This window comes from Clupea harengus, chromosome 1 (genome assembly GCF_900700415.2).
Source record: "Clupea harengus chromosome 1, Ch_v2.0.2, whole genome shotgun sequence".
In the NCBI taxonomy this organism is placed as follows: Eukaryota; Metazoa; Chordata; class Actinopteri; order Clupeiformes; family Clupeidae; genus Clupea; species Clupea harengus.
The window spans coordinates 909,636-1,037,135 of NC_045152.1; the positions used below are offsets into that span (position 1 = coordinate 909,636).

The following is a 127,500-nucleotide window of genomic DNA, read 5'->3' on the forward strand; positions in this document are numbered from 1 at the left end:
GACCAGGAAAAGCCCAATCCAGTTTTACTCAGGAATTTTCCAGGCATGGATAACAGCCTTAGGAACTGCAAGCAGGTACTGAACTCTGAGTTTCTGAGTGGTTTTCTGTGTGTGTGTGTGTGTGTGTCCTTCTGACAGTATAGCAGAGATACCAGATCTCTTCATCGTTGTCCTCTGTCTCCGTCTCCAATCGACTCCTCAACCAAATATTAAATCTTACATCAACTTCTACCCCCTTCATGCCCCCCCCCCCCCCCCCCCCCCCCCCCCCCCCCCCTCCAACTATTATTAGTCAACTGGATTTTGAAACCAACTGTCATGTTAGCACATTGCTGTGGCTTTACAAAATAAATATAATCCCATCGACTTTTTCTATAATGGAATTATGACCTAATCTCACCTCGGACCTGAATCAAATTTTTTGTCCCACATTCAGTTTTTTTTTTTAGACAAGAGAGTTTTATTTAAGATCTACTTTAGCTGACTTTCCTTTTTCCTTTTATAGTGCTCTCATCCAATGTATATTACCTTCTCCCTGTTTATGCTTTCTGTTTCTCTCTCTATCTTTGTCTTATTCCTTCAGTGCTGGGACATTGCCAGTCACATTCCGATGCCTGGAAGAGAACCTGAAGATTGACAAGCGTGTGACCCGCTTTGTGCTACCCATCGGTGCCACCATAAACATGGATGGCACTGCTCTCTATGAGGCTGTGGCGGCCATCTTCATTGCCCAGATGAATGGCATTGAACTGGACGGAGGGCAGATTGTCACAGTGAGGTAAGGCCCTGCACTTCAAAGTCTTTCATGGGATTCATTTTCTGACAGTGTGGTAAATCGATTGAGAGAGACTCTCTGTGGTTCGCAGGGAGAAGGCCTGTTTAACCCTCCTACTGAGTCCAATTGAACCCTTTTTTGTTGTTAAAAATTGGTAAAAGTGCTTTTTCATCCTGAAAGTGCTTTTGACTGCCCCATTCACAGTTGTTGCCCACCCCCCAAGCCGGATCAATTTGACCCTTTGAATTCCCTTAAACATACCTATATCCCCTACAACTTCCAACCAATAACTCTACCCTTACACACACACACCCACTCACAAAAACTGCCTTCATCACTTCATATCGATTCTTCTTGCTAGTTGTGTGTGTATGTGTGTTTGTGTGTGTGTGTGTGAGAGAGAGAGAGAGAGAGAGAGAGAGAGAGAGAGAGAGAAGTTTACAAACTTAACTGTCTTAACACAATTTCAGACAGTTGTCTGCAGGTGTATAATATACAGGTTACCTTACAAGACTTCTATTTAGCTAGAGGATAAATACATCTCTTTGAGTCAAAGCATGCTTGTTTCTCCAGAGCCCTGCTCTAAGGGTGACAAACCTATCCACTTGTGCATCTCTGGCAAGCATTTAAAAGCAATTTATCTTTGGTTTGTTAACTTTAGACGTGAGGACTACCATTCTTGGAGATACTGTACACAGACCGCTTTTCATGTCCAGCCGTAGTGCTTTCTGTTTGGGTTTCCCATTGTATTTAGACATTTCTCTCCCCTCCATTTAATCCCGAGGGCTATGAGACACCTGTGTATGCTTTCAAGATCGCCAGTGCCTCCTCCATTTTAATGACAAGCAGTACACGGAGCTCGTGTTTGTTGATCCAAGATCACATAACTACATTTGGATCACATGAACTGGTGGAGTTGTGGATGTATGCGTTCATTTACCATCCCAAAATGTGAACATTACAGCCTGCTGCCGGCTCTGCCATTCTGCTGTCCTACAATACTTTTGTTCATTTATGGATATCTTTCAACAATGCTGCTAAAGTGCTGAATATGCAGAGATGGTTACATTATGGATGAATTGGGTTTTGTTTGCCTCTGGTATTTTAGCTGTGGAAGACCTTCTGTCCCTGTCTGTATGATGTACTAAATGTTTCTAAAGATTTAGATGGACATAGTTTCATTTTCTCCGTTTACTCAACTCCTTGACTCTGGTTTAAGCTTATTTCTCTCGCTTTTCTGCTCTGAGAACAAAAATAGTTATTAAATAGGACTTAAGGAATATGGACTCATCAAAGCTTACTAAACGAAAGCCAATAATAACATTTCAGGGGCTTTTCTTGTTCTTTTCTCTTTCCCCCTTTCCTCCTCCAATGATTTGATCTTGAAAAATTCCCATGCCTGTTTTCCTTCGTACTCTCTCGCTTCTTCACTGTCCTCCTTCCTCTTTTCCCATGTCTGAAAAACAAATCTCCTCTTCTGTTCTTTGCGTCACAGTATGACAGCAACATTGGCCAGTGTCGGAGCAGCTAGCATACCCAGTGCTGGCCTTGTGACCATGCTGCTGATCCTGACTGCGGTTGGCCTCCCCACCCAAGATATCAGCCTTCTCATCGCTGTGGACTGGCTACTGTAAGTGCATCTACTCAGGCACAATGCCATACACTCTCTACTCTACACTACTCTACTCTACTCTACTCTACTCTACTCTACGCTACTCTACGCTACGCTACTCCACTCTACTCTACTCTACTCTACTCTACTCTACTCTACTCTACACTACTCTACTCTACTCTACGCTACTCTACTCTACTCTACTCTACTCTACGCTACTCTACGCTACTCTACGCTACACTACGCTACTCTACTCTACGCTACTCTACGCTACGCTACTCTACTCTACTCTACTCTACTCTACTCTACTCTACTCTCCTCTCCTCTCCTCTCCTCTCCTCTACTCTACTCTACTCTACTCTAATATACTCTACACTCTCTACTCTACTCTAATATACACTACACTCTCTACTCTACTCTACTCTACTCTACTCTACTCTACTCTACTCTACTCTACTCTATTCTACTCCACTCTACTCTTCTCTACTCTACTCTATTCTACTCTATTCTATTCTACTCTACACTCTCTACTCTACACTCTCTACTCTACACTCTACACGCCATCTTCCGTAAATTATCTGGCTTTTTAGCCCCATCATGATCTTGCAAGGATATTTTGTGATTTTAATGCGGCCAAAAACAAATGCGCAGCGAGAATTCTCAAAATATTCTGGTTACATTTGTAATGATGACGCCAGGTTTTTTTGCATAAATTGAAATCACCTATTGTTGGTGTCAGTGAACACACAAGTGGCCATGAGCACTGGATTAGATCTTCACGTATAGTATAGTCAAATTTGTCAATTTATCAAACAAACTGGATCATGATATCTGAGCTTGCCTGCCTCATTCACTTCTGTTTATATGATATGATATATGATCTTGTGGTGTGTGGTATGCCACAAGGCATATATCATATGATACATATATATGATATGTGTTCTTTTTGTCAGATGTATTATCATTGCAACTGGTTTACAGGTTTCTTATTTGCATTGTGTTTATGAACCAATAGTCTATAGACTGTTGTCTACACATGCATTGCACATGCATGACGTCTATTTGACTGTGTTCAGGGACCGCATGAGGACCTCCATCAATGTGGTAGGAGACTCCTTCGGTGCTGGCATTGTGGACTTCCTGTCTCGGGCCGAGCTAGCGGAAATCGACGGAGAAGACGCCGCAGCTCGTGAGGGCGAAGAGGAAGAGGCGGAATTCATTCCACCCCCGCCTCTCCTGACCGAGATGGACCTGATGGACCTGAAGCCCCCGGAGCTGCCACCGCGTTCACCTCGTCCACCCAAGCTGAACCACACCCCACACTCGCTGGCCCAGTCCCATTCCATAACGCACTCTCCTCTGTCGGTGCGTTCGCCCTCTCCGCGCTCTGTGCGCTCGCCATCGCCACGCTCCATCCGCTCACCGTCGCCGCGCTCGGCCCAGTCCCACTCGCCCAGGCCTTTCCGCACGCACTCTCCACGTCTGCTGAGGCGCACTGAGCCCGGGTACACCGCCTTGCCCACTCATGAAAACCAGGTGATGCTATGAAGTGTCATTATGCTTTGTTTGGGGTATGGGTAGGGTGTATTGTTGGTTAACATGAGGTGGCTGCACTGTGTTGGGGAAAGGGCAAAGTTCTTGTTATCTTCTCGAAAACATATTGCTCACTCATGATAACCTGGATAGGTTAAAGTACGGGTTAGATTTTTGGACTTTCTCTTTATTAGGGCTGAAAAGAGGTTTCATACTTAGACACTTAGATGTTTGACTTGATCAAAAGATACCAAACCCATGAGCCATGGTTGAGAGTTTGAGCATACTTTATAGTACCCAGTGATTTTAAAGGGTTTTGTATTGCATACCTTCATTTTATTTCTGTTTGTTTAGTGCTTGCCCATTCATGTAAAAGAGCAACTGAAGACCAGTCAAGGAAATTTGACATTTCTGAACCGCAATGAAACCAAATATGAATAGAAAGAGTTCTCTGACATTGTAATTTAACTTCTGTTACTCCAATATTTTGGGAAAAGGGACGTTTCTTGACATTTTCTATGCCACTTACTGTGATGCTTGGGCCCTCTGGCTGGTGTTTCCTCTGATTATTCTGAGTTGTGTCTCTTCTCTTTTGCCCCTTCCGATTCTGAAGCTTCTTCGGTTAAGTTGTTTGAAGTTACGTCTCGATTTCTAGGGAAGTCTGTTGGGTATTTTAGGGCCTCCATTGTTTGCTCCTTCTAACCGTTTCTTGGATGTGTTCCTTAGCTTTTGTGTCTGATTAGAACTGATGAACTAAATTACAGTCGTGTTAAGCCTTCTCATCTCTCTGGCTTTTCTCAGATTCCTTCCTTCCCCCGCGCCCACAGAGAGCGGGAGCGAGACCGAGAGAGGGAACGACTGCGGGGAAGAGAGAGGGAGCGAGAGAGGGAGCGAGAGAGCGAGACAGAGGAGGACGAGGAAAGAGAGCGAGCGCTGGATGAAGGCAGTGATGGGGGGGAAAGTGACGACACTGCTTACGACCGGAGACACACCATCCCCCCATCTGACCTACCATGAGTCCGCCCAACCCCCAGACCATCGTTGATGGCAGCGTCACAACACTTACAGCATCTCCCCACACTTATTTCACCCCTCCACCACTCCCAAGTGGTGGTCTTTTCAGGTAGATAATTGGACTGGGCAGAAACTATTTCAGTGGACGCCCGTTTTATTTGTGCTTTATGAGGGCAACTGGAGTGTGTTTATGATCATTTTTGACAAATTGCAAAGGTAGCCTAGTGACAGTTGCCGTGGAGTCTGCTGTATTGAACCATTTTGTTTCCTCAATTACCCCTTTTATTGTTTTAATTGGAGGCCTCCAAATTGCACTCTTCCATGCAGTCTTATCTAATCAGAACTGGTTGGAACAACTCCCTGGGCCCCAAAACAACAACACCCAGAGGCCAGGTGCATCAATCAGGTTATGCATTTCACTCACTTCGAAGCACAAAGTTGGGAGCATGCCATTCCACACCATAACCTGTTTGTAGTATGCCGACTCGAGCATGATTGAGTGTGATTGATAGTGCTTGTTTACTCCATAATTGGTATGAGAAAAGAGGAGTGTTCAGGTTCAGGTTACTGATCTATAATCTATGTGAATCTCAAGCAACAGTCACTCATTTTATCTTCGCTCAGTATCCTCAATTGCTTCCTTATCAGTCCCTGTCTTACCCTTTACCACTGCAGAAAGGTTTAATGGTTTGTTGTCATTGCACTGCCCCCATGAAAAATGGAATTTATTGACTGAATCTCAGTCTTTCTCGTTAAGTCACAGAAAGGTTATTGTTAATATTGTTATTATTTATGTATTTAAAACGATGAATTCTAATTTCTTTGTTGTCTGGTATGCGTGGTGTTAGCTGTTTAACTTCTCTCTCACATGCACAACAGTCAGCTCTTGTTTTTTGACTGATGTACTAATCTATTTTGTTGTTTCATTACTCTTATTTTACTTGTATGTATGTATTTATTTACAACTGTATAAATATGCTCATTTGTCTTCTGTCTGTCACTCCGAAATGCCTTTCATTTCAAGTGGAAAATTATAGACAGCTATCCCCCAAATCCCTCTGTCAAAATCCAAATCTACAGCTTCAGCTTGTGTGTAAACTGAATGCAATAAAATCTTAGAGATTTATTTGAGTTTATACTTTGAGATGGATCTGTTTTTGTGGCTAAATGTGTGTGGTATATGTGTCCCTTGTTGCCTAATTTTTTTCTCCTAAGTATTACTTCCCTTTTCCGTGTACTGTTGAGGAGCCAACATGAACATTTGGTAAACGCACAGGTGAAGCACTTGGAATATGCACTGATGTGGTGCACAAGAATTTAATTTAAATGATTTGTCTCAGTGCGCTTGCACACAAACATACATATATGTATATATATATATATACTTGCACAATGGCAATGGCAAATCCACACATACGCACACATGTGCACACATGTGCACACACACACACACACACACACCACAAGGCAGTGCCCAATATTATACCACTGATCACTAAGAGACAAAGACACGCAGAAACATCAACACACTTAATCCGCTCAAAGAGGGGAGGGAGGGAGGGAGGTGGAAGAACGGAGAGACGTAGGGTGGGCGAGAGGGCGGCAGATGGTCAGAAAGACGTCAATCTTTCTCATTCCTCTCAGACAGCACAGGGGCATTGTGGGTAATTGCAAGGGCCACTGACGTTAGTGTGGGGACCCTGGACGTCAGAGAGAGAAGAAAAAGAGAGGGAATGAGAAATTGTCAGGAAAAGAGAGGTTGGGACTGGCTTATGCGATGATTGAACTGGGATGAGCTTGCGGAATTGAATGCTATATCTTGAGGATGCTACGGGTTAACATTTTTTTATGAAAGAGATTTACACAATTACTGACACAAGTTGACAGACCTTAACCCACAACAAATGACTCCATAAGCCCCACTGTGTGGGGCTGACCTCACAATTCTTACCTCAGAACACCTTACAATTACACCTAGATCCGCTAACACAAGAAAACAAATTCAGCACATCGGTGTAAGCTTAAAAAACCACATTTTTAATCAAATAAGTCACTGAGCAGAGAAGTATTAGTGTGTGTGTGTGTGTGTGTGAGTCATACAAGAAAAGTGTCATGGCAGGTTTGGAAACACAGTGAGCCCTCCTCACTCCATGAGTGGCCAGAACCAGACCGCAGCAACAACTCATCCACTTCATTTTACATTGTGAAATAAATCTAGCAACAGCCTTATTCCAACAAAGATGTTTGCTACAATATTAAGATATTGACGCACACAAAGAAATAAGATGATTTGTTCAGTGACCGTTTCTGTTCAGTATTGAGATCAAGAGGCATGAAGAGAATGCATGGTGAGCCTCGAACCCCCCATCTCACCCAGAATCCATTACGCCCTCTAGAGGCTGTACATGAGAATTACACCACAAAGGAACATCTTCCTGTAAATGCAAAAGCTGCCTTACTGGCAGACACTTGCATTTATTGACCCAAACAATATAAAGAGGCAAGTCAAACACATTTATTATTGTTTTTGTGAATCAATTTTTATTGGTGCATATACTTTATACCTCCAATAAATTGTTAGGAAACATTTCCAGAAGATTAAGGAGTATTTATTTAGATTTTCCCCACAGAGTTTACACGCAACAGTCAACAGCTAACAGCAAGCAGAATTGCCTTGCAAACAATTCAACATCAGCAGAATTGACACTGATAAAAAGATAGCAAGCTTGCTAAGGGATGTATTTTTGGCAATATTGTGGGCAATAAGAATCAAGTATCTATATACATAAACATCAAAAATAAATGAATACAAATTTGAATAAAAGAATAAAATAAATAGATAAAATATATAATAATAATAGGCCCGGCTCCAACTATTACTCATGGCTCAGACGGAGGGCAGGGATCAATTGATATGCGAAACCCTGCTAATAGGCCCAGGACAGGAATCAATTGATATGGCCTAGTATGTAAAACCTACCAATATCTTATACCTATGACTTCAAAAACCAATACCAAAATACCAATACCAATATACACTACTTACGGACAAGAACATAGCTCAAAAATGGTTAAAAACATTACGGAGTGTTGCCTTCAAGACAGTGAAAGCAAAATAAGGCTCTCTTCAGTTCATGGATCCAGCGTCTCTCACAGAGTTACGTATAGGCTTTAACCGGAAGGGAAGCATAAGGGTAGTGATGGGATATAATTTATACCATATATTGAAGATTCAGTCTTAGGTTTGATCAGTCAGGATTCAGGTTTATTCTTGAAGAATGGCGGCCGACCACTGTGAGACAGAGACTGAGGATCCATCCTCCCTCACAGAACTTCACCTCAGCATATCTGATTATCCCTTGAGGAACAGTCTGTTAAATACACTGATATCTAAGGGGTGTTACCGTCTATTCAAATGGGCCATGCATGCAGGGTTCTTTGTCTCGACCTGGGGGGGAAGGTGAGAGTCTAATATCACACCTCACTCCCCAGGTCAGCCCAAAGTATATTCACCAAGGAAAGTTTACATGCTAGTTAAATCCAAATAAAAGTAACAATTATAACTAGGTATAATATCATTGAATTATTGACTATGGCATATTCTTATGACCTATGCCGGTCCCTTCAGTAGATACGTAAGGGATAATGTATTGTCCGGAGGTCATTATCCAAAAATAAATCCCGACGGGGCGAACAACACCCCGACGCGCAGCGGAGGGGTGTTATTTCGTCCTGAAGGGATTTATTTTTGGATAATGACCGACGGACAATACATTATCCCGCTTATTATACGGTTACTTGCCAAAAACTATAGAAGACATTCCTCCAAAATACCTCTTTTTAATGATTTAGTTGCCGTTTCGTGATTTCCGCCAAGAAATAAATAGTTCTTCAAGCAAATAGAACTTTTAAGTTTCAGGTGTTGCGTAGCAACCCATTACTTGCTGACTTCAAATTACAATGAGTCTGTTACGTTAAATGACCGGACTACTTGCGGAATGATATGAAAAATGTGAATTAGAAGCAAAAAAACCCGTTGCCAATGACAGCGGTCAATATCTTTTCGCAGCGGTGAATATCAGGAAATATTCACCGGCGAACGTTGGGATGGCCCATTCAAATCAACGGAACTTTTTGGAACATTCTGAAGAGCCGTATAATAAAAGGTAATAAAACATAGCATAGGAGCAGAATGACGATAAACTACTAGTTACGAGTGCTTTGTCAACATCGTAAAGCAGTGTGTTTAGTTAAGTAGATATATGGAGGAGCCGTGCTGCATGCTTCTTCATCACCGCAACTATTTACACTAAATGTAGGGGCCTTCCTGACACATGCCCGCTCTGCATTTCACAACGACACGGTCCAGTTGACACGTGACTTCAACAATTAGAGAGGAGGAAGGCCGCTGGGGCACAGCTGTGACACCTTCCAAAAGGATTGGGGCGTCACTAGTGTTACGACAAGATGAGTTATCTGCTATAATGGTTTACATCCGTGAAATTCCGTACAACCATCCTACTCATCTGCGTGGGCAGTGGTTGGCCGACTTGGCACTGTTGATGTCCATTTTCGGGACGGCCAGTATTTCCTAAGAACTCCTTTGCTTATCTCACTTCCTTTTTGCTCAACAGTGAGTCATTTTCAGTTCATCTCAACCCCTTTCTATTTTGCCCCCTCTGTGTATATAAGTCTCGCAAAAACTGCTCTGGTGTACTGTAGACTTCTCTGACCTACACTGTACTGTGGCTGTTTAGCGTGGTTTTCAGTCGTGAGCATCTATACAAGTGACTGAGTGGCCACCTCATCTGTATGTGTATTTCATTTGTACTGTGCCTTTAGTGTCGTCTTCCATGTCTCTGTCCCCTTCACCTCTCCGTCTCTTCCTCCCCATCCTCCTACCATCGCTGTCTCTCTGCTTCTATGTGCCAAGTTCAAGCGTTCTTTCATCCTTCAACGATCAGGTCAGACAACGGCATCTCTATACAGGTAAGGCTCACAAAATCTCTCCTTTTTTCCTCCTTCTTCTAGGTTTTATGTTCGGTGCTTTTAGTTTTTAAATAGGATTTATGTTTGTAAAGATTCTGTCCAAGTCTGTCGTGCACATATCACTTAGATGTGCAGAGTGCAATTGCGGAGAGTGACAGAAACTTGAAGGCATTTGAGCTGCAGGACATACCAGTGATTATGCCTAAGGACATACTATACCTATTTTTCTTTTTTTGTAAGTGCAATTTAAAACTGTGTTTTGTAACCTACAATGTAATTATCTATTGCCCGTGTTAAAAAGGCTATCCATGGAGTCCATACATTTTCCAGTGGAAACAAACTTTTTTTGTTTGTTTGTTTGTTTGTTTTTGTTTTTGAGACGTGCATCTGAAGTCTGGACCGATCTCTAAGAATGACCTTATGCATGTGTCTTCTTTATCTTTAGAGACTAAAAGACAGGCTCAGTTCCTGGAGATGAAGCCTGATGGTTCCGTCGTTGGCTCCCCCAAAATGTCTCAATACAGTAAGTCAACAGAGCCTCTAACCAGGTCTTTGCTGCACATCTTTCAGATGTACATTTTTTACACTTGAGACTCAAAAACATGCCTAACTGTGCACGCTTGCACGCACGCTTGATTTGTTTATGGTTGAACTCTTGCAAGCCATTAGAAGGCGATGCAATCCCTGTTCAGTAAATGACTCAAATTCAAATTGACGTGCCCATGGTGTGTCTACAAGGCTTAAGCACTGTTATGATAACGTTTAAACAATAAGGAAGAGTTTCTGTTTACAGGCTTTGTTTTAAAACTCTGTTGTCCACGATTTTACAACGGTTTTACAATAAGGAAGAATTCATATTCACAGGCTTTGTTTTAAAAGTCTGTTTTGCACGATTTTACAACGGTTTTACAATAAGGAAGAATTTATATTTACAGGCTTTGTTTTAAAACTATCCATTGAACTTCATAAGGTGTAAGATTCTAAAAAAACATTGGTCATCATAATTTATTTCAAATAGCCATACAGGTACAACATGTATGAAAATGACTCCATACCTCCATAACTCCATAATTGAACACATCTTGTATACACAATGTTGGCACCATACTTACACTTTATACAATACTTTTAAACTAAGTATAAAGCCACCAAAGGCTACTTGAAAAAAGCTTGATCTAATCATTAGCTGGGGTTGAGGGCCCAATGGATCTAATCATTAGCTGGGGTTGAGGGCCCATTGGCCGGGGAAAGGGAACATATACCTGGTGGCACTGAGCATGTTACATGTTACTGTTGTCTCTGTTCCAGCTACTCTGGAGCTGCGGTCCATCAAAGCAGGACATACTGTCATAAAGGGCCTGGCTTCATCGCTGTTCCTCTGCGTTGACCAGAAAGGACACTTCAGGGGAGAGGTGAACTTTTAAGATTACTTGTATTTACTTGTATTTTAAGTATTATACCTATACACTTAATTGTTCCTGTGTTTTTGGTGCATGTTGACACTTTGACTGGAGTGTTTTTTTTCCGCATCATTTTGAGGGCCCAGATATATCTATATATACAGTATTTAAAAATCTATACTAAAAAGGGCAGAAACAAGGGAACGTTAGCCTATATAAAGTGAACAGTAATATTGGAGAACACTGTATATCATGCCATCAGAAATACATCAGTCCAAAAGCATTTTTATTTTCCGTCAACAAAAACCACTTACTACACAATACTATGACATGTTCATGCTTTACGACTGTTCATCTCATCAATGTTCACCTATCCTTGTACTTTTCACAGCAGACCTTTATAGCCTCGGACTGCAACCTACAAGAGGTGCTGACGGCGGATGGATACTCCATCTTCTTATCACCTCACAGTGGGCTTCCTCTGTCCCTCAGACGGAGAAGCGGACAGATATTTTTCAGGTTCTTGCCGCTGACAAGCGACCTGTCAATGGAGGAGCAAAAATATCCGGAGCAGCAGGAGACCTTGAGAAGTTTCAACTCCGAACAAAATTTCAACTCCCATGATCCCCTGGGGATGGCACAGTCCCATTCCAACACCTTCTTCAGCCCGAGTCTGGACACGAAAAGATAGAAATTCACACAGTGGGTGCAGTGAGTGTGGGAGCGTGTGGGAGTGTGTGTGTGTGTGTGGGAGCGTGTGGGAGCGTGTGTGGGTGAGTGTGGGAGCGTGTGGGTGCTGTACGCATAGACTTTTTGGACATGGTGACGCATCATTTTTGAGATATGTCTGCAGGTTTTATGGCCTATGAATGTGAATGGCATGGGTGACTGATTTGGCTGAATGGCTGAAAACACCATGTGCCAACAACATTTTTGTTTTGTTGTGTCTTTTGTATATTGTATCTGCATTATATCTTATTTAATAAATATCTTATTTATTGAAATCTGTTTGTAACACACCCTAAAAGGGAGGTTGAGGCTCAGACGCAAAGCTCAGAATACGTGCAAGAGAAATCAGAACACCGTGCTTAATAATAAAAGAGATTTATTTAGCGACTCCAGGGAATTGATAATAAATATAAAACATTAAAAATGCGCTTCCTAAAAGTAGTGCCAGCACTCAAAGTTCAAATGTCTGTCTGGGTGTCCAGGTAGGTTCGTATGTTTTCAGCACCGTGCGCGTCAGTCTCGTTCTCCCGGGACACGGCCAAGCCAGACGCTCTTCTGGTTCTCTGATTCTCATTCACACACACGACACAGCTTGGACAGGGTCAATGGCCGGCAGTCCGCAAGCAACTCTCCTCTGGTCCAACCTTAATACATGGACACAGCGTCAGACAATACTGTATTACAATTAAATGAAACCCAGAGAAAGTATAGCGCCCACACCAAAGAATATCGCAATCACCAACCTTAATACATGGACACAGCGTCAGACAATACTGTCATTAGCTTGTGGACACGGGTATAAATAGGAACATTGTGATGGGAAACACCTAAGGAGGGGAGTGGCATAATGCTAGGCACCTGTGCTTAATTAGTGATCATGCTACACACGTGCGGTAGAAAAGGTTCGTGCTCAGTGCTCATTTAAAGTGTGCCAATCACCACTACACTCATGTGAAACACTACACACCACTCAGAACACACCGTGAATCACTGCAAACAACCCTCAGGCCCAAAACACCATGTTACATGTTGAAACACATGTGTGTTAATAGTGTGTTGAATTACATTTTCATAGAGGTGCTATTTCGCCAAAGTTATTTTACACAGCAAAACCAATGTTGTGTCTTTGTGTCAGCAGGATATGTTCATTGAAATATTCATCAAATTAACTTTAGACATGTTAAGGTAAAGGTACATTTCCAGTCCAGGCAAGAAGTGTAGCTCAACAAAAATGAAGAGGGCCTGGTGAGGACAACTGGCTCAAATCTTAAATGATTGAGGCGATTTTTTAACATTTAACATAATAAAAACGGTAACATGTAACAAGCTGGTCAGTGAATAGGCTAGGTTTTGGCCTTTGTGATTACTGTCAAATGTTGTCCATGATCTAATCTCCTTATCCTTACAATATATCTCTCAGCCCAAGACCTCCTTTCTGTAATGAGCTAGTTCACCAGGATCAACCAGTATCTGAGCTAATATAGCATTGCTTAATCTAGGGCTGCTGACCAGATTGTTTATTAAACATGTTATTTGTAAAGTTATCAAACTGCGAACGAGGAAGAATGTTTATGGCGGTAACAGAAAATGTGGTGCAAATGCTAGCAAATGTTACTCAACTATACCTAAGGTTTTTGAAGAAACAAAAAAAATCCAGTCACTGTCTGATTTGTAGGCTGTTAAGGTGGATGACCTTAATTTGGGAGTGAGCGTCATCATATTGTAGGCGGCGGATTAGCATTTTTGCAAGTTCCAGTTTGAAAAAGAAAATCCCTATGAGACAAGAAATGGGGTTTTGGAAAATCGACGCTCGGAAATAACACCCATGGTAAATAAATAACTGCTTGAGAAACCCCACATTCAATTATGTATCGAACATGTATGTCATCTCTGTATGCTCTGTATGCTGTATGCTGTATCTCCTACAAATACTTAGGAGTTCATATGGACAATAAACTGGACTGGTCAGCCAACAGACTTCTCTGCATGAGTCTACCTCAGTCTGCCCTCCCCTTCTCATCTCATCTCATTATATTCCAACCCACTGTCCATCCCTTTACTGGCTATACTAGCCCCATGCACAGACTTAACCACTTATATATTCTGCACTATCACTTTGCTCTTTGCACTATCCACACACACACAAGAACAAGAACACTATATTCTTTGCACTATCCACACCAGCAGCACAAGAACACTTTCCTCCTGGACATCGACACTGTCACGATCATTGCATTCTGTACCATAGGGTCAGACCCATTCTTGTATCTGTAAACACCCCCACTCCGTGTGAATATGTTCTCCCTATGTATATGTGATATATGTATGTATGTATGTCGGTGAGGTGTATAAGTGAATAAGTGTATAAGCTACTGGATGACCTACATTTACCTCGGGATTAATAAAGTATCCATCTATCTGTTTATCTATCTATAAACCGTAGACCCATTATATCTCTAAAATAAGTCTGTTGCTATCCCTCTGCTACCAGCAAAAAATAACAGATTACAAAGCAAGTCACTTATCTCATCATCTGTTTGCCTTTGCGAAAACAAATTAATTTTTCCATATGGATTTTTCCCTTTGGAACCAGGAAGTGTTCAAATGTTAACACAAAAAAATACAAACTTGGGTCGACTTCCATACTCTATTGGCTGGCCACGTCTGATGTCCGGAAGGGGCCACCAGCCATTATATTACTATGCCCGAGTGGCAGTTGGCAGAACGTCATTCAGCAACCACTTCTTGCTCAGAAGCAACCTCTTGTCAACGCTACCTAGATTTTATGCTAATTGTCCACAGAGTGGTGCTAATCACTTGCTCGCTGGGTGCTAATTTCTTACATGGCGGTATTTAACATGATACCTTGGCTTGTCTCCAACTATCTTTAACCAGTCTGTCCCCAAACAGCGGTTAAAATTGCAAGTCAAACTCACTAGTCAGCACACTAGAGTTTCGCTGAACTATAGCTTCTGCAAACATTAGCGAACACCTTGCTGCAACGCTAAACAAAGTTTTGTGTGATGCTAGGAATGGCACCATGGCTTCTCCCTCTCCCACCTTGAATGAAGAAAAGCCAGGGCGTGTGTTCTTGTGTGGGAACAAAATCTCAGCGAGAGATACTCACCCCTGCTGCGATGAATGCCTCGGGCTAAAACACACCGAAGATGCACTATCCTCGTGGGCTCCAGTGTCCACTGTGCTCACCTGCTCAAGAAGAGTCTGCACCGTTGGCTAGCTTGACCCCAAACAAGACCCCATGATGGTAGAGTTTTCCATGCTTGGTGGTCAGTCCAAGGAAACCCTAGTGAGCACCATTACGGACTGGGCTGAGCAGATGGATGAAACTGCCTGGTGACTCCGACTGCCTGTGCAATGAATCCTTGACACAGAGTTGGAATCACTGCACAGAATGGACAACATCCTGTTGCACAAAAGATGGTGATGATCCGTTTCTTCCATCCTCAGGGGCACCAATGCCCAAAGCTCCATGCAACCTAAGCACTGATACAGGCGACGATGGAGGCTCCCTGGTTATCGGCACAAGGCTGCACGAAGTGTGTTACCCCGCTGCCGAAATATTGGGCATTCCATGGCCCAGCACTCTGCACAAGAAGTCCCAGTACGAAGGCAATCGCTTACCTCAGGTGAAAAGTACGGAGAGACAACTACTCCACTTGTTCCCCGAGTGTCTGGAAGAAGCTAACTGCACCTGTCTGAAGCATTTTACATCAAAGAGCCCGGTCCAGACGGTACAGCATGGAAGACAACGGGCCGACCAGGCTGCCGCAGATGGAACCGTTGGTGGCACACCACCTCCACCCCAGCCAGACGACCTTCATAGCAACATCTGCTCCAAGCTTTTTGTAGGAGGCTGAGGAATTCCAGTCCTCCATGACTTACAAGGCATACAGGTCTATTGCCCTCGGAGTACAAGCACTGAAAGCATCGTCTATGCCGATGGCATCAAGTTGAGCTGTGATCCCGGACTGCAAGCCGTGGGATGAGATGTGCATGGTGACTGACCTACGCCTCTGCCTACACCACTGTGCAGCCTTGGGGAGCGCAATGAGCATCAAGGTCACACAGGAGAGAGCATGCTGCCTCAACTGATCCAGCCTATCTATTTGGGAGGGGAGTGGGAGTGGCACGATATACACTAAGAAAGTGATCAGTGAAGTGGAAACTTTACCCAGAAGTGGCGAAACAGGTGAGGGTTAAATGTAACGTCCATTTTGTAGTATGAAAACGCTGTCTACATATACTTTGTATGATGATAAGAGGCGTGTATTTAAGGACTTGTGCACTGCCGTTGAGGAAGTACTCTTTCAGTGTTCTGTGGGGATTGTGCTGTCATTTCTACAAACCCTCTTCGATAAGGAGAAAGCCTCCTCCACATTCAAAGTTTATTGGAGGCTCTTGGAGTGATGCTGGAACCCTGTCCACTTATAGCAATATTTGGTGTGGCTGATGAAACTCTGAGTTTAAATGCAAATCAGTCGGACATCATTGCATTCACATCACTTTTGGCCCGTAGGAGAATTTTGTTAGTTTGGAAATCTTCTACTTCCCCATCAGCTTCGGTCTGGCTGGAAGATGTAATGTGTTTTCTAAAGCTGGAGAAGATAACATTTACACTGAGAGGGTCTGTGGAAAGGTTCTATTTCAAGTGGGGACCGTTTTTGCCGTATTTTAAAAGTCTGAAAGAGTTGCCCACTGGGTGAGTGTCCCTAATTGTAACTGAGACCCTCCCCACTCTCTATCCTTTCCTAGCCGTTTATTTATTTATTTATTTATTTTTATAAACCATTCTTTCTATTCATTGCCTATTTATTTATCTCCTTTTTTTTCCTATCGATATTCGATCGCCTCACAGAATTACTATATTTGAGCCACTTAATGTGTTATAGACATATGTGGGCCTATGTTTTGGAAGAATATTGATGCACAGCTGTGAGAATGTACATTCATGACTGAGAAATGTTTTTGTTAACATACTAACTGCCAAGAGGTGTATGGGGAGGGTGGGTGAGGGTAATCTTTATCCTGTTTAAAAAAAAAAATGAATGAAAACATGGAGGAAAAATGTACTGCTTGAGATAACCTGTATTGTGCAATTCCTTCAATAAATACATTTATAAATAAAATAAAAAATAAAGTTTATTGGGCTGCTATATCTGTGTGTCCAGTGGGATTTAATGGCAAGACAGTGGGACAGCAGTTTCGTGTGCAGAGCACGCCACTTACGTCCTGTGTCAAAATTATTATCTTGTGGATGGGATTTGCCACTGGTGTTGGAAGCTTTATTGGGACCACCATTCGAGCTGTTGAGGTGAACTGGAAGCACTGCTTATGGCACTGGTTTCTGGAAGTCACCCGGTGTGAAAAGGAAGTTCTTGTAGGGGAGGTTGAAGTAAGAAAAATAATGTTGTTTGGTGTACACAGTGTAGGCTTTACAAATGTAAAAAAGGCATTAGAGTGGCAGCATGTGGCTGAAGTAATAGTTATTAATCCCTCGCTTGAAAAGAAAGTAAACCATATGCATTCAAGTTGTGGTAAACATTGTGACAACTGTGACACTTGATATTGTTTTTAGCCGCTGCGTGTTCCAGCGGGGTCAGTGGTACTGCAGATGAGAAGGAGCTGAGTGCGCACATCCCCGGCGTCTCCACTGCACCCCGTATATATATCACAGCCCTCCAGCAGCCGTGTCCTCACAGACGTGACGCAGTCCTGCAGATGCAAATAGACACCATCACCGCCATTAGCAAGGTCGCCATAAACGAGTTAAGGGAATTAAGAAATGTTTTGTGTGACATAAGCTGTACATTGAAAGACTTAAGTAGACTTCAATAAATAGTGTTGTTTGTTTCCATACCCTGTGTCCTTACAAGCGAAGCATCACATTCACACGCTGGTGCACTGCAGCTGCGTTAGGGGATAGGGGTCGGGGTCAGGGGTCGGGTTGGGGTCAGGGGTCGGGGTCGGGGGCCTCGGGATAGGGATCGGGGTAGAGGCCAACACAACCAACAGCGTCAGGGGGTAAAGGCACATTCCATAGCTGTGCTACATTATGTGGCCGACCTTTTCTGGCTTGTTTAAAAGGTCCGATAGTGCGCTCCACAACATGCCTGCCAATGTAGTTTCTCTCCTCTGCGCTCTGTGGGTTTGAGAAAGGGGTGAGTAGACACTGCTTGAGGGGAAATCCACTGTCCCCTGCAAGGTTAGTGAATAGGTTAGGCACTACAGTAGAGAAAAATTGCAATTGATTTAGAATTTCTACATTACTCATGCGTACCTAGAAGCCAGCCATCACGCATAGCTCTGGCCTCAACTCTGCGCCCAACCCTGCTGTCTCTAAAGATGAATAAGTCATGGGTCGACCCAGACCACTGATTCCCTACATTAGTGCATACCATGTCTTCATCACATGTGATTTGAACATTAATGGAGTGATAATGCTTTAGATCAATTCCCTTTGAAAAGTGCCAGTTGCCAGAAGTTGCCAGAAGTTGCCAGAAGTCCAAGGGTGGGACAAGCACGGCTTAGTTTCTGTGGGTAGTTCTCTATGAAGTTGGGCCCACCGCAGCACCGAGATCCAAGAGTACAGCTCTTAGTAATAGGAACCAGCTCATAAGCTACTCATAACTGGCCAATAAATCTGGCTGGTCTCTGAATTCTTCCATTCGCCAAAATCTTCCAAAGCAGCCATTGTACGTCATTACGCATTGTATTTGCCTGCCTATTTATAGTCATCCATGAATACGATAACAATATATGAAACTGCACTCGTATCTGCCCGACTGAGGCATTGAAATCGACATCAGTTTAAATGTGATTAGTGAGATACCGAATTCATGCTTGAAAGAGAACTTTAGGATACGACCATAACCCCAGTTCTCTGATAGCATGAGTGAGGTATCTCAACCAGGCCCTCCTTCTTGTGTAGAGCGAGGAGAAGTTGCTAACCTTGAATGGTGTTCCGCCAGGCATTGGGGAGTGGCCCCTCCCAGACGTCAGACGTGCCCAGCCAATCATGGCAACAAGGTGAGAAAGAACTCCAATGCATATGTTGTGCAGATGATGTCACCGGTTTGCACATCTCACAAGCTGATCAAAATCAGAATCAGAATCAGAATCAGAATCAGAATCAGAATAGTATTTATTGCCAAGTAGGTTTACACCTACCTGGAATTTGTTCTGGTGTATAGGTGCATACAGTGAACATAAAAACATACAAACACAATAAGTACTACACATAACATAAAACATAAAAACACAGTAAGTACTACACAAACACAATAAGTACTACAATACAACAAGCAGGGCAGGAGTGCAAAAGTGGATGTGCAATGTGCAGTGTGCAATGTAGTGTGTGTTAACATAACACAGGCTTGAGGTGTGGGGGCAGGATGAGAGTCCACGTCAGGTGGGGGTCCCGGGCCTTGTTAATAAGGCCAACGGCAGCCGGGAAGAAGCTGATTTTGTGGCGTGAGGTTTTGGTCCTGATGGACCGCAGCCTCCTGCCGGAGGGAAGGACCTCGAAGAGTTTGTGACCCGGGTGGGAGGGATCGGCCACAATCTTACCTGCCCGCCTCAGGGTCCTGTCTGGCTGAATATATTTGTAATAACAAAAAATGCATACCGTGTGGTGATAACCATTACAGGCATGGACCACGGAACTGGGAGGGCCCTGGCCCTACCTAGTTTTGAACATCAAACATGTAAAAAAAAAAATATCCATCGGTAGACACATATTAGCACTTTGTTCATATACTAGAAGCACTTCATCCTGGACTAATGAAATGATTGGACAGGCTTCCAAGGTAATCTATTGGCTAGTCATTAGGCAACGTGCTGATTGGCTAGTCAGTCAATAACATGCTGATTGGCTAGTTAGCTCAGGCGTAAAATAAGTGACAACATTTGTACTCGTAACTTGAGTGTTGTAAGCTTGTAACTTCATTGTTGCATACAAAGGTTGGATATTTGTGTGTCCGTCCGTTTTTCACATATGCACAAAATCATTAATTATTGCACATGTGAACATCATCTCAAAATCTTTCTCTTTAATTTGATCTCATAGAATTAATCCTTGGTATTAACAAACACACCTGAACGTATGGGGCGCCGTTTGTAAAATGTTGCACGTTCGAAAATCCTGCTCAGTTTTGCTACATTTAGCATTTTCATATGGAACAAAAAGCACGACAATATTCGAATGTCACTTTTTCAAGCATTTAGAGAGAAATTCATGTAAATTCATGCGATAACTTTTCCAAGGATATTTTTTGGCAGTAACACAAAGTTGTTGAATAATATAAATGTTTCATCTAAATGTAAATGTTAAATATAAATGTAAATGTTAAATATAAATGTAAATGTTAAATGTAAATGTTAAATATAAACGTAAATGTTCAATGTTATATATAAATGTTAAATGTAAATGTTAAATGTAAATGCTAAATGTAAATGTTAAATGTAAATGTTAAATGTAAATGTTAAATGTAAATGTTAAATGTAAATGTAAATGTTAAATGTAAATGTAAATGTTAAATGTTCAGTCTACATGTCAGATTTGAAGACTGAACCTTACAATATTTACGGTAATTGGCTTTCATAGTTTTCACGTCACGTCAGAATTACCAGCTTGCGGGCAAGAAAATACACTCCACAGCTGTCTACCACTGGAATTTATACTGGAACTGACCATCTTTCATTCAAGATTATTTAATATATCCGCTTTAAAATTGTCTGACATAGGTAGTAAAATGCCAGACAGTTGTTGCTCGGTTGGCTGTTCAAATCGGCGAGGAGACAAGCCCGGCTGTTTCCAGCTGATTGTAGACGTCTTCTGGGTCAACTTTTCTCAGGCGGGCAGTAAGCTAGCCTTCTTTTTGGAGCTTGCAATAAAAGCATTAACCCTGTTTTGGTCGCCTCATTCATCAGAATAACTACCTAAAACGGGAATAGATCAAGAAATAAAGTCAAGAAACAAAGCATCAACACGATTAAAATTGGATTACCCGGTTTCTGCTCTGAGATTGCGACAAGTACCTAAGCAACTAGGCTAGGCTACTGTATTTTGTCATCCAACTGGTAATACTACAATGCCAGTAGAAAATACTTGGGAAGATAATTTCAGTTGTCATTCGCCAGACCAGGTGGTTGTACTTGTGTTAACCAGGAAATTGTGTAAAATGATAAAGAACAGTGTTGGGTAGGCTAAAGGTTGCTAGCTAACAGCATGTAGCTCGCTAGCTGGTAGCTAGCTATTACATGGCAATCATCTTTGCTCTGATAATGAAGATGTTTATTAGTTTTCACCTTCCAGACGACATCGTTATTAACCCATCCCCTTCTGAAAATTAAATTACTATCTGTGCTTTTGGTAGGCTTTCAGTTTTTGAGTTGTGTAGGGGGACGGATTTTCTATTAGATATATGTAAATATCTCCAAACTGGAGCTCAGGCAGGGACTTCTACGACGTTACAGAAATACAAATATCAGCGGGTGCAGTAAAGGGATCACAGGTTCCCAAAATGTAAATTTTTTCTAGATATCTCTGTCTGGCTATTGTGGTATGATCTGTGTTTGATGGCGATCGTAATTGAGTAGGTTGCACTGCTCGACGATGTCCACTGTTGGTCGACACATTTTGCCCGCAAGGTATCCCTGGTAGTGTTACTGAAAGCTATGAATTACCGTAAATATTCTAATGTTCTGTCGTCAAGTCTGACATGTAGACTGAACATTTACATTTACATTTACATTTAACATTTACATTTACATTTAACATTTACATTTAGCATTTGATATTTGTATTTACATTTAACATTTACATTTAACACTTATATTTAACATTTATATATAACATCGAACATTTACGTTTATATTTAACATTTACATTTACATTTAACATTTACATTTATATTTAACATTTACATTTAACATTTAACATTAACATTTAGATGAAATATTTATATTATTTAACAACTTTGTGTTACTGCCAAAAAATATCCTTGGAAAAGTTATCGCATGAATTTACATGAATTTCTCTCTAAATGCTTGAAAAAGTGACATTCGAATATTGTCGTGCTTTTTGTTCCATATGAAAATGCTAAATGTAGCAAAACTGAGCAGGATTTTCGAACGTGCAACATTTTACAAACGGCGCCCCATATGAACGAGTGCTCAAACGTAGGGTTCACTCCACAGAATGCACATCGGATCCCCTATAAGAACATGGGCAATATGTCCTGTGTGTTTGTATTCCCTCGATATAGGCCTAGTCTAGGGTTGGCATAGTGAAAAGAGGCTAGGACGAAAGATTTGGCAAGAAAACAAAAGGAGACCAATACAAGCAGAATATTGTGAGAGAACAACAACAACATATTCTCACATTGTGACACGAAAATTAGGGCTATGCATGAAGCACAACCTCTGCCTGTATCTGACTTGAGTGTACACTAAAGCACTTCCTGACCATTTGGTCTTTTAATCCTACTAAAAATGTAGGTAATTGTGCAAATGGTTGATAAAGCAGGATATCTCAGAGCCTGGTTTACAATGTTTGCCCATGTTGAACCATCTCAGAGTCTGTTTTTAAAATGTCTTTGCAGGGTTTTGCCTATCTTGGACGAGCATTTCCTTGTTGAAGTTGCCTCATAGCATAAACTAGCAAGGCCAAGTTTAGCCTTGAAACAGAATAGGTTTACCCAGCAAAGGACAGCTAAGTCCATTTGCCAGCTAATGCTGGTGCCCTATTTTATTAGCAGGGTTAACAAATGTCACACATTCCATTGTAACCCAAGCTTTAAGTAGACTACTACGATGTCTTTTTACACACACAATTACATAAGTTTATTATAACCGTTATATGAGTGGCCTAGTGCTTTTTGAAAGATCAAACATTTCACCAAAGTTTTTTTTTTTGCAGAAGCTGGAGGTCTGAATAAATAATTTCTACATTGGTTAAGGTGATAGACGTAGTCTTTATTAAACACATTTACGTCATCTAAGAACACACACACAGGCCTGTTAATGTCCACACAACTATCACATTGACAGTCCACAAAGTACTGTACAAACTCACTCACTCACACACACACACAAACACACACACACACACACACCCAGACAAGCACACACTTGCACAAGCTCACGCAGCCACATAATACAAATCTCCAGTCTGTGCAATTGCTCACATTCTAGTACATGAGCAGAATTTTCCAGAATCATACAAGTAAAATACACTTTCACTTACACTTACACTTACACAGTACATTATGATCCTCATTGGCTGGCTGTATAACACATTGTAATGTAATATCTGTGTAAGTGTCATTCACCAGTAGGGGCTTATGCGCTTAAGACTTATGGTTTAGTTACCATTGCCCCTTTGATGATGACAGTTGTTATGACAACAAACCAGTGTCTACAGATAAGGTTCATATACAACTCCAGATTGACCTCTGCAACGTGCCAGTGAGACAGCTATAAAAAGTCAGTTAACACCATTGGAGAAACTGTTCCCTCATATTTGAGACCATGTATTTTAAGATAAATATTTGTATTTACATGTTTATTTGTGTATTTATTTGTATTTTATAACACTGCAGCGATGACATTTCCAATAGCAAATCCTGTAAACACTAAAACAGTACTACAATTCAAAATAACTCAGAGTTCTATTCTCTATTTTTTCCTCAAATTCAGATAACATCTACAAGTACAAATGGTAGACAAATATAAATATTTTATGTTGTAACTTTCGTGTTTGAGTTTTAATGTGTGATGACATTGAGCTATAGAGCCTGTTAAGTGTTTTAACAGTAATATGGAACATTTTGAAACATATTTTTTCATAGCCATCCCTGTTTGATGTGCGTACCATGAAAAGTCTAAGTCAGTCATTGTGTAAGTAGCATACGTCAGAGTCCACCCTTTGCTTCTCTTCCGCTTTCTTCTTTCATATCTGAGACAGAACATACAAGTCTGTGTCCGCCCAAAGTGACTGCTTTTCAATCTCTATCTCCTTCCTCCTATCGCTTTGTCATCCCTCATACCTGTGTTACCAGTGGCTCCCGCAGGTACACGTTTCCTCCCCTGAGGTCTTCACCCTGCCCCGCGCAAAGTCCCGCCAGCAGTGTGCCGTTAAGAGGGCCACAGATGCCCCTGTAACCAGGCCCCATGCCACCGCTGCCACCTCCGCCCCCTTCCAGGGGCGTGTAGTCGCTCTCTCCTTCCATGCCCTCCCTGTCCTCGTACTCCTCCTCTCCTTCAGCGTCCTCATCCTCCCAGAGCGAGGTCTTGACGTGGGTGAACTCAGAGCTATCCACGCACTCCGTCTCGCGGTGGTAGAAGTAGCTGAAGTTGGAGACAATGACGGGCACGGGCAGGGAGATGGTGAGCACGCCGGCGATGGCACACATGGAGCCCACCAGCTTGCCACCCACCGTAATCGGGTACATGTCGCCGTAGCCCACCGTCGTCATGGAGACCACGGCCCACCAGAAGGCTTCGGGGATGCTGGTGAATGCCGTGTCGGGGTAGTCCACCTCGGCGAAGTAGACAGCGCTGGAGAAGAGGATGACGCCGATGAAGAGGAAGAAGATCAGCAGTGCCAGCTCGCGCAGACTGGCCTTCAGCGTCTGACCAAGGATCTGCAGGCCCTTGGAGTGGCGGGAGAGCTTGAAGATCCGGAAGACCCTCACCAGACGGATGACACGGATGATGGCGAGTGACACGGAGGGTGGGGGGCCCCCCTTGCTGGCCAGCTCAGTGCCCAACGTGACGAAGTAGGGAATGATGGCGAAGAAGTCGATGACGTTCATCACGTCCTTGAAGAAGCTCGTCTTGCTAGGCGAGCACATGAAGCGCATGCCGAGCTCAAAGGAGAACCAGCAGATGCACAGCGTCTCCACCACGAAGAAGGGGTCGTCGAAGGGCGTGGTGTCTGGAGGCACCAAAATGGTGGCGTTGGGGATGTGAGGATGAGGTACCGTTTTGAATTGCTGGAGAAAGAGAAGAAAAAAATGAAAGAGAGGAGGAAGAAGGGGAACTAGGTGAGGACAGGACATTTCTTTTTTTTTTTATGTGCCTCAATGTTGTTGTTTTGAATGATTCTCTGATTTAATTTTTTTACTTTATGTTATTTTATTTATTTATTTTTTATGCTTAATTTCTGAGTTGTTTGGTGTGTGTTTTTTTTTTTTAAATGTATTTTGTCTGTTTCGTTTTGTTGTGGTTTGTTTATGTATTGTTCTTCTGTACTATGTGGCCTCAATCAGGGCATTGCTGCAAAAGAGCCCTGTGCTCAGTCAATTTCTCCCTGAATAAACAATGATGATGATGATGATGTCATAACACCTATTCATATAACACAATTCATCTAAAAGTCTGAGGGAGTGAATAACTTATCGGTGAGTTTACAATTTTTAGAAGGAAAGAAATAGGTGCAATTACTGAAGAGCTGAAACAGAACAGAGAAAGTAAAGAGTGTGGAAAGGTGCCGGTAGAATGAAAGTGAAAGTGAAAATAAAAGAGTGGACTGAGTAAAAAGACTGAAAGTCTGCGTGCCTTTACTACCACTGAGCATGTGCTGTAAAGACATCACTCATCACTGAGTGGTTGAGACCCTCAGTATATCTATCCTTCCATCTCTCTCTTGCTCTCTCTTTTTTGGCACTCCCTCTCCTTCTCTATATATCTATATCTGTCTGTCTGTCTGTCTGTCTGTCTGTCTGTCTTTGCCTTGCTAACTTATCTCTTCACTGCATTTTGATATGAACGTGTTCTATTTTTACACTCTTGGAAGAAAAACACCACAGGCTTGGCGTATGTTTGTGGAACAGCACGTGCCTTCGAGCTACTGGAATTTAACACTTCATGTATACCGTAAGCCAGGGGTGAGCACCTCTCAGCAGTGGACACTTAAAGACAATCTGGCAATGATGCAAAGTGAGGGAGAAAAAAATGGATAAACCGCATCTACTTGTTTTTTTCTTCATCTTTTTGTGAAAGTAGTCAATTTCGCGCTCCCACAAATGATGCTCGGATAAGGAGGTTTTTGCGGCAATGCGAGATGAATTTGCATTGTCCTCTAGGCACTATATGTAAGGCTGTTAGCATTTTAGAAAATAACACGTTAATAAATCATTTCATATTCAATAGTGATGTGGGAGAATTCAGATTCATCGGCGGTCATAAATAGTGTTTATTTCCTGGTTTTAGATTGGATAGCTTTCACACTAAATACAAACCGCAATGGGGTTCAAGTGAACCGTACCCCAAACCACCGTTTTCTAGAGGACATGGTTATGGTCCCTTGGTGTGCAGCTTTCACATCAACAACGGAAGTAACCTAAAAAAACGGCTTAAGCGGACCCTGGTCCTAACCAAAAACTCTAGTGTGAAAGCCCCCTAAAAAGCTTTCAGCAGCAGCAGGTGACAGAAGCATTTTCCTAAAGGATTTTATCACCCACTTTTAGGTCAGGCGGCTCTGTCACGTTGGTGAGGTTCACAAACTGACCTGCAGCTCTAGGGGCAATTTGTACTCTTTGTCACCCCATAAATGCCGGCTCTATCCAATAACAAGCCATGTGTAGGTCAGCATGTGTAGGTTGACTCGATGTGGGTGTGTGGGTGTTTGTATAATTCATGAAATTTCTCACCTCTTTTTTTTTTGTACACCTAGACATAGACAAATATGTCAAGTCTGTGAATTTGTGTAAGGACACAGTCTGTAGTGTGTGTAAATATGACCTTGGGTATGTTTTGTGTTTACACCTTTACATGTGTATATACTGAGTGAATAGCAGCCGTCTTTGTACTCTGGAAAATGTCATGTCAGGCCTATGTTCTTTGGTGTCATGCGTGTGTACTCACAAAAACTTCAGACACCTTGTCAGAATGAATGCTGATAGGTTTATATCATTTTGTTGCGAGTCATCAAATAGGTGCTCTCAAAGACTCTTTCCATGCCTCTTTCAGCCCATGAGTCAGTGGGTTTATTAATACAGGCTGCCGTTTATGTGTTGATGTGCTCCTAGGGTTGTCCTTCCTCTATATATAGTCTGCCTTAGATCTCGAAGGTGTAACTTAAGATCATGCCCCTGCTTCATACCTCATGCCTCCCCCTCTCTCTCTTTCTCTCTCTCTCTCTCTCTCTCTCTCTCTCTCTCCCTCTGAGACACACACCCAGTCACACTCCCATATCATCTCCCCCCGTCCCAACTGCTGCTCTCTCTTGGCAAGCCACTGGTATAAGCGGCGCAGTTGGACCGAGATTAAGAAACAGATTTAACATCGCCGAAAACGACCCGCCTCCCTGTCTTGCGCCCCTCTCTCTCCCCCCTCAGTTCCACGTGCTCACACCACACCCTGCCCTCTCCTGACTATCATCTCCTTGTTCTCTCGCTTTTTCCAACTGTTTCTCTTACTTCATTCCAGACTCCATTTTCCCCAGTGTTTTTCTTTCCTTGCCACCAAGCATTCCACTTTCTCACCCTCCTCTCCTTTCCCTGCCATTCCTTCCCTCAATCTACGTGTATCGAATTTAACGACATGGCTAAAATAATCTCGGCATCAACCTGTCTCTCACTTTCCCTCTAACCTTCTCCGTCTGTGTCTCTTTCTGTCGTTTTTCCCTTCATTCTCTCCAGGTTCCCAGCAGAACACGCACTTTGACCCCAGGCCTGCCCCCCTAACCTCTCTGTTTGTCTGTCCCCCGCCATGTGACACGACATGATTGGCCCCCTCCGGCCCACAGTTAGGGTTCGAGAGGTATGTACATGTGTCTATGAGAGTTACTGTGTGTGTCCGTGTGTGTGTGTGTATGGGTGTGTGTGGTGTGTATCCATGTGTTTGTGTGTGTATGTTTGTGTCTTTGCGTGCGTTCAGTATGGCCCCTTAAAGGTGTTTGTTCGTTCACATAGTGTTAATGTCCCACATCTGTCATTGACATAAACCAACTGTCATCAGCTGGTGGTCACTCCATAAGTGATTCTCACTGCTGCCTCAGGAAACGTATTTACTTATCCTTATTCACTCTTAGTCATTGTCCACCTCCTTCATCATTCAGTCCCAGGCTGATTCCTGTGATGTCTTACTAACCTGGCCTAACCTATATCCTCATGATTGCTCTTACCCCTGGGTGAACTATACGCCCTTTTAGCTCGATTCTCAGCACCTATACAATGTGTGTTTCTCTCTTCCTCTATCCATGCAATTCATCAACACCCCCACCCCGCCCCGGGGCCTCACCTCTCGAAGCTCCTTCTCCGCCCTGAAGTCGGGCAGCGTCTCCAGGCAGAAGATGAGGATGGACACCACGATGACCATGACACTGATGATGGCGATGATGCGTGCGCTGCCGGACGACTCCGGGTGCTCAAACAGCATCCACAGCTTTCGTTGAAGCTCATTATCAGGCAGCGGGTTGGGCACCTCCTTGGGGAAGCCCTCGTCCTCCTTGAAGCGTGCCACGATTTCCTCGCCCAGCTCGTAGAAGCGCAGCTCCTCCATGAAGACATCCAGCGGCACGTTGGCAGGCCTGCGCAGGCGCCCGCCCGACTGGTAGAAATAGAGGATGGCGTCGAAGCAGACGCGGCTGCGGTCCAGGAAGAGTTCGTTGCGCAGCGGGTCGAAGTAGCGAAGGCGGCGGCGTGGGTCGCCCAGCAACGAGTCGGGGAACTGCGCCAGAGTGCGCAGCTGCGTCTCGTAGCGCATGCCCGACACGTTGATCGCCAGGCGCTCCGTCAGCGCACAGCCGCCACGCCACGAGCCGGAGCGCTTGCTATCACGCTTGCCCTCCTTCTCCGAGAGACCCAGTTGCTCCTCCTCGCCCTTCTCTGCCTTGTTGCGCTGCTCCTTGCTCTGCTTGTCGCTCTCCTCCATGCTGATGAATAGCTTTTTGCCGTCCTCTGCCCCCTCTTCCTCAGCATCTTGGTTGTGATTGTCCATTGTCCAAGTAGTGACTCGCTATGCTGGTCTCAGTCTGAAAGAGTTTGAAACAGTGAGGGTGAGTTCTAAGGACTGAGAAATGTCAAAGTCAAAAGTCAAAAGCACTTAAGTAGAGAATTGAATCTCTGTCCAAGTCTGTCAAATAAAAGTGTAAAGTCTATTAAATGCCCTGTATATTAGTGGATATATCATTACCAAAGCCAAGGTCAACTGCAGTCGCAATAAACCATTGAAACACAGTGTCTCTGATCATAAACAAAATGTACAGTAATGAGACAGAAATATAGAACAATGAGTTAGCACAACTGAATATACTTCAATCATATTGTTACATAATATCTTAATCTAAAATTGTGTAACTTCAGCATGCTTGAATACAAATGGTAACTTAACAGAGAAATGTAAAAATTTTAAATAATCTTGAAGTCAGTCCTCTTCAAGCTCTTCTGTTAGGACTAAGGACAGGCTATAACTCAAAACTGCCGACTCCATATTACACTGGTTACAAATTAGAACATTCAAATATTTGACTTATTTATATCCACTACTATATCATCACAATAAAAGATATTTAAAGTAACAATCACCAATCTACCATGCCAAGTTAAACTAGTCATGCAAGTGAATAATATTAGTAGTAATAATATTAGAGCAAGCTTACACCAGCACAGGAGCGTAAAGAGTAGTAAAGAAGCAAGTGCATGTGTGTATGTGTGTGTGTGTGTGTGCCTGCGTGTTTGCCTGCGTGTGTATGTGCATGTGTGTGTGCCTGCGTGTTTGCTTGCGTGCGTATGTGTGTGTGTGTGTGTATGTGAGAGAGAGAGTATGTCTGGTTGGCTGTGTGTGCATGTGTGTGGGCCTGCGTGTTTGCTTGCGTGCGTATGTGTGTGTGTGTGTGTGTGTGTGTGTGTGTGTGTGTGTGAATGTGAGAGAGAGAGTATGCCTGGTTGGCTGGGTGTGTATGTCTGTGTGTGTGTGACTCCGACTGGCTCTGTGTGTGTGTGTGTGTGTGTGTGTATGTTACAGGTTATTTTCTCCAACTCACCCTTGGCAGATTCAGACTGATCACAGCCGGGCCAGTTGCTATGTCTTGATTCCCTCCACAACACCATGTGGCATCTGGATTCTCCTTACGCTGTCTGAGGTTGGGGTTAGTCAATCTGTCACTCTGCGTGTCACTTTCTCTGTCTTTCCTTTAGTGCCCATGAGGGTGCCTTCTGCTCCTCCTCCACCTCCTTCTCCCTCTCTCTCTCCAACCCTTTCTCACTATCTCTCTCTTTTTCTCTCTCACTTTCTCACCGCTCTCTCTCTCTTTCTCTCTGCCTCTCCTACTCTCTCTTGAGAATTCTGGGGTGTGTTGAGCTTACAACTTGGGGCTCTCTCTCTCCCCACCTGTGGTGCTGCTAGGATAGTTAAACTTGTTTGTGGGTCACTATCTTCAATCTCTCATCTCTCCTCACTCTCACTCTCACGCTCACACAGTCCCCTGGGGAATGCTGTCATGTCGAAATTCAATACTGACCCCTTCAGCACCCCCCCCAAACCTACTCACAACCCCCCACTCAGATGTCACTGCCTCTGCTCACAAGACCAACAGACATACATACACACACTTACACTCACACACACATTGTTTAAATAATACACAGATTTGTGTTGTTTGTTGTTCAATGTTTCATTAAACTTTGGCAGGCGTGTATGTGCATCTTGAAGGTGTGAAACACATGGCAAAGTGGAGAAGTGCCATGTAATTAGTGTGTTTTCTTCCAGTAATCCTTTGGACAAATATTGTTGTGACCTGTAGCTGGATTTTATTCAGACTATTTTCATACTGTTTTTGCATGTCATTAGTATATGTAAAACTAACATTAACACTATAAGAAAAAGTACATTGTTTTAAAATTAATTTAATATTATTACTTAAACATTTGTTTAAATATAAATTAAACAAAGGACATTTTCAGTAAGCTGTTGTTGCTAGATACATATTTTATATATAAGAGAAATGATTTAAAAAACGAATAGTGAGTTTTTATTTTAATTCAACAAAACTCTTGAGAGTAGGCTCATTTTGATCTGTTTATATGGTATTTTGGTTAGTCTGATGGTACTCTGTTTCATTTGGAGTCTGTTTATGTCTGTTTAGTTTCATGTATAGCCTTACAAACTGAAACAGAAAAAACTGAAAACATCCCAATGCAACTTAAAATGAACATGTAGCCTGGCCTATGATGCACAGATTAGTTGATAATGACGTAATATGATTTTATGAAATGTACGTACGAAAACCTATCGTCAAAACTGAAGTTAGCATACGCTCCAGAATGCTGAATATCCGTGTTCGTTCGTTGAAAACTACATAACACATGAACCATGTTTTCATATGCAATTAACACCCAACTACATTCCCCACAACGCCCTGTGCGGTTTCTGGCCAATCTCATGACTATAGGGAACTTCGAGCCCATGCTGACACAAGTAGCAAAATCAGGTGATTCAATCATGAAAACCAGTTTTGTTATCGTAGAACGTCGAACGGTACTATCGCTATAACGCCACGGGAAAGGTAGTCAGGAAGAACTTGTTAAAGAGCGTCTATTATATGCGTGGAAAGACCACATTTGTCACAGGCTACTGAAAGTGATTTCAGGGGACGATAAAGTTGATAAAGTGTGAGGATGGCCACTGCTCTGCGGTATTGTAACAAAGTTGCCATCGTTACAGGAGGCTCGAGAGGGATTGGAAGAGGGATTGTTAAGGTTTTCGGTAAGACTGCTTTTCATAGGCTGTGTTAACGTCAAAGAACTTTGAGCAAGTGCCCAAACTGACTGTAATTGCGACCCTTACTGTACTTGCCTCTTCAGTTCAAAACGGGGCCAAGGTTGTTTTCTGTGCCAAAGAGGGTAAGTATCATTCTACACAAATTACCTTTAGCCAATTATCTGTCAAACATGAACTAGGTGATTTCCAGATTAAATGAGTCCTACCATGTTTTGTGGGACTCGTGCCAAAAACTCGTGCCTAAATATTTAGGCCTAGTGAAACTGAACTATACATTAATACATATTGCCACCTGTCTATGTTGAGCTTGTGCTGACAATCCAAATGAAGATGACCATGTCATTTCTACAGGAGATGGAGGGGAGGCCCTGGAGGCTGAATTAAACAAGAAGGGGCCTGGAACTTGTCTCTTCGTTTCCTGTGATATGACCAAGGAGGACGACATTAAGGTTCTATAGCTCATCAAAGGTTTTCTCATTATTGTGTATAAGACTGTTCAAATTCAAACAAACAAGTTAACCGGACTCTATTTTGTTAGCGTGCTGTTGTAATGTGTGTGGATTAGTTGAGATTTTGGTTTAGAGTCTGTGAAGTGCTTACTGTAAATGTTTAGTTGGTTGTAAAATATTACTTCTTCTGTGTTTGGCTTTCTGCTTCTTTCGTCTAATGAATCACCATGACATGTTATGCATGAGTAGTTATATGGTATTCGCAATATTACTTGCGGCAGGTAAGTTGCACAAACCTATCTCTGCAGCATAAAGAAAAGGACCATATGAAGAAAAAAAAACTACTTTTGTTCAAGGACATATGACTAGTCGCCTGGCGGTCAGTGGTTTTGATGGCAGTCATAAGGAACATGCCGTGCCTTTGGTCATATGACTTAAGAGGATTCTTTCAGGTCCCATGCACTGAGACTTACCTGACCCTCTATGGTTTTGTTTAGTACAGTTTTGACATTTGTAACGAATAGGGTTTTGGATAGGCTGTTAGGTCTTTGTTTGTCATTGTGAGTATACTGCAATGTTTTATTTGCTACTTAAAATCTCACATGACTCTCTTCCCTTTCCAGCGGTTAATTGCAGAAACTGTTAAACACTTTGGACAGATAGACTGTTTGGTGAACAACGCAGGATGCCGTGAGTGTCTTCCTGTTTGTCACTATCTCCATCTAGTGTTTAAGTTGGAGAACTGAATACTGGGTGGGCACACAGCCAACAGGGTACATCCTCTTATGACTAGTTTACACATCAAACAATGCCCCATCCATCACGTTATTGATTCTTCCTCTATTGACATTATTGTACTTCAGGCGTTATGCCTGTCAAGGTCAGGTGATTTCAAGTTGTTCTGGTTCCCATCTGAGGGTTAGGGTCAGGGTTTATTAGTTTCCAGATGAGGGGGTAGGGTAAGTGTTTTTCAGTTTCCATCTGAAATACATGAGGGTTACGGTTATTCAGTTCCTATATGAAGGCTTCGTTGTCTGTGTTGGCTAAATGCTCTCAAGGCAGAGGCTGAATAACTAACACAAACAGACTATACTAGGTTATACTGGCTGTAACTTCCTAACATCCTACTTTTACTCACTGTCACATACCATCACTTCTCATTTCTCATTTCTCATTTCTCGCCATCTCTTGCTCTCATCTGCCTCTTCCCTAGACCCTCCACACAAGCCCACAGAGGTCACCACAGCAGACGAGTTCAGAGATCTTCTCAACTTAAATCTTATTGGTTACTTCCTGGCTTCCAAGGTAAACAATCAATCCACTTTCTAGGTCATGTTGACTTTTATGTTGTTTTTACTCTGATGAAACAATTATACATGGAGCCGGAAAAACGGGTGTTCTTCTTAGAAGATGCCGAAGTATTTCACAGATTTGACACAGAAAAACTATGCTGGTTGTGCTAGTTTTTGGGAAGTGAAAGCTTGATTGCTTGTTGGCTGAGAATGTCAGTCAGCTGTGTCTGAAAGCCAGTCTGAATAGAATATGGACATCTGCGTTTTTTTCTTTGTGTATGTTTTACAATTTCCTAAAGCAGTAATTAAATAATAATTTCACAAAGCAATACTCTTAAACTTTATCTAAGTTGTCATCCTATGAGATTCTAGTTACCCCCTTCCTCTGGGGGAAAAAAACATTGTTTAGAAGACATAAAGTTGATAACTTCCTTTATGTAGTAGCCTATAGATGCAAAGGACAGCACCTCAGTAAGTATTCCCCAGTATTGCTTCACCTTTTGCAGGATTTGTCTGAGTACTTGAAGCGCTTGAGTGAAACCTGAAAAAGGGTCATGTCTGGGCTTGTGTAAGACCCTGGTATTTGACAGTAATTGTAGCACTTTACTCTGCAGTATGCCCTTCCATTCCTGCGACAAGTGCAAGGCAACATCATAAACGTGTCAAGCCTGGTGGCCTCCATTGGCCAGAAGCATGCTGTACCATATGTAGCCACCAAGGTGAGTTCATTTTGGTGTATAGTAAAGGTTGCTACCAGAAGTGCCTGATCTAGCTTTGGGATTGTGGGGCCTGACTTATCTTGTCCACCAGGGGGCGGTCATAGCCATGACTAAAGCCATGGCTGTTGATGAGAGTCGCTATCATGTTCGAGTCAATTGGTAAATATAATATCGCGTCTGTTAGACTTTCCTTTGCCCAGGCCCTTGTGTTTGTTTCTCTCATTTTTGAAATGAGCACACAACAGCACACACACACACATACATACACAACTTGTCAAGATATTTACAAAATGTTGATGCATCTCTTTAAAGTTTGTTTGTTTTGTTTTTCAACATAAGTAGTCTTGAAACAGCATCATTGGCTTCTCTCTCTCTCTTTCTCTCTCTCTCTCTCTATTTACCACCTCATTATCTCTCCCTCTTTCCCCTAATTCTCTGTCAACATCTGTTAATTTGCTCTGTAGCATCTCCCCTGGTAACGTGATGACTCCTATGTGGGAGGAGCTTGCTGCCCAGACAGAGGATGCTGCTCGTACCATTAAAGAAGGAGAGAATGCACAGGTAGGACGAGAATCAAACTAAACACCCATCTACTAATCATTATTTTGGAGGACATAATCCTTGTCCCTGAAAAACAGAAAACCATTCACATTAGCCTAGTTAAAATGTAATTGTTAACTAATGATCCACAATCATTCTGTGTTGCCAGAGGTGCATTTTCCTCAAATAGGAAATCAGGAAATCAGAAATCAAGTAGGACTCATAGAAATGACTGGCTTCACCGCTGTCACTTTGACCTGGTAGACCCCCTGTTTCTATGGAATGCTGTGCTTACTCGTTTTTACTGTCTCTTCTAATCACCAACAGCTCCTCGGTCGGATGGGGACAGAGGCGGAGAGTGGACTGGCTGCTCTGTTCTTGGCTGCAGATGCCACTTTCTGCACAGGGATCGACTTGCTTCTCAGCGGGGGGGCTGAGCTTAACTATGGCTTCAAGAGTCAGGTGCCACAACCATGAGGGTCTATATACAGCCCACACATAAGGCATGCAGTCTCTGCTTCAGTCCACAGTTCATATGTTGTTTTACTAACAAGTTTACTGTTACAGACTTAATTACTTTGTTTACATTTAACCAAGGGACTAGTCGTGTAAATAATGGCAAAGCCAATATGATTGCTTAAAAGCACCATGTGATTAACATGACGCAATTCCACTGTGATTTCATTCTTTTCAGGATGTATAGGGAAACATTTACCTGCTGGCCATTACAGCTTATTGCACCTTCACCAGCATATTCTTAATATATAACAATGAATGCCCTGTAGTGTTGTCCTCCATTCCTTTAAATCCTGTTTTTTAATAGTTATTACTTATTATTAGTTTAATAATATAATACTGCACTGTAAACAATACACCAGAAGTTGTGGCTTTAACGCAGACACATATACCTTTTATCAATGAAAAAAGGCATCTGTCTGCTGTGTTCCCTGAATATTCATTTCATCATGTGTATTTTAACGTGCTTATAAAAAAGCAGCAATCAAGCTTTCACTTGTGCATCACTGTGCATCACCTTTTATCATACATCAAACATAAATGCCACTGCACACAGTATTTACAAAACAATAAATATATTCATAGATTTCTGTGATGGATTCTACCTTTGACTAGTTTGAGACATTTAAAGAGTATGTTTTTGTCCTCTACTGAACACCAACAGGCCTGACAGATGAGAGTTATTTTATCCAGATGCTAGTGTGAATGCCCTTAAAGGTACTAGGTACAGATGTAGCCCTGTGGAGGCCAGGCCTGAGTGGAACCTATTTGTGTGGTTGAAATTCCTTCCTCTTAAATTTACATTCATTATTTTATCCTAGATATCACACAGTATATTGCAGGCACATTCATTGTATTTGTATGTGTGCCTCCTGGGTATCAAAAACAAGGACCTTGGTGTTTTTGGTCTTGGACCTCGCTCAATATTTATGTTGCCTTTGGCCCTGAGCATCCCCAACATTTAATTCCCCAAAAATTCCACTAGCCTCTAAAGGTTATTCTGTGTGTACTAGTACCCCAGATGTATTCAGTAAGCTTGATGTTGATATTCAGACTGGTGTGCAATAAGGTAGGCTACCAGTAAATGGCATAAAAGTATGTGTTAGGTTAAGTATTCTGAATCTGATTTGACACCACAAAGTAATTTAGATTAGAGAATTTAATAAAAAAAATGGCGTCAGTTCAATAGGTGTCATGCTTCTACCAGTGATGTATAATAGCCTACAGATATTGTGATATGATAATGTTGGACGAAAACCAGTCATCATGGTGATGATTTATTTTTTAGGCATTTTTATGTTCCCTTGCAATACTTTTGCGTTATTGTAAGAATCCCGCAATACTTTTGCACAACCTCGTAATACTTTTGTGTGAGTTTTCACAGGAAATGCAAAACTATTGCGAGGTAATGCAAAGTTTATTGCGTGGAAACCCAAAGCTATTGCGAGGGAAGGCAAACAGCAGCTCAAGAAAATACATCACTAGGCTACCATGATCTTTAGGCCCGTTTCTCACTGGCTGCGTCACTACCTGTCTTTTCACGGATTTTCACTTTCAAGGTGCATGCTCTGACTTGTTAACATGGGCGTCGAAATGACAACCAACAGGGGCTCCGTGCTAGGATACAATCAGAAAGAAACTAGATTCATTTGAAAATAGGCTGCTATATTGTTCAGATCGATTTATAAAGAAGAGGCAATTATTTAGTTGTCGGTTTTTTTTATTCTGTGAACCAATCAAAAAGTCATATAGCAACAACTCCCCAACTCGCATCCAATAGAGGCGATGTGTATTCCATTTTGATGAACTTGTTTAACCTCAGTTTGTTTGGGCTGAATCCAGACCCTCGGCCCATCCAATCACATGTTGGACAATAGTCACGCCTACCATAAGGGTTTCTTTTTTAACCCATTGTGGCCTGTTTCATTATTAGTAAATGCTGCTTGTGTTTCAGTAACGCAATCAAGAAATACGCTGTAGTGAAGTAATGAGTTCATGTCAAACATAATATTAAATAAAGTATACCAGGATGTACATTATGTTGAATACTTAGTATACCAAATTATAACGTTGTTAATAAACCCTGAATGCCCCCTATAATATCGTTGGAGAGGTCGCACTTGGATTATCAAACATGATAAATTAAATACAGACTTGGGAACGGGGGCATACAAGATGGGCATTTTTGTTAAATGTAAATAAATTAAGCTAACAGAGGATAAACAGGATAAATCTATTCTCTCCACTAGTGTTTACAAAAACAGCGGAATGTCGTCACTCTCTCCATCCAATCCGGAACGTGAAGTGTCTCATGTAATAGAATTTGCTTCCACTCGGACAATTTTCCATTCATTACATAGCGGCAATGGCAGCACTGAGGAAGGTGAGTCCAAAGATCACTATTTATCTCTCTGTAATCACCGTCTTTGTCAATAATTCACAGAGTAGATGCATTTGCTGGAATCAGGAAAAAGATGACCTTTAAATATTAGCTTTTGTAACTGCCTTCGTAAGTGTTTCCGCTTCCTAGTTAACATTAGCCAGTCAACGTTAGCTGAACAAGCCAAGTTGGTCTGCTTTTACACTGCCTGTAAACTTGGCAACAGTGGGCAAGTATAGCGCATTGGTATACACTTTGGTACGGCTATACATATGTAATAAGAGCAGTAGTTATACTTAACAAATACAAAGTAAATTAGGTTTGTTAATTATGTATACACTTTTACATTTGCACTACAATATTTCGTCCGGGGGTTTGTCTGCACCACTGTTTCCCTGTGAAACGTTCTGCAACGTGGTGGGTTTTAGAGCCAAAACTGACTTGAAGGAAATGACTTTGGTTAAGGTCGGAAGAGTGGTAAACGCATTGCTGACCTACAGTCAAGGCGAAAATGATTTACTGCAACGAGCTCAGTTGAATCAATGATTTGTAACTTGGTAATATTTGGAAATCCAAAATGTGGCCAGATCACTTTGGCAGAAAAAAGAGGCACGGTTCATCTGGCCGAGTGGATGTGGCCAACGTCTCCCAACTAGTTTGCAGTTAGCATTTGCTATTTAAAGCACCCCAACACGAGCTCTCAGCTGTCCTACAGACATTCTGACAAAGCACAGGTACTGCCTCTGGCATACTCTCACGCTCCTCTAACAGTGCTTTTCTGTCCTTGTAGTTCATAATGTAGACTTTCACCTTGGTCATCAGAATACGTAGCTTCCAACCAAGTGTCTCGGCTTTTGAACCGATCTTTTATTTTGTTATAACGCTTTCGAGGCATTGTTCATAGGAATAGATTATTCATTTTCTATTATCTTTATTCTAATATGTTTGCGTTGTTGCCTAGGCACTCCATGGACGCTTCATTCAGCCCCTCCCCTTCTGCCTGGGGTCATTGCGGTTTGCCAGCTCCTCTTTCAAGGCAAGTTATTTTCCATTGACTTGAAAGCAACCTCATTTCAAACATATTTGGTCGTTATGTGTCTGACTTTGATGGGACTGCTTTCCTGCACGCCCCCCTTGTATAGTCTTAATTGGATGTCTGTTCCTGAAGGTAATGAGAGCGGAATGTTGCCCTGCTAGTTCCACCAGACTGTTTTTTTCACACTGTTACTTGACATTTTGGTTTTTTTCCATGAAGGAAGTGATTTTTGAATGTTTTTTTTTTTTTTCCTCCTGATTCACATTTTAATTTCTCTCTCTCCCCTGTTGTGCTCTTTTACTAAATTGTTCTCCAACTTTTTCTTCCGCCCTGGCTCTCTGCTCTCCCCATTTAACAAATAATATTTAATCCACTTAAATTAAATCACTCCACTGGCATGACAAATTGACCCCCGGAATGTATGTGAAATCAATAATAATCCACAGAAATGTTGTTTTTTTTTGGCCACTGCTTCCGTCTTCTTTCTTGCTCTCTCCCTTCCTCCCTCTTCATCTCTCTTCGCCCTCTGCCTGGCTGGCCTGCGGTAGGCTGCCGATCTCACCATCGAGAGGAACTCCGCACCCAAGCCCAAGCCCGACCCCTCAAAGCTGCTGTTCGGCAAGCAGTTCTCCGATCACATGCTGACCATCTATTGGTCGGAGAAAGACGGATGGCAGGCCCCACAAATCAAGCCCTTCCAGAACCTCTCCCTCCACCCAGCAGCCTCTGCCCTGCACTACTCTATAGAGGTGGGAATAGGGAAGACCCAGCCCCCAAAACATTCCGGTTCAGTTTTGTAAGGACATGAAGGCTTCCTGAAGCAGTACTACTAATACAGATCATTTCTGAAAGGCTCTGTAATCCTGATGTCATTGGCACACCTAGTGAATTTCCCCTCAAGGCATTTGTGGCTGAATTTACTAAGAAAAGTGAATCACAGAAGCTTTGTTGTGTGTGTGTGTGTGTGTGTGTGTGTGTGTGTGTGTGTGTGTGTGTGTGTGTGTGTGTGTGTGTGTGTGTGTGTGTGTGTGTGTGTGTGTGTGTGTGTGTGATGGCTGTAATAAGTACAAAGGGCTTTATACTGCACGCCATGACCGCATTGTCGACCTCATTTCTAGTACTGTTAAGGGAGTATTCCCCCCAAATGTGTCAATGTACAAACACTCCCGTATAATGCCAGATTGGTTTAACAGCTCTGATGTGTTCTGCAACATCCCTGTTTGAATCCTTTCCGTACAGAATATGATTGGTGGATTCAAATAAATCATTTAAGTGTGTGTGTGTGTGTGTGTGTGTGTCCTACAGCTGTTTGAGGGCATGAAAGCATTCCGTGGAGTGGACAACCACATTCGCCTGTTCAGGCCCATGCTGAACATGGAGCGCATGCATCGCAGTGCTGACAGGTGCTGCCTACCGGTGAGTTCAATCTCTCACACAATCACACACACACACACACACACACACACACACACCCTCCCCAGCAGGTTTGTGCTGCAGGACAGCTGTCTAAAACTTTTCCACACCCATCCTGATACTCTAATTCTGGCTTTCTGAATCTATGTACGCTTGTTTTTATGTTTTTTTTTTAGTTTGTTTTAATGTCCTGATGTCTGTCTTGGTTTTTTTGTGTAGCCGTTTGAAAAAGCCGAGATGCTGGAATGTATTCGGAAACTGGTGGAGGTGGACCAGGACTGGGTGCCTCAATCTGCAGACGCCAGTCTGTACATCAGGCCCACATTCATTGGGATTGAGGTTGGTATTTCAGCCAAGGTGGTTTTGGGCTTAGAGCACGTGCATAGCCTCCACACAGTGAAACCTGCATCCACAGGCTCATTGGCACTTTTTGTAAGAGTAAACACGGAATATTTCTCACCTCACCCGTAGACATTATTTACCGGTAGCAGTCACACAGCCCGTTGTCGTTGGCGCTATTGTTTTGTATTTGGGATATATTTTGGACTCGCTGCTCCACACTGAACTTAATCCAAAACTCTCTCTCTTAGCCTTCACTGGGTGTGTCACGAGCTAGCCATGCGCTAATCTTCGTCATCATTGGCCCCGTCGGGCCTTACTTCACCACAGGAACCTTCAACCCCGTTTCTCTCTTGGCCGACCCTGCCTTCGTCAGGGCCTGTAGGGGGGGAGTGGGGGCCTACAAGATGGGAGGGTGAGTAAGGAAGCATAGACACACACACACACACACACACACACACACAGACACGCGCACACACACACACATATATGCGCACGCATAGACACTAAGAGAGTTAAGAGCCCCTTGCTATGACTAAAACCTCTACTCTTCTAGACACGGTTTGGTTTGTTTCCTTTTTTCTGTTTTCATTTGGCAAGCAGTTCTCAGAATGAGTTGTTTCACCACCGCAGAGTTGGCAATGAACAGAAGGATTAAGGTGTTGCCTTTGCTCCAGGAAATCAAACGTTGAAAAATAACCTAAGAACATTGCATTCGTTCATTCATCATTGTACCTACCATACTTCCTTGTAATGTGAGGTGTGCAGATTGATTCCTCTGCTAAATAAAGAAGCTGTGCTGAGTCACTAGCACTTGGCACAGGCTGGTTTAGTCTCCTCACATTTCCACAGCTTGGCCTAGTCAAATCAAATCAAATCAAAACTTTATTTATACGCCGCATTTCATACCAGGAGGTAACGCAATGCAGTTGCAGATAAATATAGCAGAGAATGATGGGCTGTATTAAAGAGATATGTCTTAAATCCAAGTTTTTAAGGTTTCCACCGTTTCAGCCATTCTTAGGTCTTCTGGCAGAGTATTCCAAAGGCTGGGAGCATAGAAACTAAAAGCTGCCTCTCCATGTCTCTGTCCTGGCCTTTGGAACTGTTAAGAGTTCAGTGCCAGAAGACCTCATGGATCTACCGGGTGTGTACCTTGAGAGCATGTCTGACATATATTCAGGTTCATGACTGTGGAGTGATTTATAGAGAATTTTGAAATCTATTCTGAAACTAACAAGTAACCAGTGCAGTGATTTTAATACTGGTGTGATGTGCGCCCTCCGTCTTGTTTTAGCGAGGACTCGTGCTGCTGCATTCTGTATTATTTATTTGGTAGACCAGACAAGAGCGAGTTACAGTAGTCTAGCCTGCTCGTGATTTAAAAGCGTGCATCAGTCTTTCAGTGTCAGCCTGAAAGAGAAACCCTTTCAATTGGCACAGCTTGGCTCATACGCCTCTTATGCCCTCAGTTTGGTTCACTGATTGAAAACGTTCCCCTTGCGCTCAGAAAAGTGCATTTAGCACTGCAGTGAAATGAATTCATTGCATTTGTCACGGGGAGGACTTAACAAGGCCAACCCAGTCCTCTTAAGTCAATGAAGCCCTGTGTGTGTGTCTACAGGTCTACAGGGAGGGGGGTGGAATGTTTTCACAGTGGAAAGTATGATGTCCATTCCTGGGTTGTTTTTTTTTCATTCCATCTTGCCAGAAAGATTATGCAAGTCAGCAGAGTGATCAAAGAATGCAATATATTTTTTGGGGTCGTGGGCTATAACGCAGGGGGTCTGAAAGGCTGCCTGGTACCTGCCTGTATGTGGCCCATGAGCTCTGTCACTACTAGTGACCGCTTCTGTGGCGTGTGACCTGTCAGTTGGCAAATCACACAAGTGGTTGGTTGGTCGGTCGGTGCAGAGTATTGTTTGGCCAGTTTTGTTTTGTTTCCAAACATCCTGTCTCATATCCCTCTTTTCCCCTCTCTCTCTCTCTCTCTCTCTCTCTCTCTCTCTCTCTCTCTCTCTCTCTCTCTCTCTCTCTCTCTCTCTCTCTCTCTCTCAAAATCTTCATGCTCCTGGTCCCAACTGTCTGTCTGTCTGTATGTATGTCCTTCTCATGCTGGTTTTTGGCACATTCTTCCTTCCCAAGGGTAAAGCACGGACATCGCTTGACATTCTGTAGAGGTGTGAGAAATGAATCTGGAGCTATTTACAGAGGATGTGCCCTTATCATCAAAAGTGCTCTTGGCGATGCAGTTTTTATATTTTTGTTGGACTGACTGAGTCTCTCTCTCTTTCTTTCTCTCTTTTTCCCATCCCTCAGTAACTATGGCCCCACGATAGCGGTCCAGAGCGAGGCCCTGAAGCAGGGCTGTCAGCAGGTCTTATGGCTGTACGGGGATGACGAGCAGATCACAGAGGTCGGCACCATGAACCTCTTCATCTACTGGACCACGGAGTCAGGAGGTGCGTGTGTGTGTGCGTGTGTGTGTGTGTGTGTGTGTGTGTGTGTGTGTGTGTGTGTGTGTGTGTGTGTGTGTGTGTGTGTGTGTGTGTGTGTGTGTGTGTGTGTGTGTGTGTGTGTGTGTGTGTGTGTGTGTGTGTGTGTGTACACATCTATGTATGGGTGAGAGACAAAGATTTGATTCAGGGATTGTGATGAGGTGTCCTGCACCTCTGCTCTCCCCTTGTTGGCTAAACTTGGGTAAGCAATGAGCAGTGTGTACATTCAGTTAAAGGTACTTTCAATCTATCAATAGCTGTGTGTGTGTTTTTTCAAAGGAATTATTTAAATCAAAATGGGCTCAAAATCACTTAGTCTTAAGTTGCGCAATCATCTAATATCTACTTTTTTGAGTAGCAGGGATCTAATGAATCGTTGAATCACCGGTCTAGATTTGAATCAGAAAAACAAGAGCTGACATGTTCATCCTTTTGATAACGTATGTGTGGCCGCATACTCATGTCATGTCACTGGTTCTCCACAGAGAAGGAGCTGCTTACTCCCCCTCTGGACGGCATCATACTTCCAGGAGTCACCAGGCAGTCTCTGCTGGACCTTGCCCGGCAGTGGGTAAGTCAGAGAGGTGGGGGCGGTGGGAGAGGGGAGGAGTGAGAGAGAGGGAGAAGAGAGAGGGAGAGAGAGGGAAATGAAAGGATTAAGGGAATGGGGAGAAGGAGTTCAGAAGAGCAGGAAATGATCTGCGAGATCAGGTCACCAACAGCCTGAAAGATTCATGGAGGAGGAAGGTAGAGGCTTCCAGCCGAAGGCTAGCAAAGAAATGAGTGTGGTCGAAATGTTCAAGCAACAGTGGGATGGGGGGGGGGGGGAGGAAGCATGTAGCTTTTCTATTTTATTTTTTCAAGTCGTGTGAATTGATGTCGGCGGGTTCTGTTGTGCCTCTTGTTGTCCTCAGGGAGAGTTTAAAGTGACAGAACGCACCATTACAATGAAAGAGCTCATTGGCGGTCTGGAAGCTGGACGGATTCTGGAGGTGTTTGGTGCTGGCACCGCCTGTGTTGTCTGCCCTGTAGGAAGCCTGCTCTACAAAGGACAGGTGTGTGTGTGTGTGTGTGTGTGTGTGTGTGTGTGTGTGTGTGTGTGTGTGTGTGTGTGTGTGTGTGTGTGTGTGTGTGTGTGTGTGTGTGTGTGTGTGTGTGTGTGTGTGTGTGTGTGTGTGTGTGTGTGTGTGTGTGTGTGAGAGAGAGGGGGGAAGGGGGGGGGGGGGGTGAAACTGACTTTCACCACACCCTGACAACTGATATAAACCTGCCCTTTTGTTATTGTAATGTTATTTTTTTCTTTTTCATTTTCACTCCGTCCCATAGACCTACCAGATTCCTACCATGGAGAATGGCCCAGACTTGGCAAAAAGATTCTTCAAAGAGCTCAATGACATACAGGTAAGATCAGTGTCTCATCATCCCCCTATTTACTGTAAAGTTAGTGATTTATATCTATGATTTCCTCAAAAAAATGCTAAAAGAGATAAAAGAATTTAAGAAAATGTTGATGGAAGATAATTTGATATGAGATGTTTGCTATTTTGTACGTCTCAGTTAGCTTCAATGTTTCCTGCTGTGTCTGATGCCTAACTGTATCCTTCCTCCCTCTCACGCTCATGCACTCAGTATGGACACAAACAGAGCGACTGGGCCCCTCTGGTTGTCTGATTGGCCCCTGCGCCTGCCAGTCATGACCATGACATTCTTCCATATGCAAAAGGAAAAGAATTTGTGCTCCAGTCCGCCTCCCTCTTCACCCACCCACTCATCTCCTGCACTCTTCCTGACTGGGTGACTGTGTGACTGAGATGGACAGGTGTTAACTGGTGCTCCCAGGTCACATTGAATCCAGTTTTTTTTGTTATTATTCTGTTTTGTTTTTCCCGTGTATCTTTTTATGTAGACTTTTAAAGGGACTTGGGTACTGATGCGTCTGATTTTTTACTCTATCACAGAGCAACCACTAGATGGAAAGTTATGCACTGCAGTGAATGGGCCTCATGGGTCTTGGCTTTAAAATCAGACATCTAGAGAATTTACTGGAATCCCCCACCCACACACACACACACACACACACACACACACACACACACACACACACACAAACGAAAGCCTTTGTTAAACAATCCACTGTCTTAGCAGAGCACAACTGCCTCCCAAGGCACACGTCCCCCAAGCTAGCAAATAGCACACGATACCAGAAGAAGCTAAGCTTCATGAATGCACAACAGACTGACCCACATTCACATCCTTCTTTTCTTCATGCAGATGTTCAGTTTAAAGGACACATGTTCTGTTGTTGTCAAACAATGTGGTGTTGGGGGGGGGGGGGGGGGGCAAAACAGGTACTATAGGAACAAGATGTTAATGGTCACTCAGAAAGCATTGCCTTTTTTTTTAATGTAGCCGTACCGTTGTAATCATTTGGTTATATGAACTGTACAGAGGAACTAAAATGTTGTCATTGGGATACTGCTATTTTCTATGATGCTGTATGGACATAGGTTTTTGTTTTTTAATGGGCCAGGCAAACAACTGTTATATCATGCTATATGCACATTCACTCCGGTGGTTCTTTTTCTTTTTCCTCTAAGAATCATAGATTGTTTTTTTTGTTAGTTTTTCCAAGTCTGGGTGAATGAGAGTGTGTCTGTATGTGTGTGTGCATGCATAGTTTTTTAAGTCTATTTCTTTGATGCAAGTTACTACTATAACAACTTGTTGTCGAAACCAGCTTGAGATTAAATTGTAGCGGTCAAGTCGAACCTGCACGCACAAATGAAGAACTTGTATGTAAGCTGCATAGTAAAGCCGGAGCCAGACCACTTTCTAGAAAATGCTATCAGGAACACTACTGCACTAGGTTACGTGTCATGTTATGTGCATTGTTTGTGTGTTTGTGTTGACGGTACAGTGCATTTTGTTTAGTCATCTTGTAGGACGATGGCAAAGATTGTCTTGGATTTTAACTTATTGTAGTTTTGTTGCTAAAGTGTGGAACTCCTGTATCTTGTACGTTTGATATAGTTACCCTACCTGTAACAGGCCTCATTTTTCTTTGTTTTTTTTCCCATTTGTTTGTATTCCTGTTTTCTTTAGCCTGCCTCTGCCTCTGCTTTTAATGTTTCAAACGACACCGCATCCTTCTCTTACCTTGCCTCTCTAAGTGCCTGATGGAATAGGATGTAGTCAGAAGGGGGCTGTGTTCTTGTGCTCTATACTCTTTGGGAGCGTCAGCATCTCCATTCAGGGATTTGCTGCCAAGTCTTTTAGTGGGTGTTTTTACTGTACTTTTTTTTGTTTGTTTGTTTTATTGAGGTGTTGTTGTTATTCCTACCTTTGTTAACCTATTTTTACAATAAATGTGTCTATCAACTTTATACTGAATTAATATCGTATACTTCAGGTAGAGTTATCATCTTAACTATGGTGTTCTAATCTAGTGGATGACTTAATGTGTCCTGAAAACACAGTAAATATGGTTACTGTGATGGTTTTATAGAGTTATTTAAGTCACTTCCTATATGAAGCCTTTAATCAGATGGATCTATTGTCATATAGCCTTTAAATTGGACTTCATTGTTTTTTTTTTTTTTTATGGCATTATAGCCTGCAATAACCAACTGAGCTGTTAATTGTCAAACAGCGCTACATAGTGGCCAAGTGGCAAAGCTGTAGCCTAACCAAGAGTTTCTTGTGTTGCTGCATTCCTTCTGCAGATTGAGGCATTGTCCTCTCAAAATCTCAACGTCATTCATTTTTTGCTGGTTGCTGCATGTTTAGGACTGATTTGACAGTCGGTTGGAATTCCCCTTTGTTTTCAAACGTTTAGTTCTAAAGTGCTTTGTGAAATAGGGAAAAAATGAAAGCACACAGCAATTAAGTCATATCAGTCTTGGTTAACTCAGGACAAGCATTTATTTTCTGGACATTGTACAACAGAATCTTCACGTGATAAATAGTCATCATTATCACTGGAAAAAAAGTGCAGAACTGAAAGAAAAATTGTCATATTATATCTTCATAGTATAAGCCATGATGCTCTGAGACCAGAAAGGTTTCACACAATGAAAGAAAAAAGAATTGTAATATGTGAGGTACAATAACCCAAACAAACATCACCATACATAATTATGAGATAACTGAAGTTTTCTCCAACAGGCAGCGCAGCTGATATTCCATCCATTGTAGAGTCTGGCCCCTGGCAGCCAATGGCAGCCCCTGAGAACACACTGCCTGTGGTCAGAGACACAGCTGGGACGTTTTATTGCCGCTGGGCTTCAGTGGGAGAGTCCTCGTCAAACACAGCCAGTGTGTGCTGGCCCAGAGGGTTGTAGATGATGGCGTCCACCTCTCCCCCACCGTTGCTGGTCTTCTGGAAGTGGATCTCCAGCAGGTCCTGCAGGCTGTCCTGGTCCGCGATGGCCGGGATGCCTGTGAGCAGCACGGTGCGACGGCACATGGTGTCACGAATCTAAGGGTGTGGAGATAGAAAGGGAAACTGAAGACTCCCCTATTCAGCCCTTAGTTGGAGCGCTTTTGCTATGAAATGTACTATTGTCAGCCACGTACACTATAGTCGAGTCATTGTCAAAGTTAGAAATAATGATTTCTGCTTAAAATAACACTTCTGTGCTTGAGAAGTTGCTTCCATCAAACTCCAACAGCATCCATTCCTTGTCTTGTGCCTCACAAAGTTTCTTCTCTGTGATTCCAAACTTTTGAACAGTAAGTGTATGTTCAAATCAGCACCTCATGATTTTGATATGGTGGAAGTCTTAAGTAGAATATCAACCATCAAAAAAGACAAAACAATAAAGGTGAGAGGTTTTGAGAAGGCCTCTTAACAACTAAATTAATGCTAAACAACTAAATAAATAAACACTGCTAATCAAAGAGACATTTTCACTGCGAAAAGCAACGACATTTGTTTGTAATTCATGTTTCACAGAGATCAGTGCCATAGGCCTATCCCTTCAATGGCATCTGGGTCGGCCTGTATGCAGCCAGGGTGGATTTTATGACTGACCGGGTGTACTTTGGCCAACATAACAGCATTAAAGGTTCTATTGTTGTTTATTTGTTTGCCAGATTTAAATAAAAAAATTGCGTCTTTAACTGCTCGAAGCAGCAGTTTTTTTGTAACGCCCCATCTGTCATGCTAAGGGATGTTCAGAGTTGGACAGGACAATATCAAATTTCAGGAGTTCCACTTACCTGAAAGTTGGCAATCTTTCCATTGAGGAATGGAGTCACTTTAACCTTGTGCCTTTTCCCTTTCTCCATCTCCACCTCATGGTCCTGCTTATCTGTCAGGCCTTTGGCAACTGGGAGAGAAATGTCATGAGTAGCTGAATGTTGTACAGCTAAGAGTGTCCACTAGATGGCACAACATGAAAGAGGAAGTTGCTCAAAAACAGGTGTGTGATGGAATGAGGAAGGAGCAAGTCTCTGTGTGTGTGTGTGTGGGTGTATGTGTGTGTGTGTGTGTGCGTGTGGGTGTGTGCGTGTGCGTGTGGGTGTGTGTGTGTGTGCGTGTGGGTGTATGTGTGTGTGTGTGCGTGTGTGTGGGTGGGTGTGTGCACGCGTGTGGGTGTATGTGTGTGTGTGTGTGTGCGTGTGGGTGTATGTGTGTGTGTGAGTGTGTGTGTGTGTGTGTGTGGGTGTGTACAAGGGCCGAGTTGTACATACTGGTGCTCTCTGTGAAGGTGATGACCACATTGCCAGAGTCGTGCAGCATGTCTGCCTCGTCCACCTCCCCACCTCCATTCTTTCTCTTGGAGAAGTAGATCTCCAGTTTGTCCAAGATACGATCCTCAGCCTCCATCTTGGGCAGATTGGACACCAGGACACGGCGAGGACATACCTGAGTGTCCAGCTGAGAGACAGTGAACAAGTACACGTATTTACATGCACTCATATTCAAACACAAAACAGAACACCATGTGGCCCTTACACTTAAACCGCCATGCAAACAATGTATATACACTTATAGCTGCTTACATTAAACGAACTTCACATAGCACATCCACACAATGCTCCGCCAAGGTGATGCCATTGAGATACAATTAGGCACTAGAAATGGTGTTTTTACACATGGCAAAATTAACATGGAGATAAAAATTAAAAAAAAAAACATCTGAATTACAGTATGTCGTACTGTACCACTGCAATGAGATCGAAGTGTCTATTGTACCTCCACATAGCTAGGCACCAGGAGATGTACGGGTAAGGCCTGCACGTTGAGAGTGAGTTTCTGCTCCAGCTGAACCTCATGGTCCTTCAGCTTTAGGATATTCTGGGCCACTAGAGACAACAGGGAATGAAAAAAACAATAGGCACAGTTCTAAGTGATGAGAGGAAATACACGTGTGCAGCACCGAGCAGGTTTTAAAAGTTACATTAGGTATAGATTCTGCCCTAGCCCTCTCGTACTGTAGGTAAGTAGGTAAGATTTTTCACAATAAAAACACTTAAGAGTAATGAATCATTTGGTGTGTGTGCACATGCAGGGCACCGACCTTGGGAAAAGGAATTTTCAAGATGTTCTGGATTGTTCTGTGTACTTTCTTCACTTCCACACTTGTGGTATTGTTAGAAAATCATAATTCACTAGCTTTTTTTTGTTATGTTCTGTGGACATCTATGGCCACTTAATATGTCTGATTGTGGAAACACACCAGTTGCTGTGTACTTATTTCTTTACTGGGTTTCTTTTCAAGACTGTGGGAGCAACTCCATATAAGCCACCAAGAGCAATCAAGATGAAACTAAACTTACTGTAACCCCCCCCCCCCCCCCCCCCCCCACACACACACACCCCCCATTTTCCTTCTGTGAGGCGCATTGTGTTACCTCCTGGCATGAAATGCACCGTATAAATAAAGTTTGATTTGATTTGATTTTATTTGATTACTGGGATGCTAAAAATGAAAGGTTGCTGTGAAAAGAAAATAATACTATGGTGCTAACCTGTGTCCTCCTCAAAGGTGATCAGTGCGGTGCCTCCTTCCATGGGATACACAATTCTGGGCTTTATTTCAAAGCCTGAGGAATCCACCCCGTCAGATGTTTGTCCCTTGAAAACCACTTTTCTCTCAGGCACTGCAGTAGACACCTGAACAAAAACAATAGGGCCTTCATTGACAACTCTGACGGAACTGTGATGACAGCTGTAGACTACTACCTGTGTTATTGAGAGTAAAAGTGACACTGAAATACCCCAAGCCCCTAGCCCATATACACACACACACACACATGCTGGCTTTTTTCCATCATTGTAGGGCACCAGACTAATAGTCCGAGTGGCATGGTCACACTCACATCGGTTTGCTGTCTCAGATTGATGCTGGTCTTCTCCATTTGCTGAATGTCCTGCTGCACATTCTGAACCTCTGACTTGAGCCTGTGCTGCTCCTCCAGCTGGGCAGTGACTTTCCTCTGCGGCAAAATGTTTTAATGTAATATTTACATCAGACTGATGGAGATCATTTCCAAGCACTGTTAATGACTTAAGATTATATGAATCAAGTGCCTAGTATTAATATATTCCTTGTATGAATCACGTGCTTATGAAAGCAGGAACATGGCTTTTCTGTGTGCGTGTGTAACTTAGATTATTAGGTGCCACTTAGTCTGCATATGTACAAGAGCATGTTTAAGACCAGAGGTGATAAGAAGGGTCGAACTGTGCTTCTTCCGACCTTGCAAAACTTCCATCCTTGCCTCGGACGTCAGAAATCCACCACGTGCTTATCCCTGCTGAACGCTAAACTTCTGTCTATCTAAACCTTGTGCGATGTGTTTAATATTGCTTCACTTTCAGCCTTGTGCTGGGAGTGAGCCCGATTGCAATTGTTGTTGTTGTTTGTCTAATAAATATACTTATATGCAGCTCCGGAGTCCTGAGGTAACTAGGGTGAATTTTCACCTATCACAGACTCATTTACATCAGACTCACAACGAGTGGAACTGGGCTTGTTGAGGGTCACAAACCAGTCAACAAACTGGATTTTAACGAACTTTATGGCTGCATGTGTTCCATCCCAACGCCTTAAAAGGTTGTGTAACAATGAGTCACATACCATGTTCATGCTTTTGACCTGTGACTGGTAACCTGTACAAATGTTTAAAAGCAAATAAAAATTGCTAATCACAAAAAAAAACCAATGAGTCACAGACAAGCGTAAAGCCCACATGCAATCTCACTTTCTCCTTTTCCAAGATGTCTCCTTGTTTCTTCCTCTCAGCCTGCAGGGCTGGTGTCATGGTGGCACAGCGCTGGTTGAACTCTTTGGTGTAGTGCACGTTGGTGTCGCGGGCCTCAGTAAGCATTTTTTGATCACTGAGGATACTTTCATATGTCGCCTGAGGAGATGACAAAAACAAGGACATGGCTGTGATTTCTGCACTCATACATGTCAACATATAAATGTACAAACATAAACATTCTTACTTTGCATTTGCTTATTTCTTTCAGGACTCTGTGCAAATCAAACTCAGGACCCCCTGAGACCAGGGAGAAAGCCTGAAAAAAAACAACACCAGTGACAGTCAGTCAAGGAAGCCAGTGTTTTCACGATAAGCACTGGGGGTTTAAGTTGTCTCTTACCTCATCGGTAGACATCATTTTAATGCCTTGAAGTTTAAGGGTCCTGTGAAAAGCAATGACATTTGTTTTGTTTCTATTGTATGTTTCTCTTCTTCATTAACAAAGATCAATCCCATAGGTCTATCACGTCAAAGCCAGCTGGGTTCACGTCAAAGTCAGCTGTGTGTAGCCAGTGTGGCTTTTACGAATGTATTTTGACCAATAATATAGCATCTAAGCATAAATGCCTTTACTGCTGTCTGATTCAAATTAAAAAAAGAAAAAGTTACATTTAGAAAACGTATTGCTCGACGCAGCAGTTCTAATAACATCCTGTCTGTCCTGCTAAGGGCTGTTCAGAGTTGGATGGGAAAGTATTTCATGTTTAAGGAATCTTTTGCAATGAAAAAATGAATGTAGGTAGGCCTAAATATATGCCTATTTTGAGGAATATCATCAGATCAATTTTGAAGTAGATCGACAGACAATTGAGTTAGCCCATTTTCACTTCGGCGGTTCTGAAACCATGGCCGACTTCGTTAAAAAAAACAACAACATTTAAACTGCTTTGTAAGTTCAGCTGTATTAAAAACATACTCTTATGGCCTAAAAATATATCTATTTTCAGGTAAATTATCAGATCAATTTTGAAGTAGATCAATCGATTATTGACAATTTAGTTAGCCCACTTTCGCTTAGGCTGTTCTCAAACTGTGGCCAGGAAATCGTTCAAAAACACCTAAACTGAATCCAGCTGTATTAAAAGCATACTCTTACTGACACCATGTAAAATGTAGCATATTATATAGTGCCAATCTTCAAAGATGTATATGTTTTTAACTTACGTGACCAACAACGCAGCTCCAGTGAACTGAACCAGACACGTCTTCGTTTCAGTTTCATTTCAGGACCTAAATATAGTTTCTCTCTGCCACTCACGCGCCAACCTGTTTTTAGTCGAAATGTTAAAGTGACATGTAAAGGCTCTAGCCACTAATTTATAATACATTATTATTTTACATATTTCTATCAAATATTTTTATTACTAGTTGATGATAACATCAACAATGTGTGTTTTTTTTTTTAAACACGTTGGACGTCTGAAAAATTAACCGGCAAACCACTGTAAATCAGCGTCTGCAGTAGGTCTAGAATGGGTTTATCAGGTGTTTTGGGGCTTTCCACCGATGTAAACCCACACTGACAAACGGACACGACCCCACCTGTGTGGATTGACGTTTAGCCTATCGGAGAAACTCAGGAAGCGCTCTTCAGTCAGAATGGGCGTGTTAAATGATAAAATGTTGAACTCGTGCTGTAGTGTTTAGTACTATCCGGTGAAGGTAAGCTTGCGCATCTGATATATATTAGTTTAACAGCTACTGTTTAATGCAGCAGTTCATTCAGTGTGATAAGATAGCTATAGCCTTGAATATAGAGCATATAGACACAATTTGTCAACAGTAAATTATTGAATCTATCTTAAACTATTGACTGCCAATAAAGTATGTTGTTTATACATACGCTACACTTCAATGCAAGTTTGTATCTTGAAAAAAGCCATTACGTGTTTAGTGATGCAGGTAGATTTATGCAAAGAAACATGTTTCGTTTTTCAAGAGGGTCTTGGATCAAGAGGGTACCTGATTTTACGCCGAAACTGACAGGTTGCTAATTGAGTGTTTGTAATGTAGCTCTGAAGTGTTCCTTCGCTAAACGTCAATCCAATTCAGCCACATAAGATACCGTATGTTCGCTTTTATCTACAAAACGTCTATGGCCAGCCAGAATTTTATATACGAGGAAGTTGGGCATTTTTTTTTCTTACAGGGAAGTTGTGGAACTTTCATAGGGAACGGTGCAAAGTGAAAGTTGGCCCAATGTTTGATAAAAGGAGAAAATGATTCGCAAGAGCTCGCCAGTTACCATTTTCTTCGACTGAATATTCATAGATCATAGATCATAGAATAGATCATTTAAATTTAACAGCCCAATGATTCTGTAATTTTAGATGTTTCAGCCACTAGGGGATAGATTATCTTTTTTTAAAAAAGGGAACAAGACGACACAAATGCTGATCACCTGACAAGAAAAATGCTGATAACCTTAACTTAAAAACATGAAGCAGAAGTGAGAGAGACAATATAAAAAAAAATTCGGATCAGTCAGTAACTTCCTACTTATGTCAAGTCAGTAAATCATGAAAAATCCTCCACTCAATTTACATCCCTTTATTTAGTTTCATTTCTCTCTATTCACAGATGCTAAAAGAGGCTGTAGTCTTGCTGGCCGTACAGGCCCTGGTGGTCTCCATCGGCTCTATGTGCCCTGACAGAGATGTGTGTGAGGAGAGACACACATGCTGTCAAGGTCCCACTGGAGAGTACAGCTGTTGTCCACATCACCAAGTGAGTCACACTGTCAAAAAGGAGATGAGTAGTTGATGTAATGGTAGTAGTGTATAATGTTGCCCAAAATACTGTAGCTAACTGCATAGTGTATGTGATGCAATAGCTCTGGATGGAGATCCCTAGGAATACTGATGAAATGTGTGTCTTTCCTTTGAATAGAGGTCTACACAAGGTGTAGTCATAGTTACACCTAGTTCTTATCAACACTGTGCTTAGGCTGTGTAGAGTTCTATGTAGTTCAGTCTGCTCTGAGCTTTATTTTTCATTCATTTTTAAAACATTTACACAAACCTCAATATATGTTAGAAGCTGCCAAAGTTGTTCCTCTCAATACTCATCCTCTCGAAGTCACACAGCCAAATGTTCAGATAAGAATTTGAATACACACCTTGCTGATAAGTGTACGATTACTTGTGCTCTAACGAAACGGCTCTAGACAATGAATGCAGTGTTTGCATTCTTTACAATCACTTAGCTCTAGATGACTTTATTACTTCATTTTACTTCTCATTTACACAGTGGGTTACGCTCTGGCATGAACCTACACATGATCCATCCTTGATACTCAAATGATGCCATTGTATTATGGCTTGTGTGTGTGTGTGTGTGTGCATGTGTGTGTGCATGTGTGTGTGTGCATGTGTGTGTGTGCGTGTGTGTGTGTGTGCGCGCGCGTGTGTGCAGGGTGAGTGCTGTGATGATCATCTGCACTGCTGCCCTGAACACACTATATGCCAAATGGAGGAGGGGAACTCCAGATGTGTCAACGCCACTCACTCACTCCCACGGACAGAGAGGATTGCAAGCCGACAGTCCAGCCTCTTAAAAGTACAAATGAGAGAATCTTTGTGTATGACATTGTTAAACAGTGGCTGCTTTCCAAAGTCTTTATGTACATCACACATACATTTTATTCGGAGTGCTCACCTGCTCAAATTAATGTCAGGCATCCACGGCTGTCCTTACCAATCATTAGATGTCTGTAGGCTACAGAGATCAAATGCATAGTGAATGCATGGGAAACTGCAACACAGCCAAAGAAAATAATGTAAATAAAGTCTTATAATAATAATAATTTAATAATTCTGCGAGCTTGATTGACAGCGGTTCCTCTCATCTCCTTCAGTCTCTGCGGGTGATCTCTGCCTCTCCTGTAAACATGGATGCTGTGGTGTGCCCAGACAAGACCTTCTGTCCCGCTGAGTTCTCCTGCGTCAAGCTGCCCATCACCTATGGATGCTGTCCCATTGCACAGGTACCACGTTGCTTATGCAGCACTACCACAGTTCATCAGCCATAGAATGGCCCAGGTCAGCCTATAGAAGGGCTTTGGTCACACATTGTTTTATGATGTACATAAGAATGCCAAATCCATGGAGTAGGTTGCATTCTTGAGTAACTGTCCAGGAAGAAATATGCAAAATAAAATGTAATGCCCAAATGTACCGAGCAATCAAGTGAGGAAATATTTGGGTCAGACGACAGTGAAAATATGTTTTCAATTGAAGTACATTGCCACTGCTATTTATAAATGGCGTGGTACGATCAGACACAAATTCACTTCACTGTAATTCCATTGAAAACTGAGCTGGGAGCAACAGGTGGGTGTAGCCACCAGGCATTTAGAACCACTGTGACATAAACGCTGTGTATATTCCTTCAGGTAATGAATGGCATTGTCATCATATGAAGAACCCTTGATTATGGAAGAGTTTCTTGATGACAAAAATGTGACTGATGACTGAAGGAACAATGGTCATACATGACAAGATGGATTGGTTTACAGTCTTTTGATTGTTTGTTTGTTTGTTTGTTTGTTTGTTTGTTTGTTTGTTTGTCTGCAGGGCATTGTGTGTGCAGATGGAAAACACTGCTGCCCTGAGGGTCTCGAGTGCAGTTCTGACGGGAAATCCTGCATTCAGCCACGAGGTCAGACCTGATGAGTTGTTATCCTGCTTGATTTCTTTGACAAGCTGCTGTGATGTTGGTTTCTGACATGTGATCACAATAAGCATGTGATTGTTTTAGCTGTGAGAAGAGGAAGTGATTACTGAAGGTTATTTAGTGTAAGAAAGTAACCAGTGAAAGTGAACAGAACTATGTGGTGAAGAGCACATGCTTCTTAACGCCTGATTGGGGAAAATGTTGAAAGTGTTTCATGGCTATAGTGTATGCGTTTTTTGTGGGGTTTTTTTTTCAGTGGACTTGATTTACCAGTTTCAGGTGATTGTGTAAGAAAAACACAATGAGGAAGTTAATATAATACCTGGAGCATTTTAAGTTTGAAGTGAAGCTTCTCAAACGAGAAGCAGGGTGGCAGGGTGACCAAAAGTCAAGTCAAGTCAAGTCAAAGAGTTTATTGTCACATGTACCAAATTGCTTCAGCTCAGCGAAATTGTTATGACTTGGCAGGCAACATCTACGCAGTAGTCGGCATACAAGATAAAACAGAGCCCTCCACAGAGGAAGCTGATCAACCACTGCAGTGGTTAGCTGAAAGAAGAAGTGAGAGTGTGGGATGACTATGGGGAGAACATCTTTGTCTGATCACTTTATTGTCCCCTCTCATAAGATGTGTTACCAGGCCAAGAAGAGGCACCTTACGAGGCTTTAAGAGTGAGGTTTTTAACCACAGGCTAGCATGTTTCTCACATCCAGACTTGAGACCAGGTGGAAAATCAAAAAGAGTGATGTGTCTTAACAGTGTAAACCACAGATGACTAGTAAGGCCGGCATGTTTTACACCAGCATCAAGACAAGTTTAGGCATATCAATATCAGCACCACATCTGTGTTCTTTGTTCTGGCATGTCTTCCCTGCCAAGTTGTACCAACTCTGTCCCTGGAGCTTATGTTGTTCTACAGAGGGACATTTACTGTCATGGCTGTGTGTTTGTGTCCACAGAGCCTGTGGTGGCTGTAATATGCAGTGATGGCTTGTTTGAGTGCCCACAGGGTGCCTCCTGTTGCCAGTCCTCAGATGGAGTTTTGGGGTGCTGCCCCTTTCCCCGGGTATGTACAGAGGGACTGCACAATTTGCACACAAAAGAGCTAACAATGGTTGATTTTAATTTCAGTTACTGTAAGATTTGGGTAGATAACATCCACCTAATGGAAAAAAAGAATAGCCATGTGTAGTTGTTTTAGAGAAGTTAAAAACTTCCTTAAATTGTATCTTTAGAATAGAACAATGTCTCGTTTGAAAGAACAGCTCGTAAAACTGTTAAATTAAAAGAAGATATATTAGGATTTCCGTATATCGATCCATTGTCCAATACTGATCATGACCGTGGCTGTTGTCTGTTGGATTGTGACTTGCATACTCATATAAACTAGTGCTAGGAACAGGAGCAGTGATCAGTGAATGTTAGCTAAATGTTAGGTGTTAATGTCTATTATGTATGAGCTGTTCAATTTGACACTCTTCTCTTGCCCTTTAGGCGGTTTTCTGTGATGATACAGAACACTGTTGCCCCGAGGACAGCACCTGTGATGTCAAGAACTCTAAATGCATATCCTCCACCAATCAGCACATGCCAATGTGGGCCAAGTTTCCTGCCCGGCTGAGAGCAGACTGGGAGGACCATGACCGTATGCTACTCCCCACCACACTACTCTTAAAGTGGCATTATGTAGGAATTGCTAATCGCTAACGAGATGCTAGCGGCTAAACCTAGCGAAACCTCTTGAAATGTGCTTACTTTGACACCTTGACAAACTAGTGAGTCAACAACTTTCCTAACACAGTCAAACATCAAGCAAGTGCAACACAAGACAAAGCAAGACGGCAAATAAGCTACTTACTAGTTCGGCAGACAGTAGTAACCGGGCGGCTTCAGGCAAACCTACATAACCCAGTAATATGCCTACGGACCCTGGTATGGCAATGGCACGGAGGCGATTCTCCATATTAAACGTCATTGTAGCGCCCCAATTTTTTTTAAGCTGTTATTTTAAGGTAAAACTGCTAATCCTAACCCTAAGTACAATTCCTACATAAGGCCACTTTAATTATCTTATCTCAGTGATTCAAGGCTAATGTACTAACTTGGTGTGTAAAACTTGGTGTGGTTTTATGTACATTTTTGGTTGCTTTTCCCAAAAGGTGAAACCACGACAGAATCCAAACTTGAGACATCAACGACCCAGGCTGTCACTGCTGAGCCTGAGACAACATCAACCCAGCCAAATACTGCTGCTATGATGGCTACCCAACCCAGCAATATAGCAACGAGTATGCTTTTCACGGCTCACATTCACACACATTCAAATCGAGGTCCTGTTGAGGAAGATTGTGGTTTAGCATTAGCCATTTGAATGGTTGGGGGCGTCATCCATAAAAGTGATTGATTTATACTGACTCTAGAAACATATACTGTATGCGTCTCAGACACTCTCTCTGTCTACCCTACAGGTAAGGACGTTCCCTGCAATAACACAGTGGCCTGTGAAGATGCCAACACTTGTTGTAAGACTGCAGAGGATGAATGGGTCTGCTGTCCTCTGCCAAAGGTACTGTATATCCACTGCTATGGCGTTAGAAAGCTGCCAGAACGTCACAATCAAACCGAAGGTTTGCAAATAAGCACACCATGCTTTACAAATACAAAACCTCTCCTCACCTCTCCTCTCCAACAAACACAATGTGCCTGTGCAAATACAAGACACATCTTTAAAAAAATTACAATATCTTTTGAAAATAAAACTACTACTTGCAAACAAATAAAGGGTAGGTATCACAAAAATAAAGAATTTCAAATTTAATTGAATTTGACTATTGTGACACATTCTTTAGAATGTCAATTCTAAAACTGATTGTTCCAATCCTTGATTGTGATTGGCTAAATCGCGTTCCATGCCGTTGTAAAATCCAGCACAACCCTTCAAGTTGTCCTCATAACATTCTATGATAACATTCCATATTACTGCGCATGAAATATTTCAAAGAAAGAAAGACGTTACAAAGCTGACGCTGGCCTAGAGGGGAGAGAGATTATGGCAGTGACGGGACATAGATAGGTGCGAGTCGTCACTGAAATCGTACTGGTGTCCAAATTACAGCGAGAGGAAGGAGTGGAGCAACATCCTTGCAACATCATCTGGGACACTGAAGCGTAAACATCAAGATACCCCTGTCGCTGCACCAGCAAAGAGGAGCCCGTTTGAAAACTATTTCAACAATTGCACTATTAATGGCGATATACAAATGAATGTGAATAAATAAGCACCCCTTTTTTGTCGGTAGCGCAAGTAGCGCAAGTGTTCCATTCCATTTTCTATCTACACCAAATACTTAGGTGAAATCATCTGTTCCCATGGGTTCTCCAATCACGTTGATGATACTAAACTGTACTTGTCCTTCCCCAGAATGACTCCACAATATTGGCTTGAATTTCTGCATGCCTCAGTGATATTTCAGTTTCGATGTAAAGTTGTACATTTATGAGAAAAAAAACCTCTGATATTCTGAGATTATAAAGTTGGAAGAGAAAAAACAAAACAAAAGAAAACAACAACAAAAAACACTCACTTCACAATGACCTTGATATGCAAGTGCAATACGGTCAAACAATTGGAACTACTTAATAGGTGCGCAAATATCAACATTTGATTAAGCAATAAGCCCCAAGAGGGGGTCGCGTCGTGCCTAACAACTCCCCTTACCTGTTCTAAAATCAGCGCAAAACACGGCCTCTTGGGGCTTATTGCTTAATCAAATGTTGATAATTGCGCACCTATAGAAAATATGAGGGGTCCAAGTCCAGATCCCTGAGGTACACCAGTGGAGAGGTGGTGAGATTTGGATACCTGTCCCTGCCAAGAAACACTGAATGTACATCCACAGAGGTACGATTCAAACCAACTGTGTGCTTTTCCCGAAATTCCTATTTTGGACAGCGCATAGATCAGGATGTCATGGTTCACTGTGTGAAAGGCTGCTGTCAAGTCTAGTAAAATCAGAACTGATGACTGAGCAGAGGCTTTTGCTACTCTCAATGCTTTGTTTCAGTGGAATGACCACTCCAGACTGTTTAGTTTCTAGCAAATCAGAAACTTGCTTGCATACTTGCAAATCGTGGGGCATTTATAATTCACATTCTGTTTTGTTTGCAAATCGTGGGGTATTTGTAAAACATATTCAGTTGGTTTGTGACGTTCTGGCAGCCTTCTAACTCCATACTCCTGGTGGCCATTGTGAGAATGCAGGCAGATACGTTGGACCTTATTAAAAAGGGTCCTAAATCTATGTAAAAACACCTTTGGATAGGGGTCTGATCAGTCTTGGATAAACTCACATCACATTCCACTCAATAAAAGCACTGTGACAACAATCCTGAGGTTCTACCTGAACCAGAAAAAGAATCCAACACCACAACACAACATAGTGCTCCCAGACCAGTCCTTTATACTGTATGTATGGGACTTGCATTGTGCATGCAACTCAGAGGGTCTGTCTTCCTTTGTGAAACCATTGTCTGGCTGTATATTAAATATTATACATTATTGTATGTTATGTGTTATAATATGATATCTATTTTGTAGGCTGTCTGCTGTGAGGACCATTTTCACTGCTGTCCAGAGGGGACCACCTGTGATGGGGCGCATGGCACTTGCCAAAGCGTCCAGAGTGCTGTGCCCATGCAGAAAAAGCTGCCAGCCTTGTCCTTGCCACCTAAAGAAAATGATGTAGCATGTGACTCCACTCATGCCTGCGCAGACGGTACCACCTGCTGCAAGACTGAAACAGGAGAGTGGGCCTGTTGCCCCCTGGCTGAGGTAATGATCTCACACCAAAAGCCACACCTGACAGGAAGTCCATCCTCTCTAAAACATACCACACAAGTCCCACACAGCTTTGTTTGCATGCTTCCCAAGGGTGTTTTTGCATCCTCCCCTCTGAAAGTCTTATATGCCAATGCTTTTTGTGTAGGCTGTCTGCTGTGAGGACCATATTCACTGCTGTCCGAAAGGGACCACCTGTGACGTGGAGCATGACACCTGCCAGAGCGCCCAGGGTCCCGTGCCCATGTTGACGAAGCTGCCAGCCTTGGCCTTGCCACCTAAAGAAAATAATGTAACATGTGACTCCACTCATGCCTGCGCAGACGGTACCACCTGCTGCAAGACTGAAACAGGAGAGTGGGCCTGTTGCCCCCTGGCTGAGGTAATGATCTCACACCAAAAGCCACACCTTACAGCAGTGTTTCTCAAAGTGTGGGGCGCAGAGCGTGACAGGTGGGGCGCGAATGGACACGATGAACGGGAGAAAACAATGACTACGTTTTTTTTGCTGTTTTACACTGTGATACACATGTGAAATGACCTACGTTTAATTTATATGAACTGTGTTAGTTCGTTGAAAGGTAAAATGTAATTATTAGTCATTTACATTACGTTCTAATATGTCCTAGTTCAACAGTCAGCCAAACTTGATTTCACGAGCCAGGTAGCGAGCGCCTTGCTCCTTTACTGATGTCAGGTGAAAACTTATGAGTTAAACTGAAATACACAAGAAACGGAAAATACTTAGAAGGTATCTTAACTAAACACAGCAAGTTACTATTAGATTCATTACACCAATAATCAGAGCAACAACATATTGCAGCACAGCTGGCTAATAAGTGCGAAGCCACCAACGGAGTTATGAATGAATGGTGTGCTAACGGTCACATAATAGAACGTAACGTAAATTACTAATAATTACATTTTACCTTTTAACGAACTAACGCTGTTCATAGAAATGAAACGTAGGTCATTAAACATATTTATCACAGTGTGAGACAGCGAAAAAACTCTCAGCGGAAAAGCATCTAGAGGCTTACTAGATATGTGCGTAACTATATTACTAACTGTCACAGTTGTTCCCTATCCCACGACACGAACATTTGTATGATGTCAAAGTAAAAGTCCGTCAACAGAAACCAATACAATACTGTGTGCGTGCAGGAATGGATTACCGAACGGGCCTACCGGGCCCAGGCCAAGGGGCCCATTTGTTAGACTTTGTTTTTGTTAATATTACAGGTGGCTCAAATGTATCTCTTATTTGTGGTTGGAAGCTGTGTATTTTGTTTGCATGTTCTCCCCGTGTTCACAAGGGGTTTCCTCCAGTAAGAACCCCAACAGAAAAAACATGCAAAATAACAGAACACATGTCCATCCCTGACCAAAGATGGACAGTTCACTTCACTTGGTCCCCGGGCGCTACAAGCTACCCACTGCTCCTGGGGGGTCCTTGAGGAAGGACAGTCCAGGATGGGAAAAAGCAGAAACTAAATTCACCGCGATCTCAGGCTTACCTGCGTGTGTGTGTGTGTGTGTGTGTCCTGTGTCGCCTCCATATATGCACGTGTGTGTTCCAGTGTGTCGTGTGTGCCATTAAAAACCTGACAAAGGTCTTAATTATTATTATTAATTATTGTTACACGTCCAGGCACAGGGGCCCATGGTTTCATAATCCGTCCATGTGTGCGTGTCCATAACAACAATACACTACAACATGAAACATGAAATCACTCCAAGCAATATACATTTGCTGACCTAAATAAGATGCTATTTTATATTATTTCAATAATTTTGACAATTTTAAGCTTGGCCTACCATTTTATGGGAGCGAAGAGGGACAGGTGGGGCTTGAAAAGGCCCCCTTGTTCTAAGTGGGGAATGACAGAAAAAGTTTGAGAACCACTGCCTTACAGGAAGTCCATCCTCTCTACAACATACCACACAAGTCCCACACAGCTTTGTTTGCATGCTTCCCAATGGTGACTTTGCATCCTTCCCTCTGAAAGTCTTATGTGCCAATGTGTCTTTTATAGGCTGTCTGCTGTGAAGACCATACTCACTGCTGTCCGAAGGGGACCACCTGTGACGTGGCGCATGACACCTGCCAGAGCGCCCAGGGTCCCGTGCCCATGTTGACTAAGCTGCCAGCCTTGGCCTTGCCACCTAAAGAAAATGATGTAGCATGTGACTCCACTCATGCCTGCGCAGACGGTACCACCTGCTGCAAGGATGACAAAGGAGAGTGGGAATGTTGCCCCCTGGCTGAGGTAATGATCTCACACCAAAAGCCACACCTTACATGAAGTCCATCCTCTCTACAACATACCACACAAGTCCCACACAGCTTTGTTTGCATGCTTCCCAAGGGTGTTTTTTAGGGATGCACCGATACCAGTATCGGTGCCGATACTTCGTTAAAATACTCGTACTCGTTTTTGAATTGCCGATACCAAGCACCGATACCACTCATCAGTATTTCACTGCATCAAACTGGCCGGGCTATGCTGACACAAAATGTGATTTATTGTCCTACCTGTCCTACCACTCTCTGCCAGACTAGTAAGTAGCTTATTTGCCGTCTTGTGTTGCATTTGCTTGATGTTTGACTGTGTTAGGAAAGTTTGTCATAGTGTCAAAGTATTTCAGTATACAGGTTTCGCTAAATGTAGCTGCTAGCATCTCGTTAGCGATTAGCAATTCCGTTGTGCTGCCGTAACGGCGATTTGGGCTCATTTTAAGATAAATGACGACGACAGGAGTAAGGCACAGTGTAAGATCTGCACTGCTACGGTGTCGAGGGGCGGGAAAGAAAGTACTTTGTTTAACACAAGCAATTTGATTAAACATCTGAAGACGCACCATAGTGCTAAGTACACAGAGTTCACTGATGCTAGTGGCGCAAGACCGAAGCAACCAATCTTAACTGACGTCTTGCAAAAGAAAAAAACGCGCACGCACACACAGAGAGAGAGAGGTAGAGAGAAAGACTGTGCCACATAGGTTAAGTGATTGTTTGTGTACTTGAGCAGGAGATTCTTCTGATCCTTTTGTAACTGAAATGTGCTCTTGTGCTAATCCAGTAATAGTTCTGTTCACTTTTTGTTAAGCAGACTGTGTTGTTAACTATGCAGCAAATTGAATTGCCTTTATCTGGTTATATTTGCATTTTGTCTAATGTGATGATATTGTCTGTTTGAAGGCTTTTTTTGTGTGTTAAAACCAGAAAGCTCTGTTTATTTTTGGCTTGGGATAGCCTTCTGTTAATTTTGTACTATAGGCTTGACATAATCTGCAGAGGATGAAATAAAATCTGCCTCCAAATTAATTGCACTTTCATGGAGACCAAATCTAAGAAGTATCGGTATCGATACTCGGTATCGGCAAGTACACAAATAAAAATACTCGTACTCGTATCGGTTTGTAAAAAAGTGGTATCGGTGCATCCCTAGTGTTTTTGCATCCTCCCCTCTGAAAGTCTTATATGCCAATGCTTTTTGTGTAGGCTGTCTGCTGTGAGGACCATATTCACTGCTGTCCGAAAGGGACCACCTGTGACGTGGAGCATGACACCTGCCAGAGCGCCCAGGGTCCCGTGCCCATGTTGACGAAGCTGCCAGCCTTGGCCTTGCCACCCAAAGAAAATGATGTAGCATGTGACTCCACTCATGCCTGCGCAGACGGTACCACCTGCTGCAAGACTGAAACAGGAGAGTGGGCCTGTTGCCCCCTGGCTGAGGTAATGATCTCACACCAAAAGCCACACCTTACATCAGGGGTACTCAATAGGCGGACCGCGGTCCGGATCCGGACCCAGAGGCAATCAAATTTGGACCGAAGCCAAAATCAACATTCTAATTTAAACATGATCCAAGCGAGTTTTCATTGGTGGGCGATTTCGCGCTATATATTTTTGACCTTCTCGGTGTGGTTTCTATCTACCGTGTCCAATCCAGAGGTCCAATCAGGAGCTGTAATATAACAACATCACTATGACAACTCACTCACTCAATGTTGGCCGCGAGCTCTGTGGGTCACGCAGGTTGTGTGTGTCAATGGCAACAACACGGGCAGATCGATTTGTGAACGGTAACTTTCTCAGCAAACGAAAATCATGGCGTGCTTTAAACCCGACAAAAAACTAAAAGTTGATTCCAAAAATTGCTAATTTAAGACAGAGTGGACTGACAAGTATGCATTTGTGCTGCCTGCGGGGAGCACAAAACCGATGTGTTTAATCGGCAACGAGACAGTTGCCCTTGTCAAAAGTGGTAACGTAAAACGTCACTATGAAACAAAGCATGCACACTTCGAACAGAAATACCCGCAGAACTCTGAGGTAAGGGGCAGAAAAATAAACCATCTGCAATCATACCATGCAACATGCAGTCTAATAGTTAGATCAGCCACACAACAAGAGCGTGCATACCTCAACATACTGTTGTGAGTCTGCCTTTTCAACCATGAATAAGGTGAAAAACAAATACAGGAGCACACTCACTAATGAACACTTACATCAGTGCCTCCGCCTGGCCTTCACATCTTTTATGCCCAAGTTTAAACCACAAAAAAGTGTCAACTTTCACACAAATAAGGCCAGACCACATCACCTTTCGTGCATAGTTCGAACGTTTATGTTATGTTTTTGGATTTTGACCGTCACTGTTCCGGACCCTGGACTGAATGGAAATTTGGCGAGTGGACCTTTTGGGTTTCTAATTGAGTACCCCTGCCTTACATGAAGTCCATCCTCTCTACAACATACCACACAAGTCCCACACAGATTTGTTTGCATGCTTCCCAAGGGTGTTTTTGCATCCTCCCCTCTGAAAGTCTTATGTGCCAATGCTTTTTGTGTAGGCTGTCTGCTGTGAGGACCATATTCACTGCTGTCCGAAAGGGACCACCTGTGACGTGGCGCATGACACCTGCCAGAGCGCCCAGGGTCCCGTGCCCATGTTGACGAAGCTGCCAGCCTTGGCCTTGCCACCTAAAGAAAATGATGTAGCATGTGACTCCACTCATGCCTGCGCAGACGGTACCACCTGCTGCAAGACTGAAACAGGAGAGTGGGCCTGTTGCCCCCTGGCTGAGGTAATGATCTCACACCAAAAGCCACACCTTACAGCAGTGTTTCTCAAAGTGTGGGGCGCAGAGACGTGACAGGTGGGGCGCGAATGGACACGATGAACGGGAGAAAACAACGACTACGTTTTTTTTTTGCTGTTTTACACTGTGATAAACATGTGAAATGACGTACGTTTAATTTATATGAACTGTGTTAGTTCGTTGAAAGGTAAAATGTAATTATTAGTCATTTACATTACGTTCTATATTTCCTAGTTCAACAGTCAGCCAAACTTGATTTTCACGAGCCAGGTAGCGAGCGCCTTGGGTCCTTACTTGATGTCAGGTTGAAAACTGATGAGTTAAACTGTAATACACAAGAAACGGAAAATACTTAGAAGGTATCTTAACTAAACACAGCAAGTTTACTATTAGATTCATTACACCAATAATCAGAGCAACAACATATTGCAGCACAGCTGGCTAATAAGTGCGAAGCCACCAACGGAGTTATGAATGAATGGTGTGCTAACGGTCAATAATAGAACGTAACGTAAATTACTAATAATTAATTTTACCCTTTCAACGAACTAACGCTGTTCATAGAAATGAAACGTAGGTCATTAAACATATTTATCACAGTGTGAGACAGCGAAAAAACTCTCAGCGGAAAAGCATCTAGAGGCTTACTAGATATGTGCGTAACTATATTACTAACTGTCACAGTTGTTCCCTATCCCACGACACGAACATTTGTATGATGTCAAAGTAAAAGTCCGTCAACAGAAACCAATACAATACTGTGTGCGTGCAGGAATGGATTACCGAACGGGCCTACCGGGCCCAGGCCAAGGGGCCCATGTGTTAGACTTTGTTTTTGTTAATATTACAGGTGGCTCAAATGTATCTCTTATTTGTGGTTGGAAGCTGTGTATTTTGTTACACGTCCAGGCACAGGGGCCCATGGTTTCATAATCCGTCCATGTGTGCGTGTCCATAACAACAATACACTACAACATGAAACATGAAATCACTCCAAGCAATATACATTTGCTGACCTAAATTAGATGCTATTTTATATTATTTCAATAATTTTTACAATTTTAAGCTTGGCCTACCATTTTATGGGAGCGAAGAGGGACAGGTGGGGCTTGAAAAGGCCCCCTTGTTCTAAGTGGGGAATGACAGAAAAAGTTTGAGAACCACTGCCTTACAGGAAGTCCATCCTCTCAACAACATACCACACAAGTCCCACACAGCTTTGTTATCATGCTTCCCAATGGTGTCTTTGCATCCTCCCCTCTGAAAGTCTTATGTGCCAATGCTTTTTGTGTAGGCTGTCTGCTGTGAGGACCATATTCACTGCTGTCCGAAAGGGACCACCTGTGACGTGGCGCATGACACCTGCCAGAGCGCCCAGGGTCCCGTGCCCATGTTGACGAAGCTGCCAGCCTTGTCCTTGCCACCTAAAGAAAATGATGTAACATGTGACTCCACTCATGCCTGCGCAGACGGTACCACCTGCTGCAAGGATGACAAAGGAGAGTGGGGATGTTGTCCCCTGGCTGAGGTAATGATCTCACACCTGAAGAATATCGTTGGTATGGGTGGAAAGCTAAACAGATTTCCCGTGAAAACACCACTGCTATACTATTATATAACAGACCTCTATGTTAGCTCTGACGTTAGTTGCGGTTGCGTGATTCTAGCAAGGAACTCGATGAAATGTTGTGTGATAATGACGTCGGTTTATTCTATGTACCAGACCTCGAGCACACACAACATGCTACGATGGAGAGAGAGAAGGAGAGATTAGGAGGTCTGATCCATAGTGTAGGTGGTCTTCTGGTTGGCCTTTGTCTCCACAGGCCGCGATGTCTCCTCAATTCTCCTTGCTCCGTTCTCTCACCTGTCGTAGCGGTTGGTGTCTCTACGGCATCCTTTCTTCAACACAACACACTCAGTATACAAATTACATTTCAGTTATAGTCAATAGAATACACAACTTAGCATAATGGGTGTGTCTGTGGTCTGGTTGTGTGCATGCTGGGCTACCTATATATGAAAAGGTGTGAATGTCAGCAGACAGGAAGGGTCTTTCTGACCATTTGTGTGTTAATGAAGGTAGCGAGAATGTGACACATTCTTGTGGGGGAGGAACTCATATGAGTTGAAAGTATATGAAAAACGCCCAAATCTAACACACCAAAAGCCACACCTTACATGAAGTCCATCCTCTCTACAACATACCACACAAGTCCCACACAGCTTTGTTTGCATGCTTCCCAAGGGTGTTTTTGCATCCTCCCCTCTGAAAGTCTTATGTGCCAATGCTTTTTTTGTAGGCTGTCTGCTGTGAGGACCATATTCACTGCTGTCCGAAAGGGACCACCTGTGACGTGGCGCATGACACCTGCCAGAGCGCCCAGGGTCCCGTGCCCATGTTGACTAAGCTGCCAGCCTTGGCCTTGCCACCCAAAGAAAATAATGTAACATGTGACTCCAGTTATGCCTGCGCAGACGGTACCACCTGCTGCAAGGATGACAAAGGAGGGTGGGCCTGTTGCCCCCTGGCTGAGGTAATGATCCCCAAAAGCCACGCCTTACAGGAAGTCCATCTTTCTACACAACTATCTTTGCATTGTTGCATCTGCCTTGCTTATGCTGATTATGTGCCTATGCGCCCTGTTAGGTGAAAATTCACCCTAGTTACCTCAGGACTCCACCCTAGTTACCTCAGGACTCCACCCTAGTTACCTCAGGACTTCACCCTAGTTACCTCAGGACTCCGGAGCTGCATATAAGTAGCATTTATTAGACAAACAACAATTGCAATTGGGCTCACTCACAACACAAGGATGAAAAGTGAAGCCATGATAAACACATCGCACAAGGTTTATATACTTAAGATTTATCTAATGCTGACGCCATAAATGTTTAATCATCTAGTTCTCGACTGAGCTTCTAGTATCTTCTCAGGGTCGAGAAAACAATAAGTGGCGCCAGTTAATCAAAGTTACACATATCCACAGAAACACAGAAAAGCCATGTCACTGTTATGAAAAGCATAAAAGGTAATTATTAATACAAAGCACTTGATTCATATATTCTGAGATAATTAACAGTCTTTGGTAATTACCTCCATCAATCCCTCCTTTTATCCGTTTCAATGGATATTTCAAAATCACAATTAAAATCACAAATCATCTTTCTTAATTCGTCAATTATCAATTTCAATGGATAACCTCAATATCATCACTCTGAGCCTCTTCACATGGATTTTCCGAACAGATATCATTACTGAGCATCATCTCATCTCCTTTTGTAAGTAACTATCAAGCAAAGTTCCCATCAGGGGCATCAGCGCTCTGTATTTGTAAGGCAAGGTATTGGTTGCCAACAGTGTTAATCATACCAGTCACCATCTTCCGTATACAGGGTACCACACAGCATGCACAGGTTGCCAACAGACACAGAATAACTCAAATTACTCCCACAAGACATCAAAATTCCTTCCCATGAAGAATACATTCTCGACAGGGCATTAAACCAATCCTGCGTGCCCGCTCCCTCTCGCATTTTGTTTGACAACTTTTGCATCTTTTGTAGGACCAGATCTAAGTCTTTCCCATCTCCGGTGTTGTCAGGGACATACAGTATGTGCAACATGGGTCAGTACCAAGCATGACACACATGCCTCCACTCTTGGCAGTGAGAATTTCGAGCACAGCCGTGTTTTGCCGCGTTACCCTGGAGTTTGCGTGTAGTTCTTCTCTGATCGTTTGTAGTCCGTCTCTGGTCAGGTTTTGGAACTTCATCTCAGCGTAGTAAAGGAAGTTAATCCAATCTGTGTGTGCTCCGATGACGCACCAGGGGCAAAGGGTAGATGCCAGGCCATTTGCTGCTGGGTTCAAGGCCTTGTAGTAGTCTGGTATGCCTCTGGGAATGCCCAGGCCGTCGAACCAGATCCCGCTGTCCTCCCCTGCTTCTCTCTTCCCTCTTATGGAATGCATTGGAACGTTCCTCAGGTACTGGTGAGTCTTGGACCTGGGGGTAATCTGAAAAGGTTGTACTAACATTGTTCTAGCACAAGTTCCAGACCAACCCACAGGCAGTGTAGCTCTTAGTTGTCCTTCCCCACATAACCACCACATATCAGCTATGGCTATATCCTGTGCTCCATCACGCCCTTTATCCCTCTCCTGTATATACAGTCAAGCCAGATGTCTGCACACCCCTTTCACCTTCTCCACGTTTTATTACGTTACAGACTTAAACTGCAATAGATTGAGTTCATGTTTTGCATCAAACATCTACAAACAACAGCCAATAATGGCAAGGTGTAAACATGTTTTTGTAATCATGTAATTTTATTTTACTGACAAAAATAGGTTATTTAGGGGTTACATATCTATACACACCCTTAGCCTAAAACTTGGTTGCTGCACCTTTGGCAGCGATTACAGCTTCAAGGCGTCTTGGGAAAGATACGACGAGCTTGGCACACTTGTTTCTGGACATTTTTGCCTATTCCTCTTGGCATTTTCTTGCAAGCTCCCTCAGGTCTGGGGTCTGGCTGGACCACTCAAGGACATGCACAGACTTTCTCCGAAGCCACTCCTTTTTCCTCTTGTCCGTGTGCTTCGGTAGTTGTCATGTTGGAAGGTAACCCTTCGCCCCAAAGTGCTCTGGAGCAGGTTTTCTTCAAGGATCTCGGTTTACTTAGCTGCTTTCCTCTATCAGGTCGCCCGTTCCCACTGCTGAAAAACATCCCCACATCATGATGCTGCCACTGCCATGCTTCACTGTAGGGATTGTATTAGCCAGGTGATGAGCTGTGCCTGGTTTCCTCCAGATGTGACGCTTGGTATTCAGGCCAAAAATTTCCATTTTGGTTTCATCAGACAAGAGAATCTTGATTCTCATGGTTTGAGAGTCCTCTAGGTGTCTTTTGGCAAACTCCAAGCAGGCTATGATGTGCCTTTTACTAAGGAGGGGCTTCCATCTGGCCACTATACCATAAAGGCCTGATTGGTGGAGTGCTGCCTGGATGGTTGATCTTCTGAAAGGTTCTCCCATCACCACAAGGATTCACTGGAGCTCTGTCAGAGTGATCCTCGGGTTCCTGCTCACCTCCCTGGCCAAGGCTTGTCTTCCCCGATTGCTCAGTTTGGCCTGGTGGCCAGGTCTAGGAAGAGTCTTGGTGGTTCCAAACTCCTTCCATTTACGAATGATGGTGGCCACTGTGCTCTTTGGGACCTGTAAAGGATTTTTCCGTACCCTTCTCCAGATCTATGCCTTTACACAATCCTGTTTCTGAGGTCTGCAGATAATTCCTTTGACCCCCATGACTTGGAGTTTGCTCTGGCATGTACTGTCAACCGTGGGACCTTATATAGGCAGGTGTTGGCAATCCCCAATCATGTCCAATCAATTGAATGTATCACAGGTGGACTCCAATTTAGTTGTGGAAGCATCTCAAGCAGTATCAGTGGAAACAAAATGCACCTCAGCTCACTTTTGGGTGTAGAATATGTCTATAACGTAATAAAATGTGGAGAAGGTGAAAGGGGTGTGCAGACTTTCTGGCTTGACTGTGGGGACATGGGGACATGAGTTGTGCTTGGGGGTCTCTCCTTTGGCTTCTTTTATGGAACCATTGTGTGGCTGTGGCTGTATAGTGTGTGTATATATAATACATTCTCATATGTAATATTTTTTTCTAGGCTGTCTGCTGTGACGACAATACTCACTGCTGCCCGAAGGGGACGATCTGTGACGTCGCGGCACAAACCTGCTTGAGTGCCACCGGACCTGTGCCCGTATTCACCAAGCTGACCGCAACTGCCGTGTCACCTGAGGTAAAGGAGGCGCCGACGTCCCGTGCTCAGTGTGACGCGTCGACCTCCTGTCCCGACCACAACACCTGCTGCTTCATGAAAGAGGAGAAGACATGGGGCTGCTGTCCATTGGCGGATGTGAGCCTGTTCAACACACACACTCACACACACACACACTCTCACACACACACACACACACACACACACACACACACTTATACAGAACATACATAGTCACCCGGGATACAGTGAACAAGTGTAGCCAAAAAGGACCAAAGAACATGCCCTTCTCTTCTTTTTGTTCTCCTCCTCTCTGCCTTGACCCTCTCTTCCCTCTCAGGGCTTATGCTGTGAGGATGGTGAGCACTGCTGCCCACATGGCTATAAGTGTGATATGGCCACAACCACCTGCATTAACGGAGATGTCATCATCCCCTGGTACAACAAGCTGCCCGCACAGAGCCCTCCCAGCCCAAGTGAATCCGTTGCCGCGGTGACCTGTGCCTCTCAAAGCAGCTGCCCCTCTGGCTCCAGCTGCTGCCAGCTCTCCAATGAGAAATTGGGCTGCTGCCCACTGACTGGGGTGTGTGTGTGTTTGTGTGTGCGTGGGTGTGTGGGTGTGCGCGTGTGTGTGGGTGTGCGCGTGTGCGTGTGCGCGTGTGTGCGTGTGCGTGTGCGTGCGTGCGTGCGTGCGTGTGCGTGCGTGTGTGTGTGCGCGGGTGCGTGATGATGCGAAGTGCAAAGCTAGAGCTTAGAACTGTACGAAACAGAACAGACAGGTGAAGTATCGACACAAGTCCATATTGGTTACATTGAATATGTTCATCCACTCTTGAATTTATAGCATATATGGTCATCAACTTCATTGGCTGGAATACTGTTTTGTGGGGATGGCACGATTTGCAAAGGAAAGTGTTCTACTAAACGTAGATATAATGCTATTCTATAACCGGGATGAAATAACTGTATAGCCTACTACAAGACAGCTACACTTAACAGGCTATTTGATAAGATAGCGTTCTGAATGGGTGAAGTGTAAGAGGGGCCATTGTGCTTTTCTTATCAGAGTGAGTTTAGTGAAAGTGAATGGCTCGACTTGATGCATATTCATCTCTCTCTCTCTCTCTCTCTCTCTCTCTCTCTCATCACACTCTCCCAGGCTGTGTGCTGTTCAGACCAGGCTCACTGCTGCCCACAGGGCTACGTCTGTAACCTGGAGGCTGGGTCCTGCCAGAGGTCCACTTTGTTTCAAGTTCAGATGCTGCCCCTGATCAGGGTCATGGAACAGGAACCAGAAAAGCCTGGCAACGTGCATGAGGTCACGGAGGTCAAGTGTGATGATGCGTTCTCTTGCGTAGATGAAGAGACGTGCTGCAGGGCCGAGGAAGGTTGGGGCTGCTGTCCGGCTCCAAAGGTACATAACTGCTGAACGGCAACGGTTTTCATTCTATGACACACTACCCCTCAGGGGGTGGGTAATCTGTGTAAAATAAATATTACGATAATTTCACAAATGTACCTTGGTCACGCCACACAATTCATTTTGGTCAGTATTAAAAAAGACTTTTCAGTACTTTCATTATATAAAATATATCAAAGGTAAACTGTATCTCTGTCTGATTTTTCTCTCTCTCTCTCTTTTCCTCTCCCTCCTGTCCTCTCAGGCCACCTGCTGTACTGACAAGAAGCACTGCTGTCCAGCAGGCTACAGCTGCGATGACGGAGGCTCTTGCATTCAGTCCACCAGGCTCCACAAAGATAACTGGCAGGTCTTCTTCTCAAAGAAGAAGAGAGCACTTGTCTTTTGAAAACAATGAGAGAGGCCTGTATGGGCTCAACATTTCACACACATACAGTTCATTTACTTTATATCCACTTTTGTGATTTGGCCAGAGAGGAGTACCAATATATGTTTTGGTCAACCTTGAGGTCACAGTAATTTTCTACATATCTGGGAGATGTCCATAATCTTGCACTTAATCAAAAGGAAGTAAGAGTTAAAACATTACTCTTTTCTGTTCCACTAGAACCTTGCCAATGTTACACCACCCACATGGGTAACAGTGCAACCAGCATTCAGGACACAGTGGTTATGAGCAGGGGTTGTTGCCAAGTTCATCGGAGACAGTTCCTGTTTGTACTTGAACTTAGTTACTCTAAGGTGTGATGTTTAACATCAAATGCACTGTTTTAAGTATAATTCAGGTCAGAAATCAGTTTCTAAGATGTAAAATTTGTTTTAAAATGTGAATGTGAGTGATCCCAAATAAAGTGATTTTTAAATGAGTGAAATGATTGTGCATTGTTTTGAATACACAGTGTGCTGGCTAAACATTGTGAACTTTAAATGAATAAAATCATAGTTATTGTATGGTTTAGGGCATTTATACAATCTTTATTCCCTTTTCAACTTTTTCAGATAATGTTTAAACATTTAGCACAGTTTTCTACATATAGATAGATATTTTTGTAAAACAACAATGTTATATTTCAGTTGCAATGCAGAACAACTGAAGTCTATAAACCTAGGCCTAAATAACACTGATACGTAAATGGTGAAAGAAAAGAAAGTTAAACATGAATTTAAAATGTAAATGTTAATGCAAATGCATTGCGTCTGCACTACATAAATGTAGACGATCAATAGACCTATATAAATACCTATATCAAATGCAAATTGAAAAGTAAAATATAAATGTTATGTGCATTCTAAATGCAATTTATACGCAGTACTTTCAATAAACTATAACCTATGTGTAGCCTACCGCCTTTTATCCCATACACCAGGGGTTTTCAACCAGGGGTCCGTGGCCCCCTGGTGGTCCGCGACGGCATTGCAGGGGGTCCGCGACATGAGCCTATGTTGATCAGTTCACCATTGACTTTTTTTATTTTTATAAATATACCTGGGCCCGTCGACATATTTATGTCTGAATAGCCAAGTCGCATTGCCCAAAATACTGATGTAGACCCATATTCAGCGAAGAAATTACACTGACAAGTATTATAGGCAGAATATGTGTGCGGGGGGGGGAGGGGGCGGGGGCGAAGGCGGCGGCGGCGGTTACAAACATGAAAAAGAAGGGTACGGGACTGTAAAATGTTTTGGGAATCACTGGCACATCAGTGGGCCGCGGATTACTTCCTGGTCAGAATGGTGGTCCCTGGGACAAAACCAGTTGAAAACCCCTGCCATACACAAACCCATTGCACAACATACTATAAAGGTTCTTGACTGGATTACGGATGGGTAGGTCTACAGTTTGTAAACTCTTATGAACCTAAAAAACCTCCCTAAAACTAAACAATAGACTACCACATTACGTAACTATCCCTGCCAATACTGCCTTACCCATTTGAGCGCTGTGATCTTTGCTCTAAAGGCACAGTCACTAAAACACAGGCGTACTAGGGAGATGGGAAGTGGTGGCGTCATCACGCTCTGCGTGACATCCTGGTTTTGCAAAGCGCTGAGCTGTATATCAAATGGATTAAGGGAAAGACTTGCCATGTCCGGTGAAACATACTTATAGTTTGAGCGAATTCTAGTGTTGTGTTGACGTAGCTTATCTATCCATTGAAACCAAGCTATTGACGCACAAATCTGGTGGCAAGATGGCGTTGCACCTGCCACTACAGGTTTAGATGCTCCAATTGGAATCAAAACAGAGTTAAGGACACTGGCCGAAAGTAAGGGTTTGCCGGATTGTTCTTAGGTTACTGGTCTGTTTGATCCAAACCACGGGACGGCATCGCTGTCCAGCTGTGAGACAAATGTCGACAGAGGAGCTGTCAACATCGGACAGCGAAACTGCCTTGGCTGGTACTGGTGAGCGATGGGCTCCGGTTGGAGCTGTGGCCAACCCTGAGGATGAACGAGGGAAACGGGACTTGTTGGAGCCCAGGCGGACGGGCTCAGTGTCGGCAAACGAAACTGAGATGGCGGCCAGGCTGCAGAAACTGGAAGAGGATCAAGAACTGTCAAACTCCTCGCTTCTCGCCCTAACCTCACACTTTGCACAGGTACAGTTCCGACTGAAGCAGATCGTTCATGCACAGAGCGACGAGAAAGAGAGGATGCTCATCGACCTCGAGGAGTTCGCTTTCAAAGGCTGTCCGCATGTTGTTGGCTGTCGGGCGAAGGATGCGCAAATGCTGGAAAACTCGGTGAGTAAAGGCTCCTAACAGCTGTCCCTGTATCTGCACCTGTAGGCTATCTACTGCCTGTTGCTAGAAGGGTATCAGTTATTGGTGTTGTGGTTTAGATTCAACAACATTGTTATCAGAAATGCACAGTTAAAGTCAGAAACCAAATCTCCATTAATCAGTGAAATATTGTGGAGGTGCAAACTCGGACTGTCAAGAAGACTGATGGTTGAGATTGCAGGATTTCATTGCTAAGTACATGATCCAAAATTGTCTGCTCTGGCCTGGATAAACACCATGTCATCAGAGAGGCCGGCAAACAGACTGACCCACAAATATTAGGAAGAAAGTCATAAACAGGGAGCCAATCAGAAGAGAGCCTCCCTTGCTCACTCATGCACACACTGTTGGTAGCCTTGATGGATTTTAATTATCCTGATGACTGTTAGTAAAGATAGATTAACACTGTGTCTTAATCTTTCTCTTCACACACACACACACACACACACACACACACACACACCAACCACACACCAACCACACACCACACACCACACACAACAGTCTCCTGTGTGCTGTGATTATGTTATGATTTCATTAATCAAATAATGTGGACAAGCATCAGTGTAAACTGATTGCAGAGGGGCGCCAGTGTACCATTGTTTTTCTTGTCACTAGTAAAAAAGCTTTTTTCTGGGAATTTGTAAAATGGTTTCCTTTTTCCTCGTGTGCTCTTTACATGCCTTTCATGTAGGAGGAACTGGTGAGTATTTCCTGCCAGATCTAGCTCTCTCTCTCTCTCTCTCTCTCTCTCTCTCTCTCTCTCTCTCCCCCTCTCTCTCTCGCTCTCTCTCTCTCTCTCTCTCTCTCTCTCTCTCTCTCTTTCTAGCCAATTATAAACAGAGACATAGTTCAGCATTGTAACAGCATGTATGCAGAGATTGTCACCACTGTGAATACATTATGTCCAAACAAATATTCACATAGTACTTTCACATTCTTCAGATTCTTGTATGATTATCTGGTGAACTCTATCTAATTGACTGATGTTTGTGTGTGTGTGTGTGATTGTGTTGTGTCTGTGTGTCATTTTGATCACAGAGTGAGCGGGAGAAGAGGGAGCGTTTGGAAGCCCAGAGGGAGAAGCAGAAGGACCTGATTGTCCAGCTGAAGACCCAGCTGGATGACTTGGAGCGCTTTGCCTACCAGGAGGGCAGCTATGATTCCCTGCCCCAGTCCGTGGTGATGGAGAAACAAAAGGTAAAGACTCCAGAACTCCCGGCTCGGTTCTAGACATTGCACCAAGCCAGCATTTGCCACTGAAATGTAGATTGCAGCTGTGTAATGATGAACAGTCTTGTTGATTAACCTGTTTCTTCAGGCTTTTGAAAATATGTATGTATAAAAATAAAAACATTTTAGTTTAGTTAAAGCAATATTGTCTTCATGATGACCCACCTATGAAACATATTCTCTGCAGGTGATCATTGATGAGCTCATTAGAAAGCTGGATGTGAATCTGAATGAGGACATCGGGAACCTGAACCCGGACGAGCTGAGGCAGAGAGTGGACGCCGCCATCGCACAGATCGTCAACCCGGCCCGGGTCAAAGAGCAGCTGGTGGACCAGCTCAAAACCCAGATCCGAGACCTGGAGATGTTCATCAACTTCATCCAAGGTAAGTTCACTGACCTCTGAGAGGACACGGCACATCCAATGAATTTCAACTGTGATCTGTACTCTCATGGACAGCTATGGTGGCATCATTTTATTGATTACTTATGAAACCAGTCCTGTTTGACTGTTTGTGTGAAGCTCTCTCTCATTTTGTTATTGTTGCATTGTATTGCTAATAATTAAGCCACATGTTTTGATTTTCAATATCTGCACAGATGAGGTGGGAAATCCTTTACTGTCTGACGGCCAGCACAGTGAGCAGGCTGGGACGGCCCAACCTAACTCCAGAGGCCCAGGGGGGAAAAAGAAAGGTGAGTTGTTGGGTCAGTGTCCTAGTCACATTGACTTATACTATCTATAATTGAATTGAATATTTGTAATTATCAAGCATTGTAGCCATTTATGACGTTCATGTAATACAATGCATTCTTGCTTTAGCTATAGCTATACCTGTGATAAGAGTGATAAAGATGAGTGTATTGCAGGGTTCCAAAATGTATAAATGTTGTTCTTTGCTGTGTGCAGTGGACCCAGAGCAGGCCCAGAGGATCCGTGAGACGGGCCTGCAGCTGATCCAGCGCGCCCTGGCTGTCCTGCAGATCTTTGCCGTCAGCCAGTTCGGCTGCGCCGCAGGCCACGTGCCCCAGACCCTGTGGGCCCAGGGCAGGGAGGCCAGCAACCAGGACTACGGCCCCCTGCTGCAGCGTCTAGAGGCGGCGGTGGAGCGCGTGCGTATCCAGGCGTCTAGCCGGCAGTCGGCCTCCCAGGAGGAGCAGCACATAGTCAGCTACACCGTGTGCCTGTCCCCCGGCGGGCCCCGCGACGAGCTGACCACCACCGTGCGCAAGGACCTGGCCATGGCCCTGCGCGACCTGCTGGCCCACGGCCTGTACGCGCCCTCGCAGGGCATGAGCCTGGTGCTGGCGCCCATCGCCTGCCTGCTGCCCTACAGCCCCAGCCAGGCCAAGAACATGCACCCTTGGGAGCTCTTCGTCAAGTACTACCACTCCAAGGACGGCCAGGCCTTCGTGGAGTCGCCCGCGCGGCAGCTCTCGCAGTCCTTCAGCCTGCCGGTGGGCGACGGCCCGGTGACGGTGACGCCCAAGCAGTCGCTGCTGTGGGCCGTGCACTCGGTGCTGCACGAGCACAGCCGCTACAAGCGCGGCGCCGACTCCGAGTTCAAGGCGCTGGTGTGCGTGGCGCTGAACGAGCAGCGGCTGGTCTCCTGGGTCAACCTGCTCTGCAAGTCGGGCGCGCTGGTGAGCCCCCACTACCAGTCCTGGAGCTACATGGCCCAGACGGGCTTCGAGGGGGCCCTGCGCATCCTGGGACGCCTCAGCCACCTCAAGTTCAGCCTGCCCGTTGACTTGGCCGTGCGGCAGCTCAAGAACATCAAGGATGCCTTCTGAGGAGGAGAGATCGGACACGGGGCCTCTTCCAGCTCTCTGGTCCCCCTCTCTCTCTTATTTCTCTCTCTCTCTCTTATTTCTCTCTCTCGCTTCCCCCCTCTCTCTCTCTCTCCCCCTTTCATTCTCTCTTTGCCTTGCTGTGCTTTTCACAAGTGTGCTCCAGTGTTATCCCCTCTGAAGAAATGAAGGAGAAATGGAAACGGTGTGTGAGGGAGAAAAAGATGGGGCGGAGAGAAGATGATGAAGACCACAGGCCCATGGGCCATCACTGGCTGTCCATTCAAACTGAAGAGGGCAGTGAGAATCTTAAATATGCTGCATTGCTATTCTCTTGTAGGGACATTTGTTACGATAAAGCTTGTGTTATCTAGGCCTAAAGTTACACGCAGAAAAAAAAAAAATCATCCTTAAAATGCTGGAAAGTTGCTTTACAGTGATTTCTGCATGAGTGCCCTGCACAGCTATCAAAGCAGATAAATCAAAGTTACCAACACTAAGATGCTTGACAAAGTTGTCTGTAATGTCCATTATATTATGATGTGTGTATTTTCAGTCCAAGAAACTGCTATGACTAATGGAAAGCCGGGGTTGGGAAGGTTACTTTCGAAATGTAATAAGTTACAGATACCCTGTTACCCTGTTACTTTTTGATTGGCAGATGAGAGGCGGTGAAAATTTAAACAAGAGAACCAATCAAAATCAATGCTCAAGATTTGAGCACATACTGCCAAGTGAATGGAGCCTGTCTGGACGGCAAACAGATGCAACAGAATGAATGTGATATTCTTTAAAGCTTTCGACATCGGATGTAGCCCCTTTGTAATCACCAACATTTTTGATTAGTAACTGTAATTTAATTACATATTTTGTCTCAGTAACTGCAACGGATTACAAGTACATTTATTTTGTAATTTAATAATGTAACTCCATACATTTAACTAGTTATTCTCCAACCATGTGGAGAGCAGAGCAAGATCGTTATCAGATCAGGCTTTGTTATGCACTTTTGGAGTGTTGGAACCTTTCGCTGCATGCCATTGACAATGATTTCAATTTGAATGCCATTTTGTTTTTTAACTTCTCCTCATGAAAATATAGTTGTGCCATCAACTATACATGCAGTGTGTGGGGGTCTATATACATAACTCAACATTCTTTCAAGGTTCAATCCACTTGACACTATTACATTGTGAATTTTATGTATGTTTCTTGTACTTGTACAGGATATTTGTTGACTTTAGTCTATGAAAATGGAGAGGAGGGGCAACCTTTATTGACAACCACTCAAGAGTGCTATTGAGTGCCTATAAAAGAAAAGAGGAAACATCTGGGTAAACAAGGACTGTCCACAAAAAATATGACATGATGCCGTAACAGGTGTGGAAAGAGTCATTGTTCGAGGGCCCAGCGATGACACCTCTCACCTGAGGCATGTGGTATTGGCCCGTCTCCCTTTGGAGAGCAACTTGTAGGTATTATCAGTTTCCAGACGACGAACGACGAACAAGGGACCGTAGTGTTCACTCTTGTGTCACTGAATGTAGAAAAATGAAGAAAATACATCCACTGCAAACATTAATCCATTATCTATTTTTGAATTATTTCCAATAATTTATATCATCTCATGAATATACGTATGTCAATCTGAAATTGCTGGATATCTTCGTTTTTGTAAGCACTTGATGTCATACCCTAAAACAAAGTTGGGGAAACCGTTCTGAAACCTCATTGGCTTTTAGAGATCAAAAGGCCTGCTTGAATCCTCCCTAAGTGTCAATCTGCTGCTTATGACATTTTAGTTCAAATAAAAAATAAAACTATATTTTTATTCTCTATGCTTAAGCTTTCATTTTATCAAGGGAAATGCTTTGTGGACCGTTTCAAGGTGACGATGTTCTGTTTTTGTTTGATGAAGGGTGATATGTTCTGTAATCTTCACATAAAAAAATAGATGTCAAAGTATGCATATACATACATATCCTGAAGTTCTGAATGTACCAAATCCTACGTATGCTCAATCTGTTATAATCAGGTAGATTTGATTTCTCTTTGTAGCAAATGAGTCTTGTCTCTAAGGTTAACCCTTTTATGATGTTAATTTACTGCATCTGTTTAAGTCCTTTGTGTGTTGATTCTTAAAATATTTGTTTTGTTCTGCATGGTCTGTTTAGTTTTGTATTTATTTATTTACCAGTGAATCACTTTGGAACAAGTCCTTATTTGGGGAAAACTAAAGTTTGTGTTTAACTGACAGCAATTCAGTTCGACACTATCTCAGATGAAGATCTGTTGTGACCCTGTGATTATGTCACATTATTTCTCATTTGTCTTCTTAGAAAAAAATGAATGACCTGCTGCATTTAAGGGTTAGTGTTTCTTAACACGCCTGTTGTACACATCCAGTGCTAATGATCTGCTGTTACTCGAAGTGTAACTCCTTGGTCCTGTTTTTACCAATGTATTAGAGACCAAATAAATCCACCAGAAATATGTCTCATGTCTGATCTGACTTTATTAGTTATTTAAAAACCAAAGGTTTCTCAGCAGACACTGTAAATGCAGTTTACAAAGATGTTTCAGACCGTGTACATTTTCTTTGTTTAAAACAAGTGTTAAAAACAAATGTTATGCCTCAGAATTTTAAATTGGCAACAACATACCTGAACATTACTTTGATCAGATGTGAAGATAGGCAATAAAGCGATCGTGTCGGAAAATGTTTACATTAAGAGAAACATTTGTATTATATTATTAAATATGTTTATTATATTTTATCATAATTCATCTATCAACATTTCATCTAATCTAGCGAATCTAATGAACTGTCAAATTAACTAACAAGTATCATAATTTATTATTTATCATAATTTATTATTAAATTGGAGAGGTAATAATGACACTGTTATCATCCAAAGGTTTAACCCTGGTAAATGATCAATGATTTAACAATATTAGGCAGACATCAATTTACTTTTTCAAACATTGACCACGAACCTGTCCTTAACCAGGGACAGCCTTTAGGTATTTTCTACAATAGCCTGTCGTCGATAAGACTGCCCACCCTCGTCACTTTTATAAGTGTTTCCATTATATAACATGTTTTTTGTTTCTTGATTTGTGCAGCTGTACTAAGTCACTTGTTATTGCTACTCCAAAACAATAGGTGGCGACATAACATTTCTCTTGTGTGGAATATTTCTCTGGTGTGAAAGGTCAGGCGGACGCTAGCGACTTCCTTTCCCGTTAACGTCGGCCGTAGAGCACCATCAGTAAGTAATGTTTCCTTAGAAGAAATCTTTATCCATCTTCAAATTTAGTAGTATCTTACTTGTTCTCAGTCCCCCAGATGGGCAGAAAACATGTTAATTTATATCTATTTCAGTAACTTATGTTAGTTTATTCACGAGATTCTTAGATGGTGGATATGTTGTTGCACCGTTTCAAGATCACGTCTCAGTATTCGAACATGGCAGACTTGTGGCAGACGTGCTTTTATTTTAGTTCTAGTAATCGACCGAAGATTATACACAATTCTGTTGGAGTCCAGGCATTCTTCAGAATGTTGTGTTTAGTGGTTTTTCGTGTAGTATGTTGTCTATTGTCCAATAAGTTACGCTAGCTAAATTAGCGTTAGCGTTATATGTACAGTCAGCCTAAGCTAGCTTTGTGGCTATGTCGGGATAGGGACTGTAAATGTATCCCATGTGCACATTGCCTTTGCATGTGACTGCAAGCGTACACATAGAGTTCAAAAGTTGTCATAAACCGTAGAATCATGTACGTCTACGTGTGACTGTCTAGTATTGTCAGCCCACAAACATGGTTGATGAGACGGTAGCTAGCCAAGTTTAACGCTATGTGTCTATATGGGGTAACAATACATTATTCGACAACTGGATTAACACTAGTTTGTGATCTCTTTGGGTTGTTTTCGTAGAGATGGGCAAGTTCATGAAACCCGGAAAGGTGGTGATGGTCCTGGCTGGACGCTACGCCGGACGCAAAGCTGTTATTGTCAAGGTAAGACTACCAGTCTCAAGTCATTCAATACCTGTGTGTGTGTGTGTGTGAACGACCAGGTATGATGCATTGTCCTTCTTTGTCATGTATGACCACAGTTGGAGTTTATATTCATTTGTCAATGTTTTTCCCTCGACAGAACATTGATGATGGTACAGCAGACCGCCCTTACAGCCATGCGCTGGTCTCTGGCATCGACCGCTACCCTCGCAAGGTGACCACAACCATGGGCAAGAAGAAGGTTGCCAAGAGGTCTAAAATCAAGGCCTTCGTCAAGGTTTTCAACTACAACCACCTGATGCCAACCAGGTATGGAGCTTTCCCCTCACATATGGGCATTTGTAGTACTCGGGTAAACGAGTACTGGATCTGGGGGTGTACTTGCTGAAGCTTTTCTGGATTTTGAGTGATGAAATAATTGGGACTGATGGGTGATGCCCTAAAGCAGCATTCCCTTCTTTAGCGTTCTGCTTCATTTCATCTAATTACACATCATCTACCCTTTTCAGATACTCTGTTGACATTCCCCTGGACAAAACCGTTGTCAATAAGGATGTCTTCAGGGACCCTGCTCTGAAGCGCAAAGCCAGGCGTGAGGCTAAGGTTAAGTTTGAGGAGAGGTGAGTCTGCTTTTCCTCATTTCATCCCAAAAATGATATGATCTCAATAATGTGGTAATGAATGCCGTGTAGCGATCTCCTTTTTTTTTTTTAAGTGATCTGATCTGAGTTCATGTGGTTCAGAATAGCATGGCTCACAAGATCCCAATTGTGCCAGGGGAAATGTGTAGATACTCCATAGAATGTTTGGGTGCACTTGCTAAGAAAAGTAATGGCCAGTAAAATGACAAGAAAACATGCACCAGTCAAATACATGATCTCCGACCTAGCCTTCAAACAATGGGCACTAAGATTGCCATTGCTTATTTAAAAATGAAGGGTACAAAAACGTTGAGCGCGTATGGCTGATTTAAATTTTTTTATCCACTACTTGGGGAAAAACTTCAAGAATTGTCATGGATGGAAAATGCTACATTTAGAACATGTTGCAACAAAATTCATCTCATTCGACCAGACTGGATGGCTTCAGTCAATATAATAGCGACTATTATTCAATACTTGACCTTTTGACATTTGAGTATTACCATTACACACCTCACTGTAATAAGGCATTCACATTTTCTGTTGACTTGATCTACCAATGTATTTGAACATGCATCAAGATGTGAATCACAAATATCCAGTTAGTGTGAGGCAGGTATTTATTGGCTGGAATGGATTCATAGCAGAATCACTAAACACTTGTCAAATAATCATTTTGTCTTTAGTAATTATTTTAGTGCAGATTCAGAGTAACCTATCTTGGCACAGCCATTTTGCCAAGCTGGTTTTGGTCAAGGGCACCAATTGCTGAGCCAGGGTTTGACTCCAAGCCACTGCCACAACAATCAGGACCTCTTTGTCTAATCAGTAAGCATGCTATTTCCATAGGGCTTTTGCTGAAACGTCAGCCCTCGTGTTCAGCCCTTTTTGGGCAATGACCGGACCCCTTTTTGGGCAAAGACCGGACCCCTTATCGGGCAAAGACATGCAAGTCTACCTGTGCAAGGCCATGAACAATGGGATATATGGATATCTCCTCTCTATGCAGTTAGTGCAATGGACAATGGGATTGACCCCATTGGCTCTGGCTTTGGGGAACTATGAAGACTATTGATAAAGGCTTGTGCTAATCATATTTTTCTTTCTCTTTGCAGATACAAGACAGGCAAGAACAAATGGTTCTTCCAGAAGCTCAGATTCTAAACCCTCAATTGTTTCTCAAATAAATGTGTAAAAAGTACCTTTGACTTATGGTGGTTTTTCTACTAGTTTTACAGATGCACTTAAACTGCTAAGTGTCTAGTGCGTGATCAAGTGTAGTCAGCCATGCCTTGGGAAGCACTTCATTTTTTTACCACAAGGTGGTGCTTGTGTCAAAGCTGCTCACACTTCTGATAGCTGGCCACTTCTGGTTTGTTCAACTCAGTTTCAAGTTAATTGATTCACAGTACTACTTGGTAAAGATGTCTTACCATGGTAATATATCTGGGTCAGTAATGGTCTTCTGGCAGTTTAGTACATCAACCTACTTATTTTAAGATTTGTACAAGCTTCATTACTAATAGATCATTTTTTTGTTCTCATTGACGTCCAGTGAAATGATGGTGAAATTATTCCCTTGCACCGTGGCACGTGGCTCAGTTGCTTGCACTGCCGCCTCACAGCAAGAAGGTCATGGGTTCGATTCCCGCATGGGGCGCTGTTGGCTCTGGGGGGCAGGTCCTCCCCAGAGTGCACAGTGCTCAGGTGGGCTATCTCCCGGGCCTTTCTGTGTGGAGTTTGCATGTTCTCCCCGTGTTCACGAGGGGTTTCCTACACTAAGAACCCCAACAGAAAAAACATACAAAATAACAGAACACATCTTCACTTCACTTGGTCCCCGGGCGCTACAAGCTGCCCACTGCTCCTGGGGTGTCCTTGAGGAAGGACGGTCCAGGATTGGAAAAATGCAGAAAATAAATTCACCGCGACCTCAGGCCTACCTGTGTGTGTGTGTGTGTCCTGTGTCGCCTCCATATATGCACGTGTGTGTTCCAGTGTGTCGTGTGTGCCATTAAAAACCTTAATTATTATAACTGTCAAAACTACCAGGCCCAGGATATGGCATAATATGCCATGTGTGTGGCTCACATGGCTTCCTTATGATGTGCATTGTGTAGGACTGATCAATTATGCAGTTCATAATGAAACAAATGTACGCCTTTATGTATTCTGTCATAGATAGCTAAGCTCTCAAGTTTAATCAAGATTGAAAAGCTTTCCTGCCCAGAAAGGAAAACGAGTGATTAATCTCGTGAATTGAGTTTACATCTCTTACATTTCACTAAATTGAAGGCTTCATATTTATTGCGTGGATGAAACATTTCAAGCGAAATGTACTTAAGCCCAGAAATGTTCTTATATGGCAGCCAAATCAAGTTAACATAAATGTCAATTCCATTCTAGATGATGCTGTCGTTCAAGGACATAGACATATATAGATAGACCTTATATCTATATATGTTTATGGTCAAGGATGGATGGTAACTAGAGTATTGGTGGTAAATCAGGAAGTGAGAAACTAATTCTGGTCTCTGGTTGGTTAAAACTTGTCATCTGACCGGAACGGAAAACACGATACGTTTGATTGGCTAATACCAGGACCTTTACTTTTTTGTTGAGAAATGGTGTCGATTGCCTGACTTAAACAATCGTTGTTTTTTCTTATTATTCTGTGAAGTTATACGGCTTAACTCAACTAACTTGTTAACCAAACTTTTACGAAGTAATACGACTAAACACACAACTGACTTGTTAACCGAACTTTTACACCCTGTCTAATAAGATAAGTTACAAGCTAGCATACATAAGCCGGCTTGGCTGTTTATTTCACATGGGCTTTAATTTTGACAACGTCACTTACCTTGAGCGTCTGCTGCTTATGTCATGAAGTGGCTGCACTTAATGGCCGTAACATTATGCTTAATGAAAATTATTTAAAAAAAATTAAAAAAACGATATAGCACACCGATGCAGTCATAGACATATATACATATATATGTATGTCTATGGATGCAGTAGCCTGGAAATGCTAAGCCCTCCGAACACCACCTCGTATGCACCATGCTACATGTTATTGAAATTACTTCCCGAAAATGTCAAACAAAAATACGTTTTTCTAAACAAGAAGCAGACAACTGAATCTCATGTTCAAATTCCTTTATGTGAGATATTGTTGTGAAGAAAAAACAAATCTTGAGTTGGGGGATATCCAGCACCAGTTATCTGCAGTGTCAGCCAAGGGGCTCTCGAATTCTTACGACTGGCAGGAGTTCTCTTCTAATGAGCTCTTTGTATATTCTTGTCTCAGTCTATAAACAACTATTACTATGAGGACTTGTTCTGTTTTCCAGACAGACGGTGCTTTCTGACTCTAGTCTTTGGCCTAGTTTTTGACCGTCTTTATCAGCTTCTCCAGCAAGAATTCTTCCAGTCACTGGCTCCTCATGGCTTCCCATCTTTGTGTGTTTATAGGCATAGTCAAGCACTTAAGGTTATAATAGTTGCAAGTTAGGTATTTGTTTAAGAAAGTGTCTTGATGCGTCTCCAGTGGGTTCTCTACCCATGTTAAGTTCTCAAAGGAGTTCCTTTTCTTCTGTAATAGGTCTGGGTCTTTGCCTTCTGTTTGACCCAAAGATCTAGCCACATCCTGCTTCTGGTCAAGTCCTTTAGTGCCTCTGTTCAGCTCTTTATTCACCTATCTATCTATCTATCTATCTATCTATCCAGACCTCCCAAGCTGGTTATTGTAGTGCAGGTGTTTTTCTTGATGAGTTGTTCAATTTCATGCTCTTCTCGTGTACACATCTGACCACTGTACACAATTATCCATGTTTCTTCATCTTATTCTGCATCCATCTCTACAACATAGTTACTCAAAGTTGTATATCCTAGACCTAGTAGCTGACATTAGGGAATTAGTAGCTTCTCTACAGTTGGGGGCGGTACAGTTTGACTTTGGCGAGTATTAGCTAATACACTACTGCGCAACCTCTACAGGCTTCCGATGGTGGTCCTTATGACAAACAAGTGTATTCTCGCTAACCATACCATGCCACGCCACTCAGAAGGCATGAACAGCTCTCATGGAGATCCGTGTGTTACCGAATATGAGCCATCGGTGTGATGGAGTTTAATTCTTCAGAATCAGCCTTCCAGTACACCTGAAGGTAGGCCTAGGGTGATTATTGGGGTAACCAGAACTACACTGGTCACCGTAGTGATTATACTTGTTCGTTAAGTATTTGTAATCAGAAATACGGTAGCTAACTAACGTCAGCTACGTCATGAGGTTGTTTTGGTGAGGAAAAAAGAAAAATATCAGCTATTCTGACAACGTTAGTTTCTTAACTAGCTAACATAGGATATAATGGGTAACACGTGGACCATAACAGCCCGCCTTTCATAACCTTTTCAAAACTAAGTTGACGTTCTGTATAATTCTAGTTAGCAGGTACTATAGTGGTGTTTTTTGTGACTTGTTTTTGTTTCTGAAACGTCAAGCGAAGTAACATTAGCAGCTTGCTAACCTATGTTAGCAAACTAAACGTACGCTAAGTACACTAGTGTGTACGATTGAACAAACGTGTCAGCTTATGTGTCAGAGTTTTTTGACAAATGCTCTGGATGTCGAAGCTATATGAAAAGAATCGACCACTCTTCCCATTCATAACGTATTTTATTAGCCTTGAGGGAGTTGAATGAACTGGCTAGCATGCTAACTATTTGGCTAACTAACATTACATCTCATGAGGTTAAAGTGTCAAATGCTTGTCATTTTACTGCTCAACCCCATGTTCAAATAGTTGCAAATCACCTTTTTTGCTGACCTAGCGATAGCTGCAGTAAACTGTTTTGAGGTATGGAAAACAGATTGCACTCATTTCCCCCGATAAGAACTGAGAGTTCTTTGATATAACGTTCCATATAATATGAACTAGACGTATGGTTGGTATTGGGCCTTGCCAGTAGGTTCCAAATGTACCGTCAGACCCATGCACATGCAATCTTCCACATACATGAAACAGGTTGACATCAATTATGTGAGCTCGGGTGGTCATATAGACAACAAAAAAAGCCCACTTGGTTGCACCAAAATCAGCAACCATTGCAGCTCCCCGCATTGAAGAGTCATGGGGAGGAAAATGTGACCTGCGTGCCCCTGTGCACTTGCCCGTAGACTGACGCTAGGGAAAGAGGTTGACTAGCCAGTTACATCCCTCGTGTCTGAACTATTGAAAGCAAACCAAATATAAAATATTTAGACTTATATGTAAAATATAAGACCTGAGGTTTTGAGGTGAAAGATAAAAGTATGTAAGTATATAATGTAGGTCTACTTGCTCCGTGCACTTGATTGTTTATTTAAGTTGTACTTATTAGCGTAGTAGGTGATTGTGATGTTAAACAATACTCAGCAGTACTTCTGCTTAACTAACGTAATCTTACCCTTATGGGTAGATAGCCTGGGGCCTTCTTAACGTTAACTGATTGTCAGTACCGTGGCTTGTTTGTTGTCATTATATGAACGCTCCCAATTTGGAAGTGGGACGAAATGGGAACTTTCCCAGTTTCCAGCTGCCTGAACGTACAATAGTTATGGGCACACTGCTCGTGTCAACTTTGACCTTCATGGCCATGTTCAGTGTTTTTTTGTTTTTTGTTTGAGCATGTCGTGCAGCATGTTAATCTGTTACAAATGATCCAAAGGGGCTTGCTACTGCAGCCTTCACTTGTTGAGTGAGGGCGAGGGGCAGAATCATCCCCACCCACTGAGTTGCACGGAGTAGATAAGCTATCGGAGTGTCATAGTGCAGTATTTATCCTACCGAAGGCAACCCCCCATTCCTGATGTGTCCTTCAGTTGTCACAGTTTTGCTTGAGAAAGTAAAATAAATGGTTCAGTCTTTTCTCCCAGAGGAGTCTGTTAAAGAGTTATTTGAGGGGGAAATGGAAGTACCTCCTCATCTGGTGGTATGAATAGCTAAGTGTTTTTGTTATATGGGGGGGAAATGTATCTAGAGTTTTGCATATTATGCCATAATGGAAAGACTAGTGTAGAAATGTCATAGCCTCAATGAACAATAACAGAACAACAACACTTGCTTCAAGAGGACAGAGCTCTCCAGTTCCAGTGGTGACGTGTACATTTGAGGTGATGTGTTTTTTCTCAGTCTAGCCTCAATGATAAATGAAGATGAACAGGTTTTTGAATTCCTTGTTTAACCCAGAGACTCATTGGTATTTATCCCAAGGCCGTTAAGAAAACAACATGTCTGGAGTAGGCCAAGTAAGTTTATGAGACCATGCACATTTAATTGAATCCCCTTTTCTGTTTCTTTCTTGCTGTGTGTGTGTGTGTGTGTCTGTGTGTGTCTGTGTGTGTCTGTGTCTGTGTCTGTGTCTGTGTGTGTGTGTGTGTGTGTGTGTCTGTGTCTGTGTCTGTGTCTGTGTGTGTGTGTGTGTGTGTGTGTGTGTGTGTGTGTGTGTCCCTTCCTCAGGTTGCCGTGATGGGGGAGCGGCCTGATGTCAGTCCCCAAGCGGGGATTACCCCTGTGCAGCAGATGCTAGCCTCAGGCACAGGGGCCCTCTTAACATCCCTGTTTGGTGAGAGGCTTTCCTTCCTTGTGTCCTCTGTTCCAATTAGGGCTGAACGATTCATTGCATTTGCGATTAAATCGCGATATGGTAAAACGCGATTTTCTAACCGCAACGTCCGCGATTACAACGTGGTCTAAAAAAAAAAAAAAAAACATTTTTTTTTTTTAAGATGGTAAATCTTGCACACAGTGTTTAAAAAGTGCATGCCTAGTGTTTATACTTACAATGACTTTGTTGAAATTACTTAAATGCAGAGTGGCAAAGCCACCGATTTGTTGTTCTTGTTTCTGTAATGAGCAGTTAAATAAAAATGTAAAATGTGGGAAAGAATATTTTACACTAGATGTATCTAATATTGTCATATTTTAGATCATTTAGGTCATATTTAAATCATTCATTACGTTTTGTTGGGAAAAAAAATCGCATATTAAATCGCAATCGCAATATTTTGGTACAAAATCGCAATTAGATTATTTCCCCAAATCGTTCAGCCCTAGTTCCAATTCACCCGTTTGTCAATGAACCCTTTAGTGTGTTTCATTTGTGTCTCCGTACGTTTGACTCTCTGTCTCTGACTACCCAGTAACTCCCCTGGATGTTGTCAAGATCAGACTACAGGCCCAACAGACTCCTTTCCACCAAGGTAAGAATGGTGACCCACCCACAGTCGTCATCAAATCCTTGTTGGACTGTTGTTAAACAGAAATACACTCACAGAAAACAACGAGGGAGACGTTTTGAAGTAGCACCATGTGAGAGATTTCAGGTGTAAAACAACGAGCGCGCTTTAGCTAACCGCTTGCATGCTTCACGCAGTTCTAGTGCTCTGCTGCTCTTGTTCTGTCTGCTCTCACTGTGATGTATGCTCTTTGGTATATGCTTGCCACCTTGGTATTTTCCATTTTGTCTTGTTGTTTTATAGCCTTGGCATCTGACACTGTTTCCTGGACCAGGGTTATCCGACCCTCAAAGTGTGAGTATATCCTCTGAAGCATGTACGCACACACGCACACACACACAATTATAAAGATGAAAACACATATACACACGTGCTTGCCTGCCCATAGTGCAGCTAACTAGCTTACTAGACATGGAAAAAAAACTAAACAACAAACATAACATACAGTGTTTCCCCTAGGTTTACAGCTTTGGGGGGAGGGGGGGGCTGCGGCACGGTGCACGCGGCGCGGCGTGGCGTGGCCACCGACACAAACGCTTAAAGGAATCATGGTGTTCATGTGTTTCTTTTAATGACAGCATTCAATATAACAACTAAACATCGGAACATGTCTTTTTATGACAATTATCCACAAAGTGTGCAGCTTTTGTCGCTGCAGTGGTGTATCTTTCTGGGCTTCTGGAAGAACATTTTTTAAGATATTTGCGGCCTAAAATTCCTGATTTCGCAGGAGCTTTTCCAAAAAGTTGCGATGAAAGTTTTTATTTTTAGGTTTTTGTTGCAATGAAATTGGCGAAACAAGTGAAAGTTGCGATAAAAAGTTATGAATTGTCCTCTTTGTAATTATAATTGAGTTATTTGTTGAAAAATAATTGATTATTAAACCAACATTAATTCATCAAGAACAAAACGATTGAGAAATGGTCCTCTTAATAACCTCACCAATATGCCAAACAAAAGATTACCAGGACTACAAAAATGTAGCAAAATAGGCTTTACTTATCCACAACGAAGTGCACATGTTGGCATTACAAAAGGACCAGTACGTCTGAATAAGATGTTATGAATGTCTCAGCCTTCATATGACGAAAAAAAAAAAAAAAAACAGCCTGTGTCACTATGATCTGTCTCGTCATCTGACGTCCTGCCTGTGTTTCTGCCGTTCTCATTGCTTATCAATCTGTTTTGCTATCCTTGTTTATTTATTTTATCCGTATAGGTGTTGATGTTCAATTTCATATATTAATTTAAAGTCGTCCAATTTCAAGTCATCCATTCTTCAACACTAGCTGCTACCTTGTCTTCAAACAGAAAGTAACGTTAAACCTCCATGGCAACAGCTCTTGAGGGTTTGGCAAATAATCGGATTTATTGCTTCCTTCATTATTCACAGCAAAATAAATAATTTTCGTTACATTTCATAGATTTATTAGCAGACTCTATGTAAAAAGGGCCACGCACAACTTGCGGAAAAAGATAAAAAATGGAAGCCAGATCTATTTCTGAATCTTCGTGGCGGACATTCTGTACGTAAGTTCTGTTTCCACGTCTGTTGTAGCCATTCTCATTGGGCCTCATTGTCGACCCTACCGAGGAAAAGATCTCTGCCGGATTCATGAACGCCTGGATATTAGTTTTTTAAAGCTTAAAAGTGTCCGTAGCTGTGCACTGGTTCTTAAGCCCAATTCTGTCCGCTGGTGGGAGCGTGCTCACCTGTGTGTGCGCGCACGTGTCTGTGTGTTTGTGCGCATCGCGGCGGAACTGCCATGCGCGATACAGAGAGCAGAGAATTGTAAACGCGCGACCATGTAGAGACAGAAATTACATGCCGTCGTGTAAATAAGATAAATAACATCAGGCTATTTATTTTGTTTAATAAAAGAACAAGCTATAGACCTGTTCTATAGGAAAGGTAACCTTAAATTACTTCCGTTGTGATCTGGCGCTTTATAGAAAATAAAATTGAACAAAATTAACTTGACCTTCCAGGGGGGGCGGGGGGTGCCGTTGGGGGGGCGGGGCGCCCCCTAATATAACGGTAGGGGAAACACTGACATAAAAAAATAAAGAGATAACAACTCTGCTTCAGCCTGGGATGCATTAACATGAAATACTAACAGTTTAACTCTGCAGAATGCAAATACTTGCTAATCTTCTCCAACTCTAAACTGGTCACACAAAATGTACTTTTGTGCAGTACTTTCTACCTCTGTTCATTTCTCCATTAATCAGTATGTTTTGTGGGTATGTGAAGCTTGGGTGAAAAGTAGCCGCACAGCACTGTTTTTTTTTTTTTTTAATTATCTCAGCAGACCAAATATAACCCTGTTTTTGCCGGCTGGATTTAGTTTGTCTGGCTGTGATGAGTGTCTACAGGGTCATTGCCATGGCGTTTGATATTTATAGCTCATCTTATCTCTGCCACAGCCTGCCTACCCTCCACTGGTGCCACTGAACCTTCTCTAGGCAACCCCTTGCATGTCTCTGAGCAAATATGTGACGCTAAGTAGCATGTTCTGCCGTTTCTTAGAATTTTATTTTGAATATCCGAGACATTAGAACATTATGCCATGATGATTATCTTCATATATAGCAAAAAGGACAAATCTATTGATGTTGGATCCCAATGGTTGGTTACCAGTGGAGTAAAACATTACTTTAAATGAATTGTCCTTCAGACGGATAGGCTTGTGCCATTGTATTTCTGGTGAATTTGGTAAATGTCACAGGGATAATCATCTAGGCTAAAGGAAGACAGCATGACAGTGGTATGACTCCAGATTCTGCTGACCTTACAGGGAAGTGCTTCCTGTATTGTAATGGACTCATGGACCACGTTTACGTCTGTCAGAATGGCACAGGCTGTTCCAGCTGGTACAAAACCCCAACCCACTTCAGTGGGACATTGGTGAGCATATCTGTCTGTCTGCCTATCTGTGTGTCTCACCCTCTCTCCGTATTGCTCTCTGTCTTTCTCTCTGTCTGCCTATCTGTGTGTCTCACCCTCTCCCCCTAGTGCTCTCTGTCTTTCTCTCTGTCTGCCTATCTGTGTGTCTCACCCTCTCTCCGTATTGCTCTCTGTCTGCCTATCTGTGTGTCTCACCCTCTCCCCCTAGTGCTCTCTGTCTTTCTCTCTGTCTGCCTATCTGTGTGTCTCACCCTCTCTCCGTATTGCTCTCTGTCTTTCTCTCTGTCTGCCTATCTGTGTGTCTCACCCTCTCCCCCTAGTGCTCTCTCTCTTTCTCTCTGTCTGCCTATCTGTGTGTCTCACCCTCTCTCCGTATTGCTCTCTGTCTGCCTATCTGTGTGTCTCACCCTCTCTCCCTAGTGCTCTCTGTCTTTCTCTCTGTCTGCCTTTCTCGCACTCACACACCACACACATAGCCATTGTTATTAAGTCCTATTTTCTTAGAATCAAACAAATAACCAGATATACTGGTTACTCTCTCTCTCTCTCTCTGTCTAACACAAACGCACACAGCTGTTATTGTTGAGTCCTATTTTCTTAGAATGAAACTAAAGAATAACCTTAGATCAGATATGTTGGTTACAATGGTGTACGTGTCTGATATGCACAGCAACAGTGTTTCCAAATAGCAAACACTATTTTTTTTGTTTCCTCACAGGACGCCTTTGTGAAGATCACACGGCACGAGGGCGTCAGGTCTCTCTGGAGTGGCCTTCCGCCTACACTGTGAGTGAAGTGTGGCAAGAAGGAGGAGCCTATTACAGCATCCTCCTGTTGTGAAACATGCTTATTGCAGGATTATAGGATTATTCTACCTTTCCATTTCCCTCATAGACCAGAACAGTTGGACTCTTGCAAGGCAATCAATAAAAGTCTTTCATATGTACAGTTATTGATCATTAAGATATTTGGTGTGTGTGTGTGTGTGTAAACAGTTTCATCACTGAAACAACACTCAAACACTGGCTCCCGTTTGTCCACAGGGTAATGGCTGTACCTGCCACCATCATATACTTCACCTGCTACGACCAGCTGAGGGACTTCCTGCGCTATGGCATGGGTTACCAAGGCAACCATGTGCCCCTCATCGCAGGAGGCTTGGCCAGATGTAAGTGGCATATATTCAAATACATGCACACACACACACACACACACACACACACACACACACACACACACACACACACACACACACCTTTTGGTTAAAAAAGGCAACCAGACTGAAGTGTAGTGTGTAGTCTAATAAGGAAGTGTGAAGATGACAGACTCATTCATGTAATCTCGAGCAGAAGCTGTTCAGAGACCCTCGTAATGGCTCGTCAAACCCATGTGATGTAATTACAATAACAGCAGGCACAGATAACTAGAAGGACATGAGAGAGAGAGAGAGTGGAGGGAAAGATACATGATGTTCCACAGCCAGACCTTGCAAGGTAGACAGCCTTAAAAAACGTATTTATGAATTTTTGTCTTGTTCTTATTGTAAATGCTGAGTGTTATTTTAAGACAGTTACTACTATATCGTTACCGGGTTAAATACCGGCGTGCGTGTTTTATCGGCTACGTTCACGTTGTCATGTTAATCTATTATTAAACTTAGCATATCGATTGTTTAACAGAATGGCCAATTTTTAACAAACTGTCCTATAACTGACATAGCTACGCTAGTACTGAAGCCACATATACCAAATAACCACCATCAGCTGATCATGTACATTGTGTGTCTTTAACGTGAATGAATGTTTCGTTCCTTGATAGTTTCAGTCATAAAAGCTAAAAGTTGATTAGAAATCATCTCTCTTTTTTCCCCCTCACCCAGTGGGTGCCGTGACTGTGATCAGTCCGCTGGAGCTGATCCGCACTAAGATGCAGTCTCGCCGGCTGTCCTACAGGGAGCTGCGGGTGTGCATCCGCTCGTCGGTGGCCCAGGACGGCTGGCTGTCCCTCTGGAGAGGCTGGGGGCCCACTGTCCTCAGGGACGTGCCTTTCTCAGGTGAGTTTACCTTAGCTAAGGTACCTTAGCATTCCCCATTGACTCTGTCAGCTGATAGACACTTTTCCTCAGGGACCGGGAGGACATGGAACCAGAGCACACTCCGCACAAGAAGAAAAAAAAGGCAGAACTTGCCCAAAGTTGACAAATGACAAACCATATAGGCAGTAATGGAGCACAGACAAGAGTGGCTCCTGTTCACTCAGTCATAGTGAACATGTGGTATATGTGCCACTTTTTTTTACCTTTTTTCATTCTGGCCAGCGCTTTTGACTTTAATTATCTTAATTACAGACGTAGAGGATATCCTGCTCTATACCCCTTCAGCAGTACCTCTCTCATATGGCTGTTTGAGAACCATTAATAGAAAGAAAGTAAGACCATGCCATAGTGATACCATATACATGTGCGTTAAGACCCATACGGTTCCAGTTCATTTTAACTGCTGTCAGTGCATGTATGTAAGTAATTACTTAACACATGCAGTTATTATTACTCTTGAAAAACTTTAAACCTAAATCTAATCCTTAACCCCGGGTACAAGGCCTATTTAGTCCTGGATGACTCTTCAACGTTTGATGGAGCAGTTTCTCACAGTCATGGCCAGGTGATGTTCCTTTTCTGTGACGCGTGCGCTGCTCTGTCTCTCTGTCCCTCAGCCCTGTACTGGTTCAACTATGAGCTGGTGAAAGGCCACCTGTCTGACAACTACAGAGTCCCTCATTCACCCTTTGCCATCAGCTTTACTTCCGGGGCCATCTCAGGAGCTGTGAGTACGCAATTCTTACACACTCAATGGTGTTGCACTCGCTAATGTTATTTCCCCGTTTATGGTTCTTTTAGTGCACTAACTGGTGGTTTCAACTATCCTTTTTCCCCTAACAAATGATCCTATTAGCCTTTAGAAAAGCACACGCTTTTCCTCTCCTGTTCCACTGCTCCATTTGTTTCCCTCACACATGATTAACATGAAGACCTTTTTGCAAGGGAAACGTGAGCTCATATAAAAACAGGCTTTTCAGTTCATTCGTATTCTTTATCATTACTGAGTCACATGCTATTTCTTTCTTTTGAAACTAATAACTAAAACAGCACCACACCATGGAATACCACACTCACATTTTTGGTTATTATTCACATGTTGGCGGCTCTTGTCTGGTACTATTTGGGTGTCAAATCATGCCATTACACACATTCCTAAGATGGAAAACTCAAGATTACTTGTCACACAATGACTTTTTCTCTAGCAGCATATCATTGTTCACCATGTTCTTCTGGATGTGGTATTTTCAGTTTGACACTATTTATTCTACACCTGCTGTTAAATTCATTCAAAAGATGAGAGAGTATTTTCCAATCTGAATAGTAAAAACTGCCGCTACTGTAAAAAAACAAAAACAAAAAAGTACTGGAGGTTTGGTTTGGATGTTGTGGCTTTAAGTGTAGCCGATTACTTGAATGTACTTCCCAATTAATCACAGCCTTGATTTAGCAACACAAATCTTCCTTCAGACGTTGACACTCTTCCTTTGGACACTGCTGAGAAGGAAGTTAAAAGCCTTCAAGGCGCAGTGCCCTACCTAGTAGCGTTGTTTATACAGTAACTTTCTCGTAATGCTTGTGACGCAACGGCATAATAAGATAAAAGAGCCCAACTGTCACATCCTCTGAATGTACTTCTTTGTTGTTTCAGCGTGTTCAAGGCCTCTTATCTCTTTTCAGGGCTGGGACATAGTGCAGCAAGGAAACGAAATATCAATGCCTTAGTGGCAACCTCTGTCCCAGTAGGGGGGGGGGGGGGGGGGGGGGGGGATAGGTGCCCCATGACCTATTTGTTTCCAGATTGCACTAAGTGCCTCGCTGACTGTATGGAAATTGGGTCAATTGTGTGGGGAAAGTGGCACCCTGAGATTAGGATGGGTTGGCCTTTCCTCTCACAGTGTGTGTATATGTGTGTGTGTGTGTGTGTGTGTATATGTGTGTGTGTGTGTGTGTGTGTGTGTGTGTGTGTTTCAGATTGCTGCAGTGATGACCCTGCCCTTTGACGTGGTGAAGACCAGAAGGCAGATTGAGCTGGGGGAGATGGAGACGCGGACAGGTGAGGGCTGGGCTTTAGTTAAGGGCGTTTCATAATAGATGATGCATGTTTCATGAAAAATAGATGTTGAGGAAAGAAATAGTTGGTGCACAGCTCTGAGGAATTAAACCCATAAATGTAATCATCATAATGGTAATGAGTATGATTATCATTATGTTTATGGTTGTAATTGGGACGGTGATGAAATAACAATTAAACGATAACAGGTTCATGGCTTTGAGAAATGGGTCCGTGTTTGGTCAGTCGCCCTGTTTCACTCGTATTTCGTATTTGTGTCTGTCTCTCAGCCTCCTTGAAGAAGGCGTCCTCCACATGGCACATCATGAAGACTATCTGTGCAGAGTCCGGGTATAAGGGGTTATTCGCTGGTGAGATGCAGGCACTCTTCAGACATAGTTAAACTGCTTAGATGTGAATACTTTTTTTTCTCCCATTTAAAACATGGTCACCACCTCCCATCCTGCCCCCGCCTCACCCAAGTCTCTCCTTGTTGTCTTTTCTGCAGGCTTTCTTCCGCGGGTCATCAAAGTAGCCCCAGCCTGCGCAGTTATGATCAGTTCTTATGAGTTTGGCAAAGCCTTCTTCCAGAAGCACAATCTGGCCTGTGAGCAGCAGGGGATCTAAGCGGCGAATCTGAGGTGTGAAGGAAGCCCTCTTGCCTCAACCCGAACGATGCGGTCAAAGCATCAGCCTCCACCTGCATGGCGACGTGAAGAGTGCATACTGAGGCCGATGGTGTGAGGGAAGGGAGGGGCTTGTCCTCAGCTGTCCTCGGCTTGTTGCCATGGAAACCTCGCTTTGTACTCTTTAAAACTTTGCCTGTTGGAATGTTGCTTTTCCCAAAAATATGTGACAATGCTGAATGATTTGCTGTGATGCCGTTTGGCTAAAGCCCTCTGAGCTACTCTGAGACACTCATGAGAAACTGACCAGTTCAACAATACCCCAGCAGTGCCAGATTATTCCTGCCTTGTGGGCTGACTTTGCAAAACGTTTTGTTGCCTTATCGTCTGGAATAAAATCAAAGCAACCTGCAAAGGCCAACGCCTGTATAAAGCGTGGGAATGATCTGTACTGACTTCCTATAATTACTTGTTTATGCCTGTTGAAGGAGCCTCCATTCATCAACAGTGGATGTGTCTACCTCTGCAAGTTATCCATCCTCTGTTAAGAGACAGCACCCCCTGCTGGATGTTCTAATAAATACACCCCAGGAGGATGTCGCATTTTCCCCAGAAATGCATATGAATGGCCTGGGCACCAAGTAGAGGAGGACTTATTTCGTACAAAATATCAATATGGACTACTGTTCAAACTGTGATACATTTCCATGCCAATGGGTTGCCAGCTGTTGGTATTATTAGTTGTGTAATTAAAGGACACTCTAGTAAGTGTTGTGATTTTTTTTCTTCAGATTAAAAACTATTTTCCCTTGAGTGTGAAACGGAAGTCCACATTCCTCTTTATTTTCAGATTTAGATCTCTGGTCTGTTTGTTTCAAAAATGTGTTTCAAACATCCAATTGAATTTGAAAATGTAATATTGTTTAAATACTCAAATAAAATATGTGATGACTCTCATATTATCAATAATTGCATGACTCCTCATCATACTGACATACCTAAAATAAAGGATAAGGGAGTTTATGGAAAATTTGAAGGCCTGTGTATCCTCTTTAAAGTGTGGATCGGGCCGAATTCTTTTCTCCAAGCCCGACCCGCGTCCGACAGCATTATTTTGACCGAGCCCGAAGGAGACTCAACTGTTCATATCAATGACACACTAACGTACAGTTTTTATGACTAGCCTGTCTTTATTTAACTCGGGCATCGACGAGTGTACTCAGGTAGTTCCTGGTAAACTGAACGGACAGAGTCGCAAAAGCCCACCGGCATCATTAGTCGTCTTGCAGACTATCCACATGGCGCTGCAGGGCGGAATTCATTACATATTTCATTACAACTTTACAACCCTAACCCTTGCATTGGAAATATCCAACAGCTTTATTCGAATCTGCATTGATTACTAATCAGAAATATCTGCATACAGCAGATTTCCCTTCGTTTTGTATTGTTTTAAACTCTCCAGATGATGCCAGTTTGCCGCCTGTAATCGCATTGTCACATCTAGGACATAAACAAATTCAGGAAGAAGGCTGTTATCCTAAATGTGATTTATTTTATTCTCCAAAACGAACTTCTGCATCATGTTAAGCAGACACGTTGACTTCCCTTCTTATTAAGATATGTTAAATATGGAATGTCCAATGCCTAATCGCGCTGATGTGTCCCGAGCCAGAGTATAATTTCTAAATATTTGGCCGAACCTGGCCCGTCGAAGCCTTGCAAATTCACCAGATTTGTTGGAATCAAATGCCTCACTGAGACGGGAGAAAAAAGCTTTTTCTGACTTTCAGTTACATGTCTCACCAAGTCCCACACATGTGAACATGAAATAATCACCGCTGTTTCGTGGGAGGAGCGTATGCCACCGGCGTCTGACGCGTGTGTTACGCTCTTGTATAAGTACCGAGCGCCGACCTTACTCATTCTCTTTCAATCGGCTCGGAGACAAAATGGTGAGTGTCCTCTTGCATGTGTTCAACTGTAGATTATACTATCGCACCGTAATCAATGGCATCCTTCTTTATAGAAGTCCTGTCTTGATGGATAAGTAGTAAGAGATGGCTGTGGTACATTTGTTGGTAATTAGTTTTGAAAAACTATATTGAGTTTAAACAGCATGGCTAGATCATTGAAAATGAGAAAATGGCCGCTACAGTCATGTTGTGGGCCTCTACTAACAGGCACTGCATGGTTTTGTACGGTAATAAAGTTGGCCAAGATATCTTTGGTAGACCAAAAACAATAGTTACGATATGAATGAAGCCTTAACCGACAAAAAACGTAACGTAAATTATGTTTGGCGCTTACAGCGGCCTGCTAAATATCGTTAGCTACCTAGCAGCCATATTGAATATAAAACTGACACTGAGTTAATACGATTGCACACAAGTGAATTTGCATTAAGCTTAGTACAGACAGCCGAGGAAAGGTTTGGGGCTTTTTTTTCTCTGTGAAGGATAATTACTTGTGTAGAAAAGACTGCTCCGGTCGTGTTGGAAGTTGCCATCTTGGCCCTAGGTCACGCTAGCGGTTGTAGCTAGTCTTGAAGCTGCTTGAGGGAGGCTTGGCCTTTGCACTGATCGTAACCTGCCTCAGTATATAGTCTGAAGTTCGGGTTCCATTCCAGTGCCAGAGTAAACCCCGGTGAGGCAGGGGAGCGGTACCTTTTTTGCGCTGTCTCCCTGTTCACTCATTGGGAACAGACACTTCATGTAAACTGGCAACTCTGGTGTTGCTTTAGAATGCCCACTTGCATTAAGATTAGTATGAATTCGTGGTATACTGATTTGCTGAAGTTTGTTATCCAGCAAACGTGGCGTTGCGTTATCAAGTGGCACAGTAGCAATTTTGTGAAGTTGATCTTGTGTTGCCAAGTAAGTAATATTGAATTCTTCATTTCAGTCCCACCGTAAGTTTTCGGCTCCCCGCCACGGATCCCTGGGCTTCCTCCCACGCAAGAGGAGCAGGCGTCACCGTGGTAAAGTGAAGAGCTTCCCCAAGGATGACCCCAGCAAGCCAGTCCACCTCACAGCTTTCCTCGGCTACAAGGCTGGCATGACTCACATCGTGCGTGAAGTCGACCGACCTGGCTCAAGTTAGTACATTCATTTGATACAGTGCAAATATGGACAACGATGTTATATTTTCTTGTCTGCCAGTGATGATCCCCTCGACGGGCGGACAGATTTGGGCCTCAGCCCCTGTTGAATGTCGAGTTCTGAGCGCAGTTGATTGGTCTACAGGCCTTCTCAGACCTGTTGACTTTCAAACACTGAGTGCATTGATATTTGTGAATCTTAAAATTAAGTGACTTCGCGCTGTTGAAGTTATACAAAAAAAAATTTCAGTAAATATTTAACATGTCCAAGTACTATGATGCATTTTGAAATGAATTGTCTTCACTCAACAGAGGTCAACAAGAAGGAAGTGGTTGAGGCGGTGACTATTGTGGAGACTCCCCCTATGATGGTGGTTGGAGTTGTGGGATATGTCATGACCCCTCGTGGCCTGAGGGCGTTCAAGACCGTCTTCGCCGAGCACGTCAGCGACGAGTGCAAGCGTCGCTTCTACAAGAACTGGTGAGCTGCTTGAACTTTGAACTTTTATATATTAACTTTGAATAGTTAAACTATGCTATGTAGTCCTACTAGAAGACTAGTTTTATGGAGCATGATGTTACTGTTCAGTTTGAGGCCTCCTTGTGTTTCTTGCTGCCAGTCTAACATTGCGGTGACCCTCTGGTTCAGCTCCGCTCGGGCACCCCGTGCCCCGATGAGCTCCGGGCTCCTCTGGCCGGTTGAAAGGGCTCCTTAGAGACCGAGCCATGAGCCAAAACGACCTATGAAGCTGTGGCTGCCCCCCCTCGCCCAAACCCGAGTATGGGCGCCCAGCTCTGGCCACACTTTCTTCCTCTGGCCCCACTGTGGGTTTATGAAGGGTGTGTGCCGACCTCTTTCCTTGTGCCTCCCCCCCCGCTTCACTCGGGCCTCCACAGGTACAAGTCCAAGAAGAAGGCCTTCACCAAGTACTGCAAGAAGTGGCAGGATGATGAGGGCAAGAAGCAGTTGGAGAAGGACTTTGCTTCCATGAAGAAGTACTGCCAGGTCATCCGTATCATGGCCCACACACAGGTTGGTCTTGATCTATGCAAGTTCTGTTGGACTACATTAGTATTCTGTTTAGGTTCTCTTTCGGCCATGTGCCTTAGTCCCAAAAATGGGTTTCTTGGTAGCTTTGTGGGTAAGGGTGTTCAGTGACGAGAACAAGGAATACTGCGTCAGGCATGGCGCCCGACTCTCAATGAGGATTTATTCCGCTGCCTTCCTTCTGAGAACACACCCTCTGGCATGCATGATCACCAGAGTAACATTAGAACAGTGGTTCCCAATATGGCCATGGGCTGCTGTTTAGCCCCTATGTTAGAAGGGGTAGTTGATCTAATAATCCAATGGACCTGTGCCTAACATAAACATTGTGCGGACTGATTACCCTTTAAATGGCAGCTAAACTCACCTATAAGTTGCACTGATCAATTGCGGCTAACTCTGCAAATCTTGAAGCTATGTCCAAGAAAAGCTTTCAAAAGCTTTAGTGTTTTGCATTGCAACTGGGGGGGGGGCTTGACATGACAACATGTTTGGAGACCACTGCATTAGAAGTGAAAGTTCCTTAGTGATGGTGTGTAGATGATTCTGTTTGTGATGTCATTTTAAAAGATGTCCCCCCTCTCCTCCAGATGCGCCTGCTGCCCCTGAGGCAGAAGAAGGCTCACCTGATGGAGGTGCAGCTGAATGGTGGCAGCATCGGCGACAAGGTCGACTGGGCCCGTGAGAAGCTGGAGCAGGCAATCCCCATCACAAATGTGTTCTCCCAAGATGAGATGATCGATGTCATCGGTGTCACCAAAGGTCACGGTTACAAGGGTACGTATTCGACTTTTAGTTTTTTCTTTTCTATTCCCGTCTGTTATCTTAAGCCTATCTTAAAAAACTTTGTCTGACCGCTCACGTTGGAATCGAGTGTTAATTATTTAATGTCGACTGTGCAGGTGTGACGAGCCGTTGGCACACAAAGAAGCTGCCCCGTAAGACCCATCGTGGTCTGCGTAAGGTGGCCTGTATCGGCGCCTGGCATCCTGCCCGTGTGGCTTTCTCTGTGGCCCGTGCTGGTCAGAAGGGTTACCACCATCGTACGGAAATCAACAAGAAGGTAAGGGGATGGGCACCAACACTTTAAGAATGCACAGGGTGTGCTGTGCTTGGTAGGGTTAGTATGGTACTAAATGTGTGTGTGTGTGTGTGCTCAACAGATCTACAAGATTGGCCAGGGCTATCACACCAAGGAGGGCAAAGTGGTCAAGAACAACGCCTCCACAGATTACGATCTGTCCAACAAGAGCATCACTCCCATGGTGAGTCTCAAATCAGGGCAGATTTTGGGAATACATGAGGTGTTATGAAGGCAGTGGGATTTGTGATGTATTAATCCGAACATCAACCTTAAATATTATAAGTTATGTAGCACTTAGAACACTTGGTCTCAAAAATGGGTTTCTTGGGTAAGGGTGTTCAGTGACGAGAACAAGGAATATCGCGTCAGGCATGGCGCCTGACTCTGATGAAGATTTATTCCGCTGCCTTCCTCTGAGAACACACCCCCCTCTGGCATGCATGATCACCAGAGTAACATTAGAACAGTGCTTCCCAAATTGTGGGGTGGACCTCCTTTTTAAACTGCAAATAGAGGCTAAGAAAAGCCATTTCAAAGCTGATGGGCATCTGGGTATTAAAAGTAAAATTGCAAGTATAGTGGTGGTTGCATTGTTTCACATGGTGAGTTTGCATGCAATGGGCAAGATCTCATGTGCATGTTCTACCGTTTGTGTCCAACCTAATTGACACGTTTTTGTCTGCAGGGTGGCTTTGTGAGCTATGGTGAGGTGACCAATGACTTCCTGATGCTGAAGGGCTGTTGCATTGGGATCAAGAAGAGGGTGCTGACCCTGCGCAAGGTGAGGGGGATTGGCACTGAAGAGGCCACTGCTCTTTTGACCGAAGGCACGGGGTTTGGGATTGGGTTTTTCAGAATGAAATCCCTTGACTGAATTTCTTTTTCTTTTTTCTCTATCTCTCCAGTCTCTGCTTGTGCAGACCAACCGTCGTGCTTTGGAGAAGATCGACCTCAAGTTCATCGACACCACTTCCAAGTTCGGACACGGACGCTTCCAGACAGCCGAGGAAAAGAAGGCGTTCATGGTAAGCAAATTTTCTATATTTACCTGGTCTCTCCTGTCGTGTTGGAAGTTGCCATTTTGGCCCATGAGCTGCGCTGGCTGAACCAGTGCGGTTGTATCTAGTCACTTACACCAACACGACATACAGTAATGCCAGCATGTAGTAGTCCAGCAGCTACTGAGTCAGTAGTTGACTTGGCGTCCTCTTGATGCTGCTTGAGGGAGGCTTTGGCCTCTGCACTGATCGTAACCTGCCTCAGTATATAGTCTGAAGTTCGGGTTCCATTCCAGTGCCAGAGTAAACCCCGGTGAGGCAGGGGAGCGGTACCTTTTTTGCGCTGTCTCCCTGTTCACTCATTGGGAACAGACACTTCCTGTAAACTGGCAACACTGGTGTTGCTTTAGAATGCCCACTTGTCCTTCTTGAACGACTCAAATGTGTCTTTCTGTCTGCAGGGACCACTCAAGAAGGACCGGGTTACCAAGGAGGAGACCGCTTGAGGTTCCGGAGTTGGCTGGCTGTGGTCGCATGTGCATTATGTGCTGCAGCTTTTCAATAAAAGGAAAAAAAGAGAAACTTGGTTGTGTGTGTGCACTTATTTGCCGTACTGTGCTTGTACATTTATTAAAGTGTTACTGTACACAGGAATGCAGTCTTGCCTACTTCATCTTGACTGTTGCAGGTGTGAGTAACGGAAGTATTGCTGTAAAAGTCCTCTGCATTTGGTGTGTTTAGGGTGCTCTCCTAGTGAGAAGCGCCTTACCTTCAGAGATTAGTAATGTGACAGTTTGCCTGTTCTGGACTTGCAGGTTTTTGAGAAGCAGACTTGGTAGTTGGTCAAAAATGAGTTGGTTATTCTGAATGGGCTAGGCCTCTTGGGATCACGAATGTTGCCACACAAGCAAGTAGTTGGGGTGGTGCACATGGAGGAACATGATGCTTATGTGAAGTGACCGCTCTGACGAGTTAACTACAATCTTGAGTGCACAACATCTTTGTAATTATGCTGTCACCCATCTTGAATTCCTGTTTGAAATACCACAGGTGCAGCAAAAAAAATGTTAGTTCTAAAAGTCACCAAGCATACGGCGCTTAAAGTTATGCTGGGTAATACCTGCCCTAGGTTAGACTGTGCCGGTTAGGAGGGCGCCAGAAACTACCTGCAACATTTGGTGAATCAACTCAATCCTGTATTTGTTATCTGTAGTACATTTCTACATCTGGTGTCTGGAAACTTCTGACATACCTGATGGCACTTCAGTCCTCCAAGCCTCCTCTGTACTCCCCAACCCCCACCCCCTCCCCCTCCCACTCATGTCGCTCAACTCCTCAGGCCTGGCTCGCTGGCCGCTGCTGCTGCTGCTGCTGCTGCTGCTGCATCCAGATGGCCGCTGACCACACAGCTGCTCCCCTCTCCCTGTCTTCACTGCTCTTGGCCTGCCATGGTCTCCCCCCCCCCCCCCCCCCCCTCAGTACTTTGCCCTTGTCAGGACATTGCCCTTGCTGTGTGTATGAGGAACACGAGTTTCCTCTTTACTTAACGCTTGGATAATTGTTAGTGCTGTTATCTTTATTAGCCGGTACTATATGTACTTGAACTCTTACCAGTTTTATGTATACAGTTGTCACCAGAATCCAGGTGAGTTAAGTGGATATGCGGTTACTTTTCACATTCTCACTTCACGCAGGGGGAAATACTTAGTGCTCAGAGATGACCAATCCATTAACACTGAGCATTTGAACTATTCTAACAGCATATTCACACAGTCATTACAGTACACGCTGTGTGTGTGTGTGTGAGAGAGACAGTGATGGTGAGAAAAGAGGTTGGTGTTTATAGCGGCGTCCGCTGGGAACCCACCTAATTAAGCCTTTTTGTCCACAACTGACTCACAGCAAAACTGCTTCCCGCACCGTTTGGGCCAGTAATGAGGAGAGCCCTGGAACCGCTTCACAGGCCGTTTAAGCCTCAACCCCCCCGCCCCGCCCCGCCCCGCCCCCGCCCCCACTTCAGTGCCACTCGGCAGGCCACTGGAAGTATTCTGCTCACTTGGCAAGAACAGAGCCGCTGTCCCCCCCTCTGCCCCCCCCTTGCGCTGGCTGTAAAATTCATAAGGATTCATCAAGGTCGTCCCTATTTTCTGATGATTCCAGTCCTTGGACTGTTGACGTTCCCTTTTTTTTTTCCCAAGAGAACTTTGATTATTTATTTATTTATTTAGGCTACTTTTTAATCCTTATCTCAAAAACGTGTTCTTTTTTGTCTAATTTATTTGTTTTAAGGGACTTGCCACATCAATAGATGGAATCATTTATAAATCCAGACCAGATTTAGTGAGCTGGTTTTCCCTCCCGTTGTCTTTTGATGTGTTGAATGGTGCTGTGAGTGAGCAGCGGGTAATAAAAAGATGCTGTATAAAAATATTAAGGCGCCGTTACTCAGGTGTGAGATTTAAGATTTCCATGATGCTGTTTGCCCATACACGATCTCACCTGGTGTTTGTAGTGTTATTAACACGACACTGACTGGAGGATATTTGCTCAGGCAAGGCACAGGTAATCCTAAGAGTATGTGTGGGTCAGAGCGCTGTGGCTGAGAGCCTAGTGACACCCATCTAGTCATCTTATGGAACCCATTAACCAACAGGGCCAACCCATTTCCCCCCAAACCCATCCCCAGGAACACTCTTGGCACCATCTCATTCACTCGTGCCAGGCCATTCGTCAAGTATCGTGGCTCGGCCTCCTGCCTGTGTTCTCTTTTTTGTGTGTGTGTGTGCGTGTGTGTGTGTGTGTGTGTGTGTGTGTGTGTGTGTCTGTGTGTTTGTGTGTGTGAGTGTGTGTGTGTGTGTCTGTGTGTTTGTGTGTGTGAGTGTGTCTGTGTGTGTCTGTGTGTTTGTGTGTGTGAGTGTGTGTGTGTGTGTGTGTGTGTGTGTGTGAGAGAGTGAGTGTCGGAGTGTTTTGAAACAGCTGGTAGCCTCAAGCTCCTCTCTGTTCTTGGCACTTGGCTAATCTCTGATTCAAATGAGGACTGCTGTGGCCACTGCAGCATCTGCAGACCGCTGGTGAAGCTGCGCCATGGCAACCATGCCCCGCTGGTGATGATGGCTGTGTCGGAGGGGAGTGTGTGTGCGTGCGCTCAAGGCACATTCTGTTCGGGGGGGGGCAGTCGGAAGACCTGCTGGTGTTTGAGGGTGCTGGAGAAAGACACCATGGTCTCACACCTAGCTAGAAATGAGCTACCAATGACCAATCTATGATTTTGAGCAAGACTACCATGGCATGTCTAGAAACCCCCCCACGGGGACCCCATACCATTAGCTTGCTAGGGGTTTCTAATTGGGCTACAGTGCGACAACACCTTGAAACTCACCTACCTGTCATACTACTCGGAGTGACAGTGCAGGCGATAGGAGGGGAAGAACAAAAACAGAACAGTGGTTAGTGAGAGTCTGTTTAGCTGAAACAGCTATGGCAATGGTTTCATTTGTCTCTGCAAATATGAGATGAGTTGTCAATTATAACAACAACTACTAGCCAGTGACAAATAAAAATAATATTAATGATAATAATAATGAGTGTACACTAGCTTCCTAGGCTTTTTAAGGAGATAACGTTCTGGCTGCTACGGTTCATTTTCTACATCTGTGGCTAACCTGTTTTTAATGCATAAACGGCAGATGTTGTATATAATATGGATGTTTAGGTCTGACAGTGTACAAAGCTTTACCCCCAGGATTTTGCCAAGCCTGTGGACTAAGAATTTCATAAATATCTTAAAAGTAGGCTTATTGGTGGGTGTGAACTGTGCTGGCATTGCTCGCTCCAAATCAATATCAATACAAGTTTTCAAAAACTAGGAGACCCTATATTTCTGCAGGGAAAATGTGAATGAGATTGCACAGTAGCAGCAGTCAGCCGCCCCATGCATACAGTAACCTATGCAATTACATGTATGCTAACACTTTGCTTTATAACAGAAAGGCTTGACACTGCGCTAGTTAACCAGAGTTGGTCGTGAGCACACAAAACAAAGCCACTTGCCTTTGCTTCTTAATGTTTCTGTCATAGTATTATCGCTGCAGTTTTTTCAATAGGATGATGCATATGTCTTAACCATATCATATTGTAAGATTATCAGTCATTGCATGCTTTTGTGTTTGCAGGTTTGAGTCACGGCTTTTTTTCCACATCTGTCATCCATAACCAATAATGTAGCCACACAAAGAATATTCAGTTTGTCTCTAAATCATTTAAAAGGGGTTGGTTAAATGTGTCTGCAGTTGCCTGATTTCAAAATGTCATACAACAGAAATGTGCGGTGTTATTGGCAAGGTTTTCTCAACAGATTTAATGATGTGTTGGTTCATGAGAAATTTGCCAATTTTAACAAGCCAGCTTGTGTTAGATCCCAAGATTGCAACACATCACGTACCTCTACAAAGCATGTTCAGTTTGTCACAAACTTGTTGAATGTTTCTACCGATTGTTATTTGAAACTTGCTGATACTGGTGAAGATACTGGTGTGAAAGGTCTGACACATTCCAGCCGAGACAGTATGCCTCTCTAGCCTTAGTGTTATGGGCATTTAACATAGATAAAACCTATCCACTCACCTGAAAACATTGCCACTAATTATATAATTTCATAATTGATATTTGATGTAAGTTAGTGTCTATAAGGCTAGGTCTGAGCAGATGTTTTGATGCAAACTAATGTGTCAGTGGGACAGTGCCTTCCAAAATATTTTCTTGCATTATTCTATCGAAGGTGTCCACACACACACACATTTTATATTGTTACAATTCATATATAATTATTTATTTCTGGCAGTTCCTTCACTTTCCACCTCTCGCTCTGCTGATACTGTGCGTGTGCACAAACATGCCAGACAGTCACTACATCAAGTACAGTATGCCTTTTATTCTTTACACTTGAACAGATACCCTTTGTAGACGGTGGATATTTTCAGAATTTAGCTTGGTAGGTACCTCCAGAGTCCTTAGAAATGCCCCCTGATTGTACATACTGTACATGGTAGAGCTGATCATGAAATGTCTTTGTATGTGTTTTTGTTTTCTCTTCCCCCTGAACTAGCTGGCTTCTTCGAGAGGGGCCTTGTGTCGTGGTGTGGCGGGCTGCAGCTAAAGCCCCGCCGCTGCACCACAGCATCAGTATTCTGGTCCTGTTCCCACGGACACCGCGTTCCACCAGTCAAGAGCCCCAAATTCTCTATGCGCTTCCTAACATCGCCACTAGGGGGAGCGCTACAGCGCTGCATTTGATCTTTTTCCCCCCCCTTTGCAGTGTGACTCCAGATTAAGCAGCTAGAGGCCGTGTTAACCATGCAGCAGTGAAACATTAAATCATTCGCAAATTGGAACCGATGCATTCACCCATTTTTTTTTCTGCAGAGAGCTCCCCTTGGACAAATTCAAAATGATAAAGTAATTGTTGGAGAATCCTGCTTGTGCTTCTGCATTTCGGCACATTTGTATTGAAGACTTGTTTCATAAAGCCTTACACAAAAGTAAGTAAGTAAGAAACTGCTTTTTTAAATCTCTTACTGTGTATATAAGCATTGTTTGATGGCATTATCGTATGAATCTGTAAATGACTAAACTCAAAACTCAACAGCCTCTATAGCGTCTTCTTTTACTTTATTATTAGGGGCAGTTTTTTTTTGCCAAGGTGCGATGCGGACCGCTGCCTCAAACTCTCCTTGACCCAAAATAACACGGTAAGACTCTGCAGTTGTTGGCAGGTCGGTAAAAACCACAAGCTCACTGTACGCGCGCACACACACACACACACACACACACACACACACACACACACACACACACACACACACACACACACACACACACACACACACACACACACACACACACACACACACACACACACACACACAGTGAATACTACATTGTGTATTACAAACAACATTTTAAAATATTTGGATCAGCACCTCAAAGAAGGTCAGATTACCCAGCTCCTCTCAGACCCACAGTGCCAAGGCGCTCTGCACCATACAGGGACATCCCAGGTATATGCTTGATTTTCCCCACGGCCAGACTACTCCAACTCCCTACCCCACTCCACAACCCCTCCAGCCCACTGCTTATGGGCAGCAAGGACCAAGGGGTTCCGCAGCCTCGTCGAGGGCCACAGACACAGCTGGGAATTGTGCCTTTACTATTCCCAGCCAGAAGGGGACAGTATGTGCCTCAGGCCTCCGCTCCACTCCTCTCTCCTCTCTCCTCTCTCCTCTACTCTCTCTGTTCGGCTCTGCTCCCCCCCCCCCCCACTCCCGCCTCCCTCTCCCGTCCTCCACCTCCCTCCCCTCAGCCCCAACCCTCTGATCACACAGCACTGCAGAGAGACACGCCAGGCACTTTGATCACCACACCAGGAAAAGAAAAGAGAGAGAGAGTGAGAGAGAGAGAGAGAAGGAGGGAGGGAGGGAGGGAGGGAGAGTGAGCACTCATCCCTCACACTGATATTGACACACAGGAGGACAGAAAGAGGGAGGAGACAGCAACAGAGGAGAAGGGGGGGGGGGAACGGACAGAGAGAATGAAGGGACAGACAGTTCAAAAAGGAAAAAGGGAGAGAATGAGGGGAACAGGAGAGAGACAGGAATATAAAACACAACCACACACACACACACACACACACACACACACACACACACACACACACACACATGTGCGTGTGCTCGTTTTTCTGCCTGCAGCCACTCAGTGAGGAGACGGAGACTTCCACAGAGGTGAATGTAGGTCTTAACTCCACTGCACCGTCGACAATGCTAACTCGCTAACCCGCACTGACATCACCCCACCAACACCACCAGCTCAGTGCAGCCAGCTAGAAAGCAGCTCCCCAGTCTCAGGCTCGTGCTCCAGCCCCGTTACAAACCCACCAGCTCCAGCGCGCCATTCACACCAGTGGGGCATTTTGTCTCTGAGAACAAATTCTATAGATATATACATTTAGAGACGCTTTGGCCAAGTAGAGACATACCTCTTTGAGCACATATGTGTGTGTGTGTGTGTGTGTGTGTGTGTGTGTGTGTGTGTGTGTGTGTGTGTGTGTGTGTGTGTTTGTAAATATCCACACACATGTATCTTGTTAGCTTGGCTGTGTGATGAGCAGAAGGCCCTGTCTGGGCACTAATTAGATTGAACAGATGCCACCGCTGTCTGGACTGTGAGTGAGGGAGATGTATAATTGGGGGAGGTTAAGGCCGAGGAGGGCTGCACTCCCAACGCGAGACGAGTCCAAGTTCGTCAAACGGAAGCCTCAGACGTACAGAGCGGGACGTAATAATGAGAAACACTGACCAAAGTCCCCCGAAAATAGAATGGACACGCGGACAGGGACACGGACACGGACACGGACACGGACACGGACACGGACACGGACACGGACACGGACACATCCATCCTCTTGCGAGGGGCAATGCGCAGCAGGATTTATATGGGGAGGAGGAAGTCTCCCTCTCTCCCCACGACAGAGAGTGTAAATCAGTGCGGAAGGCACCGGTGGTTCCTGCTAATGTTGCTCTTACCCGTGGGATTGATTTAGATATTCAAATGTTTCACTTGATCTCATTACACGATGAGGGAAGAAAAGGGGGATTTGTGTGGAGGAAAAGAGAAGAGGTGAAAGAGAGAAGAGCTAGATGCATGAGAGAGAGAGAGAGAGAGAGAGAGAGAGGGAGAGTGATGACCTTAGAGGAAGAGGATGGAGCAAAATGTGTGCTTGAGAGATTTGTGTGTGTGTGTGTGTGTGTGTGTGTGTGTGTGTGAGAGAGGGAGGATAAATGGGAGTGAGTAAGCAGGGTGATGGCAGGAACACAATAAAGAATAAGTCTAGAGGGGAATGGGATGAGGGGATGAGCGAAAGAGGGAGAGAATAACAGTGAGAAAGAGAAAGAGAGAGAGAGAGAGAGAGAGGGAGAGAATAACAGTGAGAAAGAGAGAGAGAGAGAGAGAGAGAGAGAGGGAGAGAAATGGGGGGAAGGGAGGAGATAGTATGCAAGTGGGTGATTCACTGGGAAGGAGAGAGAGAATGAGAGATTGTGAAGGAAGAGGCAAATTAAGGACAAACATGTCAGCTCCACAAGATGGAGGAAGATGGAGGAAGATGGAGGGAGGGGACAGGGAGTGAAAGAAGGAGAGAAAGACAAGAACGCCCAGCTAGAGGAGTGATGCTCCTGCTAGGAGATACCAGCAGCCTGCAGTGTTGCGTTGCTCAGCCCCCTGTCCGTGGCCCCACTCTGCCTCTCCTCTCCTCTCCTTCCACCCTCAGCTCCTTAAGACGGCTCAGGCAGGGGGAGACACTCAGCTAAAATGGCTGCTTCTTGGGTTCTGCAGGAAGATGCAGCCTGGCTCATGAGCCGCCACCGTCTCACTCCGAGAGAGGCGGTTCTCGAAGAATGTTTCCCCCGCCACCATGTTTTCCACGTACGTTGAACTCTAGAAACGACTTGACTATGACTGACGGACAGACAGACAGACAGACAGACAGCCAGACAGACAGACAGACAGACAGACAGACAGACAGACAGACAGACTCTCATGAAGCAAAGACAGGGATCGTTTCTTTTTTTTTTCTTTCCTAGAAGCATCCATTTCATTTTCCTGACCTCATTTGTGAAACATCAAAGCGGTGGGAGCGAACCGCTCGCCTAGCTTGGCGCTCCGCTCCTGAGTCGGCGCTGGAGCCTGAGAGTGCTCACGCAGATATGAGAAATCAAACAGCTGGAGAGAGGAGAGAGGATGGTGGAGGATGCTGGTAGTGGAGGGTGGAGGTGGAGGAGGAGGGTGGAGGATGGGGTGGGTGGGTGAGGGGGGGGGGTGGGGTGAGGGGGGTGGGGGGTGGGTGAGGGTGGAGGATGGGGTGGGGTGGGTGAGGGGGGTGGGTGGGGGTGGGTGAGGGGGGCTCGGGGTAGAGGCTTAAGAGCTACTTGCTCGCATCATTTTCCAGTGGAATGGAGGCACTGAAACAACCTCATCTCTTTTTAAAAACCTGCATCCGTTTGCTTGCCTTTGCTCGCTCGCCTGCCTCAGCGCCAGTCTGAAAAGACGCCCCCCACCCCACCCCCATCTTTTTCTCAGTCTCGATTTTAACATGTATAATTCTGTTCCGAGTGCCTGTTTCTCAGTACACCTTCACACACGCAGACGCACACACACACACACACACACACACACACACACACACACACTCACACACACACAGGCATGCTTACAATCTCATCTCCACGAAGGCCTCTCTAACAGGTGCATGTGCCTGTGAAAATGCCGCTCTCAGGACTGCCGTGTAGGAGGATGTTGGCCGATGTGTTTTACCCAAAGCTGCCATGGTGGGGTGTGTTTGTATGAGAGTGTGTTGGGGGGAAGGGGTAGAGGGGTGGAGGGGTGGCCTGTGGTTTTTATTGCAAAGCTGTGTTCTGCTTTTACAGGAACATGTCGCTGGAAAGGGACGTTCTGTGGTCTTATTTATTTATCCTCCACCTTGCCTGCCTTCTGCTGATGCACCTCGGAGGATGTGGGCCACCCAGGCACAGGGAGAGGATGTAGGCCACCCAGGCACAGGGAGAGGATGCAGGTGAGGGGAGAACACGGAGCAGAGGACGGCCCCGCCACTCCGGAGCTGCTGCCTGCACAAGGAGTAATCCGTACCTGTTACAACCAAAGTGGGCACATTCAGTTTATATTGAGAAAAAAGGCAGGGGAGGAGAGTGTGTGAAATTGATGCAAACACACACACACACACACACACACACACACACACACACACACACACACACACACACACACACACACACACACACACACACACACACACACTCAGTGGTGTAGTGTGGATATTATAACAGAATTTGTAATCTTTTGGCTATGCTGTGTCCACCAAGGACAATTTTTGATTGACATTCTTTTCAACTTACCTCATGAGTTCCTGAAACTCTCATTGTTTTAGAATGTATTATTTGCCACTGTGAAAGACAGGACACTGTATAATATGATGCACAAAACAAATCTGGAACTGTTAGAGGTGCAGTCTGAAATTTTTTTCATCCAATTTGGCTGATTGCTCCTCACGGTCTTGTCCGTTCAGTATGTGTGCTCAGAAAAACGTATACACAGTTCGTATACAGTCCTTGCTCTGTAAATGGGAAGCAAACAGTGGGTCAGACGGAGCCGTAAACAATTCCAGCCAATCAACACGTTGCTTTGAGACCATGGAAGAGAGGGGTGTAATTTGATTGGCTGCTGAGGTCAAATATCAACAGCCTTTTGCCAGAATTGCAGACTCTATCTACAGTTTGCAGTATATTTCATTGGCTGGCTAAAAAAACACAAGTCCAGCAGTTTTGAAGGGAAACTTCATTATTTTTCAACCTGGGCCCTATTTGTAGATCTTTTTGGGTCCAAAACTTTTACTAAGGACAGTTAACTATCGAAATCAGTCCAGTATTGAATTAGAAGGCTTAAAACCGGCAACAGCAAAAGCCTGTACATTGGAATCCTATGAGGCAAACTGTAGAAAATGACTACAGCACTCACTGAATGGGGGATCCCAAAGTGTCCCTTTAAGGTGTAGACTTATGATCAGAAGTAGAGTGTCGTTTTTGTTGTTGTTGCAACTACAGAACTAAAGTACCTTCAGTGAACACATGTCAATAGCTTGGTCCAATATTAACTTGAAAACTACTAGGGGGAGCTACATATAAGTAAAAAAAATCAGTGACATCTGGATGACAAGTATCTGGGGGTTAGTAACACGATACATGTAAACTACTATGTCAGAGGATCTGAGTATTCCTAATGCTTTTTTTAAGTATTAAGGATTGGCTGCCTTTACACTAAAAGCCTCAATGTAGAAATCAAATGTGTGTGTTTGTTTTTGGTGTAAATAAGAACATACTTGGGTGACTCAGTTCTGTTTGACTATATGTTCAGAATATGAACAGCTATTATTGTGTCATGCCTTTTACAGTACACGGCTCATTGGAAATGCTGAAGCTGGACAAACCCGATTGGTCTGTTGTTCAGTTCTTTCACAATGAAGTACCCTGCATAGGTATGCATATGTGTCCGAGTGAAAAGACAGGTAAATACAGACATGTAGATAGAAACAGTGTTTTCCCCCCCTAGGGTTGGTATTTTATTCATTGGGACTTGATGCATCCAAGTTAAGGATCATACTGTTTTGGCACCTTTAGATTTCATTTCATCTTAAACAACATATGAGAAATCAAAAGAGATATGACTAAGGCTGTGTGAATAAAAAAACACATACATACATATACAAAGAAACAAATCAAAATAAAAAAACAGTTGTTCTCATTGTTGATTGTTCGGTTTATCACCAAAAAGCTCAAAATAATAATGATAAAAAAAGAAAAACAAGAACAAGAGAAAGAAGATCCCCCCAAAAAAAACCATTAATATTTTAAACTTTTGCAACATCATTTTTTCCCCTATAGTTATCGTTATCCTTTCAAACGTAAGTTTGTCAAGAGCAGAACTGCTGTAATTTTATAGCATGCATTTAATTTCTGTAATTGTGAGTCACTTAGCTTCGTTTCTTGTAATAACTCGTACTTTATCTGTTGCTTGCTGTTTTTTTTTTCAAATGTTTTTTTTCTGTAAGGATTTATTTATTTTGTGTTCTGCATTCTCCTCTTTTCCTCCCCCTCTCCTCCTTCCTTTGTCTTTTTTTTTTTGGCAGTCGGTGCTGGAGTCTCTGATCCGCGTGATCTCCGACCCCTCTTTCGGTGTGTCAGTGAAGGGGTTCAACTTATGCGTTTGCGCTCCCATGACAACCAAAAAACAACAAAAAAAGAAAGCGAACAGGGACAGAAAAAGACGAGAAGGTTCTTTTTTAAAAGAATAGATTTTTTTTGTTTTTGTTTTCTGGTCTCTTTCTCCATATATTCCTCTGAAGGATGATGGTCTCCTCTCTTCCCGGCTTGAACATGTCTGTAGTCTCTGTGAAGCTCCCTTCTTTTCCTCCTGCCATAGTTCATGGAAATGAGTCTTTTTTTTCTCATAAAATATTACCCACAGCACTTAAATTGAAATTGTTGTTCCTTTTGTTGATTCTTTTGTTTTTGTTTTTGTATTTTTTGTTGATTTTTTGCTTCAGGAAAGTCTTGATTATTAACTTAATTTATTTATAAAATTAATACATATATATACTATATATAGTACCTTTGTAAGAGTATGCAGGTTGGGCTATTCATTATCGAATTCCCTACTGCACTGGTTCACAGTTTTTTATGCAAATAATAAATAAACTAATAAATATGTCAATGAATTAAAAGAGGCTAGTGTTTGGGCGGGAGGGAGGGATAGCTTGTCGCCCGTCTATATCTATGTGTTGACCAAATTGAGATTTTTAAAAGGAGACAGAAAAAAACCAAAATGGAAGAAATTTTCACAAGCTATCACCTCCCTGTTTAGAAGCTCCGCCCTCACCACTCCCCCCCTCCCAAAATAACGTCCCTCCCTCTCTCTCCCCCTCCCCCCTCCCTCCCTTACCTAAAGCACCCAACATTCTGATTCTCGTATCACAACCCAGACAAAATGTCTTCATCTGTGGCAAATGGGGGGAAATCATGCATACATGTTATGACCTTTCAAAAAATATCTATTCAACATAAATCAGATTTCTGGGCCTATCCACTTCCCCCTCTCTGTCCAGACCCTCTCTCTCTCTCTTGTTCTCCTCCTCCCTCTTCTGTTCTCCCTCCCTCTCTCTTTCTCTGTGTCTGTCTCTTCCCCCGATGGTCAGGGTTGGGCTGGGCTCCCCCCTTCATACAGGCGTGGTGCGTCGGTTGGCGGCGTTGGCCGAGTCTTTCAGGTCCTTCTGGATGCAGTTGTGGACCTGCAGGAAGTTGTGGTCCCTCTCCGAGTTGTAGGTGGCCGTGGGCGTGCCATGCGAGGCCTTGAGGGTGTCTCCGCCACCTCCGCCGCCCCTCCTCCTCCTCCTCCTCCTCCTCCTCCTCCTCCCTCCGCTCCGGCTCAGCGGGTACATGGAGATCTCGGTGGAGGGCAGCGCCCCGAAGCCCTTGAGGCCCACGGGCGAGGTGTCGCGCGAGTGCGACGGGTCCGTGGAGCGGGAGGAGGAGCGCGAGCGCCGGCGGTAGCGGTAGCGGTAGCTGGGGATGCGCGTGATGGCCGTGGCCTGGAGGTATTCGGCGGCGTGCGTCCCCACCCGCAGCTCCCGGTGCCGGTCGATGAACATGTGCACGGCCAGCACACCCACCATCTCGGCCATGATGAAGGAGAGCGCGCCGAAGTAGAAGCTCCATCCGTACGAGTAGCTGTTCTTCTTGCTGTCGCTCTTAGAGGGGTCCCCTGCGTTGGCTGATATGTAAACGATGATGCCGATGATGTTGCTGAGGCCTGGTGATACAGTGGCAATGACATGGGGAAGTGAGAACAAGCTAATTAATGTATTGTACTGTAATAATATATACTGTTAATATATTGTATTGTAACGGCCTATTACCTATACATTTTCTTCTTTCAATTCATTTTAAAGCAGAGAGTTAGCATGTAGCATGTTAGTACAAGTGTGTAGCATGTAGCATGTTAGCAGATGGTTTCCGCCTTCATGCTCTCAGTTAACCTGGGAAATATAATGCCACCTCTTTATTTGTTTGTCTTGACTGTCTACACAAAAGCTTCATCAACCTGAAGGATCCATTGGTCTCAGTGTTGTTGTACCTTTGACCTTTTTAGTTTCTTTGCTGTACTCCAGTGCAAGTTGCACTTGTAATCAGTAAGCTGGTGGGTTATGGTTAGTAATGTGTATCAATAAGTAGGCTTACTAACATGAGCAGTACACAGTATGAAAACTCTTGATTAATTAATTACTTAAGTCTATTGTGACCAAGGGCACTCAGTATAAAGTATGCCTTAACATTTAATCCAGGAATTATAAACAGGCTGAAGTTTTAAAACTTGTGTCCACTGTGAGGTTCTTCTCTCAAATTGCTGTGCCACTCATGATGATTCATTTGCACCAAATAACACACACACACACTAAACACTTTTCAGCTTAAGCAGCGAAGTGTTCTTCGGAGGATTTGGACTTTTAAGTCAAGGACGGGGGGATTGGGCGGGAGGTGATACGAAGGGGATGAGTTAGCTAAATGTTTCCCCGTCCTCCCTCACTGAAATCCACACCATTCTTTTCCAGACAGTGGCGGACGCTGCGGCTGGCGGAGCAGAATGCATCTGGCGTGGGCGCCGCAGAGAGTCAGGCCCGGATCCGCTCAACAGTCAGCAGCTCTCAGGGTTTGCACCCCCCCCCCCCCCTCAGCCGAGAGGCGCTACTGAGAAGTCGTCTGTGACAGTGTAAAGCCATGATGATGGATCATTGGGAAAGTGTGTCAGGGACAACATATTTTTAGAGTTTAATCCCAATGGGTTTCTCTTAGCCTAGCAACAGGATCAGAAGAGAGAAAAAAAAGAAAAAAAAAAAGAAAGAGTCTGTCCGTAGTGACTGTCTTTTCTGAGGCGTGTCAAGCTGTCATCCTGCTTTGGTACTGTACACTGATTCTACAGTAGTCAGACTCCTAGCTTGTGTTAATGTTGTACAATCGGAGTACCTCGGCGCAGTGCATCCGCTAGCATTCGTAGCCATGCTATGGAATACACATTACCTATTTAATTGATATGCCACTTTGGTTACCTGTTGTTACCTGTGTGATTATGTTCGATAACCACCGTATCTCTCTCACCTTCTCTCTTTTTTTTCTTTCAATCTATCTCCCCCCAACCTCCCCCCCCCTCACCCCCCTCTCTGTCACTCTCTCCTGTGGTCTCTTCTCACCTGCGGACACGAAGAGGATGCCGGCACTGAGGATGATGTTGTGGCGGGCCTTGTAGAACTCACTTGCAGCTATACACAGCCCCGCCATGAAGAGCAAGATGACGCTAAGGATGGGGAAGATGCTGGACGCTCGCACCGCACCTGAGGATGGAGAGACAGGAAATAGGACAGAGAGAAAGAGAAAGAGAGAAAGAGAGAGATGAAGGGGGGAGGGAAGGGAAAGAAAACGCAATTACACGCAGTAGTTTTAGCATCTGCTCCCCTCGCTCACAGCACAGTGCAATCAACACTTTGTCAGCAGTGTAAATGTCTTCAGCAACACCATGTAATCTCTCTGTGTGTATGTTCCCATGTGTGTGTACGTGTCTCTGTGTGTTTCTCTTTCCCTCTCCCTCTCCCTCTCCCTCTCCCTCTCTCTCTGTGTGTATGTTCCCATGTGTGTGTACGTGTCTCTGTGTGTTTCTCTCTCCCTCTCTCTCTCCCTCTCTCACTCTCTCTCTCTCTCTCTTCTCTCTCTGTTTCTGTTTCTGTTTCTGTGTGTGTGTGTGTGTGTGTGTTTCTCTTTCCCTCTCCCTCTCTCTCTCGCTCTCTCTCTCTCTCTGTTTCTGTTTCTGTTTCTGTGTGTGTGTGTGTGTGTGTGTGTGTGTGTGTGTGTGTGTGTTCTCTCAGTGAGACTGCTCTTGTGGGGCCTTTCTTCCACATACTTTAACCACTCAGATTCTGGGTCACATATAATAATAATAATGGATTTTATTTGCACTTTAAAATACAAAGAAATCTCAAGGTGCTTAACATAGTATAGACATATGCCTTCTACACCTTTTTTTTGTAAGATCTGGCAAATTAATACGTTTGAAAAAAGTGTATTTTTAATGAGTTAGTGTTTGAATATGCCATGGATATGTTTATTATCTCTGTAGACAGACCCATCTGAATGCCGCTGAATTCATTGAATCTACGTGGCACTATATAAAAAAGGCTAGAGAATTGTAATACTTGGCTATACACTCTTTGTACCCCCACCTGTCATTATGCCCGCACTCACATGTAACACTTTCCTTTTTGGACTCTGCTGTTTAAAGTTGGTTCATTTTCATAAATAGCAGCATCGCCAAATCATCTGAACCTGCCCCTTGACTTCCAGATTGTTAACTCAATGTCCTGGAGTACTGAGTGCTATGTGTCTGGTTGGTAGGTTGAGAGAGATATGGAACAAAGTTCACTTCATGTGTTTAAAGCAGCATTAAGAAGATTGTTGACAAAAACTAGCGCACTAACTGTCTTAAAGAAACCTGGCAAACACCATCAACCTCCCAATTGACACTGACATAATCTTGCTAACATGCTACCTCATGTCTTTTGGCAATGCTTTTGGTGCTTGGTGATGCCGTGCTGTGAAAGCTTTCTTACATTTTCGCAGGGTATTCTGGCCTGGAACACAGACCTATATCAGGCATATCCTGGACGGCTACTGGGGAAAAACAGGTGTGTCCTTCACATGACCATTTCATATCAAAATGAATTTGAAGATGATACCAAAACTAGTTGCCTATAAAAAATCTACCTCAAAAAAGTGGCAAATTGTTGCATAGGTTTGCTTCAGTTGACGGCACTTGGTTTCTCATATCCTCAGTCACCTTGTCCTTCCTTCCCTGACTGGATTGCTTTCTTTCTCCTCCTCACCTCACCCTATTCTTCCCCAGGGCTGGACTGGGTCAAATAAATTGGCCCTGGTGTTTTGGCTAAGACCAGCCCACCACAGTTGATCACAGCACGCACCTTGGTGCCTCCCTTGAATGATATCACAGTATAGGCTACTCAGTGTTCTATATACCCAAACCACAAAGCGTGGCAGTGATTAAGAGGACAATGCAAGCATGCATTTTTAATAGTCTCAATGAGGTAATTGTATGAAGACATTAGGTGAGAGATAATTAAGTATTAACATATCAAAGTCCATAATTATTGGATTGCATTGGATGCAGAAAGCAACTTCATCAAAACACTACATTAGTTAATAATACTACAGGGGTAATGGGCAAGTTGTTATTGGAGGTCTGATCCAGTGTCACTTGCCATGAGCAAAATAATCAAAGCTTAGCATGGGGCAGTGTGGTTTGTCTGTTTGGGATCTGATTAATGACTGTCATGGTAATGACACAATTTCCCAAGACACAATTTTAGGTCTTTACAAAGCATCAACAACTGCTACCAATTTTTAACGTTAATAGTTATCAATATAACAGTGGGCCAATAACATTCTTCTTAATATGACAATATATTAAAGAAGATATTTTTAGCTCATTGAAACACTGACAGCCAACTAATAGCTTGCTGACATGCTACGTTTAAGCAATATAGTACGAGTGCGAGTGGGGTAGGTAAGGGATATTCCCACGGGTGGTGTTCGGCCGTAGCCACGAGGCCGGAGGCCGAGTGGCGCAACGTCTTTTGGAATTATAAGAACTTTGAATTAACGGTTATCGCTTAATTGTTTCATCGCGGAGTGATTTATTATTAGCTGTGAAAAGTCCGAGTTGGGATGTCCTGGGATATTCCAACTCATGGAACGCCTCTCGTCCAATCAGAAACAGCTAAATAATTCAATAGAACCCAATTGTTTTATAATCTACTATAACCTATTAACCTTTCTTTTGTCGTGAAGGCTACTAGTGCTATTTGGCTCAACATTATCAAGGGAGGCTTTATGGGATGCTGAACTTGAAAGTAGCCTAATCTAAAATCACTACTGCTCTTTGATTCTGTGTTCATCACCTTACTCATGACACACTCCTGACGCCTGCTAAGCCATCTGAGCGTCTGGGGAGCCATTGTGCATCGCCTTCTTCCTTGGTGCCCTTTGACCTCATCTTCCTGTCCTATCGTTAGCCCCGCACTCTCTCTAGCAGCTCACCGGGCACAACGGTGATGCACAATGGCTCCGCAGACGCTCAGATGGCTTAGCAGGCGTCAGGAGTGTGTCATGAGTCAAATAGCACTAGTGGGGTAGCTTTCACGACAAAAGAAAGGTTAATAGGTTATAGTAGAACGTAGCATGTCAGCAAGCTATTAGTTGGCTGTCAGTGTTTCAATGACCATCAGAATCAAAGAGCAGTAGTGATTTTAGATTAGGCTACTTTCAAGTAACTATTTTTTTTAAATAACTTTTCTAACCCTAACCCTAGCAGCTCACCGGGCACAACGGTGTTAGCGATGGTGCTGCTGCCTCAGAAGGTCCTGGAACAAACGTGACATTTGGCAGCAGAGTCTGTCTTGTTTTGTCCTTGTTTCTTAGCACCTCGCTTGCACTTCGCTTATCCATTTTGTCACTCTATTTTTTCGACACTGAGCCAAAGATGTCTAATGGTTGAGACTGAGGCACAAAGCTGGATGGCTTGTAAGATGTGATTGAAACAGCCAGTGTCAGTTAAGATGCAACCAATGGGGAACTCTGTCTACTTTATGGTCCAGTCAAAAATTCAATGAATTCAAAAAAATTAAATTATAGTCTGATTCTGTTGGCCCTAATCTCTCAGTTTCGTTTTCTTATGCTCTCTTTCTCGTTCCTCACTATCTGTTTAACATGCACACACACACACACACACACACACACACACACCTACACTTACACACACACACATATTCTCTCTCTCACACACACACATGCACACTCAGACTTTCATCAGGCTGCTGCTTAAATTTTCACTACTTTCACCTCATCTCCATCATACTGCGGACTCAGCAGCCCCCACCTCAGCCACTTGCACTACCCCCACCCACTTCTCTCTCTCTCTCTCTCTCTCTCTCTTTATACCCATCTCACTCTCTCTCTCTCTCTCTCTACTCATCTCTCTTTTGCTCTACCCGTCTTGCTCTCTCTTTCTCTACCTTTCTCTATCTTTCAACCAATCTCTCTCTCTCTCTCTGTCTCTACCCATCTTTCTCTCTCTCTCTCTCTCTCTCAGAAGTGCTGCTGATGAAGCAGAGCTTGCGGTGCTGTGTGAACTCTGCCGGGGGGGGGGGGGGGGGGGGGGGGTTGACGACTGTGGCTTCTGAGGCCCCTCTGCGTGATACCACACAGGCACAGACTGTAAGCACAGGACAGGAGCGGCCCCGGGTGAGCGTGAAAAACAAAGACGGGACCGTGGCGTAAGACAGCCGAACACATTCTGCCTCTTCATAGTTTCGCTCATTGAGAATGCGTCTCTACGCCCGCCAAGGTGCTACCGATCATCCAAAATAAGCGATGTTATCCCTGTGTGTGTGTGTGTGTGTGTGTGTGTGCAGGGGCGGACTGGGGGAAAAAAGTGGCCCGGGAGTTACTGTCAGACCGGCCCACTCAATACACGCTGCGCTGCCCACTCAATACACTGCGCGTTGCCCATTCGATGCATCGCACGTATAGACCAGTCAGTGGCCTACTTGGAAAAATACCCATACACTTAACATTATTTTGGATGATTACAAAGAAATTACATCATATATGTTTTTTTTTAATAACATTTGGATCCACCAATTTGCCTGGGTGGACACATGGAATAAAATGATACTGGCTATTGTAACACTCCAAGGTAGGTATTGGTTGCTAGATGAATAGGCTTAACTCTGGGCTAGTATCAGATGGTTATACGTATAACTACAGAACATTAAGGAATGAATATCCACACAATAAAGAAACTGGAATCAGAGGGTAGAATTAGTATGAACTATATTGTAGAAATGAACAGAATAGAACATACGATGGGGTGTGAACATCAGTGGTATCAGTAGTATTGCATGCTGGGTGTGTGATTGTGTGTGTGTAGGGGTGTTGAAGGTGCATAACAAAACAATAAGTTAAGTAACAGAACCTAAACTAACTCTGCTGGCCCGGGCGCATTATAGTCACATGATAATACAAAACAATATCATTATACTCATGTGTTAGTATGACCTCACTATCTAATCTAGATAACATATTAACATTGTTTATAATGTTAGTGTTGTGTGTAACACGGTGATTATAGCATAACAAGCTAGCTGGTTAGAAATGATAAGATTGCTCTCTTTACAACTTCCACCATGGATAGCTTGCTCATCGATTGTAAACAAGTGACTACGGCTAACATGTTAAAGTAGATAATCTCGATGATGACAATAGGGCCAGCTTGCTTATTTTACCAGATCATAACGGTCTCAATTTTGGACATTTATCTACCTAACGTTAGCTAGGCTAGTTGGTAGTGAACGTTACCTCATCTGTGAAAAGCAAGCTAACATTGGCCAAGTCAACGCCACAATTTACCTTGTATCACTGTCACTGTCACGCGAAATAACAGTCATAAATGGCCCAGAGTTTTCCTAAATGCAATTCCTCAAAACTACCAGATGCCCCACGGGCCGCTCCGTGTTAGAAGGGCTGACGGCACACGTCACTACGGTTGCGTGCCCTGGCGGGTCGTATATGCAAATCCAGGTGCGTTTAATTTAAGAATCCTCATCCTCAATCTGCACAGCTGAGAACACTTCGGCTGTGTAAGAACCCATTTTCAGGTGTTTATTAATAAGGTGGAGATCGTTTCTTACGTTGAATTTCTGAAGTCCGTAGGAACACATTTCAGAAGACACTTCAGAACATTTTCGAAAAATCGGCACCATGAGTGTGAATACAGATCGCGAGGAGGAGTATAAAATTCAGTCAGTGATTTAACTGTTATAGTTAATAGAGGAAATTATACGTGTTCTGAGAAGTATGGAAAATAGTTGAAGGTGCCGACGGTGTAAGTGGGAGGACCGGTTGATGATAGATGAGGGCTGGTATTTTGGACCATCCCAACCTCGTCGGCCCACCGGGGATTCCCCCGGTATCCCCGATGGCCAGTCCGCCCCTGTGTGTGTGTGTGTGTGTGTGTGTGTGTGTGTGTGTGAGTGTGTGTGTGTGTGTGTGTGATGTGTGATGTGTGTGTGTGTGTGTGTGTGTGTGTGTGTGTGTGTGTGTATGTGTGTGTGTGTATGTGTGTGTGTGTGTGTGTGACAAAAGCTGAATCCTGGACATTCCTTGGCCATATCCGTGTTATATCGGGGCCAGAGTCACCTGCTATCCGGGGGAAAAATCTTGGCCTCGGCTGCTTTGTCCGCGGAAGGTTGTTCCTCTACGCACCGTCACGTCACATTTCCAAGGTTGTCCCTGGGGTGTCTTTGCAGGTAGAGTGCGTAGAGAAAGATTCTTGGTTAATCAACGCAGGCTGCCTTCACAGTTAAGCTGTACGCAGCACCATCCAGACACACTGTTGTGCTTCATCTTTCTCACCCGTGGCTGAGTCAGCATCACCTGGTTATTATTCAGGTGTTGTTCACATACGTTTGAAGTTCAAATAAAAAAAATCCACCACATCCAGTGAGGTACTTAATTGAAACCATAATGAACATATGTAGAAAAGAAACACCTGAGACTATCTTTTAAAAATGACTGACTCGACACTCGACTCGAAACTACTTGCAAAGCAGACAAAGGTAGATACAAACTTGGAGGTGGCGATAGGTGATCGATTGCTCCTCTTAAGAGAAGTCGGGATTGGGTTGTTCTCATACACCGGTAAGGTCGGTAGGGAACAGTGTAGTGCAGTAGAATGCACACAGTAAAGAAGGTCTCGTGAATCACTGATCCGTCGGCCCTATACAGTTACTCTCCCTCGTCATGTGGCAGACGCTTCATCAAAAAGGACTTACAGCCCGGTACCGTGAAGCCATTCATCTCATTACCACTTGTTCCCTCATGACCTTGGCATAGCGACTGAGCACCTTAAGATAAATATGGCCTATATATATATATATATATATATATATGTAGTCTCTAAGTGGTGTAGGAGTTAATACAGTGGAACGCGACACATGTGATCATTGAAGGAGCCAAGAGAGTGTGTGATTCAAGAGGTCACCTATCCGCCCAGTCACACAAATTAGGTCTATTAGATGACAGGCCCGGCCATATTTATGAATGCTATTTTCATTTTCTCCTCTTCTCCACCTTCCTGTGTTCCAGTCCGTCTCTGGCAGTTTCTGTCCTAAAACATGTCATCTTATGCAGCTTTCCCTATTTTCTACCGCTCTCGACCCATTCTTTCTGACTAGTCTCGCGTGTCCCTTTCTTCCACTCGTTTCCGTATCTGCTCCTGTGTCAGTCAGGAACAATTTTTAGATTTGGGAGGAAATAAAATACCCTCTCTCTCTCTTTTCTCTACTCCCCTTCTTTTTCTCTATCCCCTCTTTCCCTCTCTCCTTCAGTCTCTGTCTTTTTCTCTTTTCCACTCATCTGCTGGGTGTTGAGTTGCAGGTGTTGGTCCGTGATTAAATATTTAGGCACGCGCTGCTTGATGACCCTGCCTCTGTCCCTGCCCCTACTCCCCTCCACCACCCTCCCATAGGAGGCCGGGGTCCTTCACACCAGCAGTCACACAACATTACCTGTGAGAGAGCCACTGCCCCCCTCCTCTCTCAGCAAGTCCCCCTCACCCAGCACCACCCACCCGCCCCCTTCAATCCATCCACCCTTCCCTCTTTCCAAAGGAAAAGTGAGAGAGAGAGAGAGAGAAAGAGAGAGAGAGAGCGAGAGAGATAAAAAGCGGACAGAGGTATCGACTGTGGACTCGAGCAGAGGGCTCTGAACCGCAAAGGCTCAAGGTGACAGCGATGTTCCCGGAGGCCTCCCCGGGGACGACGCGCTGCCGGTCTGAGCTCTTCTCTCCGAGGACGGACAGAGAGAGACAGGACAGGGGCATTCGGGCCTTTGAGAGCCTGCGTGCATGCTGCTGCAAACGTTGTTGTTGGGTCCTTTTTTTTATTATTATTCCTTGTGATTTCCTTCAAGTGCCCCTCTGGGTCCTTTTGTGTTGCTCGA

At 43.6% G+C, this 127,500-nt stretch overlaps 12 protein-coding genes and 4 non-coding genes across 22 annotated transcripts in view; 13 read left to right on the top strand and 3 right to left on the bottom strand.

The window, feature by feature from the left end:
• slc1a9 (solute carrier family 1 member 9) overlaps positions 1 to 6,070 on the top strand; it is an 11,373-nt gene extending 5,303 nt beyond the window's left edge. Inside the window, exons 5-9 of the mRNA XM_031559164.2 lie at positions 1 to 75; positions 584 to 778; positions 2,271 to 2,405; positions 3,464 to 3,923; positions 4,722 to 6,070. The exon at positions 1 to 75 is cut by the window's left edge and continues 159 nt beyond it. Of these exons, the coding sequence (XP_031415024.1) occupies positions 1 to 75; positions 584 to 778; positions 2,271 to 2,405; positions 3,464 to 3,923; positions 4,722 to 4,937 (1,081 nt within the window). The 3' untranslated portion in view covers positions 4,938 to 6,070. The remainder of the gene's footprint in view (positions 76 to 583; positions 779 to 2,270; positions 2,406 to 3,463; positions 3,924 to 4,721) is intronic.
• Positions 6,071 to 9,642: 3,572 nt separating this feature from the next.
• Positions 9,643 to 12,327, top strand: fgf21 (fibroblast growth factor 21). 2 transcript variants are annotated; one of them, XM_031573479.2, is made up of 4 exons: positions 9,643 to 9,923; positions 10,369 to 10,446; positions 11,232 to 11,335; positions 11,715 to 12,327. In XM_031573479.2, exons 1-4 carry the CDS (start codon positions 9,788 to 9,790, stop codon positions 12,012 to 12,014), a joined length of 618 nt encoding a protein of 205 aa, XP_031429339.1. In that variant the 5' UTR covers positions 9,643 to 9,787; the 3' UTR covers positions 12,015 to 12,327. The 2 variants fall into 2 exon arrangements, with proteins under 2 accessions (XP_031429339.1, XP_031429389.1); XM_031573529.2 differs by having other exon boundaries at positions 11,718 to 12,327.
• A 10,699-nt stretch (positions 12,328 to 23,026) lies between these two features.
• LOC105897683 (potassium voltage-gated channel subfamily A member 7) lies at positions 23,027 to 30,268 on the bottom strand. 2 transcript variants are annotated; one of them, XM_012824634.2, is made up of 3 exons: positions 30,063 to 30,268; positions 28,319 to 29,051; positions 23,027 to 25,068 (listed from the first exon to the last, which is right to left on the bottom strand). In XM_012824634.2, the coding sequence occupies exons 2-3, from the start codon at positions 29,015 to 29,017 to the stop codon at positions 24,115 to 24,117; spliced, it is 1,653 nt and encodes a 550-aa protein (XP_012680088.2). In that variant the 5' UTR covers positions 29,018 to 29,051; positions 30,063 to 30,268; the 3' UTR covers positions 23,027 to 24,114. The 2 variants fall into 2 exon arrangements, with proteins under 2 accessions (XP_012680088.2, XP_012680089.2); XM_012824635.2 differs by lacking the exon at positions 30,063 to 30,268 and adding an exon at positions 29,679 to 29,784.
• A 1,183-nt stretch (positions 30,269 to 31,451) lies between these two features.
• On the top strand, positions 31,452 to 35,918 carry hsd17b14 (hydroxysteroid (17-beta) dehydrogenase 14). Its single transcript, XM_031559452.2, has 9 exons — positions 31,452 to 31,783; positions 31,882 to 31,920; positions 32,150 to 32,247; positions 32,871 to 32,937; positions 33,461 to 33,552; positions 34,154 to 34,258; positions 34,350 to 34,417; positions 34,723 to 34,819; positions 35,126 to 35,918. Exons 1-9 carry the CDS (start codon positions 31,696 to 31,698, stop codon positions 35,273 to 35,275), a joined length of 804 nt encoding a protein of 267 aa, XP_031415312.1. The 5' UTR covers positions 31,452 to 31,695; the 3' UTR covers positions 35,276 to 35,918.
• Positions 35,919 to 36,700: 782 nt separating this feature from the next.
• On the top strand, positions 36,701 to 46,363 carry bcat2 (branched chain amino-acid transaminase 2, mitochondrial). Its single transcript, XM_031559367.2, has 11 exons — positions 36,701 to 37,697; positions 38,656 to 38,730; positions 39,279 to 39,479; positions 40,036 to 40,146; positions 40,363 to 40,482; positions 40,734 to 40,897; positions 42,802 to 42,944; positions 43,466 to 43,551; positions 43,895 to 44,035; positions 44,307 to 44,381; positions 44,610 to 46,363. The coding sequence occupies exons 1-11, from the start codon at positions 37,680 to 37,682 to the stop codon at positions 44,649 to 44,651; spliced, it is 1,176 nt and encodes a 391-aa protein (XP_031415227.1). The 5' UTR covers positions 36,701 to 37,679; the 3' UTR covers positions 44,652 to 46,363.
• A 513-nt stretch (positions 46,364 to 46,876) lies between these two features.
• On the bottom strand, positions 46,877 to 52,534 carry ifi35 (interferon-induced protein 35). The gene is made up of 10 exons (XM_012824636.2): positions 52,419 to 52,534; positions 51,595 to 51,637; positions 51,439 to 51,510; positions 51,192 to 51,350; positions 50,307 to 50,423; positions 49,956 to 50,100; positions 49,180 to 49,289; positions 48,675 to 48,861; positions 48,201 to 48,310; positions 46,877 to 47,457 (listed from the first exon to the last, which is right to left on the bottom strand). The coding sequence occupies exons 2-10, from the start codon at positions 51,610 to 51,612 to the stop codon at positions 47,248 to 47,250; spliced, it is 1,128 nt and encodes a 375-aa protein (XP_012680090.2). The 5' UTR covers positions 51,613 to 51,637; positions 52,419 to 52,534; the 3' UTR covers positions 46,877 to 47,247.
• Positions 52,535 to 52,827: 293 nt separating this feature from the next.
• Positions 52,828 to 73,965, top strand: grna (granulin a). Of its 2 annotated transcripts, XM_031559549.1 has the most exons (20): positions 52,828 to 52,916; positions 53,835 to 53,981; positions 54,669 to 54,812; positions 55,111 to 55,239; positions 55,829 to 55,913; positions 56,889 to 56,995; positions 57,424 to 57,574; positions 58,089 to 58,217; positions 58,398 to 58,495; positions 60,527 to 60,760; positions 60,915 to 61,148; positions 62,803 to 63,036; positions 64,272 to 64,505; positions 65,627 to 65,860; positions 67,170 to 67,403; positions 68,179 to 68,412; positions 71,560 to 71,811; positions 72,014 to 72,256; positions 72,833 to 73,087; positions 73,338 to 73,965. In XM_031559549.1, exons 2-20 carry the CDS (start codon positions 53,835 to 53,837, stop codon positions 73,479 to 73,481), a joined length of 3,522 nt encoding a protein of 1,173 aa, XP_031415409.1. In that variant the 5' UTR covers positions 52,828 to 52,916; the 3' UTR covers positions 73,482 to 73,965. The 2 variants fall into 2 exon arrangements, with proteins under 2 accessions (XP_031415409.1, XP_031415477.1); XM_031559617.2 differs by lacking the exon at positions 62,803 to 63,036.
• A 1,218-nt stretch (positions 73,966 to 75,183) lies between these two features.
• On the top strand, positions 75,184 to 80,391 carry rundc1 (RUN domain containing 1). 2 transcript variants are annotated; one of them, XM_031559798.2, is made up of 6 exons: positions 75,184 to 75,840; positions 76,574 to 76,582; positions 76,921 to 77,079; positions 77,300 to 77,498; positions 77,713 to 77,808; positions 78,023 to 80,391. In XM_031559798.2, exons 1-6 carry the CDS (start codon positions 75,448 to 75,450, stop codon positions 78,904 to 78,906), a joined length of 1,740 nt encoding a protein of 579 aa, XP_031415658.1. In that variant the 5' UTR covers positions 75,184 to 75,447; the 3' UTR covers positions 78,907 to 80,391. The 2 variants fall into 2 exon arrangements, with proteins under 2 accessions (XP_031415658.1, XP_031415713.1); XM_031559853.2 differs by lacking the exon at positions 76,574 to 76,582 and having other exon boundaries at positions 75,187 to 75,840.
• Positions 80,392 to 82,066: 1,675 nt separating this feature from the next.
• Positions 82,067 to 84,768, top strand: rpl27 (ribosomal protein L27). The gene is made up of 5 exons (XM_012817833.3): positions 82,067 to 82,175; positions 82,844 to 82,926; positions 83,066 to 83,235; positions 83,436 to 83,546; positions 84,683 to 84,768. The coding sequence occupies exons 2-5, from the start codon at positions 82,846 to 82,848 to the stop codon at positions 84,729 to 84,731; spliced, it is 411 nt and encodes a 136-aa protein (XP_012673287.1). The 5' UTR covers positions 82,067 to 82,175; positions 82,844 to 82,845; the 3' UTR covers positions 84,732 to 84,768.
• A 2,705-nt stretch (positions 84,769 to 87,473) lies between these two features.
• Positions 87,474 to 99,485, top strand: slc25a39 (solute carrier family 25 member 39). 3 transcript variants are annotated; one of them, XM_031560012.2, is made up of 12 exons: positions 87,478 to 89,721; positions 90,068 to 90,173; positions 90,751 to 90,810; positions 91,090 to 91,140; positions 93,645 to 93,754; positions 94,473 to 94,540; positions 94,798 to 94,922; positions 95,634 to 95,807; positions 96,467 to 96,576; positions 97,824 to 97,905; positions 98,193 to 98,273; positions 98,411 to 99,485. In XM_031560012.2, the coding sequence occupies exons 1-12, from the start codon at positions 89,644 to 89,646 to the stop codon at positions 98,527 to 98,529; spliced, it is 1,164 nt and encodes a 387-aa protein (XP_031415872.1). In that variant the 5' UTR covers positions 87,478 to 89,643; the 3' UTR covers positions 98,530 to 99,485. The 3 variants fall into 3 exon arrangements, with proteins under 3 accessions (XP_031415933.1, XP_031415872.1, XP_012673288.2); XM_012817834.3 differs by having other exon boundaries at positions 87,496 to 87,736; XM_031560073.2 differs by lacking the exon at positions 91,090 to 91,140 and having other exon boundaries at positions 87,474 to 89,721.
• Positions 99,486 to 100,397: 912 nt separating this feature from the next.
• On the top strand, positions 100,398 to 105,340 carry rpl3 (ribosomal protein L3). Its single transcript, XM_012817832.2, has 10 exons — positions 100,398 to 100,483; positions 101,433 to 101,625; positions 101,941 to 102,109; positions 102,526 to 102,661; positions 103,267 to 103,453; positions 103,579 to 103,739; positions 103,840 to 103,941; positions 104,446 to 104,541; positions 104,666 to 104,785; positions 105,220 to 105,340. Exons 1-10 carry the CDS (start codon positions 100,481 to 100,483, stop codon positions 105,262 to 105,264), a joined length of 1,212 nt encoding a protein of 403 aa, XP_012673286.1. The 5' UTR covers positions 100,398 to 100,480; the 3' UTR covers positions 105,265 to 105,340.
• Positions 101,102 to 101,235, top strand: LOC116222719. Its single transcript, XR_004164748.1, has one exon. It is a non-coding gene; the product is annotated as a small nucleolar RNA SNORA54 (small nucleolar RNA).
• Positions 102,776 to 102,868, top strand: LOC116222726. The gene has a single exon (XR_004164757.1). It is a non-coding gene; the product is annotated as a small nucleolar RNA U83B (small nucleolar RNA).
• Positions 104,094 to 104,184, top strand: LOC116222728. The gene has a single exon (XR_004164759.1). It is a non-coding gene; the product is annotated as a small nucleolar RNA U83B (small nucleolar RNA).
• On the top strand, positions 104,999 to 105,132 carry LOC116222720. Its single transcript, XR_004164749.1, has one exon. It is a non-coding gene; the product is annotated as a small nucleolar RNA SNORA54 (small nucleolar RNA).
• Positions 105,341 to 115,914: 10,574 nt separating the features above from the next.
• cacng2a (calcium channel, voltage-dependent, gamma subunit 2a) overlaps positions 115,915 to 127,500 on the bottom strand; it is a 58,299-nt gene continuing 46,713 nt past the window's right edge. Inside the window, exons 3-4 of the mRNA XM_031560278.2 lie at positions 119,625 to 119,765; positions 115,915 to 118,189 (exon numbers count right to left, since the gene is read on the bottom strand). Of these exons, the coding sequence (XP_031416138.1) occupies positions 117,597 to 118,189; positions 119,625 to 119,765 (734 nt within the window). The 3' untranslated portion in view covers positions 115,915 to 117,596. The remainder of the gene's footprint in view (positions 118,190 to 119,624; positions 119,766 to 127,500) is intronic.

Coding starts and splice junctions, on each gene's coding strand:
- fgf21 (XM_031573479.2), top strand. CDS start 9,788: ATGTCTCTGTCCCCTTCACCTCTCCGTCTCTTCCTCCCCATCCTCCTA. Junction 9,924..10,368: donor ACAACGGCATCTCTATACAG/GTAAGGCTCACA, acceptor CTTTATCTTTAG/AGACTAAAAGACAGGCTCAG. Junction 10,447..11,231: donor CCCCAAAATGTCTCAATACA/GTAAGTCAACAG, acceptor TCTCTGTTCCAG/CTACTCTGGAGCTGCGGTCC.
- LOC105897683 (XM_012824634.2), bottom strand. CDS start 29,017: ATGGACAATCACAACCAAGATGCTGAGGAAGAGGGGGCAGAGGACGGC. Junction 25,069..28,318: donor CGGAGAAGGAGCTTCGAGAG/GTGAGGCCCCGG, acceptor CTCTTTCTCCAG/CAATTCAAAACGGTACCTCA.
- hsd17b14 (XM_031559452.2), top strand. CDS start 31,696: ATGGCCACTGCTCTGCGGTATTGTAACAAAGTTGCCATCGTTACAGGA. Junction 32,938..33,460: donor GGTGAACAACGCAGGATGCC/GTGAGTGTCTTC, acceptor CCTCTTCCCTAG/ACCCTCCACACAAGCCCACA. Junction 34,259..34,349: donor TACCATATGTAGCCACCAAG/GTGAGTTCATTT, acceptor CTTGTCCACCAG/GGGGCGGTCATAGCCATGAC.
- bcat2 (XM_031559367.2), top strand. Junction 40,898..42,801: donor GGGGCCTACAAGATGGGAGG/GTGAGTAAGGAA, acceptor CCCATCCCTCAG/TAACTATGGCCCCACGATAG. Junction 44,036..44,306: donor GCCTGCTCTACAAAGGACAG/GTGTGTGTGTGT, acceptor TCCGTCCCATAG/ACCTACCAGATTCCTACCAT.
- ifi35 (XM_012824636.2), bottom strand. Junction 50,424..51,191: donor ACATCTTGGAAAAGGAGAAA/GTGAGATTGCAT, acceptor ATTTTGCCGCAG/AGGAAAGTCACTGCCCAGCT. Junction 49,290..49,955: donor CACCTTTGAGGAGGACACAG/GTTAGCACCATA, acceptor TGTTGTCTCTAG/TGGCCCAGAATATCCTAAAG.
- grna (XM_031559549.1), top strand. CDS start 53,835: ATGCTAAAAGAGGCTGTAGTCTTGCTGGCCGTACAGGCCCTGGTGGTC. Junction 55,914..56,888: donor ATCCTGCATTCAGCCACGAG/GTCAGACCTGAT, acceptor TTGTGTCCACAG/AGCCTGTGGTGGCTGTAATA. Junction 58,496..60,526: donor TCTGCTGTCCTCTGCCAAAG/GTACTGTATATC, acceptor TCTATTTTGTAG/GCTGTCTGCTGTGAGGACCA.
- rundc1 (XM_031559798.2), top strand. CDS start 75,448: ATGTCGACAGAGGAGCTGTCAACATCGGACAGCGAAACTGCCTTGGCT. Junction 77,080..77,299: donor TGGTGATGGAGAAACAAAAG/GTAAAGACTCCA, acceptor TATTCTCTGCAG/GTGATCATTGATGAGCTCAT. Junction 77,809..78,022: donor CCCAGGGGGGAAAAAGAAAG/GTGAGTTGTTGG, acceptor TGCTGTGTGCAG/TGGACCCAGAGCAGGCCCAG.
- rpl27 (XM_012817833.3), top strand. CDS start 82,846: ATGGGCAAGTTCATGAAACCCGGAAAGGTGGTGATGGTCCTGGCTGGA. Junction 83,236..83,435: donor AACCACCTGATGCCAACCAG/GTATGGAGCTTT, acceptor TACCCTTTTCAG/ATACTCTGTTGACATTCCCC. Junction 83,547..84,682: donor AAGGTTAAGTTTGAGGAGAG/GTGAGTCTGCTT, acceptor TTCTCTTTGCAG/ATACAAGACAGGCAAGAACA.
- slc25a39 (XM_031560012.2), top strand. CDS start 89,644: ATGAACAATAACAGAACAACAACACTTGCTTCAAGAGGACAGAGCTCT. Junction 89,722..90,067: donor TGGTGACGTGTACATTTGAG/GTGATGTGTTTT, acceptor TCCCTTCCTCAG/GTTGCCGTGATGGGGGAGCG. Junction 91,141..93,644: donor GGTTATCCGACCCTCAAAGT/GTGAGTATATCC, acceptor CTGACCTTACAG/GGAAGTGCTTCCTGTATTGT.
- rpl3 (XM_012817832.2), top strand. Junction 102,110..102,525: donor CGTCGCTTCTACAAGAACTG/GTGAGCTGCTTG, acceptor GGGCCTCCACAG/GTACAAGTCCAAGAAGAAGG. Junction 104,542..104,665: donor GGGTGCTGACCCTGCGCAAG/GTGAGGGGGATT, acceptor CTATCTCTCCAG/TCTCTGCTTGTGCAGACCAA.